The sequence below is a fragment of the Octopus sinensis genome, linkage group LG9, assembly GCF_006345805.1.
Source record: "Octopus sinensis linkage group LG9, ASM634580v1, whole genome shotgun sequence".
In the NCBI taxonomy this organism is placed as follows: domain Eukaryota; kingdom Metazoa; phylum Mollusca; class Cephalopoda; order Octopoda; family Octopodidae; genus Octopus; species Octopus sinensis.
Window position 1 is genome coordinate 73,974,727 of NC_043005.1, and position 134,929 is coordinate 74,109,655.

The following is a 134,929-nucleotide window of genomic DNA, read 5'->3' on the forward strand; positions in this document are numbered from 1 at the left end:
GTTCAAAGTCCTTTCTAATGCTTGGCATGACAGACTGTTGCAGCATGTGTATACATTTGTTTGGGACACGCTGTATATATAAATTCGATGTGTTGCGTTCCATTATTAATAAAGGAAGTACGAAACTGTATATTAGCAATTGGTTGATAACTGATGAAGAATTAGAGACCTTCTGTGTTTGTCTTCCGTCCGGTAGTATACGTTATGTCGTATGTTTATTTACCATACATTTTCTCATATATATATATATATATATATATATATAATATATATATATATAATATATATATATATATATATAATATAAATATATGCATATATACATACATATATGTACATACTTACATATATATGTATATATACATGCATTTGTGGGTACAGGACATCAAAAATACGCTAAACACAATGAGAAATGAAAACATAAAAACTAAAACATAGAAACGAATTTTTTTCGAACAACGAAAAATACAGAGAAACGAGACATGCAACAAAGAATATTCCCCTTCTTCAGTTGTCCCTGTTTCATCTACTCCGTATATATATATATATATATATATTATATATATATATACTAGCAGTATCGCCCGGCGTTGCTCGGGTTTGTAAGGGAAATAACTATAAAGCATTTTTAGAGAGTTATAGCCAGAAAATAGCAAAAAAATGGGAAAAAAATTATGGTAAATTTATTTTTGAGAGTTAAAAAGGTGGAGTTGCGTCCCCTAGACAGTCTGTGGTTTGTGTTTCTGATTCTCGACCCCATGTCGAATTTATCGATTTTTTGAGAACTGGGGGAACTTTTCAAAATTTTCGCTGCGTTAGTTTTGAATTATGACATTGGGCTATGTGTGTGTCAAGTTTCATCAGAATCGGTTGAAAGCCGTGGTCAGGGTGAGGGTACAACCTAACAGACACACAGAAACACACACAGACAAACTGCCGTTTATATATATATATATATATATAACAGATGAAAGACGGAAGATAGAATATACGAGAATTTATTATTAATCACGACAATTGTTTCGGCACATCTCGCATCGATTCCTCTTGTGAGTGCGTATGTGTGTGTGTGTGTTAATATGGAGTAACTGTCTACGTTTCCCTTGTAAAGGTTAAAAAACATGTCCTCCGCTAAAAGTTATCGAGTAATCCTCCAGTTTAATATTAAATTGTTTTTATACACAACTTGTAATCGGCAAATTAGGCTGTTCAGTAGTTCTCTATCCATCACACAGCCAGGATCTGGCACCCTCAGACTTCCACCTGTTCGATCGCATGTGATAATGGGGTAAATTTATGGTTGGTTTCTTCTTATCGTGATTTATGATAGAGATTATGTTAACATTGTCAACGCTTTCGACACTGGGTGAACGTTTTATTTTATATCTAAGCTGTGTAGGTTACCACAAAACAAAGACAGCAATAGGACGAGAAAAAGCATAGAGAAATATGATCTTCGTGTAGATCCTATTTATTGCCCTAGATTTATTTAACAACAGAAGTGCTAATTACTTTCTTCAAAGTAAATAGATGTGCACTGAGTCAGCATAAATGCAAATTTGCTGCTTTATTTGTTTGTTTTTTGTTGTTGTAGTTTATTTTTGTTTTGTTTTTTCAGCGATCAAATATCTGATATGGAATATGAGATGGCTAATATAGGGACATGTGTTCTTATAGCACATGAAGGCGACGAAATATTATACATCGTCTCTGAAGCATAGCATCTTACTACGCATAATATTGGGACAAATTTGCTTAGAGAGCTAGAGAGTTATGTCTTAAACGTTGTCCTTTAAGGGATATGTGATGACAGTGGAAAAACAATTGGCAAATTAAATACAAACTTGGTACCATTTCAAATATGATTGAAGCGTATTCGAACACATAAGAAAGCCATTCACTGTATTCTGTCATGGAGAAAATTCCTCGCTGTAAATAGGTATAAACACACCGAGTCAGGTTGTGGTGCTCCGTAACCAGACTGCTGGTGCATGCATTTCGGAGCGCTTATCTCCTCTTCAGCACCAAAGATAGGAAAGCTGACTCTGCAAACTGACGAGAGAGATAGATCCATCTTATTAAATTCGTATCATCGTACAATGAACCGCCGACTAGCGCAACCAATCATTGTACAATGATGGGAATACAGCAAGAGGAACATATCCCTCTCGTCACTTCACAGAGTCTACCTTTCCGGCTTCTGGTGTTGAATCGAAGAGAAGCACTCCGAAATGTACGCAATCCACCAGTCTGGATAGGAAGCGCTGCGAACTGACTCGGTGTGTGTACACCTAATTATTGACAGCGAGAAATTTTCTCCATGATAATATATGGTGAATTGCTTTCTAACATCTTCGAATATGTTTCAAGCATATTTGAACTGGTCCCAAGTTTGTATTTATATATCTCACTGCTAAGCGTTTCCATCCTACACTAAAATATATTACTGTATTAATACCTATTTCTTATTTCTTTACTACCCACAAGGGGCTAAACACAGAGAGGACAAACAAGGACAGACAAACGGATTAAGTCGATTATATCGACCCCAGTGCGTAACTGGTACTTATTCAATCGACCCCGAAAGGATGAAAGGCAAAATCGACCTCGGCGGAATTTGAACTCAGAACGTAGCGGCAGACGAAATACAGCTAACCATTTCGCCCGGCATGCTAACGTTTCTGCCCGCCCACCGCCTTATATTACTGTATTAATACGTGTTCCTATATATTTAACATTCAAATTCTGCCTAAATTTAAACTTTTCCCATCAATTACACTGATGATCAAGCAGCCGTTACAACGAAGTCCATTAAGTCGACGTACCTTAGAACAATACACTCGTTTCAATGTTAAATATCAAATTTCCTAGTGGAATCTCATTACGTATTGGTACAATTAAGAACAGTTAATAATGCGTTCAAATCACAGTATTTCGTTTTTAGTGAAACAAAATAAATGTAATGCATCAGTGCGTATTGCGACACAATGTTCTCCAACAGCAGTAAAATAGGCTTGTTTATCATCTCATACGTATTCAATTAAACTTGGAATTCATATTCTATGGTTTTTACATTAATATCCACTGGGGGAAAAAGCTAGGACATTTCTTGCTCTTTTGAATGAATATCTCTCACTTCCAAATTACCATACCTTAGTTAGTGCTAAAGCAATATGCCATGAAGGGAAGGCGGCGAGCTGGCAGAAACGTTACCACGTTGGGCGAAATGCTAAGCGGTATTTCGTCTGCCGTTATGTTCTGAGTTCAAATTCCACCGAGGTCAACTTTGCCTTTCATCATTTCGGGGTCGATTAAATAAGTACCAGTTACGCACTGGGTCGATATAATCGACTTAATCAGTTTGTCTGTCTTTGTTCGTCCCCTCTGTGTTTAGCTCGTTGTGGGTAGTAAAGAAATAGGTATTTCGTCTGCCGTTACGTTCTGAGTTCAACTTCCGCCGAGGTCGACTTTGCCTTTCATCCCTTCGGGGTCGATAAATTAAGTACCAGTTACGCACTGGGGTTGATATAATCGACTTAATCAGTTTGTCTGTCTTTGTTCGTCCTCTCTGTGTTTAGCTCCTTGTGGGTAGTAAAGAAATAGGTATTTCGTCTGCCGTTACTTCTGAGTTCTAATTCCGCCGAGGTCGACGTTGCCTTTCATCCTTTCGGGGTTGATAAATAAAGTACCAGTTACGTAATCGACTAGCCCCTCCCCAAAAATTTCGGGCCTCGTTCATAGAATAGAAAATGATATGCCATGAAGCGGTTCAGTCGTTATATTTAGATAAAGGCTCTTATGAAATATTATGTTTGTTTATAGGTCGAGAACTCCTTATTAGCTCACTCTGCACATTAAAACGAAGTGTATGCAATATCATAATATACAATAGCACAATTTAATGAGATGAACTTAACAATGAAAAATAATAACAATTTAATGTTAAGTTTCGTTCGTAGAGATGTGAAAATAAATGTCTTCAGAATTAAGTAAGATTTGAAGACTAGTTGTGTTAATAGGTATATATTCTGTTTATGTCAGTATGAATGCTTAGTATACACGATAAATGCGCAGATTTCTCTACTTCATTAGAATTATTTCAAATAACCAAAGAGAGAAACAATGCTGGAGTTGGGAATAAATGTCAAGTGCTTCTCTTAAGTTAAATAGATATCTTCTATGTTTTCAGACAAATACTTTATCCTCTAGCGAAGATATCCACCTATTAGCAATCGAAACTTGCTCAATGACAACGTTAGTTAATTCTAAAAGCTTTGTGTGAAAGACTTTATGCGGTCGAAAATGTATAATTGTAACGATATTTAAATTATTAAACTGTCTGATTTATTTTGCGCACTGTTAGGCATTTTCCTCTTATATATCACTAGCAGAGATACCCGGCGTTGCCCGTGTTACATACAATTGAAGAATTAGACTTTTCTGTTATATTTTCTCTAATGAACTGGAATATCTATGTTTCGAATTTTATCAAAATTGCAGATGAGGGATATTTCCCTCTTTACAACCCCCACAAAAAAAATTGAAATCATGCCACATATATCCCATACTACTGATTTTATACGCATATTCCAAAATTCCAGTCATATTGAACCTGTTAAAAAGATTTTGCTCCTGAAAAATGAAGGTCATGGAGCTCTAAAATGTGATATATATATATATATATATATATATATATGTACATCCATATACATACAATAGAGAGATATTTTTATTTCACTTTTAACACGTAATACTGAAATAGTGGAGAAGATATGATATTGCCCTAGGCAAAACGTTAAACATTTTTTTGCCCATGACACTACATGGACCCTAAGTAAGGCATGTGTTATATTTGAATGAAATTGGTTGTGTAGTTCTCACATACACATTCTCAGTTTTATATATATATAGATATACTAGGAAGGGATTAGCATTAGCTTAGGACTAGGAGGAAGCAATGGAATCTGGCTCTGCAGCTCAGGTGACAGCCAAGAGACTGGCGTTAAACCAGCATCTTGAAGCCCAACATATGGGTTGCATTGTTTGAGCCAGAATTCGTACATTGGGTTGTGAAGGAATCAAGACAGCAGGATGGGCCCGAGTGGTGGGAGCCCAACGTGAAAACGATGGCACAATTCGATCTTTGATGAACCAAAGAGATAAATTGATAAACGAGCCTGAGGAGATGCGTGAGGTCTTTCAGGTGCACTTCGCCCAGATTTTCGGGGTGGGGAAGCGGACCGGACAGTAAGAGGGACCTAACGGATTTCCTCGCCGGGCTGCCGCGCCTCTCAGAGCTTGACGCGGAGTGTTGTGAAGGGCCGATCATGCCTGAGAAGGTAATTGAGGCTATGGCGCACCGCGACGCGGGTAAGGCACCGGGACTGGATGGTCTACCCTATGAACTGTATAAGAGTATGCCAGACTTGTCCGGGCACCTGCTGGCGAATGTCTACACGAACTGGCAGCGGAATGGGTTCATTCCCAGATCTGTGCGCCGGGGAATAGTGAGGCTTGTCAGAAAGGACCCGAACAAGGGGGAACTGCATTGATAATTTTCGGCCCATCACTCTGCTAGACACAGAGTTGAAGATTTTGATCAAAGTGTTCTCGAAAAGATTGGCGCATGTCGCGGATGGCTTAATCGGGAAGGCACAGGCATGTGAAGTTTCCCGGTAAAACCATTCAGGATGATCTCCATCTTCTACAGTACACTGTAGAAGGGTTTCATAATGATTCTTGCAAGGGAGGGCCAGTGGTCGATTTAGACCATTAAAAGGCTTTTGATAGGGTAGACCATCATTACTTGGTGTCCGTTCTGGCACAGTTCGGCCTGGGTATTTGCTTCTTCAGCCATTGATGCGAAAATTGAGCCAGGATGGGCGGAGCTGGCCAATGTGTTCATTGCATCGGTCATCACCTACCGCCTAACCGTCGTTCCCTGCCCTGATTCGTAGTTGAGCAAGCTGGAAAGACAGCTCTTCTGCTTCTTGTGGAAGTGTTCGAATACGCTTGTGAGACGCTCTATTTGCTGCCAACAACCGTTAAAGGGTGGGCTAGGGATGCCTTGGCTGATGATGCGCAGGCACGCGCTGTGGTTGAGGCATCTGGATGATGATCGGGTATGGTCTCCGCTGGCGAAACAGTTGTTTTCCAAGTTCACTTGCTTCGGTGAACTGGAGATCTGGTTCTATCGTAGATCGAAGTTGGGTAGATGGTGTACGGAGTGTCGCAAGGCTCTCTGGATATTCCATCTCTCGGGCAACACCTGCGGTAGTGGTTCTACCACATTCTTCTATAGAGGGCTGGTAGAGGCAAAAATGTGACTTCAGCTTGGGGAAGCTCTAGGTCTCGACAATAATCAGCTGGCCAATCTGTTCCAACGTACATTCGGGCCGAAGGCACTGGATAACTTCCAGACGTCTTTAGGATGGCAATGTTACCGAGGAGCCTTACCTGTCCGGGACAAACACGCAATCATGGTGGCCCTAACCCACCGACCTGTCCAAGATGTGGGCGAGTCAGGGAAACCGTCCCGCATGCTATTGTTCAGTGTTCGGTTGTTTCAGATGTGTGGGTTTATGCTGAACAACTATTGTCTAGTACAGGAAGAGTACAGTTATCGACTGAGTCAATAGTAAAAATTGACCCACCGGATTTCCTACCGAAAGAAGGTAAGAATTGCTTTCTTATCGTAGTAGCAATTGCAAGAAAGGTGATTCGGAAGACGCGAATGAAAGGTTTAATAACAGGCATTTTATCTCTGTCCCTGAGTTGGTGAATTTCTTCACCTCCCACCTAAGAAGGAAAATAGGGCTAGAAACGTAGTCCAATCAAGAGAGCAAAAATTGTGTTATTCCAGCAGCAAAAAGTTTCCTTTTCGAACATCAGCAAACTACCAAACTGCAGTACTACTAAACGGCTAGCGTGCAAGCGTGGAAGTTATTTTCGGAGACTGGTCAATATAAAGATTGGCAAAGGACTGGCACCCCAAGAAAAACGATGGCGCAGTTGGACCGTCGAATCCACCGACTTTCGGAAGGCAACTGAATGCTGACAGACGTTGACATTTGTAAACAATTGTCCAACGAGAATGGTGTTATTTTTACACCATAAACCGTCCGCAACCGTTGAGTGAATTTGGACTACATGGACGAATCGCTAGGAAAAAGCCAATATTATTAGAAAAGTCAACTCAAACGTCTTAATTTCGCAAAAATCAATGCTCAATGGACAGCCGAAGATTGGTGCAGGGTCCTTTGGAGTGACGAGTCACGCTTCTGAATATTTGGATTAGATGGTAAAACATGTCTGACGTCGCCAAACCGAGGAATTCCATCCGAAATGCGTGAAAAAGACGATGCAAGCGGGGGTGGGGTGATGGTGTGGGCGGCATTTAGTAGCTTTGGTGTTGGCCCTCTTGTTAAAGTTGATAGAAAGCTAAATAGTGTAGGTTTTATGAATCTAATAAAGGATAATGTGCCATATTTGACTCACCAAATGCCTCCGGGGGCTATTTATCAGCAGGACAATAGTCCTGTGCACAAATCCAAAAAGGTTATGGAATTATTTGATCACCATAATATTGACGTAATCGAATGGCTTCCCCAGAGCCCGACCCTAAATCCTTGTGGAATTATGCTAAAAGAAAACATCTAATCGAAAACAATTATTCGATTATATCAATGAAATATGGCAAAACATTCCCATAGAATTTTGTAATCAATTAGCGAATTCAATGTCGAGGCGTTGTTCACTAGTTATTAAGAATGAAGACTACAACACAAAGTACTAATATGTATTTCGTTCTTGTTGCTCATTTTCGCTACAAACTTCAGCTTTAAATAAAATTATAATGATACGGTCTAAGTTTGCCGGTAAATTTGAAACGTTTAAATTATTATTTTATAAGAAATAGAACTTTTTATTTTCGCTAGTGATTTCTTTATTACGATTATACAATCGTTTACATAGAATTACAAATACATAACATACATGCAAAACAAATAATTAAGAGGTTCGATTAAAAAATTTTTCCATAACATTTGGATTAAAAAATTCGTCTATAAATTATCCTTTACGTGACCAATAGAATCTTATCACAGTTCATAACCTTTTGATCTTACCGAAGTTTCAAACCCCGGCAATTTATAAGGCCCCGCAGCTTTTGTTTCCTCTCCTCCCTCCATAGTTAAGCTGGGTTTCTGACACCCACCTTTTTTTCCACTTCCTTCCATCTTTTCTCATACACACCCCGTGGTAAGTTCCTCTTTTCCAGCCCCATTTTGCTCTTCAGATGATATCTGAAGTAAGTGAGCAAGCCGGGGCCCGAGACAAAGGATCCTATCGCGACTCCTTCCATTCTTGTTCTCCACATGCATTCTTTTACTACTGCAACCGTACAGTGAAAACATGCCTCACCTTCCTTCGAGAGTCCAGTTGGCGGTATCATCTTAATCATAGACTCAGCCGACAGCTGTACTCGTCCTAGATGCGATAACACGTGTTCTGCGTAACTTATCAAGTCTGACAACTTCCGACAGTGTACAAAGGCATGCTGGACGGTTTCATCGTCCAACTCGCACCTTGGACACGTTGGTGGCACTGGAATTCCGTGCCGCGATAACTTCTCGCGAACAGGTAGAGCGTTCCTATAGCACTGCCAGGCCAGGGATCTTTGGAAATTATCCAAGTACCCCGTCCTGAAAGTCTTTTTAAACAGGTTGGTAAGCTGGTCTTCGTCAAACCCCAGAGCCCCTCCTAGGACGTCGTCGTTCTTTGCCTCTACCAGCCTTCTATAAAATACCGAGGTGGTATTTCCGCAGCCGGCCTTGCCCGCCTTGTGGATCAGCGTGAGTGCCTGTCGGCACTCCCTTTGCCATAAAGTCAGTTTCCATCTTTTGATGCGACCGGGTTTAAAATCCGTTAAGGAGGCCAGTCTCGGGAAAAATTTCCCTGCCAGCGGACTCCACACCTTATCACCATCCAGGTGGTGCCAGAGATGCTTCAGCCTCAACGCATGTCTGCGCATCATCAGCCAAGGCATTCCTAACCCACCTTTTAACGGTTCCTGGCAGCAAACGGAGCGCCTCACAAGTGGCTTTCCTCCCTTCCACAAAAAGCGGAAAAGGATTCGCTCCAACTTGTTAAGCCATGAACCGGGGCAAGGGACAACGGTCAGGCGGTAAGTGATTACAGATGCAATGAACATCTGCACCACCTCCGCCCTTCCTTTCAAGGACAGAGACCTTCCGGACCAGGTCCGTACTATGGCCTCCACCTTGCTCGTCACCTCACTCCAGTTCCTCTCCGTTTGGGAGTCTGGCCCAAACCAGACTCCTAGCAACTTAACAGGGCCATCCGTCCAGTGTCCCACGACGCTGGACGATATCGACTTGCTCCTCCAGGTGCCGAGGCGCAAGCCAACCGACTTGTCCTTGTTAACCTTTGCTCCTGCCACCGCCTCGTATCCTCTGATAGCCTCTTCCACACAAGGTAGCTGGGCCTCATTGGACACGATGAGGGTGACGTCATCCGCGTAAGCAGTAACCGACCTCCCACCTCCGATCTCATCCGAGTTGCTTCCCAGCCTCTCCAACTTTCGCAGCAATGGCTCAAGAGCCAACACGTACAAAAGTGGTGACAAGGGGCACCCTTGACGAACTGAACATTCAATCGAAAACGGTTCCGTTAGGTAACCGTTTATCTGGACGGTGGACTTGATGCCGCTATACATAGCGGAGATCCACCCGCGAAATTCAGGGCCCAGTCCAGCCGCTTCGAGGACCGTCGCCAGGTACTCATGGTCTACCCTATCGAAGGCTTTACTTTGGTCTAAATGGACCATTACCCCTCCCTTGCCGGTTAATTTACCCACCCTGTCTAAGGTGTAGCGTATAAGGTGAAGATTGTCCTGGATCGACCTGCCTGGAATTGCACATGTCTGTGCTCTCCCTACAAGTTTCTCCACGACAACCGTCAACCTTTTTGCCAACACCTTGGCCAAAATCTTTAACTCTACATTAAGTAGAGTTATGGGCCTGTAGTTACTAATGTTATCCCCCTTGCTCGGGTCTTTCTGGATTAGCGTCACCACTCCCCGGCTTACAGAGCTGGGAATTCTCCCATTCTGCTGCCAGTTCGTGTAGACGCCTGCCAATATTCCCCCGAACAAGTCCGGCATACTTTGGTAAAACTCGTAGGGCAGACCATCCAACCCCGGCGACTTCTCCCCGGCGCATCCGGCCAGTATCCCCTCTATCTCCGCAGGAGTGATCGCTTCTTCACAGCACTCCACCTCACGCCCCGAGAGCCGCGGTTCGCCGGCCAGGAAGTCCTTTAAGGTCCTCCCTCGCTCCGGCGCCACACCACCCCCGAACACGCGGGCGAAATGCTGGTGAAGAAACTTTTGCATCTCCTCCTGTCCATAGATCTTTTGTCCCTGTTCGTCAGTTAAAGATTTGATTGAGGCTTTGTTGCCTCTCTGACTCTCCACACGACGGGCCCATCCGGCAACGTTAATACCTTCTCGTTTTCCAGCGCGTAGCTTAGCTCTGACTCTGCAACCTTCGTGTTTGGAGTTAAGGTGACGGTACAATACCGTCCTTGCCGCCAACACTCCGGATGCAGAGCCAGCTTCCATTGCCTCGTCTAGATTCTTAACTAAATCGCCCTCTAGACTAGCCCTATCTATCCTTAGCTGATTGCTAAATCTAACGGACTCTGAACGAATGGCTCTTTTGAGGGCGTGCCACCATCTATTGTTAATGATGGTGCCACACAATGCCCTCTAACTAACACCTTAATCCGGGTACGGAAGTCTTCACAATTCAAAATAGCCTTGTTCAGCTTCCAGTACCCGGGTCCCTGTCTATGACACTTGTCTAATTGCATCCCACACGTCACAAATTTGTGATCCGAGTGGGTACAATATGAAATTGTGGACAACTAAACGTATCCTTATCTCTTTTCTTAATAAATATCCTATCTAGATACGATCTGTGTGAGCCGTCGTTGTTACTCCACGTCCACTGTGGCACGCTCGGCTCATCCAGTCGGTAACGGTCTACTAGATCAAAGCTCTCTAGTAGACCCTTGAGGCTAGGGTTCCCCTTCCTCTTGGTTGAGCCAACACTGTCGACCCGCGCTTCAAGGACAGTGTTAAAGTCCCCTACTAGGATTACCGTTTTCGACGTCGCTAAAAAGGGCTCCAGGTTCCGAAAAAAACCCGCCTGTCTACTCTCGTTCGGAGCGTAGACAGCTACCAACCTGAAGGACTGTTTACTTACGTGGGTCACATCCAGAACAACCAGCCTGCCTTCTGGGTCCAGAAAGACAGTACTTACCTGCAAGTCCAAGCTCTTCCTGATAAGGACTGCCACGCCTCTGCCTCTTCCTCGGCTAGGAGAAACAAATTTCTCGAACCCATTTAGAAGAGGCGAGAACGCTTGGGCCCCGTTCATCTTGGACTCGGTTGCAATAGCTATGTCTACACCATGTGTCGTGAGGTCGTGCAGGAAGCAAATTTGCTTCCATTTCGACCCCATTCCACGTACATTTATACAACCCAGCTTAGCCATTCTAGGTGAGAGAGAAAAATAAATGTACTCACGGTTGGGAAAGGGAGCATGACAGTTTAAATCTGCCTGCTTCCCCTTCTTCCTCCCTTGTAGTCGTAGCTGCAGGGCTCTTGACCGGCGTTGCCACCGGGCTCTGGGTGGGTGTGGTTGCCGGGGTTATCACAAGTTTGCCCTCCATTACTTCGTTAGTCACGTCTCTGATCAGTCTGTTCTTTAGATGTTCTTGAAGAACTTCTTCCTTCCACTCGTCTTCCTTTATTTTCGCGAAGCGAGTGGTTGCTTTTATATCTGTTTTATTATTACCCACAAGGGGCCAACAAAGAGGGGACAATACAACCTGATGTGGGGTCAGATTCTCGGATGGGGTTACAAAAGGATGAGTTTAAAAATTCCAAAAATTCACAAAAATGCAAAAATTATAAAAATCGAATGAAAAAAAAACAGACCGGAAGACATTACAGGTGGAGTGGGGGCGGGTTCAGCTCGGACCCCACGAGCCCCGCCTCACCACTGATACTTTTGGTTTCGTTCTGATTTACATTTATGTGGTGTCATCCATTCTCAACTTCCGTGCTACATCCTTCCATCGTTCTTCATACACTCTTTTAGTCAGGCATTTTCTCTCCAGCCCTATCTTCCTTTTCAGGTGGTAGATGAAGTAATTCATCAACCCAGGGCCGGATATGAACTTACCTGACCGTGTACCTTTCATTCTCGTCTTCCATATCACCTCTTTCGCAATTGCTACCACAACGAGAAAACAATTCTTACCTTCTTTCGCGAGGAAATCTGGTGGGTCAATTTTTTTATACACTCAGTCGACAGCTGTACTCTTCGTGTGTTTGACAACAGCTGTTCGGCATAAACCCACACCTCAGACACGACCGAACAATGAACAATAGCGTGCGGGACGGTTTCCCTATCCCGCCCGCATCTTGGACACATCGGACTGTCCCGGCCACCGTGCCTTGCGAGTTTATCCCGAACAGGTAGAGCTCCTCTGTAGCATTGCCATGCCAGAGACTTCTGGAAGTTGTCCAGTGTCTTCGGCTCGAACGTACGTCGGAACAGACTGACCAGCTGATTATCGTCTAGACCCAGGGTTTCCCCCAAGGTGTCTTCACATTTCGCCTCTACCAACCCTCTATAGAAGAATGTGGTGGAACCCCCACCGCAGGCGTTGCCCGAGCGACGGAATAGCAGGAGAGCCTTGCGACACTCCGAATGCCATGTACCGGGTTTCGATCTACGATTCGGCCAGGATTTCCGTCCACCGAAACTAGTGAACTTGGGAAACATCAGTTTTGGTAACGGAGACCACACCCGTTCACCATCCAGGTAGAGCCACAGATGTCTTAACCTCAGCGCATGTCTGCGCATCATCAGCCAAGGCATCCCTAGCCCACCCTTTAACGGTTGTTGACAGCAAGTAGAGCGTTTCACAAGTGGTTTCCCGCCCTTCCACAAGAAGTAGAAGAGCTGTCTTTCCAACTTGATCAACCACGAATCAGGGCAAGGAACGACGGAAAGGCGGTAGGTGATAACCGATGCGATAAACACATTGGCTACCTCCGCCCTCCCTTTCAGGGATAGCCACCGCCAAGACCAGGTCTTGGTTACTGCAGCCACCCTGCTCGATACCTCGCCCCAATTCTTCTCTATTTGGAGGTCTGGACCGAACCAAACCCCTAGCAACTTAATCGGACCCTCCGTCCAACGTCCCACGACGCTGTCAGGAGGCATCGACTTGCCTCTCCAGGTGCCGAGTTGCAAGCCGACTGACTTTTCGCGATTAACTTTTGCTCCTGTCACCGTCTCGTAAACCTCTATGGCCTTGCCTACTTTACGTAGGTGGTCCATTTCGGTTACGATGATGGTGATGTCATCCGCGTACGCTGACACCGATTTTCCACTACCTGGCTGTCTCGGGATGCCGCTCAGTTTTCGCAGTAATGGCTCAAGAGCCATCACGTACAAAAGCGGGGAGAGCGGACACCCTTGACGAACCGAGCGCTTGATGTTGAACGGCTTCGACAAGAAGCCGTTCACCCGAACTACCGAGTCGATGTTGTCGTAAATTTGGATAATCCACCTGAGGAAGCCAAGGCTCAGCCCGAACTGTGCCAGGGCAGATACCAGGTAGCGATGGTCGACCCTATCGAATGCTTTAGATTGGTCTAAATGGACCAGTGCCCCACCCTTGCCAGAATCGCTATTAAACCCCTCTATAGTGTACCGCATAAGATGGAGATTATCCTGAATGGTTCTGCCAGGAACGGCACATGTCTGTGCCTCCCCGATCAGACCATCTGCGACACGCGCCAATCTTTTCGATAACACTTTGGCCAAAATCTTCAACTCTGTGTTTAGCAGAGTGATGGGCCTGAAATTATCAATGCACTCCCCCTTGCTCGGGTCCTTTCTGACGAGTGTCACTACTCCCCGGCGCACAGATCTGGGTATGAGCCCGTTCTGCTGCCAGTTCGCATAGACCTCCGCCAGTAGGTGCCCGAACAAGTCTGGCATACTCTTATATAACTCATAGGGTAGACCATCTAAACCCGGCGCCTTGCCCGCGCCGCAGTCCGCCATCGCCTCAACCACCTCCCCAGGCGTGATTGGCCCTTCACAGCCCTCCGCATCTCGCCCTAGGCAAAAAGTTCAAAATTGTTTTTGACGATGACACCCTCCGGACCCTAAGTAAGGCATGTGTAAAATTTGAATGAAATTGGTTGTGTAGTTATCAAGTTTTAGGGAAACACACAGACAGACAGACAGACACACACACATTCTCAGTTTTATATATATAAAGATTATTTAAACACAATGTTTCAAGATAACATATGAAATTCAAATATACATATATAAAGCCGAGTGTTTTGAAATAATTTATTAAGTATTTTTTTTCAAATGATTACTATTGCTTTCAAAATTTGGCACAAGGCCAGCAATTCTGGGAGAGGAATTTAGTCTATTATATCGGCCCCAGTGCTCAACTGATCTACCCCGATAGGATAAAAAGCAAAGTCGTAATATTCCTCGTATCCATATAGACAAAAATACATACATAAAAATGTATTAAAAATTATAAACAACGGAAATTATAAAATATAAAAAGATAATAAAATATGAAATAAAATTAAAACATTATATAGAAAACAAAAATAAATTAAAATTTTTGATATAATGAGAATAATAAGAAATAAATAGAGAGAAAAGACTTAAAATATTTTAGTGTGTTTGGATATAAACGTAAATATAATTTTGTAACATGATTTCTTACACGTTTCTTGACAACTGGTTATATGAAATGTTTATAAGTTATTGTAAAAGGCTTGCCTGTCTGTCCGTGTATGTGTGTGAACACTATGAATGTTTATACGTGTATGTGCATGTGTATAGATATCATGTATGTAAATATATGAGGATAGATATTCATAAATGTAAATAAACCGGTAGTTGAAAAGCTATATTCACAGCAATACGTGCATAAATGAAAGGATGAACAGACAGAAAGACCTTTGAAGATATAGCTACAAAGTGTAAGAGACAAACAGATATCTGATGACAAGGAAAATTTGGGGATTTATGCGCATTTACACATACGAAGGGGTGCTGAGAAGTTCCCGGTGTTAAGGGTATCACAAAAGGCCTGGTTGGAGGCCCGACCGTCTGAGGTTTTTTTGGGGTTTTTTTACAGGGCTTAGAAAAACTGAAAGACCGCTGCAATAAATGCGTGAATCTGAGAGGGGAATATGTTGAACAAAATCATAATTAACCGATCCTCCTGTACTTTCTTTTACCCAAAGCCAGGAACTTTTCAGACCCCTCACATGTAGATGCGTCTGTGCTGCATAATTTTATGTGTGTTCGCATATGCATCAATAATCCTGCATACAAGGTGATATATGTATAAATGTGTGTGTGTTCGTATACATCTCCGTTTTTGTTCTCTTCTATTTTTTAACACTTAGAATCTTCCTTAGAGGAAGATTCAGCGTGACACAGTGTGTGACAAGGCTGGTCCTTTGAAAATACAAGTACAACAGAAACAGGAAGAAAGAGTAAGAGAAAGTTGTGGTGAAAGAGTACAGCAGGATTTTCCACCACCCGTTACCGGAGCTTCGTCGAGCTTTAGGTACTTTTGGTCAATAAACACTCAGAACGCCCGATCTGAGAATCGAAACCGCGATGTTACGACCGCGAGTCCTCTGCCCTAACCATTGGGCCATTGCTATAAAAGCTATAAAAGAAGGAACTGATTTCTAACAAAGATACAAAGCTCCAACATTGGAATGTAGATATCAAACACAAATGAACACATTGAAGTTGAGAAAAGGCTAAAATATTTTTGCTGTTCCGATCATAGATTGTAATTGCAATGTGCATGTTAGCTGGTCGATTTCTTTTTCTGAAAGTCTCAGCTTATCTAGATCGTCACTTAGGAATTTGCTCATAAAAACCAAATATACCAATTATTGTTGGTACAAATGTGAATTTATTATCTGGATATAGATGCTGGTGGAGGCACATGGCCCAGTGGTTAGAGCAGCGGTCGAGGGATCGCGAGTTCGAATCTCAGACCGGGCGATGTATGTGTTTATGAGCGAATCACCTAAGCTCCATGCGGCTCTGACAGAAGGTAATGGCGAACTTCTGCTGACTCTTTCACCACAACTTTCTCTCTCTTTACTCCTGCATCTTGCAGATCACCTGCGACGGACCGGCGACGCCAAGGAAACCGGGAAACCACCCCTTATGAGCCAGGCATGGCTCGAAAAGGAACAAACATATAGATGCTGGATATTTAGAAGCCGTTATCTGAAGTCATCCTCTTTATTTTTAGTTTTCAAAAACATACACATCAACAAGACAGCTGACATCTGTAATGTTACATAGTTTTTCTTGTTATGTTTGCTTTTGGGAAACGTTTCGATGAGAAAGTTCCACTAATATTCCTTGTGTTGATATTTACGCAGAAATGCAATAGCAATGGGGTTCTCTATATTTAGTTTTTGGGATGCATACTACAGTAATCTCTCAACTATTTCGGGTGTTATGTTTCAAACTCCCCCGCGGTGGGGGATCCGCGAAGTAGAACTAGTACTGTACTGTATATGTTTTTTTATTATTTTTATAATTTGAATATATTATTTTATTATAAATGCAAAACAACACCACGGAGAAACAGACGTAAGCTTCAATAATAAACCGCGATATGGCGAGGGGGTTACTGTATATTGTTTTAGCAACAACGTCGTGTCGCAAATGAAGGTTGTACCTTCATGATATTTGTAGACAGTTTCTGATCACATGGGTGATGTGATCTCTTCCACAGAAATGTTACATAATCGATGTTTTCGGTTGCATCTCGAGGCTCCAACAGCTTCACATCCCTTTTGCTTCTTAAAAATTTTGTTGCAGTCTCCTGTTCCTGGCGTGCAAATGCATAGCCAATGAATGTGACATAGCCTTCACGAATCGAAGAAAGGTTACTCTTCACGCCATCTTCAAGTCTTCTCAAAACATACCAGCGCATGGTCTTCTTTTGTTATGCTGAGCTATTCACATCCAGTTCTTCATGTAAGTTCTTTCTCCTGTTCTAGAATTGTCTGGGATGTTGTCAGGCAGACTGTTCTTCCTGAAAAACTCACCGAATGCACACAAGATGTTTTCTCTTCTCTTTTCAGCACTAGGATTAATTTTTATTCTTTTATTCTTTTAGTCTTTTACTTGTTTCAGTCATCAGACTGCGGCCATGCTGGAGTGCCGCCTTTAGGCGAAGAAATCGACTGCAGGACTTATTCTTTATAAGCCTAGTACTTATTCTATCGGTCTTTTTTGCCGAACCGCTAAGTTACGGGGACGTAAACAAACCAACATCGCTTGTCAAGTGATGGTGGGGGGACAAACATAGACAAACAAATACACACACACATACACATATATATATACATACAAACTACATGATTCTTTCAGTTTCCGTCTACCAAATCCACTCGCAAGGCTTTGGTCGGCCCGAAGCTATAGTAGAATACGCTTGCCCAAGGTGCCACACAGTGGGACTGAACCCGGCACAATGTGAATGGGAAGCAAGCTTCTTACCACACAGCCACGCCACTTTTTTTTTTCGTTGTTGTTCCTTGACAGTCGAAGGTTGTTTGCACTGATTTTCTGTCTCTTTCACCTTCATCTCTTTTTACGTAGACCCTGTTGGTATTACCGTTTCTATGGAAGTTTCCACTTGATGTCAGAATCTTGCACGTTTTAATGTCTGTGGAGTGGTTTTACTCTACAGACCAGTCAAGTATCCCAAATACTGGTAACAGCACTGTTATTGCAAATACAGTGAGATATTGTCTGGTTGTAACAGGTGTGTTCCGACTACGATATTTTTCTATGTCTGGAGTAATATTCTTGGATCACTCTATCGTTATTCACAGTACCTTCATATGATGTTTTCATTTATAACTATGCGTTTGCAACATTCTTTGTGTGGAACAGGAGAGATAGAAAGTCTATTGATGAACATGTTTTGGGGGTTGGGGGACGGATTTTCCACGTTCAGCAATCAAATCCGAGTATTTCATTTGGCCAAATTCCATTCCTATGACAGCTGAAAATGTTATTGAAGTCCAACAGTAAACATTTTAAACGTAGGTCTTCACATCATCTACAAAGAAATTACATTGGCATCTCTGGTAGTTGCAGACCCTAGCATATAGCCATAGGATTCTTGTAGCAAAACTGATAATGGATTTAATGCCAAAATAAACAGAATTGCAGACAGACAATCTCCTTGGGATATTCCCTTTGAAATATTTTTAACATCATAGACGGTCGTTCCGCCCTTATGCATGTATGTTTGTGTATATATAGTGTATATGTTCGTATGATTGTATAAGTATATACAAATATTTATAGATATAGATAGATATACCAATATACGTACATATATATATATATACATAGAGATGTGTGCGCACATACACACACACACACATATATATATATATATATATATATATATATACATAATCAAAATAAGTAACAGGATTTCAAGTAGTAATGCTGTAGGACCGTTTCAAGCGATTCTATTTAATTGAAAAATGCAATCATTACATCAATTTAAATTCAGTGCTATCTTCAGCTGCACAAACATGGAACTTCAACAGACAAGATACATTAATATAATTTTTCTTAAATATTTTAACAGAGCAAAAGGATGGAAGAAATTCGTGTTGTCGCTAAGAGAACAGACTACAAATTTTTAGAGTGACATGGAACAGAGTGCGGGGTCATAGGGTTGTATTTCACTTCCAGTTTATTTATCTCTTTGGTAAAGTGATAGATAAATTGGAAATGAATCACAACTCTATGACCACCCACCCCCCACATTGTATTCCATGCCACTCTAAAAAATTGTAGTCTGTTCTCTTAGCTATTCTTGCTACAATAGCAACAACATGAATTTCTTCCGTCCTCTTCCTCTGTTAAAATATTTAAGATTTATTATATTGATGTATCTTGTCTGTTGAAGTTCCATATTTGTGCAGCTGAAGATAGCGCTATATTTAATTTGATGTAATGATCGCATTTTTCTATTAAATGGAGCCGCCTCAGACGGTCGTACTGCTTTACTACTTGAAATCCTGAGAATATATAAATCCAAGATGAACTAAAATGCACCATAGCCTGATTATGACTTAGGTGGCCGAAATTACGAAGTCTCTGTCAACAATAATAAGCCGGAAGGGGAATCATAGACCTAAAAACCCGAACTTTTATCCTCCTGTTCAGATATCGGTAGCGCCAAACAACCTTGTCCAATGAGTCCACAACTGCACCAGCATGTCCAAGTCTTTTCAGAACTTCAGACTCGCAGCTAATGCCGCTATGAATCTCACTACTGTGATAAATGACTTGGTCCACAGCTTCGACATTTTCAACCGCAACAGAAATAGACGATGTGAAGTTCACCAAGAAGCCAACGAAAGACTGAATATTTGTATTGACCTAAGATACTTTAAAGCCAAATAGCTCTGCTTCCTCGCTCAACAAAAGGAGCAATCACGCTAACAGATTCGATTCGTTTCAATGTGAATGGAGTAAATGTTACTGAGAAGCTATAACGATAGCGAAATATTGATTTCTATCATTATCGTTTACCTCAAGCGAGTTGCCTCGCCTGCCTAGGACAGTCAGTATACTTTAACACCGGTGTTGAGTAGGAAGCTTTGCCAGGACGCTATACCGCAGCAAACTGGCGTATAAACAAAAATTAAAACACATACAGTAATCCCTCGACTATCGCGGATATTATGTTCCAAACTCCGCGATAGGTGAACATCCGCGAAGTAGAAGCAGTACTATACTGTATTTGTTTTTGCTGTTTTTATTCTATATATTTATTTTATTATAAATGCAAAACAACACCATACACTCGCCTCCCGAGTTCCGTTTTCCATACAGTGTGTGCGATTCTTTGTTTACTCATCTATAGTATACTAAATATTTTCTTTTAATATATTTTAATTAATGTGTTATATAGTGCAGTAAGGTACTGTATTTATATTTATTATTTTTTTTTTTTTTTTTTAGACGTGAAATGCTTAATTTACTACAGAAATGATTAAAATCTAAAATAATATAAATACCTATCGGTCGCAGAATGTACTGAGAAGTCCACGATATAAATTTACATATATTAACCAGAAAAATTCGCGATGAACTGGGAGCGCGATAGATGAACCGCGATATGGCGAGTGTTTACTGTACATTATGTATGTGCAACGGTTAATGTTTACGTTATTAGAACTGTCTTTAATTCGCAACTTAATACATACATACTTACATACATACATACATACATATACGTGTGTGTGTTGTGTTATTTACCTAGAAATTATTTTCTATTCGAATTCTTTTGTTATTACAAAGACTAAAATTTGTTATTACAAAGACTAAAATTTACTTTCCCATACAGTCTGTGTGTAATCCTCAATGTTTAAATAAGACTTGAAAATCCTCGTACAAAATGCCAGTCTCTATATAAAATAGTTTTAAATGTACTACCAATATTCAGTCCTTTTCGGCAGTTAGATAGATAGATAGATAGACAGACAGAAAGATGAATAGATAGATAGATAGATAGATAGTTAGATGGATGGACGGGCGGATGGATAGATAGATAGATAGGTAGGTAGGTAGGTAGATAGATAGGTAGATAGATAGATAGACAGGTAGACATAGATAGGTAGATAGATAGACAGGTAGACATAGATAGGTAGGTAGATAGATAGACAGGTAGACATAGATAGGTAGGTAGACATAGATAGGTAGGTAGACAGATAGACAGGTAGACAGATAGATAGATAGATAGATAGATAGATAGATAGACAGGTAGGTAGGTAGATAGACAGGTAGACATAGATAGATAGGTAGGTAGGTAGATAGATAGACAGGTAGACAGAGATAGGTAGGTAGATAGATAGATAGATAGATAGATAGATAGATAGATAGATAGATAGATAGATAGATAGATAGATAGATAGATAGATAGACAGATAGCGATATTGCAGGAGTGTGCACAGTTACGAAAGAAATGCACATATCTCAGAAGATGAAAGCCATCTCATATTACTAATGATCAATAATGATATCTCTACATTGAATAATACAATAATCCGGCTTATTCTTATTTTGGATCTTCAAATTTATTTGTGTCTATTCTCAAGTCATGTAATCATTCTCTCAAACAAGATATACCAATCGAAAATACACTCGGTTCTACATCACGAAAACTGGAATGTTTAGACATATAAATACTGATCTAAACTTTTAAATTCCGCCCACTAAATGGTTTAACCTGCTTAGTTTGACTCCCGCCACCGCTGCTGCCAAAAGTTAATGTGACAGTACACATTGCGTCTACATAATATTTGAACACGCAACACTTGTTAAGTGAGATGACCACCTACAACATATTTTAACAGTCTGCCGTTTCATTCTCAATATCAGTATTACCCTCGAGGCGGCGAGCTGGCAGAAATGGTAGCACGCCGGGCGAAATGTTGAGCGGTATTTCGTCTGTCGTTACGTTCTGAGTTCAAATTCCGCCGAGGTCGACTTTACCTTTCATCCTTTTGGGGTCGATAAATTAAGTACCAGTTACGTACTGGGGTCGATGTAATCGACTTAATACCTATGTCTGTCCTTGTTTGTCCCCTCTGTGTTTAGCCCCTTGTGGGTAATAAAGAAATAGGTATTTCGTCTGCCGTTACGTTCTGAGCTCAAATTCCGCCGAGGTCGACTTTGCCTTTCATACTATCATGGTCTATAAATTAAGTACCAGTTACGTACTGAGGTCGATGTAATCGACTTAATACCTATGTCTGTCCTTGTTTGTCCCCTCTGTGTTTAGCCCCTTGTGGGTAATAAAGAAATAGGTATTTCGTCTGCCGTTACGTTCGGAGTTCAAATTCCATCGGAGTCCACTTTGCCTTTCATCCCTTTCAGAGTCAATAAAATAAGTACCGTTTGAGTACTGCGGACAATGTAATCGACTCATGCCCTTTCCCAGACTTGTTGCCCTTGTTACAAAATTTAAAATCAATATTAGCATTACCTTCAGGTGATTTTTTTTTATTACGCTCAGGGGGCTATACAAAGAATGGGACAATACAAGAGGTGACAAACATAAACTCGGGGAACTTAAAAATACAAAAAGAAGATGAAATAAGAAGAAAAAATAAAAGAAACGAATGAAAATATGAAAGAGTATAAAATAAGGCGCAATGCCCCTTCGCAATGCCCACTCGGCCCAGAAGTCGAGTGGTTACATTTAGACAGTTTTTTTTTCTTTTTCATAAATGAATAACTATTTTAATAGTCTTTTTTTTTTTTCTTAGCATTACCTTTAGGGCGGCGAGCTAGCAGAATCGTTGGCATGTCGGGAAAAATGCTTAGCGGCATTTCATCCGTCTGCGTGTTCTGAGTTCAAATTCCACCGAAATGGACTTTGCCTCTCATCCCTTTCGGGGTCGATAATTACTGAGGGCAATGTAATCGACATACCCCTCCCCTAAACTTCTGCCAAAATTTGAAACCAATATTAAACTTCATAATTTAATGTTCTATCGTTTCTTTTATCATTTATTATTTATTTCCCACAGGGGGCTAAACACAGAGGACAAACAAGGACAGACAAACGGATTTAGTCGATTACATCGACCCCAGTGCGTAACTGGTACTTATTTAATCGACCCCGAAAGGATGAAAGGCAAAGTCGACCTCGGCGGAATTTTTACTCAGAACGTAATGGCAGAGGAAATACCTATTTCTTTATTACCCACAAGGGGCTAAACATAGAGGGGACAAACAAGGACAGACATAGGTATTAAGTCGATTACATCGACCCCAGTGCATAACTGGTACTTAATTCATCGACTCCGAAAGGATGAAAGGCAAAGTCGACCTCGGCGGGATTTGAACTCAAAACGTAACGACAGACGAAATACCGCAAAGCATTTCGCCCGACGCGCTAACGTTTCTGCTAGCTCGCCGCCCTTTTACCATTTATTATTGCTGTTGTTAAAGTGGTGATCTGGCCTCGGACAAAATTCTTAGTGGCATCTCTTCTTACTCGTTACTTTCTAGGTTTAAATTCCACAAAGATCAACTTTGACATTGATCCTTTTGGGATGGATAAAATAAAGTATCAGTCAATTAATGGGACCGATGTAATCGACTTGCCCATTTCCCTCAAAACTTCAGGCCGTATACCAAGATTAAAATGAATTATTGCTGTTGTTGTTGATGCCTATGATAGTTTTGATAATACAGACCAAAGGATCAAATGCATTCCAACCATGCACATCACACCTATTCAGATTCAGTGTAATTATGACTCTGTAATCCAGCGAGTTCTTTCTTTAATAAGAATGTAAGATGCTATAAGAATGATTTGGACCGCTATTTCTAACAGATAGACTGACCACGTACCAATTCCTCCATTAGCTTATATTGTTTGTTCCTTCTCGAGTCACACCTGGCTCATTAAGGCCGGTTTCCCGGTTTCCTTGGCGTATAGGTTCCCCACCTGGACGGGATGCCGGTCCGTCGCAGATGAGCTGCAAGATGCAGGAGGAAAGAGTAAGAGAAAGTTGTGGCCAAAGAGTCAGCAGAAGTTCGCCATCACCTTCTGCCGGAGCCGCGTGGAGCTTAGGTGTTTCGCTCATAAACACACACATCGCCAGGCCTGAGATTTGAACCCGCGATCCCTCGACTGCGAGTCCACTGCTCTAACCACTAGGCTATGTGACTCCACCATTAGTGTATATAAGCACCATGAACATACTGTTTTTGTCGTATTCAGTTACACTATTACTCAATAACATCATGGTGTTAAGCCACAGCAAAATTTTCTTCAGCAACGTTAATATAACATTCCTTTGTGGTAAGTTTTATTGTATATACTTAATGTGTCATGTGATCCAGTTCGGTAGTCACGTGAAACTAGAATCTTACTTTACTCTTTTACTTGTTTCAGTCATGTGACCATGCTGGAGCACCGCCTCTAGTCGAGAAAATCGACCCCAGGACTTATTCTTTGTAAGCCTAGTACTTATTTTGTCTATCAATTTTGCCGAACCGCTAAGTGACGGGAACGTAAACACACCACCACCGGTTGTCAAGCGATGTTGGTGGGGCAAACACAGACACACAAACATATATATATATATATATATGTATATATATATATATACGACTGGCTTCTTTCAGTTTCCCTCTACCAAATTCACTCACAAGGCTTTGGTCGACCTGAGGCTATAGTAGAAGACACTTGCCCAAGGTGCCACGCAGTGAGACTAAACCCGGAGCCATGTGGTTCGTAGCAAGCTACTTACCACACAGCCACTCCTTAGCCTATAGTTATGGAATTTAATATGACTTCCAAAAGTAAAAAAAAAACTTCCAATGACAACTGTATTACTTGCATGAACTCTTTACTGTATGGCTGCTATAAAGGACTGGAACTTATTACAGATATCAGCATCGTTCGAGTTTAGAATAAAATACTTTACGTTTTAGAATAGAATCCTGCACAATTAGAGCATCGGCTAGATTGTTTTGCATTGATCGTTCAGGCACTCTAAGTTCGAATCTTGCTGTAGTCAACTTTACCTTTCATCTTTTCAAAATTGATAGATAAAATACCACCGGTTTTGGGATAGATTCTTCTGCAAAGAGAAGAAATCCAGTGTGTTCAGACTTGGAAAGGATGGGCTCCACTAGGTTTTTAAGACATTACTCATGCAACGACAGCATCCCTTCAGCTCCACCATGAGTTAAGGATTCAAGGCAAAGCAAGGCAAAATAGAGTACCAGTCAAATATAGTAACCTATCTAATCAGTTTAAGCAACCCCAAAATTCCCCGAGCAAGGGAATGTCGAATTAGAAACGGTAAAGTATCGGATTACAACGCTTCATGCTCTGAGTTCAAATAACATCACTGTTGACTTTATTATTTTCTTTCTTACTCCCTTTGATTCATAAAGTAGATACCAGTAATATATTGGTTTCAAATTTTGACACAAAGTCAGCAATTTTGGGATGGATTTATGTCGATTGCATTCATCCCAATGCTCAATTGCTGCTTATTTTATCAACCCCGAAAGGATGAAAAGAAAGTCGACCTCGGCGGAATTTGAACTCCGAACGTAAAGATAGACGAAATGCCACTAAGCATCTTGCCCGATGTACTAATTATTCTTTGAACCACTAATATATTAATATTTGATTCAACTGTCCATTCAGCTGTAAATTTTGCACTTTCTTTTTTTTTGTTTTACAAAACTGAAACCTTATACCAAATTTAGACATTAGTATCTTTCTCATCTCATAAGCGACAAACTAAATGCATTCTAGTTTAAGTGTTTGGTTTTGAGATCACCGACTACCAGCTGTGAAATTTATTATTCGTCTCCTAACACTGGTTTCCTGTTGCATTCATGATCGTTTGAACGGACCAGTGCATTACATCGTCACAACAACACACGCGTGTGTACTCAGTGTCGACGCAGCTTAAACCATAAGTCTTTTATCAGCTTCCAGGACTGAGTTCATTTTATCTTGGAAGTGTATCTTAGATAATGCTGAGCTCAGTCAATCTGATTTGTACTAGATAAGCTATATAGTGATGAAGCCTTTAACCTTTCCTCCACAACTCAAAGACTTTCTCTGCGCTGCTACATTTAGCTTCACCTTTCTTCGTATTGTGTTCAAATACAGTGGAACTTCGGTTTACGAAAGCCTCTCATCTGTGGAACCGCCAGTCTACCGTGTGTGATGAGTGGATCTTCAAGTTGCCACGCGCATTCTTAGTAGCTTAGTGTAGGCTCGAATTAGAGATTATTCTTTGTGGCTAATGGCGTGAGTCATGATTGGAAGAAGAAGGCAATAGTTGACGTAGAACTGGGAGTATCAACGGTAGAACGTCAGTTACTGTCTAACTTTAGCTCAGTGAACATCCCTGTTCGAGTTTGCTATGTCTTCTTTCGAATTTCCTATGGGAAAAAGAGTTTCGGTTTACGAACGGCCTTCAAGAACGAATTGAATTCTTAAATCAAGGTTCCACAGTATTACGGATGTCAGAGTCGCCCATAGCCTACCACAATACCTTCCCAAATAAAACAAGCATAGCGCAAATGAACTAACATTCTATGGAAATATATGCTCATTTATTTCGAGTCCCTAGTGCTTATTTATTGACCGCGGAAAATGAAAGCCAAAGTTGACTTGCGTAGAATTTGAACTCAGAATAAAAAGGATCATAACTAAATACTGCAAGATTTCTTTGTGTGGTGCCTTACTGGTTCTATTACTCCATGATACAACTGATGAATACTGAAACATTTTGAACTAAGAGAAGAGGTTATGAGATACGATGTAGAAGAAATAATAAGAAAGAGAGCACGAGAGAGAGAAGAAAAGATAGCTAGGTGTGTTTTGGTTATTTATCAGCAAAATTCCATCTTTGATAAAGAAACTAACTCGTGTACTTCAGTGACGGTCCTAACGATGGAACGATTTAATTAAAATGTAATCTAAACGGCATAAAAATCACGCCTACGAACAAACATACGTATTCACACCCACTTCTGTGCATATACAGATACGTATAAATAGACAAACCAGCGCAAAAGAAATGTGTGTAATTTGCAGTTAGACTTTGTGCAATGGACTGTACACAAGGCGAGAGTGGTTGTGAGAATGAAGTGCTGAAATTATTCGGTGAATTATTCCGAAAAAAAGCGAGCAAAATAGTGAATATGCACTTGGTTTTTAAGCCGATTCAATGATGTATGCAAAATAATAACGGCCTATTGTCAATTTTGTTACATCGATAAAAGGTTCGGTCAAAGACTGTCTTCGTTCTCTTGCACTAGATCATACAAATAAACGCAATACCAACAGAAAGATATATAGATCTTGAAACAGGAAAAAAAAGCAAAATAAAAGAGAGAAAAGGGGGGGATTTGGGTAATAAATGGATATACTGCATCAATGAGTATTATTTTCGTGCACATATTGTTCAACGCCTACACAAATTGATAAAGTGTGTTCAACTTTCTCTCGATGCCAATAAACACAGCTATATTGCCCGAAACCCACACATTCATCTCTTGAAAATTATTAGCCTATTTCACACACACGCGCGCGCATGCATGCCCACAGAGCTCCGATCTGAGAGGATACTTGTCATGGTATTTAAGAGAAGTAAGGCGGCGAGCTGGCAGAAACGTTACCACGCCGGGCGAAATGCGTAGTCGTATTTCGTCTGCCGTTACGTTCTGAGTTCAAATTCCGCCGAGGTCGACTTTGCCTTTCATCCTTTCGGGGTCGATTAAATAAATACCAGTTACGCACTGGAGTCAATATAATCGACTTAATCCGTTTGTCTGTCCTTGCTCGTTCCCTCTGTGGGTAGTAAAGAAATAGGTATTTAAGAGAAGTCAGTCATTGTTTAAAAAATAATGTCGAACTACAGAAAGTAACTTATATTAAAAGTTGTACACATAATTAATTGTGTCTATTTATTTGTACGGCACAGTGAAATATGTAATAGGCGTATCAATGAAAACTTTTCACAACATCCTTGAAATAAGGTAGATTGGTATTTGACGGATTTAAATTGACCTCACACCCAGCTCTACAGAAATATAATTCTAGAAACTCGAAACAACTTGCTAGTGCAAATTCAGTGAGTCTAAAAACTCCGCATGCAGAATACCGGTAGATTTCAGGGGTCATCATGAGAGAATGCGCACCGTTTCGAGGCCTTCTTCTCGACAGTTTCACAACGCGCCGGCTCCCACCTATTGTTTTAACTGACTAGTATTCCACCTCAAGTTCATTGCGGGATCATCACCCCCTCCAGTCAGGTTTCATCATTCTATTTCAGTTATGACTGGTCCTCTCAACTGGTGGTTAATGGGGATAGATCTCTTTTCATAATTGAGAATCCTACCATTTCGATCGAAATCCTTACTCTGCCCATACACATTCTATAAGTTTTGTGATTCTTGATGAGACATTGATATTTTTACAGTTATACCAAGGGACGCTTTGACTTTCTACCCCGATGCATATATACACATATACAAGTGTTCATTCAAGCGCATACATCTTGAATATAAAAATGAATTGACTTGTTAATCTCCGACACACACACTCAATAAACAAATATATGAAAGTAAGTGAACCGTAGCGGAGAAACTAAATAACTTGTACTACGCATCCGTCTTAAAGATGAATAACGATATCGATTTTTTAATACAAGATCAGTAATACGGCGTGGGACACAGTCGAGTGATTGCACCACCTTTTTTATGTCTGGTACTATTTTTAGATTCTGGTAATATTCTAATTTTGGCAAAAGATCAGCAATTTCGAGTGGGAGGTAAGTCGATTACATTGACACCGATGTTCTCGAAAGGATGAAAGTCAAAATCGACCTCGATGGAATTTGAACTCAGAACGTAAAAGAGCCAGAAGAATTCCCTATTCCTTTACTATCCACAAGGGGCTAAACACAGAGAGGACAAGCAAGGACAGACAAACGGATTAAGTCAATTATATCGACCCCAGTGCGTAACTGGTACTTATTTAATTGACCCCGAAAGGATGAAAGGCAAAGTCGACTCGGCAGAATTTGAACTCTGAACGTAGTGGCAGATGAAATACCGCTGAGTATTTCGCCCGGTGTGCTAACGTTTCTTCCAGCTCGCCGCCTTTAGATTCCAGTAATGTGAAAGACAACGCTAATCTTAATAGGAATTCGTCTCAAAACGTAGACCTACAAGTGGAGAAAAGGTGAATGTTGGTCAGAACCATTATTGCGAATTTCATCCGGACATGCAAGTGATTGGAAACGATCTCGAAATAGCCAGTCAGAGTTGGTAAAATACATCAATAAAGCGATGTACTACCTTGACAATGATCATGTAATCAGGTTGGAGCACGTGAGCTTTCAGCTGTTGTTGTTATTGTTGTTGGTTACTCTAAGTATCTCTAACAAAACAGAATTATAGACAAACACATTGAAGACACGGCCATCTCTTTCTCTCGGACGAAGTGGTCATTGTGTATCTGAAATTTGCCTGTGTCCTTTCCCATTCAAGATGATAGCGTGTCGCTTGAGTTCAGCTGAGCTGTTATTTCTTATTTCTTTATTGCCCATAGAGGACTAAACATAGAGGGGACAAACAAGGACAGACAAACGGATTAAGGCGATTACATCGACCCCAGTGTGTAACTGGTACTTAATTTATCGATCCCGAAAGGATGAAAGGCAAAGTCGACCTCGGCGGAATTTGAACTCAGAACGCAGCGGCGGACGAAATACCACAAAGCATTTCGCCCGGTGTGCTAACGTTTCTGCCAGCTCACCGCCTTAAAATAACAGCTGAGCTGTTACTTCTGGCAGCTCAGACACCCACGTAGAGGTTTTTTTCTCATCGGTTTGTTACAAACACTTTAGATCAAAAAATGTCTCTTGAAACGAAGGTGATAGTGAGAAACGTCTCGGACTTGGGTAACGGCTGCCCTGACATTAAACGAGGATTCAGTTTTTCAAATATTCTCAACACATTGAATTGGGAACGCATTAATCTCGATTGTTAAAATCTTGAGGTTGTCGGAGATTATCCTAATTTGCCCTTCGTAGCTATCCTGTTTCTTTTATATTATTTTTATATTATTTGCCTTTTGATATCATTTTTTTAATGTAGAAGGTGCGTGGCTTAGTGATTATAGGTATTCGGCTCACAGTCGTGAGTTCAATTCCCTGAGACGCGTTGCATCCTTGAGCAAGATATTTTATTTCATATTGTTCCAGTCCACTTGGCTGGCAAAAATGAGTAGTACCTGTATTTCAAAGGGTCACCCTTGTCACACTCTGTGTCATGTGATTCTCCCTAAGACCTACGTTAAGAGAACACGTGTTTGTGGGGTGCTCAGCCACTTGCACGTTAATTTCACGAGCAGGCTGGTCCGTTGATCGGATCAACTGGAACTTCGTCGTCGTAACCGACGGAGTACCAGTTTAGTATAATCTATAGTTATGAAACTGTTTGACAATTTTTTTGTGGATGGGGGAGGAATGTTATCTTTTTATGTCATTCCTTCGGGTTTTATTTTACAAGCCCTGGGATTCTTAAGACCGTCATAAGTCACCGAGATCACAACAAAATAAAAATCTTTAATATAATGAAACAATTTTGTTTCAGAAATTTATGTATCAAAAACGAAAGACGATTTATAAATTGTGAAACTTCCATGGACCCGGTTGTGCACAAGCACACCCACTGATACAAACAAATATAAAGGCAAAGCACTTCTATACCATCATTTATAGGTGCAGGAGTGGCTGTGTGGTAAGTAGTTTGTTTACCAACCACATGGTTCCGGCTTCAGTCCCACTGCATGGCATCTTAAGCAAGTGTCTTCTACTATAGCCTCGGGCCGACCAAACTTTGTGAGTGGATTTGGTAGACGGAAACTGAAAGAAGCCCGTCGTATATATGTATGTATATATATATATATATGTGTGTGTGTGTGTATACGTTTGTGTGTCTGTGCTTGTCCCCCCAACATCGCTTGACAACCGATGCTGGTGTGTTTACGTCCCCGTAACTTAGCGGTTCGGCAAAAGAGACCGATACAATAAGTACTGGGCCTATAAAGAATAAGACCTGATTTGGTTCGACTAAAGGCGGTGCTCCAGCATGGCCACAGTCAAATGACTGAAACGAGTAAAAGAGTAAACCACAAACAGACACACAATCTCATTCATATTCGCTGAATTGGAACCGATTCATATTATAGATTTAACGAACAGTTGTAATTAACCTTCCAAGACGGCCAGCATTTCTGATGAGTTGTCAATACTGATGAGTGCAATAGTTGGTGCGAAACCGACAGCAATATTCTGACCAATTGTGTGACATAATCAGTCATACACTGCTCGATGATGTACATATATCGCCTGATCGACCAGACTAACGGATGGTGTTATACATCGCTGGTCACAATGTGCTTTGCACTGTTTTAGCTTTCGAACGATGCCACCCCGCTTGCCAGGCGACCAAGTCACCTTTCCTCCCCTGAATGGAAGACTATTCTATCGCAGGGTTACCCTTTTACAGCTGAGTGGACTGGAGCAACCTGAAATGAAGTGTTTTGCTCAAGAATGCAAAACACCGCCTGGTCCGGGAATCGAAACCACGATAGCTGGTGCTTGAGTGCAATATCCTAACCACTGAGCCATGCGCCTTCACACACACATGCATACACACACAGATACACATAAACAGCGTGCTCGTGTGCACAGAAAACGGTTCAAGACGTTAATGACCTGGCCTAAGCTATGTTTGCAGTAATCATATTCACGGAATGTCAACGACCTGCCAAGGGTTCAGTAACTAGGCTTCTGAAAATATTTACTTTAAGAGATCCAACAATAAACTAGACACAACCGAAATTCCTTGTTTTGAGTGAGTTGGATAACAGCCTACAATTTTATTCTTCCTACTAAGCCAGGCCAGGCCTTACCAACCATTTGCGGAGATTACAAAAAGCATTAACCATAAGAGTAAACAAAGTCAGAATCCATTACTACTGGGAATATTTCTGCACATTTCATAGCTAATCTTTGAAAAGCCACAAATCGTTATATAGGATTATGTATCTGTGGAAGTTTCTAGGAAAATTTCCCCGGGGTTTTGGCACAGAAAAGAGGAAAAACAAGAAGAATGGAAAATATTGTCAGATCTCAACCCTTCTTTTCTCAAACTCTAACATTAGAAAAATGTGTAACTGTAGTTTGGAATTTAAACTGCTCTTCAAGAGTTTTATAAAACGTGGCTCTTGTTTATCTTGAGACTTTTAAGAAGTATTGAGATGAATTTCCTTCTGACATACTTGATCACCAGTAAAGAGGTTGTACCGAGACCAATTTCTGTTATGGGATATTGAAACCGATCAGCTTTTTATGGTCATCTTACCTATCATGTGAATTTTGAAAATTGGTCGAGTATTGCACGTGATATGGCTCGAAGATCCAATCACATTGCACGTAATACATTCTCAAATATATTTCTTTATTCATCTATAAAAAGGTTTACATAGAAGGGACGTTACAAGGGACATGTAGGTTACAGACACGCTTCTTATATACACGATGGAACGACAGATAGAATACATTCTCAAATAACTCATCTGAATGTGAGCTGGAGTCTACCTTCCTTCCATAAATAGGTATATCAAACCATCTATGAGCAGAGAGGTGAGCGATTTTCATGAAGGCGAGTGATGTTATCTTCCTGCGTCATTCACCAATACAAAATTAATATAATGGAGCATATATAACCAACGAAAATCCGAGCTGAATTGTCCAAACGATGAATGAACTATACAACCACCAGAATTCGTGATGTTTTATTTGGTTCACTGTACAATTTAACGGAGAAATAAAGTCTCGTTGTTATTTTTAAAGTTCGTTTCTCGTATTATTTCCCTGAGTGAACGCCCAACATATATTATATAATAGCATAAACCGACTTTATACCACACTGTTAAAAGATTATAACCCGGGCAAGGTAGCTTCCGCCAAATCATTAACCTACTAACTAGAGATGATACGAATACTGGAACAAAATTAACCCCAGGATATGCACATAGGTGATACAACAGTCCCAGAGCATTCAAATCTGTTAATGCTTCAATTTCAGACCACGATGGCTAAAACAGACTGAAGAACAGGCATCGATGCATACAAATATACTTTTAAACCATAAAGCGCTGGGATTTGCAGTTACATAGCATTGACTGCTGAGCACATTTAATGAAAATGAGACTACCATGCACACATAAAAGACAAAATAATTGTTAAAATATCTTCTTAGTAAATAACGGTGATAAGTTTTACATCATCTGAAAAGTCATTAGTTGAACTATTAGTCCTCTTGCATTCTGGAGTGTATCGCAGCGTTTGAGTGACATTAGACCCCAACAAACGCCCATAAATTAAATGCATCTATCTGGGCTACGATCGTGGCCTGTCGACCTGAGCCTGACTGCCACGATCATGGCCCGTCGCGCTTTGTGTGTTAAACATTTCGTTACAAACATTACAGTCAGTATTTCAGCATATAATACATAGATACAAGGCGGCGAGCTGGCAGAAACGTTAGCACGCCGGGCGAAATGCGTGGCCGTGTTTCGCCTGCCGTTACGTTCTGAGTTCAAATTCTGCCGAGGTCGGCTTTGCCTTTCATCCTTTCGGGGTCGATAAATTAAATACCAGTTACGCACTGGGGTCGATGTAATCGACTTAATGCGTTTGTCTCTTCTGTGTTTAGCCCCCTGTGGGTAGTAAAGAAATATATAATACATAGCTACCTCTACTTGAACGGGCATGGACAGACAACCGTCATAAAGTTGGGAAAATATAATAACGGTTTCAAATCTTGGCATAAGACCAGCTTTTAAGGAAGGCAGGTACTTGATTACATCGGCTCTGAAAGGATGAGAGGTAAAGTCTATCTCGACGGCATTTGAACTCAGAATGAAAACTGCAAGAAATGCCGCTAAAATTTTTGTCCAACCCACTAACGATTCTAGCTGCTCACCATCTTAGAAAGATTTAATAACAAACAATAGGAGAATATGAAGAGAATGCAAATATTTATTAATTATTTACTTAAATCAACATGTTACAAATATAATTTTTCCGTTAAAAATATAGATTCTTCTGACAATATTGTGTTCACGTTAGTACAGCTGTGTTGTTGTTGACCTCTACATAGGTTCACTTCCGGTGCAAACATTGCAAGCACAGGAAACAATGCGACTGAAGTTATGTCGGTGAGTTTTGCCATTTGCTATTGAAAAAGGAAAAAAACAAAAACGAGATAAATACATTTGTAGAAAATGAAAAAGGTAAACATGGCATCGAGCTAAGAAGCTTGCTTCCCAACCACATGGTTCTGGTTTCAATTTCACTGTATGATACCTTGGGTGATTTGTGAGTATGTAAGGCATGCAACCGATTGGACACAAGAACGACAACTGCAAATCATTATTGTTGCCTTTTGGTAAAGAAATAGCTTCATACAAGAAGAATATGTTTGTTTATGATTAAATGATAGATAATGAATAAAGCTAGAACCAGGTCTAAAATCTAAGGCACCAAAGAACCTTTATTTAATGTGTTCCCCAGTGTTATCACAGATTATGCAACAGATAGAAAACCAGGGGTTTCTAACTGCACGAAATTAGATTTTCATTTTCATTTACATCAGTGGTTCTTAAGTGAGATTCATATGGCCCTTGGGGTCCCATATAAGATTTTGTTGTTAAAATTTACTTATACTTCTACAAAACACAAAATATTTAAATTATTAATTATTTTTTATACAATTTCTAATAATATTTAATTATAAAAATATGATAATAAGATTTTTTAAATATATTAAATGGCTATGGAGGCCCAGTAGAGTAAAAAAAGAATCAATGGGATCCATAGGTAAAACAATGGTTGAGAACCACTGATTTACATGGAACATAGAATTCAATAGTCAGTAACAAAATTGCTTCCTGTTTCTGGTAGATTTTACAATAATTAATGATAGACATTTGGAATAGAGATAAGCTCCCAATCAGGTAGAAACATGATCCAGTTTTGATTCATTCTTCGAATCATTTCATTTCAAAATCACTGCTAATACTTTTGGAAAGGCCATTGGGTAACAAAACATATACCTTCTTCTCCAATTTAATATCCTGAGCCAATTTTGACTGAAATCAATAATTGAAATGCTGGATAGATCTATACATTGCTCACTTAGCACAAACTTTAAATATTTATTTTTATAAATGGATTGTATATTAAATTGTATATGGCTTTCAGGTCCTTTCAGATTCAGGTGTGAATCTGTCAGTGCTTCAATTTAGTTATGCTAATATTCAATTGAAGTCTAATCTGCTTACTTAAAAAGAGGAAACTAAGTGCTGATGCCTTTTCTAATGTGATATGAAAAGTGAAACAAAAAATATTATTTGCCTATGTGGTTAAGAAACTTGCTTCCCAACCATGTGATCCCAAGTTCAATCCAACTGCACAACACCTCAGGCAAGTGTCCTCTACTATGGTCCCAGGCCAATTAAAACTTTGTAAGTGAATTTGATAGATGGAAACTGAAGAAAGTTCTTTGTATATGTCTATCCTGCATGATGTGGTAATGAGGCAATAACCAGGGTTATAATTATCCCCTCAATTTATATATATGGATGTATGCATGTATTGTGTCATCCCATAAATAATGCATCTTTTTTTTTCAATCGCATGAACTAAAAGTCAGACAGGGGACAGGATAAACTATCTGGATCAACTTGCTATAAAAGCAGGTAGTAATTTTACTTTATGCTTATTCTTAGTGCAAGTTCTGAAGAGTGCAGTTCAATTTTAACAGTTATTTTTTCAAAGCTATAATGGAAGTGACAAAGGAGCATATTCGGCATATTTTGCTTTATGAGTTCAATGAAGGCAACAACACAATGGAAAGTGCAAGGAATATTAATGCAGTACATGGGGATCGGACAATAAGCATAAGCCAGTGTCAACAGTGGTTCCAGAAATTCCAAGCCAGGAACTACAGCCTAGAAAACAAGCCTCATCTTGGAAGATCTGCAGAGCTCAACAAAGACATCCTGCAAACCCTGGTCAAAATCCCATCGTAAGTGTTGAGGAACTAACAGAGAAACTTGGATTTGGTCATTCAACCATTCATCAATACCTGCATGGCATCAGTAAAGTCAGCAAATTAGGTTAATGGGTTCCTCACAAATTTTCCAAGTCTAATCACATGGCCACATACAGTGAGGATGATATTCCAAAGGCTGGAGCAGTTTGAATGGGAAATGATGCCCCACCCACCATATTCACTGGACATTGCCTCATCTGATTACAATTTACTTCAGTCTTCAAAATCATTTGGACAGAAAAAATATGAATTCTGTAGACGAGGTCAGAACAGTACTGGAGGAATATTTTCTGTCACGAACAAGTGAATTTTGGAAGAGGGGCCTTGCAAGTCTACCAGATAGATGGAAGAACTTTGTAGAAAATGAAGGAGAGTATATTTTAGATTACAAAGAACTCTGTTTATCTTAATTTTGAAAGATAAAAGAAATATTAAAAAAGGCATTATTTATGGGCTCACCCAATATATGTGAGTGTTTGTGTGTACCCTTGTCTTGACATCACATGATTGTAAAGGAGCATCATTATCATACTAGTGATGGTGTTTGTTTCTAGTCTTCTGTGAGGAAATAGTACCTCACATGGAAACAGTGGAGGGTTGGTAACAGGGAGAGCATCCTGCTGTAGAAAGCCTGCAATAACAGATTCCATCTGACCCAAGCAAGCATAGACAAGTGGATGTTAAACAATGGTGATGATAATGGTGGTGGTGATGATGATGGTGGTGGTGTTGATAGTGATGATGGTGATGGTGATGATGATGATGGTGGTGGTGAGGAGGAGGAGGCTGTTTTCATTCGATAAACCCAAATATACGTACCGCACGTCACCATCACAGAGTCTTGTCTAACTTCAGCAGGAGCACAGCAGCGACATACACTCTGTATGTTACCATCTTCCCTGGTGCGAGCATAAGAGTTACAAGATCCACGACATTCCATAACCTTAACTGGATGGATAGCTTCACAACCCATAACTTTTAGTGTGATATTTACAGCAAATGGCTGGCACTGGTCTTTTGGAGCCTCTGCAAACAGAATAAGAACATCATGGATTAATAAGTGATTAATGATGAGGCAAATGTAAATTAGAGATATATTTTTAGCCAAAATATTCTATTAATATAATTAGGCATAGCTGTGTGGTTAAGGGGGTTGATTTGCCACTACATCATTTGGGATTTAGTCCCACTATACAGCATCATGGACAAGTGTCTTCTACTATAACCCCAGGCCAATAAATGAGTTGTGAATGAATTTAGTGTACAACAGTCTGTCGTGTGTGTGTGTATGTGTGTCTATATCTGTCTTTGTGTATGTCTGTATATGACTTTGTCTCTGTGTTCCTCCCCACCCATCTCTTGACAACCAGGGTTGGCTTATATCCCTGTAACTTAGCAGCCCAACAAGAGAAAATGATAGAATACCAGACTTAGAAATAAGTAGTGGAGTAGATTTGTTTGACTATAAACCTTCGAGGCAGTGCCCCAGCATGGCCACAGTCCAATGACTGAAACAAGTAAAGAGTAAATGATAATAAGAAAGGAAATAACATTTTAAGACATGTCAATGCTCAAGATTTGTAAGACAGACTAACATATTTATTTGTGGATATTGCTCTGAAAGTAATAACATGAATGATATTTGATCTCGTATCAAGTCAATAATAAATTCCAATCCTTATATAATACTACAGGTAGTGTGGTGATCAAAACTTAGATACATTTGTTGGCAGATATCAGCATAGATCAGCAAACAACCGTTTGCTGAAGTTATATACAAGAACATCAACTCTTGTTAGATCAATTAGTTTGGAGGTGTTTTTGACTGATGAGACACAATGATGTTGAAACACCAAGTGCCCTAGAATCCTTTGTGCTAATGAATCAAGTGTATTTTGATCACGTATTCATCATAAAAGAGAAGTTGTCCTCCAGTGATGTAGAATATTGTTGTGATTTTAAATTTGATTACGTGATTTTGATTGTCTCGATTGCTGTTGTATGCCTGCACTGCGACTGCGCGAAGTTCTGTTCTGTTTGCAGACGACATGTTCAGCATTGATTTTAGTTAGTCGAGAATGTAGAAACATGCTGCATAAAAATGTTATTGCGTTGAAGTTTGGTTTTGCTTACAACTTAACAATCTTTGTTTGTATTGCATATTGCTGTATTTTCAGTCGATTAAAACCTTTTAAACTTTGGGTTTATAACACACAGCAGCAATTAACATGTTCATGTTTGAATCTACCGGAACATAATAAAGAATGAATATGTACGACATTGTCCTCATTCTCGCTGTTCACTGTGTATATCATGATATATTGTTAGTTGGCAAATATCAGCATGAATCAGTGAACATCAGCCCTTGTTAGATTCATAAGTCTGGTGGATGTTTTTGGCCAATGAGACAAAATGATGTGAAAACACTGGCAATCCTAAAATTGCTTGTTCTAATGAAGAAAGTATATTATTAACATATAATATTAATAATAATAATGAAATTATTGTATACAGTGCTCAGGTGCACCACAACTTATCAAAAGTGCGTATAAAGTATATGCAGTAATGTACAAATGTCTGGAAAGCAAACAGTGTATGAGTCAGATACGTGCTTGTGTGTGTATGGAGGGGAGAAGATCAGGTGTAGTGTTGGCGAATCTCAGGAAGCATGGAAGTTTTGAAGGATGCAGTGCTCCGACAACTAACAACTGATGCTGGCAGTTTGCTTCATGCTTCAGCAACTCTTAGTGTGAAAAAATGTTTCCGAAAGTCATGGGAGCTGTGCTGTTTTCTGACTTTGTAAATATGTCCACAGGTGTTAGACAGATGGAGTTTGAAAAGGTGCTCAGAATTATTATTTGTAAGATGGTTAATAATTTTATGGGTGTCTGCCAAGTCAGCTGCCAGACGTTGGAGTTTCAATGTATCCATGTCCAGGGAAGTAAGGCGTACATCCAAAGTAGTTGTTCTCCAGTGATAAAACAACAGTGATCATCATATTCATATCCAAATCTACAGGACATATAGAAAGTAAATATACAGGTCATTTGTTCCTTTAGTTTCAGTCGTATCCCACTAGTGGTATTTTGTATTTCCTCACTTAATCATCAATTTCCAAAAAATAAACCCATTTCCAACTATATTCACAATGAAATTATTATCCTTCATATTAATCAAGTTCCATAATCAATGTGTAAGCCCCAAATTTTGTTTGCTAATACTTGTCAATGCCTTAACATGACAGTACCCTAATCTCAAGCTATTTCTGTATTTTTGATATGCTACATCAATTACTTCTTAACCCTTTCGTTACCAACCCAGCTGAAACTGGCTCTGACTCTGTAGTACAAATGTCTTGTTTTCATAAGTTCTGAATTAAAATCTTCCACCAAGCCTTAGTCACAATTTATGTTCCTAACACTAGCTTAATGTTGACTAAGTTATTTTACTAAATTCTTTGTTAGATTTTAAATTAATTGAAAGTAACAAAGAGTATCTCAAAATAAATATAGTAAGGAAAGGGTTAATGAGCTCCTGAGTAAATTACAGATTATTTAACTTACCTGTTGAAGGTACAACAGTACTTTCAGTAGAGCTAGGTGTGGCTGTTGTGACTTTTGTAGCATTGCTAGTTACTGATGTTTCTGTGGATGACGGTGCTGTAGATGTTTGACTAGTAGTTGTTCCAGGTGTTGTCTCGGGTGATGTCTCAGGTGACGTCTGAGGTGATGTCTCAGGTGATGTTTTCTGAGAAACGGAGGGACTGGATGTAATTGTACTAGATTTGGTCACACCTTGAGTTGTCAAAGCTGATGTTGAAATGTGAGATGTCCCAGAAATTGTTGTGGGTTTACTTGTTGTCTTAGCTGAAAATTAAAACACATTTGTCTTCCTAAGTAACATGCTGTCTTTTGAATTTAACAATTGTCCACATATTGAGGCTGTGGACAATATAACTGAATTGCATAAATATAATTTTCTCCTCAAATAAACTAGAAAAAACTGAAGTTGCATGAGTTAATATAGGATACCATACTCCCTGTTAATGCTTTTATTGCCACATTTCTGCTGAAACATACTGTGTTTGTCACAGTTAATTGTTAAAATGATCAAGAATTTAATAAAATAATTTTGTCATTATGAAGCTAGTGTTTAGAATATAAATTACAATATTTCCCAACATACAAGTTATGAGAGGGTACCAAAAGAAACCAGAATTCTGAAATATTATTTTATTCACTTAGTTTTACACGTTTACACTTTTCTCGCCTTGAAAGTATTCCCCATTTGAAGCAATGCAATGGTCCAGCTGTGTTTTCCATTACTCAAAGCAATGCTGGAACTCTTGTGAAGTGATGCCTTTTAATGCCTCCATCGTTTTTTCTTCACCTCTTCCACATCTGCAAATTCTTATTTCTTTATTGCCCACAAGGGGCTAGACATAGAGGGGACAAACAAGGACAGACAAAGGGATTAAGTCGATTACATTGACCCCAGTGCATAACTGGTACTTAATTTATCAATCCCAGAAGGATGAAAGGCAAAGTCAACCTTGGCAGAATTTGAACTCAGAACGTAATGGCAGACGAAATATTGCTAAGCATTTCGCACGGCATGCTAACATTTCTGCCAGCTCGCAAATTTACGACACACATTCAGTTGTGACTGCTTTTGATATTCAGTGAGCAAGCGAGGCACAAATTTTGCTACAATTCTTTTCATTCGCAATTCCTTGCTAAAAATTCATTGGCAGGGGCTCCAACACACACCAGTCATATCAACAAGTTCATACATTATTCAATGACTATCCTCCAAGACCAGTCCATGAATTTTCAGATTTTCATTCCTTTGGGAGGTTGACAGTCACCATGAACAAGTTTGGTCCTCAAGCAAGAAGTAACCATTCCTGAAGTGGGAAAACCATTCATAAACTTGTGTTTTGCTCATGGTAGTGGCCTTGTAAGTAAGTTGTTTGAATCATGACAACTGTTTTGGCTGCTGTTTTCTTTAGCAGAAAACAAAATTTCATGGAAGCACACTGTTGGGGACCCTCTCATATAGTGTAAACAAGTGTAAACATTCAAACATTGCCATTATCATTCCAAATTCTGTGCATTTCACATGGAATTTTTGATCCTCCAAATTTGTCCTGGATGTACCAATTTTGGCTGTAAATTTTCATCTGAAAACTTGTATGCCAGAAAATACAGTAACCTAAATCTTTGATGAACGGTTTTAATTCAGATTATTTTAAATCAGGAAGTTTGCATCACAGAATCAAGAGCAATTTCAGGAAGGGCGGCATTAAATGAATTAAAGGATTTAAAGTTCATACCTTTAATGACCAGGGACCATTCCATCTTACTGAAAATAGCCATCATTCTTCATTCTAAATTCTAAATTGATTTATACTTTCTATGAATTTTATTCTATAAACTCCTTTATATTTTGATAGGGTATTTAGAAAAGATGTTGGACCTCACAGAAGGGATGACAGGGAACCAAGACTTCTGGCAGTCTGCTGTGCTTCAGAAGACACATCAAGCTAAGTAAATAAGTGGTTGTCTTTGCATACAGGCATGTCCCCTTCATCCCTCTTCAGGTGGGTGTTCCTAATCTAGCAGGCTCATGGGTACCAATGCCACGTAAAAAGCACCCATGCTGTTGCTGCATAAGAGCACCCAATACTCTGTAAAGTGGTTGGTGTTAGGAAAGGCATCCAGCCATAGAAACCATGCCAAAACAGATGACTGGAGTCCAGGCAGCTCTCCAGCTCCTGGCAAACTGTCCAACCCATGCCAGCACGGAAAGCAGACATTAAATGATGATGATATTAAATAGTTGAGGCTAGCCTAATATAGCAGGAGTGTTAAAGTGTCAAACATTTGCTAGACGTGCATACAACATTTCTCATCGTTGTTCATACAATTTTTGATCATTATGATCATAAGTTTGATGGTGAGTCACTGAAGAATACACTAAGCATTTACTGTTATTTGATATAACAGTATAACAGAAGGCGGCGAGCAGGCAGAAACATTAGCGCACCGGGTGAAATGCGTAGTGGTATTTCGTCTGCCACTATGTTCTGAGTTCAAATTCCGCCGAGGTTGACTTTGCTTTTCATCCTTTTGGGGTCGATTAAATAAGTACCAGTTACACACTGGGATCGATATAATCGACTTAATCCGTTGTCTGTCCTTGTTTGTCCTCTCTGTGTTTAGCCCCTTGTGGGTAGTAAAGAAATAGGTATTTTGTCTGTCGTTACATTCTAAGTTCAAATTCCGCCGAGGTCGACTTTGCCTTTCATCCTTTCGGGGTCGATTAAATAAGTACCAGTTATGCACTGGGATCGATGTAATCAACTTAATCCCTTTGTCTGTCCTTGTTTGTCCTCTCTGTGTTTAGCCCCTTGTGGGTAGTAAAGAAATAGGTATTATTTGATATGACAGTAAAATATATTAGCTATGTGACACTTACCAGTGATCGTTGTGCTTCCTGATAATGTTGTTGGGCCTGTAGTTGATATCTTTTCACTTGTTGACGATGCTGTTCCAACCGTCACTGTAAAGTAATTGACATGAAAATAAATGTTAAACCTCTTTAAGAGTCAGTGTTTATCTTGAACTTCTGTGAAATTAGGTCAAGAATAACCATCAAAATTTCGCAAAAAAAAAAAATGCTAAGCAAAGGGATAACTTTCAGTTACATAGTTGGCCTAGGATATTCGCAACTTAGGGCAAAACAATTACCCAGTGCTAATTATATTGTTCTAATTTACCTGACGTTATTTAAACCCTATAAACTATTAAAGGAGTTTGTAAGTGTAAGATCTTATGACTAAATACCTGGTGTTGTTGGCTGTGGTGTCTCGACAGTCGGAGGAGAGGAAGCAATCTCAGTTGCATTCGCCGTTGTTGATGATGGTCCACTTGTTGTCGTGGTTGTTGGAGGTGAGGCTGTGGATGGTGCTGCTGTTGATGATGCTGGGGGAACGCCGGTTGTCGTACTTATTGGTGTTGCTGACGAAGATGACAGAGTTGAAACCACAGGAGTAACAGTTGTTGAGGCAGAAGTACTGCTCACTAATGTTGTTGTTGCTGATGGTACAACAGTTGTAGCTGAGGTCAAAGCAGTTGCAGCAGATGTTCTTGCAGAAAACACAGCTGTTGTGGTTGCTGAAGGTGTAGTAGCAGTAGTTGTAGCTGGTGATGCAGCTGTTGTGGTTGCTGAAGGTGCAGCAGTTGTTGTTCCTGATGGTGCAGCTGTTGTGGTAGCTGACGGTGCAGCAGTTGTTGTTCCTGATGGTGCAGCTGTTGTGCCAGCAGTTGTGGTACCTGATGGTGCAGCAGTTGTGGTTCCTGATGCTGCAGCTGTTGTGGCAGCGGTTGTGGTAGCTGATGGTGCAGCTGTTGTGGTTCCTGATGGTACAGCTGTTGTGGAAGCAGTTGTGGTAGCTGATGGTGCAGCAGTTGTTGTTCCTGATGGTGCAGCTGTTGTGCCAGCAGTTGTGGTACCTGATGGTGCAGCAGTTGTGGTTCCTGATGCTGCAGCTGTTGTGGCAGCGGTTGTGGTAGCTGATGGTGCAGCAGTTATGTTCCTGATGGTGCAGCTGTTGTGGCAGCGGTTGTGGTAGCTGATGGTGCAGCAGTTGTTGTTCCTGATGGTGCAGCTGTTGTACCAGCAGTTGTGGTAGCTGATGGTGCAGCAGTTGTTGTTCCTGATGGTGCAGCAGTTGTTGTTCCTGATGGTGCAGCTGTTGTGGCAGCAGTTGTGGTAGCTGATGGTGCAGCAGTTGTTGTTCCTGATGGTGCAGCTGTTGTGACAGCAGTTGTGGTAGCTGATGGTGCAGCAGTTGTTGTTCCTGATGGTGCAGTTGTTGTGGCAGCAGTTGTGGTAGCTGATGGTGCAGCAGTTGTGGTTCCTGTTGGTGCAGCTATTGTGGTAGCTGACGGTGCAGCGGTTGGGGTTCCTGATGGTACAGCTGTTGTGGCAGCAGTTGTGGTTCCTGATGGTGCAGCAGTTGTGGTTCCTGATGGTGCAGCAGTTGTTCCTGATGGTGCAGTTGTTGTGCCAGCGGTTGTTGTTCCTGATGGTGCAGCGGTTGTGACAGCAGTTGTGGTAGCTGATGTTGCAGCTGTTGTGGTTCCTGATGTTGCAGGTGCTGTGCCAGCAGTTGTTCTTGCAGATAGTGCAGCAGTTGTTGTTCCTGATGGTGCAGCTGTTGTGCCAGCAGTTGTGGTAGCTGATGGTGCAGCAGTTGTTGTTCCTGATGGTGCAGCTGTTGTGCCAGCAGTTGTGGTCGCTGATGGTGCAGTTGTTGTGCCAGCAGTTGTGGTAGCTGATGGTGCAGCAGTTGTGGTTCCTGATGGTGCAGCTGTTGTGGTTCCTGATGTTGCAGCTGTTGTGGCAGCAGTTGTGGTTCCTGATGGTGCAGCTGTTGTGCCAGCAGTTGTTGTTCCTGATGGTGCAGCTGTTGTGCCAGCAGTTGTGGTAGCTGATGGTGCAGCAGTTGTGGTTCCTGATGGTGCAGCTGTTGTGCCAGCAGTTGTTGTTCCTGATGGTGCAGCTGTTGTGGCAGTAGTTGTGGTCGCTGATGGTGCAGCAGTTGTTGTTCCTGATGGTGCAGTTGTTGTGCCAGCAGTTGTGGTAACTGATGGTGCAGCAGTTGTGGTTCCTGATGGTGCAGCTGTTGTTGCAGCAGTTGTTGTTCCTGATGGTGCAGCTGTTGTGGCAGCAGTTGTGGTCGCTGATGATGCAGCAGTTGTTGTTCCTGATGGTGCAGTTGTTGTGCCAGCAGTTGTGGTAGCTGATGGTGCAGCAGTTGTGGTTCCTGATGGTGCAGTTGTTGCCAGCAGTTGTGGTAGCTGATGATGCAACAGTTGTGGTTCCTGATGGTGCAGCTGTTGTTGTTCCTGATGGTGCAGCTGTTGTGGCAGCAGTTGTGGTCGCTGATGGTGTAGCAGTTGTGGTTCCTGATGGTGCAGCTGTTGTGGCAGCAGTTGTGGTCGCTGATGGTGCAGCAGTTGTGGTTCCTGATGGTGCAGTTGTTGTGCCAGCAGTTGTGGTAGCTGATGGTGCAGCAGTTGTGGTTCCTGATGTTGCAGCTGTTGTTGTTCCTGATGGTGCAGCTGTTGTGGCAGCAGTTGTGGTCGCTGATGGTGCAGCAGTTGTTGTTCCTGATGGTGCAGTTGTTGTGCCAGCAGTTGTGGTAGCTGATGGTGCAGCAGTTGTGGTTCCTGATGGTGCAGCTGTTGTTGCAGCAGTTGTTCCTGATGGTGCAGCTGTTGTGGCAGCAGTTGTGGTCGCTGATGGTGCAGCAGTTGTTGTTCCTGATGGTGCAGTGTTGTGCCAGCAGTTGTGGTAGCTGATGTGCAGCAGTTTTGTGGTCTTGTATGGTGTTGCAGTTGTTGTGCCAGCAGTTGTGGTTCCTGATGGTGCAGCTGTTGTTGCAGCAGTTGTTCCTGATGGTGCAGCTGTTGTGGCAGCAGTTGTGGTCGCTGATGGTGCAGCAGTTGTGGTTCTGATGGTGCAGCTGTTGGGCAGCAGTTGTGGTCGCTGATGGTTGGTGCAGTTCCCTGTGGTAGCTGGTGTCCGTGGTGCCAGGTGCTATGGATCAGCTTGTGGTTCCTGATGGTGCAGTTGTTGTGCCAGCAGTTGTGGTAGCTGATGGTGCAGCAGTTGTGGTTCCTGATGTTGCAGCTGTTGTTGTTCCTGATGGTGCAGCTGTTGTGGCAGCAGTTGTGGTCGCTGATGGTGCAGCAGTTGTTGTTCCTGATGGTGCAGTTGTTGTGCCAGCAGTTGTGGTAGCTGATGGTGCAACAGTTGTGGTTCCTGATGGTGCAGCTGTTGTTGCAGCAGTTGTGGTTCCTGATGGTGCAGCTGTTGTGGCAGCGGTTGTGGTGGCTGATGGTGCAGCAGTTGTTGTTCCTGATGGTGCAGTTGTTGTGCCAGCAGTTGTGGTAGCTGATGGTGCAGCAGTTGTGGTTCCTGATGGTGCAGCTGTTGTTGCAGCAGTTGTGGTTCCTGATGGTGCAGCTGTTGTGGCAGCGGTTGTGGTGGCTGATGGTGCAGCAGTTGTTGTTCCTGATGGTGCAGTTGTGCCAGCAGTTGTGGTAGCTGATGGTGCAGCAGTTGTGGTTCCTGATGTTGCAGCTGTTGTTGTTCCTGATGGTGCAGCTGTTGTGCCAGCAGTTGTGGTCGCTGATGGTGCAGCAGTTGTGGTTCCTGATGTTGCAGCTGTTGTTGTTCCTGATGGTGCAGTTGTTGTGCCAGCAGTTGTGGTTCCTGATGGTGCAGCTGTTGTGGCAGCAGTTGTGGCAGCAGTTGTGGTCGCTGATGGTGCAGCAGTTGTTGTTCCTGATGGTGCAATTGTTGTGCCAGCAGTTGTGGTAGCTGATGGTGCAGCAGTTGTGGTCGCTGATGGTGCAGCAGTTGTTGTTCCTGGTGGTGCAGCGGTTGTGGTCGCTGATGGTGCAGCAGTTGTTCCTGATGGTGCAGCTGTTGTGGCAGCAGTTGTTGTAGCTGATGGTGCAGCTGTCGTGCCAGCAGTTGTTGTTCCTGATGGTGCAGTGGTTGTGGTTCCTGATGTTGCAGGTGCTGTGCCAGCAGTTGTTCTTTCAGATAGTGCAGCAGTTGTTGTTCCTGATGGTGCAGCTGTTGTCGCAGCAGTTGTGGTAGCTGATGGTGCAGCTGTTGTGGTTCCTGATGGTACAGCTGTTGTGGAAGCAGTTGTGGTAGCTGATGGTGCAGCAGTCGTGGTTCCTGATGGTACAGCTGTTGTGGTAGCTGATGGTGCAGTTGTTGTGGAAGCAGTTGTAGTAGCTGATGGTGCAGCAGTTGTTGTTCCTGATGTTGCAGCTGTTGTGGTAGCTGATGGTGCAACGGTTGTTGTTCCTGATGGTGCAGCTGTTATTCCTGCAGTTGTGGTAGCTGATGGTGCAGCAGTCGTGGTTCCTGATGGCGCAGCTGTTGTGCCGGCAGTTGTGGTAGCTGATGGTGCAACAGTTGTGGTTCCTGTGGTGCAGCTGTTGTAGTTGCAGATGGAGCAGCTGTAGATACAGTTGTAGTAGCTGTTGTAGTTACAGATGATGCAGATATAGTTGCAGCTGTTGTCATTGCAGAATGTGCAGTTGTCGTAGTTCCTGGTGGTGCAGCAGTTGTGGTTCCTGATGGTACAGCTGTAGTTGCAGTTGTTGTCATTGTTGATGTTGCAGCAGTTGTGGTTCTAGATGGTGCAGCAGTTGTAGTTCCTGCTGTTGCAGCTGTAGTTACAGCTGGTGTAGTTGCTGATGATGCAGCTGTTGTACTTCCTAATGGTGCAGCAGTTGTGGTTCCTGTTATTGCAGCTGTTGAGGAAGCAGTTGTGGTAGCTGATGGTACAACTGTTGTGGCAGCAGTTGTGGTAGCTGATGGTGCAGCAGTCGTAGTTCCTGATGGTACAGCTGTTGTGGCAGCAGTTGTGGTTCCTGATGGTGCAGCAGTTGTGGTTCCTGATGGTGTAGCTGTTGTGCCAGCGGTTGTGGTAGCTGATGGTGCAGCAGTTGTGGTTCCTGATGGTGCAGCTGTTGTGGCAGCAGTTGTGGTTCCTGATGGTGCAGCTGTTGTGCCAGCAGTTGTGGTAGCGGATGGTGCAGCTGTTGTGGTAGCTGAAGGTGCAGCAGTTGTGGTAGCTGATGTTGCAGCAGTTGTTGTTCTTGATGTTGCAGCCGCTGTTGTTGTTGCTGATGGTGCAGCAGTTGTGGTTCCTGATGGTACACCAGTAGTTGTCATAGCTGTTGTGGTTGCTGATGGTGCAGCTGTTGTGGTTCCTGTAGTTGCAGCTGTTGTGGTTGCTGATGGTGCAGCTGTTGTGGTTCCTGTAGTTGCAGCTGTTGTGGTTGCTGATGGTGCAGGTGTTGTTGTTCCTGATGGCACAGCTGTAGATGCAACTGTTGTGGTTGCTGATGGTGCAACAGTTGTTGAAGATCTTGCAGTAGAACTTCTAGTAACAGCTGTTGTCTTTGCTGAGGGTGCAGCCGTACTTGCGATACCAGTTGTTTCAGATGATGCACCTGTTGTAATTGGTGTTGCAGTTGTTATCGCTGTAGAAGCTGATGTTATTTTTGTTGGTGCACCAGTCGTGGTTGATGGTGTTGCTGTTGATGGTGCAGTACTTCTTTCAGTTGGAGCCAATGTTGCCGTTGTTTCACCAGAAGGTGCAGGTGTTGATGCACTTGAAGTGGTTGATGTTGCAGTTGTTCTTGATATCACAGTGGTCGTTGGAGCCATCGTTTCTGTTGTCTCACCAACAGATGTTGGTGCAATGGTTGTGGTTGTTGGGACAGTAGGTCTTGATGTTGAAACTGTCAATACACAAATAGTATGAAGTTACATATATATATATATAAATTAAATTAGAGATAAAACCACTATTAGGCAACTCAGTATATCCCTATAAGTTTGGATATACTCCCTAATATTATGATATATATATATACACTTATATAGGTAGATAGTAATATATATATATAATATATATATATATATATATATATATATACATATATATATATATATATATATATATATACATATATATATATATATATATATATATATATAGACAGACAGACACACAGACAGACAGATAGATAGATCGTAGTGGCATTGTCAGTTACAACGACGAGGATTCCAGTTGATCTAATCAATGGAACAGCCTGTTCAGGAAATTAATGTGCAAGTGGCTGAACACTCCACAAACACGTGTACACTTAACGTGGTTCTCGGGGAGATTCAGCATGACACAGAGTGTGACAAGGTTGGCCCTCTGAAATACAGGTACAACAGAAACAGGAAGAAAGAGTGAGAGAAAATTGTGGTGAAAGAGTACAGCAGGGTTCTCCACCAACCCCTGCCAGAGCTTCGTGGAGCTTTAGGTGTTTTTGCTCAATAAACATTCACAATGCCCAGTCTGGGAATCAAAACTGCGAACCTATGACTGCGAGTCCACTGCCCTAACCACTGGCCCATTGCGCCTCCACAATGGATGGATGGCTGGCTGGATGGCTAGGATGCTGGCTGGCTGGCTGGATGGATGGATGGATGGATGGATAGATAGATAGATTGATAGTCAAATTATATATATTATATATTATATATATAGCATATTGTATGTATATATATATATATATATCGATATAAATATATATACACGTATATATAACACATATATATTACACATACTTATATTATGCAAACATAATATACATAAATATATGCTTGTTTTATTATCAATGGTCATCAAAAACAAATTATAATTGTTTCACCAGTGTTTGAATTTAGAATGATGGATAATGAGAAAGCTCAATTAGTTTTAATGTAGTTCATCTTGGACACATTGGTTCCTAACAACTAAATGAGAGTAGAAGAGATGTTAACATGACATATTTCCATTTGCCAACCTGCTTAGAGCTAAAAGCAAAAATAATTTGCTTCCAAAGGTTCAAATATCATGCCTGGACATCAATAGGAGAGGCTATGTGGCAAGTAGCTTGCTTACGAACCACATGGTTCCGGGTTCAGTCCCACTGCATGGCACCTTGAGCAAGTGTCTTCTACTATAGCCTCGGGCTGACCAAAGCCTTGTGAGTGGATTTGGTAGATGGAAACTGAAAGAAGCCCGTCGTATATATATATATATATTATATATATATATATATGTATATATTTATATGTATGTGTGTGTATATGTTTGTGTGTCTGTGTTTGTCCCCCCAACATCGCTTGACAACTGATGCTGGTGTGTTTACGTCCCCGTAACTTAGCAGTTCGGCAAAAGAGACCGATGGAATAAGTACTAGGCTTACAAAGAATAACTCTTGGGGTCGATTTGTTTGACCAAAGGCGGTGCTCCAGCATGGCCACAGTCACATGACTGAAACAAGTAAAAGAGTAAAAGAGATGTAAGTAACAGTTGCTGAACATTGCCAGATGAAGCTTAATGCTTTGTTTCCTTTTCCTACTGAACATTAAAGATATATTCTGTATGAGCTAAAATGAATATCAATATGCATGTTTATCTGTATGTCATTGCCAGTGTTAAGAAAGTTAAATGGTTTCAAAATCATCATCATTTAACGTCTGTTGTCCATGCTGGCATGGGTTGGATTGTTTGACCAAGGCTGGCAAGCTGGAAGGCTGCGCCAGACTTGGCATGGTTTGTACAACTGGAAATAATTAGACTCTTATCTACCTCTTTGCGACAATCTTAAACCTCTTAATTTATCGAAATATTTGTAATAACAGGAATGTTGTTTGTTCCTTCTCGAGCCATGCCTGGCTCATAAGGACTGGTTTCCCGGTTTCCTTGGCGTATAGGTTCCCCACCTGGATGGGATGCCAGTCCGTCACAGGTGAGCTGCTAATTGCAGGAGGAAAGAGTGAGAGAAAGTTGTGGCGAAAGAGTCAGCAGAAGTTCGCCATTACCTTCTGCCGGAGCCGCGTGGGGCTTAGGTGTTTCACTCATAAACACACACATCGCCTGTTCTGAGATTCGAACCCGCGATCACTCGACTGCGAGTCCGCTACTCTGACCACTAGGCCATGTGCCTCCACATAACAGGAATGCCCTATGAAGGTTCAAAACTTACCCTTTGTTGCAGGACTAGTAGGAGGAGGAACAGTTCCAGTAACTGAAAAAACAAAAACATTCACCTTTTAGTAAAATTCTATTAACCTCTAATTCTGTTACTGACAGAATTATATATCAAATCAGATCAAGAGGGTGTCTTGTTATCAACAGTAGGACTAGTAACATATAAGCTGGGTGAGTTATGATGGGGAGAGTTTACGAAAAAAACAAAAGACGAAGACAGGTGGTGTACAAAACAAACAGATGTATTAGTATAACGCTCAGGAATAGAAAGTCTTTTATGTTTCGAGCCTATGCTCTTCTACAGAAAGGGACACAGAAAAAACAAGGAGAGAAACAAGGAGAGGAAAAATGTGTGTACTGGCTAACGATACCCCAAACATGAATGGCTTGTACTTCTAGTTACAAATAGTGAAGACAAGAATAGGAATTAATATTTACAACCGGTAAAACACTAGGTTTAGCTATATATTTCATAAAAAACATTGTTTTTCAATGTCTTTGGTTATACTTGTCCAGTGATGCAACCACTGTGTCAGTATAGTTCCAATAACAATGGTGACAATGGCATGTCTGAGCAACAGAGTGCAGAAGAATATCATGGCTTATTTTTATTCAAACACACTGATAAATTGTTCTTGTTTGCCCAATGTTTACATCATCATCATCATCATCGTCGTTTAACATCCGCTTTCCATGCTAGCATGGGTTGGACAATTTGACTGAGGGCTGTTGAACCAGATGGCTGCACCAGGCTCCAAACTTGATCTGGCAGAGTTTCTACAGCTGGATGCCATTCCTAATGCCAACCACTGCGAGAGTGCAGTGGGTGCTTTTACGTGCCACTGGCACGGGGACCAGTCAGGCAGTACTGGCAACAACCTCGCTCGAATCTTTTTACACATGCCACTGGCACAGGTGCCATTAAGGTGATGCTGGTAACAATCACACTCGAATGGTGCCTTTTATGTGCCACTGGCACGGAAGCCAGTTAGCCACTCTGGCAACGATCACGCTCGGATGATGCTCTTTGCACCCCACTAGCACGGATACCAGTCATCGAATTTGATTTTGATTTGAATTTCACTTGTCTCAACAGGTCTTCGCAAGCAGAGTTTAGTGTCCAAAGAAGAAAAAGGTACGCATAAGTGGGCTGGTTACGCCCCTAGCATAGCCCAAACATGTCATTAATTATGACTAACAAGTTGTGCATTAAAACATTTCATATAAACCTTTCTGCCACTTTATATTTTTGATAATAAATTCATTAGCTGTATCTTTGTGACTGTGGAATATTGGTAATTTCACTATAATTGTAGGCATAACTTTTACCAATAGTAGCATCAGGGGTTAAAATTATGTTCACGATACATACATCAGGAAAAATCAAAATCATTTTGTAGCATATTTGAAAATAATTGTAATAAAATATCTAATATACAGGTGCAAGCAAGACTTAGTAAACCCATAATAAATTCATGTGTGTAAATATCACACTAATGATCACTTTAAAATAAATATTGAATATTATATGTTTTATATTTCAATCTTATTCATCTAAAGCATTACATCATGCTTCAATCAATTATTAATTACTTCATATACAATATCTATAATTAACAGTCAATATAATCATTCTTACCTTCTGAAATATTAAAGCAAGCCTTCACCTGCAACCAGACAAAATAGTCTTCTGGTACACCTCCTTCTACAATTCCTTGAGATTCCAAAATAATCTTCACAGCTGTTGCTTTTGGATAATTACTCAATATAAGGGGTCCTGTAATGTTGGTACCTCCCAGTGTCTTCTGGAATTCATTAGAGCCAGGTGTTTGCACAAGAATTGTTACCTTACCGACACTACCCCACATGTCAACTTCAAGTAGTTCAACTCCTTCAGGTTTATCTGTCAATTTTATAGTAACACTTGGTTTTGGTTCAGAAGGTGATTTTGGTACTGGAACCTGCCAACCAGACGAGTCTGGTCTGATATTAGTTACAGGATGGTCTGGTGTATCAGGAGTTGATGATATGAAGGAATCAGGAATGATATTTATATCATTCATACCTTCTCTGACCACACAAGGTACTGGAAAGAAAACAAACCAATATAAATTGTAACGTTATCAATTGTACAAATCCATATATAACATTAGGATAAACATTACTTAAATTTTATTTAGTTTAAATTAAGATATATTAAATAAATTTCAAATTATGAATTCAGATAAATAAATTATATCAATCTATATTAACTATATATCTCAATTACATAATTATAAATGTAATGATGTTTATTCCTAATGAAACAGCTGTAGAAATTAATTAGATTATGATCTATCAAATATTGGGATAGACATTACTTAAAATTAATTTACTTTAAACTGATATATATTAAATGAAATTCAAATTATGAATTTACATTAATAAATTATATTAATTTATATTGACTAAATATCTTAATTACATAATTTAAAATCAATGATGCTTATTCCTCAAGAAACAGCTGTAGAAATTAATTACATTATGATGCATAAATAAAATTTATGCCATTCTGCTTTCTATTCTAAATATATGTAAGCCCTTGGTTGATTTTTAACTGATTATGTATACGCAAGCCAGCCTCTACCACCTGAATTTACTGGAATGTTTTAACGTGCTGAAGGTTAATTAATTAACATGGTCTTAATTAACATAGATGTATACTTTTTGGTTTTTTATATATCATCTTTCTTTATATAGATGTATGCTAACATAAAGTATCAAATGACTAATGTATAATCAAATGACTAATGTATAATCAAATGATTAATATAGACAAGGTTTTACTTGATAAGGTGATAAAAATTAGTGCGGTACTTTTATTTTGTTACCTACAGCAGAGACAAAATAGTAGCTTTCGTTGATAGTTGAACAAAGGATGCTGGGAAAAGAAACTCATTTAGTTTATTGTAGTTCATTTTGAACATGTTCATTCCAAACAACTAACTGAGGCTAAAATTAAGAGATATTTAAATACAAATGTTAAAATGGTATATTCCCATTTATACCTGTTGTTGTTCTCTGTGTAGTGGATTTAGGGACAAGACTTGTTGATGTAGTTGTTTCTAAAAGATGAGTTGTAGCAGTGGGTGTTGTAACAGATGGAGTGGTCACTATAGTTGTTGTACTTGCTGACGTCACTATTTACATAAAGAAAGGGAAAACATTGTGTAATTAATATAAAAATTAAATTTATTATCACAAATATCAACTAATTGTGTGTGTGTGTGTGTGTGTGTGTGTGTGTGTGTGTGTACATATAGGAACAAAAAAATGACACCAGAAAAGACAGAGATGATGTAATGAACTTACAGCTGTTTCTGTTCTAAGATGTGGTGGCCTGTTAATCCCATAGCTTCATCAGAGCCTTGACTATGAAGTGCACCCTCTCTGCATGACTATATGTCTGCATAATTTTTCTTTTCTTATATTTCATTCTCATATAAACACATGTGCATATTTGCATACATTTTTTCTACATTTGGACAGATCTTTCCATAGGATTCAGTATTAGCTTTCTCACTCATAACACCTGTAGGTTCTGAAAATGTAACTTTCCTAAATAGGTGCACTTCGTATTCAAGGCTATGATGAAGTTATAGGACGTTACCCTGGGACTCCAGAAACAGTTCACCACATCCTATAGCAGAAACAGCTTCAGCTAATGAAGTTCATTATGGAACATTTGGTTTTTTTTCTAGTGTCATCACTTTTTTGCTTATTTCTTTATTGCCCACAAGGGGCTAAACATAGAGGGGACAAACAAGGACAGACTAAGGGATTAAGATGATTACATCGATCCCAGTGTGTAACTGGTACTTATTTTATCAACCCCAAAAGGATGAAAGGCAAAGTCGACCTCGGCAGAATTTGAACTCAGAACGTAATGGCAGACAAAATACCGCTAAGAATTTCACCCGGCGTGCTAATGTTTCCGCCAGCTCACCACCTATTCTCGCCACTCCATACTCAAATAACATTGTGTTCTGTACTATGTGTGCCTTGAGTTCTACTCCAGGTTATTAATCATACTACACCTAAGCAAAATACTAATATATATATATACATACACATGAATATATAAGTATGTATGTAAGTATACCTGCATGTATGTACTTATATATATATGTATGTATATATATATGTGTGTGGAGGCGCAATGGCCCAGTGGTTAGAGCAGCGGACTCGCAGTCGTAGGATCGCGGTTTCGATTCCCAGACCGGGCGATGTGTGTGTTTATTGAGCGAAAACACCTAAAAGCTCCACGAGGCTCTGGCAGGGGGTGGTGATCCCTGCTGTACACCTTCACCACTCTTTCTTCTGTTGGCCTGCTCGCTTAGCCAGCGGGGTGGCGTCATTCCAAGGCTAAAACAATGCGAACGCATTGTGACCAGCGATGTGTAGAAACATCTGATGGTCTGGTCGATCACGTGATCACGTGATATATATATATGTATTTTTGTATATGTATATACATCATGGACTCTCCCATCGTTGGACAATACATGAGGGTTTGGCAATTTCCAAACGAACAACCACACAGATGATTTGTTTCTAATGATTAAATGTTTGTGTTGACATTAAGCTCACTCTCTCCATCAAATCGACATTATCTGTACACCAAGTGCACCCTGTGTCACATGTCAGACGACGAAATGATCACAGAGCAATGTGAAATGAAGTGCTTTGCTCAAGCACACAATGCAACGCCTGGTCTGGGAATTGAACACACAATCTCGCAATCATGAGTGCAACACCCTAACCATTAAGCCATGCACCTTTATATGCACATGTGTGTGTATATATATATATATATATATATGTATGTAGGCATATATGTATGTATGTATGTATGCATGTATGTATGCATGCATGAATGTATGATGTATGTATGTATGTATGCATGTATGATGTATGCATGCATGCATGCATGCATGTATGTATGCATGCATGTATGCATGCATGTATGCATGTATGTATGCATGCATGTATGCATGTATGCATGCATGCATGCATGTATGCATGTATGCATGTATGCATGTATATATGCATGTATGCATGTATGTATGTATGCATGCATGTATGCATGCATGCATGTATGCATGTATGTATGTATGTATGTATGTATGTATGCATGTATGTATGTATGTATGTATGTATGTATGCATGAGTAGCAGAATGACAGAAACACAAACGTTAGTTCATAAATTGTATTTTATGATACAGCAACAGAGATACAAGTGTCATTTGTTGAATATAGTCTTTTGCTTGATAAACGTATTTTATGTTAGAGCAACAACATGCAAGAATCATTTGAGAAATTTTATGGTAGAGTGATAGAAATAATAATGTTATTTATTATGTGTGTTCTGACAGAGCTAAACAAAAATAACAGAGTTAACCGTCAGTTATGGAAAGAATATACTTGTGACAATATAATGCTCTTTTCTACTCTAGGAACAAGGCCTGAAACTTTTGGGGAGGGGGCCAGTCGATTAGATCAACCCCAGTACACAACTGGTACTTAATTTATCGACCCTGAAAGGATGGAAGGCAAAGTCGACCGTGGCAGAATTTGAGCCCAGAACGTAAAGACAGGCGAACTACCACTAAATATTTCACCCGGCATGCTAAAGCTTCTGCCAGCTCACCGCCTAGTGGCCTAGGTATGAGTATAGAAATTTTGAGCATTAATGAATGTGAACATTAAAAAGTAAAAGAAATATTCTATGCAGTAAAGAACTAAATATATGATAATTAATGATAATTTATACACAACATGTTTTAGAAAAGATCTATCAGAATTGTTTTAACTTCTTACCAGGATAATGTCAATAAGTTGTCTTGGGATTCAAAGGATGAAAATTGAACAAAAGTGATAGTAATGAAAGACACACTGATGCAAAATATAAGTTAATGGTGTTTTTATTGATGTTACAGTTAAAACTAAATGAGGTATGAGAGAAGGAAAGAAACATTTTTTTGTCCCCCTATCGTACCCTAACCTCTCATCACTTGCACAAAGTCACCTCCCTCAATACGACTCCCTCTTTCAGTTGAGGGTCTTGCTTTGCAAGATACAGAGTGACCCCACTTGTGCTGGTTCCACATTTAAAGCACCCAGTACACTTAGTAAAGTTGTTGGCATTAGGAAGGATGTCCAACTGTAGAATCCATGCCAAAGCAGGATAGAGCTTGGCACTGTCTTCTGGTTTGCCAGTTCCTATGAAACCATCCAACCCACACCAGTATGGAAATGATTATAATGATGATGATGATGGAGTTTGTTATATATTCTTGTTCTATGATAATAGTAACCAAAAGTGAATTTGTTTTCAACCTATTCATTGAATTAGCATGCAATTCACTGACTACTCTAAACATGTGTACTCTTCTTGTAATCCTCATTTAAAGGGAAAAATTTGACAAGAAAGTCAGTCGTCCACTGACACTCGTTGACGCTACATCGAAGAGGCCAGGGAACAGAAGAAAAAAGAAGAAAGAAGACATGCACACAACACCAGAGCTGAAGACACCTCCAAAAGTAGGGGGCCCCGCCACGTCAAAACGGTAGAGGAGTAAGGGCCGAAACCGGACATGGTTCCTCCTGATGCTGTCTTGAGCTAACTGGATCCTATAAAGGAGCTGTTGTGGTAGAAGACCATAAAACACAGTTGAAATTCCCCAAACATGTGTACCCTTCTTGTAATCCTCAGGCAAAATCAACATGACAGTGAATGACAAGGCTGAGTGTTTGAATTGAAGACACAATCCATCCAATGGCCTTCAATATATTGATAGTTTCTCTCCACCCAATTTCATTCACAAGGCTTAGGCTGATCTGAAGTGACAGTGACAGACACTTGCTCACAATGCAAAACTGTAAGATCAAACTTAGGACCTGGTCATTGTGAAGCAAATGCTTGAAACATTAGACCATGCTTCTACTATATGCAACACTATTAAATCATTTTGGGGGAAAAACGACATGTGCCGAGGGTGTTGCTATACTTTGTCGCTGAATGCAGGAGCCAATGTCTCATCAGACAGTGAACCAGCCAGCTCTGTGGGTGTTTCAGTCACCTCCACCCCCAAAACTCCTACAAAAGAATATTCTTCCTCATGTGATTACTAGTATCATAATTGTCAATATAATCATTCTTACCTTCTGAAATATTAAAGCAAGCCTTCACCTGCAACCAGACAACATAGTCTTCTGGTGTACTTCCTTCTACCTGACGTGGAGATTCCAAAATAACCTTTACAGCTGTCGCCTTTGGATAGGTGCTCAGTATGAGTGGTGTAGAAATGGCAGTACCTCCATTTATCCTATGGAATTCATCAGAACCAGGAATTTGTACAAGAACTGTTACTTTTTCTACAGAACCCATGAAAGCAACCTCAAGTAGTTCAACTCCTTCAGGTTTATCTGTCAGTTTTATGGTAACACTTGGTTTGGGTTCAGAAGGTGATTTTGGTATTGGAACCTTCCAACCAGACAATTCTGGTCTGATATTAGTTACGGGATGGTCTGGTGTGTCAGGAGTTGATGATATGAAGGAATCAGGAATGATATTTATATCATTCATACCTTCTCTAACCACACAAGGTGCTGAAAAGAAAATACATATAGTTTATAAGGTTATTAAATCATATATATATATACATATACACATATATGTATATATACATATACACATACATGTATATATATATATATATAATACATATATGTATATATACATATACACATACATGTATATATATATATATATAATACATATATGTATATGTATAATACATATATGTATATATACATACATACATATACATATATACATACATACATATACATACATACGTATACATACATATACATACATATATATATATATATACCAACATGTGTATTTTATCAAATGACCTACGTGCTATTTATAGACAACAAATAGTACTTAAGATACAATATACCATAAACCTGTCTTTTAAGACATTAGAAATGTGGCAAGCATTGCTGTGCTTATATTATTACCAATGGTAGGAACAAGAATGATAATTGTTTTACCAGTGTTTGAACTTGGAATAATGGGAGAAGAACCTCAATTAGTTTTAATGTAGTTTATCTTGGGCACATTGGTTCTGAACAACTAAATGAGAGTAGAAGAGATGTTAAAATTACAGATTGCCATTTACCTGATGTTGTTGTCTGTGTAGTGGATTCAGAGACAAGACTTGTTGATGTAGTTGTAACAACAGGTGTCTTAACAGATGGAGACGTCGCAATATGTGTTGTACTTGCTGATGTCACAATTTGCAGGTTAAAAAGGAAAATGATAACATATGATTACTATTAAAATTAGATATTAGTTAATTATTAAGAATATCTGGTGCTTAAACCAATACCCACAAGAGTAAAATAATATTTTATATTGTTGATAAACATATATTTATAATTGTTAGATAATTGTTAACATTGTGAAAATGGGGATGTAATAAATAATGATATTGGACAGAGGTATGAAAGTTACAATTCTTCAATCTAATGCCTTAACCCTTTTGTTACCGTATTTATTTTGAGATACTCTGTGTTTCTTTCAATTAATTTTAAATATAACAAAGAATTTAATAAAATAACTTAGTTTTCATTAAGCTAGTGTTAGGAACATAAATTGTGACTAAGGTTTGGTGGAAGATTTTAATTCAAAACTTATGAAAATAAGACATTTGTACTACAGAGCCAGAGGTGGTTTCAGGCGGTTTTGTATCAAAAGGGTTAACTGGAAACAGGTGAGTGTTGGCAACAGGAAATATATCTAGCCATAGACAATTCTGCCTCACTGAAAAATGGCTCAACCTATGCAAGTATGGTCTAACAGACATTAAGATGAAGTTGATGGATGATGTATAGAGCACCAAACAGGCAAAATTTAAGGGACACCATAGTTTGCATCCCATTTCACAACCTGCACAGAGCTAAAGGCAAACATAATTTGCTTCCAGAATTTCAAATATTATCCCTGGACATCAGAACCTTTTAGTGATGTATCTAACAGTTGTTAAACACCAGCAGATAGATCTTGATGTGTTTTCTTCTTTTTTGACAGAACATAAATGATATGTTCCGATGAGTTAAAGAGAATTTGAAAGTGCATGGTTTTTTTTAAAATCTCATTGCTAGTGTAAAAGGGAGTAAAAATACTTCAAATCAAAATAATTGATAATTAATCCATAATTGATGTGTTTGCGACAATCTTTAATATCACAGACAATTAATCATATGATAGAAATATTTTAAAATATTAAAACCTTACCCCTTGTTGCAGGACTAGTAGAAGGAATAACCGTTCCTGTAACTAAGAAAACAAAAAATTATTTTTAATAAACTTCTTTTCACTGATTTCAATTAACAACCATTATAATTATACATCTGATTACACTAACAGAATGTCTACATATCAACAGTAGGGCTGACAATATATAAGTTGTGGTGAGTTGTGATATTGGCTAAGACATCTCCAAATGTGAATGGCCCATACATCTAATTACATCTGGTTACAATTTGGGCATTAATCTCTATAACCAGCAAAACTCTGGGTTTCAGTATATCATACACTCTACAAACATTAACCCTTTAGAATTTAAACTAGTCATATCCAGCCAAAATGTTCTACCTGTCATATATGTTAAAAATGGTCAGACACAACCTCTCACATCTACCTTAAATGTTATTCTAAAAGTTAGCAATCCAATAAGGGGAATTTCAAAGGTATGAGATAATCCATAATAAATTCAAACAATGTGAATAAATAAATGTTACATTTGACAGAATAATCTGAATGGTAAAAGGTTGATGTTTTTCATTATATGAGTCTAATGAGACAATCTCTGGATCACTCTGTTTACATTTATAGTTGTGACAAAGTAATGTCTGTGCAACACACTGCAGAAAAACTTATTTTATCCAATAACACTGGTATATTCTATTTTTTCCAAAATATTTATATATTTTGCAAATACTCTTTGCTCTTTTACTTGTTTCAGTCATTTGACTGCGGCCATGCTGGAGCACCGCCTTTAGTCGAGCAAATTGACCCCAGGACTTATTCTTTGTAAGGCTAGTACTTATTCTATCGGTCTCTTTTGCGGAATTGCTAAGTTACAGGGATGTAAACACACCAGCATCGGTTGCCAAGCGATGTTGGGGGGACAAACACAGACACACGAACATACACACACACTTACATATATATATATACACACATATATACGACGGGCTTCTTTCAGTTTCCGTCTACCAAATCCACTCACAAGGCTTTGGTCGACCTGAGGCTGTAGTAGAAGACACTTGCCCAAGGTGCTACACAGTGGGACTGAACCCGGAACAGTGTAGTTGGTAAGCAAGCTACTTACCACACATCCACTCCAGTGCTTAATATATATATCATTTGTTATGACTATTTCATAAATATAAAATTTTAGTCCAATTCTTTCATTAAGAATACCTTTAAGAAGCATATAAAATAGTGGGTTAAGATTTCTTGATTATAAATTCTGTAGCTGTGTCAATATGACTTTGAAATATTGATACATTTCCAATAATTAGAGATAATTATTACCTATATTACTATCAGGTTACACAGAGATATGTTCATTTCTAAGTTTTTACTAATATAAACATCAAAACAAATTAATGTTGTGTCGTATAGATAAGAGTTGCAAAGAAATAATTATAATAAAATATCTTTAAACAGGTACAAGCAACATCTTAAATGTGAAGACTTACAAAACTTATGTAAATTCAAGAGAATAAAGCTTAAAATATAGATCAAATCAAAGTAAATATTGAATACTACATTATTTATATTTTTGCAATCTTCATTATCAAATATATTTACCTCAGTCAATTATCATTTCAGTTCATAACTAATTAAAATTATTTATTATTATATGTACAATAACTGTAACCAAAGTCAGATTATAATTAGTCAACTGTTAATATTTCATTTCATGTACAATAACTATAACCAACAAGTAATATGATTATGCTTACCTGCTGAAATATTAAAGCAAGCCTTCACCTGCAACCAGACAAAATAGTGTTCTGGTACACCTCCTTCTACAATTCCTTGAGATTCCAAAATAATCTTCACAGCTGTTGCCTTTGGATAATTATTCAATATAAGGGATCCTGTAATGTTGGTACCTCCCACTGTCTTCTGGAATTCCTCAGAGCCAGGTGTTTGCACAAGAATTGTTACTTTATCAACACTACCCCACATTTCAACTTCAAGTAGTTCAACTCCTTCAGGTTTATCTGTCAATTTTATAGTAACACTTGGTTTGGGTTCAGAAGGTGATTTTGGTACTGGAACCTCCCAACCAGACAAGTCTGGTCTGATATTAGTTACGGGATGGTCTGGTGTGTCGGGAGTTGATGATATGAAGGAATCAGGAATGATATTTATATCATTCACACCTTCTCTGACCACACAAGGAGCTGAAAAACAGTAATATTTCATTATTTTATATTATTGTAACATTACAATTTAAACTGTATCAACCTCAATAATTTCTTGTATATGCTCCACAAACTTTATGGACAACCACAATAAAAGCACTTACAGCATTTACTGGTCAATATATAAGGAGCACTCCATCAGTTATGATGATGAGGGTCCCAGCTGATACGATCAACGGAACAGCCTGTTCATGAAATTAACGTGTAAGTGGCTGAGCAATCCACAGACATGCGTATCCTAACATAGTTCCCAGGGAGATCCAGCGTGACACAGAGTGTGACAAGGCTGGTCCTTTGAAATACAGGTACTACTCATTTTTGTCAGCTGAGTGGACCGGAGCAACATGAAATAAAGTGTCTTGCTCAAGGACACAACGCGCCGCCGGGAATTGAACTCACGACCTTACAATCGTGAGCCGAATGCCCCTAACCACTAAGCCACATGTCTTCACAATATATAATTCATAGACAAAGCATTGAGGCACAATTGTGCTTTAAACATGATAATGTTGTAGAAACTGCTCTGCTATCTATATTTCATCCAGTTTTTGGAGACAAAAATTGAAGTAGATTTCACCAGGTTTTGAACTTAGAATGTCGTTTATTGCAGCTCATATTGAAAGCATTAGTATCTATACAACTAACTGAGTCAAGAGATATTTAAATAACATATTCATATTTACGTGCTGTTGTTGTCCTTGTTGTGGATTCAGGAGAAATGCTTGTTGATGTAGTCGTTTCTGGATGAGGGGTTGTAACAACAGGCGTTTCAACAGATGGAACTGTCACAATACGTGTTGTACTTGCTGAAGTCACAATTTGCAAAGAAAAATGGGATAGCATGATAAATAATAGCAATTAAAGTGAAGTATTATTTGCTATTATGAATATCTAGTGATAAAGTCAATGGACACAGGATTAAAATGATATTTGATATTGTTGATTAACAAATATCTATAATTGCTACATTATGATAAACATTGTGAAAGTAAATATAAATAGATAACTTCTAATTAAAGCCAAAAGCCAGTAATTTTAAGAGGAGGGGGTTAGTCAGTTGCAGCATTGGCTCTGACATATACCTCTTACTCTCTTTTACTCTTTTTTACTCTTTTTACTTGTTTCAGTCATTTGACTGCGGCCATGCTGGAGCACCACCTTTAGTCGAGCAAATCGACCCCAGGACTTATTCTTTGTAAGCCTAGTACTTATTCTCTCGGTCTCTTTTCGCCGAACCGCTAAGTGACGGTAACATAGACACACCAGCATCGGTCGTCAAGCGATGGTGGGGGGACAAACACAGACACACAAACATACACACACACACGTATATATACATATAGATATATATACAACAGGCTTCTTTCAGTTTCCGTCTACCAAATCCACTCACAAGGCTTTGGTCAGCCCGGGGCTATAGTAGAAGACACTTGCCCAAGGTGCCATGCAGTGGGACTGAACCTGGAACCATGTGGTTGGGAAGCAAGCTTCTTACCACACAGCCACTCCTGTGCCTAAATACCTAATATTTTAGTTTGAAAACCTTGAAAGAGTGAAAGGCAGCATTGACTTTAGTGGCATTTCAACTCGGAACATAAAAACCAAAACTGTATATCACAGTTTATTAGTAGATTGCTCTAAGAAACCTGCCTATCCACCAGCCTGGATGACATACAACAAATATTATAAGGAAGTATAAATGTTCAAAATTGTTAAACTTAAAAGGACTATTAATCATATTTAAGGAACCACTCCATCATATTCCATGGCTTAACAAGCACATGCAAATAACTTGCCTGAAAAGAGAGATCCTCTCTTGATTTATTAAACAGCTGTTGAGTAGCAGCAATTGTATTTTACTGGATATATAAAAGACATTTTGGTAGAAAATCTAAACTGAGTTAAGAATGTGCAAGAATGTCTTTGATAGTGTAATAAAAAGGGAATGACTTCAAGTGGCAATAGTAATTAATCCACAATCTGCCCCTTGGTGACAGCCTTCATAATCTTAATCTTTTTGACACCTACCTGCCCAAGTCTGCTTTTCTACAATACAAAGATCCAGTTTTACAATTATCTGAATTAAAAGCCACCTTTAAAATTTCATGTTAATTTTCATTCTAAATAATATGGTGAGCTGGCACAATTGTTAAGAAGTTGAACAAAATGCTTAGCATTAATTCTTCTAGCATTTACATTTTGCATTTAAATCCCACCAAAGTTTTTGTCTTCCATCATTTTGGGGTCAATAAAATATATATTTGTTGAATATTGGCATCGATGTAATCAACTAGCCCTGTCCCCTAAAACTTCAGGCTTTTGGCCTATAGAAGAAAGATTTGTATTCCAAATACCAGCTTAATTGCAACACTTATTTTACTAAATATCTCATTATTTTCAAAATTAATTGAAAAATGGCAGTTTATTTCTATAGAAATATGGTAACAAAAGGATTAAGTAATTAATCAAAATATTCTGTAATTACAGGAATGTTTTTAGGAATGTTTAAAATTTACCTCTTGTTGCAAGGCTTGTGGTGGGATGAACTGTTCCTGTAACTGGAAAAACAAAAGAATATTCACTTTCCAATTAAGATTCTATTAATTTCTACTTAAGTTTATGACAGTTATAATTATACTCCTGGTTGCATAAAATGGATATCTCAGAATTATTATTATTATTATTTTTGAGCAGAGGCAGTAGGATCTGCAAATAAAACAGGCAACCAGTAAGTAGAGGTGAGTCGTGAGTTTGGTCAAGACACCCTAAGCTCAAATAACTAATACATCTAATAATGAGGAGCCAATGCAGGAGTTGATTTCCAGAACTAGTAATTAACTATACACACACACACACACACACATATATATATATATATATAAAGTCAATTGCGACATCAAAGTGGCTGTTCCATGTTACTACTAATTTAACCCCAGGCAGTTCTTTGGTGTGGCAACTGACTTTACTTGTTAGTATAGTTATTACTCTGATCTCTTCTTGAGATTTTACAACTAGCTATTTTGCTTATATATATATACATACAAAGGGGTGCTGAAAAGTTCCTGGCTTTAAGGGTATCCCAAAAGGCTTAGTTGGAGGCTCAACATTCTGAGTTCTTTTACAGGCCTCAGAAAGCAGAAGGATCACTGCAATCTGAGAGGGTAATATGTTGAATAAAATCATAATTAACTGATCCTCATGTATTTTCTTTTTTACCCAAAGCCGGGAACTTTTCAGCACCCCTTTCTATATATAATAATTAACTAAATATATGATATAACTGAACTTGATTTAAGTTTATCATACATTTTGTGAGAAATAATGTTTGGAATACTAACCATTCCACCGTAATTATAGACATAACTGCAACCAATATTAACATCAGTTTGGAGAATATTATAATTCACTTGAAGCATTGTTTATTTTTTGTGAAATATAATGTGTCTTGAATAGCACAACAATGCAGAGTGGACTATAATAACTGTTATAATTTATCATTTATAGTCTGATATAATAGTATTTTGGAATATAAAAATTCCTGCTTCAGATATCGCTAGGAATCGATCCAGTCACTGCTGTGGCCATGCTGGGGCACTGCCTTGAAGGGTTTAGTTAAGCAAATTGACACCAGTACTTATTGTCTTAAAGTCAACTACTTATTTCATTGGTCTCTTTTGCTGAACCACTATGTCATGGGGACATAAACAAACCAATTCCACTTGTCAAGTGATGAGGTGGTGGTGGGGGACAAACACAACAGGCTTCCTTTCAGTTTCTGTCTATCAAATCCACTTGCAAGATTTTGTCAACCCAGGTTTATAGTAGAAAACATTTGTCCAAGGTGCCAGGCAGAGAATTGAACCTGGATCTTATTTGACTAGGAAGCAAAATTCTTACCACCACAGTCATCACTCTGTGAGGTTCCACTAGTATGCACACCAAAATATATCAATGTCATTTTGTACTCATAAGGACTGTAATAAAATAATGGTTAGGAAATATCTATTAGAGTAACATTTTAAATTTGAATACCTAGTAAACCCATAATAAATTCATGTGTGTAAATATCAAAATAATGACCACTTTAAAGTAAATATTGAATGTTAAATGTTTTATATTTTAGTAGACTTATTTATCTAAAATATAACATCATAGTGCAATCAATTATTAATTATTTCATTTATAAAACCTATAATCAACAGACAATATAATAATTCTTACCTTCTGAAATATTAAAGCAAGCCTTCACCTGCACCCAGACAAAATAGTGTTCTGGTACACCTCCTTCTACAATTCCTTGAGATTCCAAAATAATCTTCACAGCTGTTGCTTTTGGATAATTATTCAATATAAGGGATCCTGTAATGTTGGTACCTCCCACTGTCTTCTGGAATTCCTCAGAGCCAGGTGTTTGCACAAGAATTGTTACTTTATCAACACTACCCCACATGTCAACTTCAAGTAGTTCAACTCCTTCAGGTTTATCTGTCAATTTTATAGTGACACTTGGTTTTGGTTCAGAAGGTGATTTTGGTACTGGAACCTCCCAACCAGACAAGTCTGGTCTGATATTAGTTACAGGATGGTCTGGTGTGTCCGGAGTTGATGATATGAAGGAATCAGGAATGATATTTATATCATTCACACCTTCTCTGACCACACAAGGAGCTGAAAAACAGTAATATTTCATTATTTTATATTATTGTAACATTTCAATTTAAACTGTATCAACCTCAATAATTTCTTGTATATGCTCCACAAAGTTTTAGCTACCAAATAAAAGTGGTAGCACAAATTCAAATGGCTGATTTTTGCTGGCATAAAATGGTTTCTAATGTGAAACCATAAAATGTGAGACCATAATGTGAAACCATAAAATGGTTTCACATTGACATAAGGTTAAACACTGTCATAGAGGAGTATAACGAATGGAACTGATTTCAGTGCATGGTTGAACAACATTTTAACTCAGAACATGAGAGCAGACATGGCTGTGTAGGAGGAAGTTTGCCTCTCAACTACATGATATCAGATTCCATCCCACAGTATGGCACCTTGGATAATGGTCATCTACTTTAGCACCAAAATGACCAACACCTTATGATTAGATTTGGTAGACAAGACATTAAGAAGCCGATAATGTGTGTGTGAGTGTGTGTGTGCGTGGTGTTTGTATGGGTGTTTGTATGTGTAAGTGTGTGTGTGTGTGTGTGTGAGTGTGTTTGTGTGTTTGTGTTCCTGTGTGTGTGCGTATGTGTGTGTGTGTGTATGCATGTTTGTACGTGTAAGTATGTGTGTGTGTGTGCGTGTGCTTGTGCACAGGTATTGCAAAAACAAATAGACATTTTTGAAAGATTCCTCAAAGCAAAATGTCATTTATTGGAATTTAAATACTTAATCTTGTATGTAGTAGACATGCCTTGTTGATTTTGTTGCAAGGAACTACCAATGTCATCTTTGTAGCATTTGCAATCTGATTTCTAGCAATATTCCAACATGCCATTTTACTAGGGTGTGCTGAAAAGTCCTTGGCTTTGAGTAAAAGAAAATACAGGAGGATCAATTAATTATGATTTTATTCAGCATATTCCCCTCTCAGATTCATGCACTTGTTGCTGTGATCCTGCAGTATCTAGGCCATGTTTTATGATTTCAAAATATGATCCTTTCATTGTCATTCATGACTTCTTCAATGACATGCTCTTTCTACACCAGGTCTGTTACTCTCCTAGTAGTGATTAAAAACTTATGTAAGACCTTCCTGATTGATAGACTGACCAAATGATTGATTAAATAACTGATTAGTTAAATGGTTGACTAGTTGACTAATAATAAAAGATGTGGAGGCATGTGGCTTAGTGGTCAGAGTATCAGCATCTTGATCGTAAGATTGTGGTTTCGATTCCTGGACCGGGCCATGCGTTGTGTTCTTGAGCAAAACACTTCATTTCACGTTTCTCTGGTTCACTCAGCTGGCAAAAATTAGTAACGCTCCGATGGACTGGCATCCCATCCAGCTGGGGAACACAAATGCCATTGAAACTTGGAAACCGGGCCCATAAACCTGGCTAGGCTTTAAAAAAAGGGCGCATATATTTTGTGGAGGTGCAATGGCCCAGTGGTTAGGGCAGCAGACTAGCAGTCGGAGGATCGCAGTTTCAATTCCTAGATTGGGCGTTGTGTGTTTATTGAGTGAAAACACCTAAAGCTCCATGAGGCTCCAGGAGGGGATGGTGGCAACCTCTGTTGTACTCTTTCACCTCAACTTTCTCTCACTCTTTCTTCCTGCTTCTTGAGTAATGCTGTGATGGACTGGCATCCCGTCCAGCTGGGGGGAACACATACGCCACAGAAACCGGGAAACCGGGCCCATGAGCCTGGCTAGGCTTGAAAGGGCGAAAAAAAAAAAATAATAATAAAAGAAGTGAAATAGAACCAATGATCCCTTCAGGATACAACATAATCAGTTTCAACACATTGGTCTACATCAAGAACTTTGCAAACCAAATACAAAAAAGAGAAATAGAAATACATTAAGATACCATTAATACTTAGGCTGATACTCTAAAATATCTACCAAAATAAAAAACAAAGAGAAGTGCATGTGTTACAATCTGTTTTTTGCCTGTTTCCATTAGTTTTAAACAACAGCATGAAACCTACCATATGTTGTTGTCTGCATAGTTGGGCTCACCCCAGTTGTTCTACTGACAGTTGGTGTGGTACGAGGTGACATAGAATAAATCGCAGTTGAAGTAGTGGCGGTGGAGAAAACAGATGGCGATGTGAAGAATGTTGATATCGGAGTAGTTGGTGCCATAGTTGTAACAGTGGTGGTTGCATTCGGGCAATATGGACAGCATTTTGCTGGATCTGTTATCCAAGTGGAATTGTCACAGGAAGGAGTCTCACAAGTTATTTCTTTCATCGACAATGAGCGTCCAGGAAGACATTCGATTGTTTTACATGGCCCGTCATTCCAGACTTCACCAATCTGAAAGGGAAAAACATTTGTGTCTGCAAATATATTTGGGAATGTTACATGAAATTAAAAGAAATAAATAATTTTTATGTATGTGCAGGAAGGGTGACATTGCCTCCCACTTAAAGGATTTTGCCCATGCATCTTTAGTTTAAAAAAAAAGAATAAAGTTGATACTTTTTTAATGCACTTTGTATATGTGTGTGTGTGCATGTGTGTGTGTGTGTGTGTGTGTGTGTGCGAAGTCATTGCCAGTACCGCCTGACTGGCCCCCGTGCTGGTGGCACATAAAAAGCACCCACTACACTCCCGGAGGGGTTGGCGTTAGGAAGGGCATCCAACTGTAGAAACTCTGCCAGATCAAGATTGGAGCCTGGTGCAGCCATCTGGTTCGCCGGCCCTCAGTCAAAATCGTTCAACCCATGCTAGCATGAAAAGTGGACGTTAAACAATGATGATGATGATGATGCCAAGGAAGGCATTGAGCTGACAGAATCATTTGCACACCGGACAAAATGCTTAGCAGCATTTCGTCTGTCTTTACATTCCACATTCAAATTCTACCAAGGTCGACTTTGCTTTTCATCCTTTTGGGGTCAATAAAATAGGTACCAGTTGAGGACTGGGGTCTATATAATTGACTATCCTCCTCCCTGACATTGCTGGCCTTGTGCCAAAACTTGAAAACAATATTGTGTTAACCAAGGAAGGTGACTAGCTGACAAAATTGTTTGCACACCAGGCAAACTGCTTAGCAGCATTCTGTTCAGCTTTATGTTCTGAATTCAAATTCTACTTTGGTCTAATTACCCTTTTATTCTTTCCGGGTCAACAAAATAATAGCAGTTGAAAACTGAGGGTCAATGTAACCAACTTACCCCCTCCCTTGGAATAGCTGAACTTGTGCCAAAACTTGAAGCCAATATTGTTACCGAGGCCAACTTTGCCTTTCATACATTTGAAGGTCAATGAAATAAGTACCAGTTGAGCACTGGGGTTGATCTAATCAACCAGCCTCTTCCCCCAAAATGTCAGGCCTTGTGCCTATAGTAATAAGGGAAATTATGTTGTATACCCCTAAAGCTGCTGATAAGACTGCATAAGTAGCCCTTAAAATGTTCATCATCTTTCTATATATAAACGGCAAAATGTCTGTGTGTGTGTGTGTATCCTTTATACAAATCCACAATTTTTCAGTTAGAGGGCTCACACTTTCTAAGGTCATTCAAAACCGTCCAAAGGTGGTCGTGCACCTCTTTACATTTCCCCAGTCACCCGGCAAAGCCATTAAAAAGATCAATAGAAGTGACTTTTTTGTGAATTTTTTATCCAAAATCCAATCAAAATGCCCGAAACTTGATATGCCAGTTGAATGCCAGCTAGCTGCATGTGATTGGTCGGAGATTTGGACAGCACTCGCGTGTATGTGCGCACGCACGCAGCTCTATATGCATGCACTAGCACTATGACCCGGCATTGCTGGGTCATAGTGCTAGTTTTATATAAAAATGAAATAAAATGTATTTGTAACATTGCTCTGATGCAATTTGGGATAATAATCTGAAGAGGAAACATAGTATGATGGTGTGGTTAAGAAGTTTGCTTCCCAACAGGTGTTGGTGTGTTTGCATCCCTGTAACTTAGCAGTCAGCAAAAGAAAGGCCAGTAAAATAACTAACAGGATTTACAGAAAAATAAGTACTGGGGTCAATTCATTTGACTGAATTTGAAATTCTTCAAAGGGGTGCTCCAGCATGGCCGCTGTCTAATGGTTTAAAGAAGAAAAAGAAAAAGATGCTTTAGAAATAATCACGAACCTCATAGAAATTGCCTGATCTTTTGGGGTATTCACATTTATTAGCTGGTATACATCGGCAACATATATCATCATTCAGATCTTCGTTCTCTAATATATGGTCCTGTGAAAATATTTTAAAAAATAAACACTTGTGAGAATAATGGTGAAGAGAGAGGGAGGAGGAAGAGGAGGAGGGCTTCTAAGACAGGCACGAGGCCAGAAATTTGAAATGCAAATAAATACATACACTCATACACATGTACACTACTGGACACTCAAACTGATATAAGCATATATATATATATATATATATATACACATTCATATATACATGAGGAAGAGCTGAAAAGTTCCTGGTTTTGGGTAAAAGAAAATAAAGGAAGATCAGTTAATTACGATTTTATTCAAAATGATCCCCTTTCAGATTTACACACTTATTGTAATGGTCCATCAGTTTCCCTAAGCCCTGTAAAAGAACTCAGTGGGTTGGGCCTCCAACCAGGCCTTTTGTGATACCTTTAACCCTTTCGTTACTGTTTTTATTTTGAGATGCTCTGTGTTTCTTTCAATTACTTTAAATATAACAAAGAATTTAGTAAAATAACTTAGTTATCGTTAAGCTGGTGTTAGGAACATAAATTGTGACTAAGGTTTGGTGGAAGATTTTAATTAAAACTTTAAGAAAACAAGACATTTGTACAACAGAGCCAGAGCCGGTTTCAGCTGGGTTGGTAACGAAAGGGTTAAAGCCAGGAACTTTTCAGCACCCCTGCCCTTTGTAAACATATAGATATACATGAATATCGAGTCTACAGAAATGCAATTATATATTCCTATTTTCCTACACACACATATGATGTTGGCTGCCACCCAGAGCTCTTCTTGAAGAGCAACAGTGAATGTAGCTGTACAAGAGGCTAGTGATTTCTAACTTTTCCTCCTACATTCCACCTTCTGTATGATAGAAAGAAAGAAACACATACATGCACACATGCATGCACACACACACACACACACACACACACACATAACAGGCATGATACTGTTCTGTGGGACATGCACTATTGTAGAGATCAGCTGCTCAGCAGATGTAAATACCCAATCAAAAGTCCAAGAAAAAGAGAACATTAACGGTAAATTAATGCAGAACTTACAACTCTTGTACCCTGAATATGAATTCTCATTTGTATTTATCTTCATAGGTACATTAGGCTATGAACCCACAAATTTATGCAAAAGCCTAGAAATGCTAGGCTTTCCAAAGAAAGAGCAAAAGAAACTGACATGGTTCTCCAAATCCAATCCAATTGTGGCACAATGAAGATGTGTAAGACATTCCAAAAATTCTCTCTATGAGATTCTTCAGGTAAATAGATGCACACACTTGGGTGTATGCATCAATGGTTCAACCAACACACCAGCTCAACTGCACATTTACAAGCACTGAGAACTCTCTTAACCCATTTGTTACCGTATTTATTTTGAGATGCTTTGTGATTCTTTCAATTATTTTAGATGTAACAGAGAATTTAGTAAAATAACTTGGTTATCATTAAGCTCGTGTTAAGAACATAAATTGTGACTAAGGTTTGGTGGAAGATTTTAATTCAAAATTTACGAAAACAAGACATTTGAACTACAGAGCCAGAGCCAGTTTCAGCCAGGGTTAACTCAAAAAGTTCTTTCATTTTGTTAGTGACCAGCCAGAACTCTCTCAAGAACTTAAATAAAACTCAAAGAAAAAATCATACAAGCTTGCATGCACGTGTGTTATACTACATCTCTCTCTTGTATAGTGGTGTGTAAGTGCATTAGATAACAGAAAATCATACATTACCCCTGAACACTTGATATCACAAACTTCTCCACATTTAAGAACATCATCTACACATTTACATAAGGTACAGAGAGTGGGTTTAACTGGATCTTTCACTGGTTTTCTTCAATTGTGCAGTTGCATGTTGAGACACATTTCCCATCTTGGAATAAAGTATGATCAGGACAAGCACATCCAGGAAAACAAGTCTCAACATTACAAGAATGGTTATGAGAAATACATGTTCGATTACATGCACATTTCTTCCAAATGAATGGTTCTGGGCATGCTGAAATACAGAACAGAATAAAATATGGATTATTTTTAATGCAGGTTTTTTTTCATTTACTGTTGCTTTTTTCTTATTTGTTAGAAAATTTTAATTCAGTTATTAAGAGTTGATTATTATAGTATTACTGTGAAGAGTTGTATAGTCAAGAATTTGCTTCTTAACTATGTGATCTTGGGTTCAGTCCCACTGCACAGCACTCTAGGCAAGTGTGTTTAGTATAGCCTCAGGCCAACCAAAGCTTTGTTAGTGGATTTGGTAGATGGAAGCTAAAAGAAGCTTGTCATAAATAAATGAATATATATATATATATATATATATATATATATATCATCATCATTATCATTTAATGTCTGTTGTCTATGCTGGCATGGGTTGAATGATTTCACCAGGGCTGATAAGCTGAGGGGCCGCATCAGACTCCAGTCTAATTTGGTATGATTTCTATGGCTGGATGCCTTTCCTAACGCCAACCACCCAAGACTGTAATGGGTGCTTTTACATGCCATTGGCACAGGTGCCCGTTGTGTGACACCAGTATCTGCCACAATGGCTTGATGGGTTTTCTTATCAAGCACAGCATATTGCCAAAGGTCTGTCATTTGTCATTGCCTCCTTGTGGCCCAATGCTCAAAGGGTACTTTTTATGTGCCCCCACACACATACACACCTGTGTGTGTGTTTTTGTATCTATGTTTGTCCCCTCACTACTGCTTGACAACCAGTGTTGTTTTGTTTATGTTACACAACTTGATGGTTTGGCAAAAGAGATTGATAAAATGAGTATCAGGCTTAAAAAATAAGGGATCAGTTGTTTGACTAAACCATTCAAGATGATGACCCAGCATGCCTGCAGTCCACTGAAATAAGGGAAATGTATTTGCTTAAAGCAAATGATAATTTTAGCTCAGGGGTATCGCATATTTCCACTCTTCATACAAGTGGCATAACTCATAAGGCAGCGAGCTGGCAGAAACGTTAGCGTGCCGGGAGAAATGCTTAGCGGTATTTCGCCTGCCGTTATGTTCTGAGTTCAAATTCTGCCGAGGTCGACTTTGCCTTTCATCCTTTCGGGGTCGATAAATTAAGTACCAGTTACGCACTGGGGTCGATGTAATTGACTTAATCCATTTGTCTGTCCTTGCTTGTGCTCCCTTGTGGGTAGTAAAGAAGTAGGTATAACTCATTCAGAAAGGAAGAGGATTAGTTTTTGTTCTTTTTTTTTTGTTTGTTTTCTTGTAAATGTTTATATCCTAAAATACATACTTGTATTGCAGTCCTCATTAACCCATTTATGGATGCCTTCACTTGTGCAAGTACCCAGAATTATATCACAGTCGTCCTTTGTTTCAACTACAAAAATTTCATTGGGCTAAAATGTAAAAGAGGAAAAGCAATATCCATTAGAAATACATATATAATAAACTTTGTAAACAATTGAAGCATGGAAGGTGTTTATAAGCCATTTAAAATACACAAGGAATTTTGTCAAAGTGACGAAAATATTTTGGCAAATTAAATTTAAATGTTAAAGTGAATCTAATGGTTTTTGTGTGTTTTAAATGGCTTATAAACACCTTCCACGCTGCAATTGTTTTTGTTCCAGCACACAATCTCAGATCAGGTCACTTGCTATGCAAGTACATCTCCGTAAAAAACTTTGTAAATATATTTCAAATCCATAAAAATAATAATTGTTGTTTGTTGTTTTTTTTACTTTTGAGGTAGAGGTAGTTTTGATTTTTTCTTTTCTACATTGGTGTGCAGGGAAGTACTTGTAAGGGATGTGTTAAAAGTCAGTTACAGCTAACAATATTAATCATTTTGTATTTAATCCCTTAGCATTCAGATTACTCTGTCAAATGCAATGTTTATTCAGTCACACTGTTTTGAATTAAATACAAATTATCTGATAGCTTCAGGGTTTTGATGATGCGGTAGTTTAGTTTTAGAAGGACAAAGCAAGGTGAGTGTGAGAAGCCAGATCTGGTCAGTTTACTCTCTTTTACTCTCTTTTACACTTTTACTTGTTTCAGTCATTTGACTGCATCCATGCTGGAGCACCGCCTTTCGCAAATCAACCCCAGGACTTATTCTTTGTAAGCCTAGTACTTATTCTATCGGTCTCTTTTGCTGAACCGCTAAGTTATGGGGACGTAAACACACCAGCATCGGTTGTCAAGCGATGTTGGGGGTACAAACACAGACACACAAACACACACGTATATATATACATATATATGACGGGCTTCTTTTCAGTTTCCGTCTACCAAATCCACTCACAAGGCTTTGGTCGGCTCGAGGCTATAGTAGAAGACACTTGCCCAAGGTGCCACACAGTGGGACTTGAACTCGGAACCATGTGGTTGGTAAACAAGCTACTTACCACACAGCCACTCCTGTGCCTATATTCTTGAACATAAAGAATGCAGAATATTTTGGCCATATATGGACAGTTTAAATGCTGAAGAGTTAATCAAGGGCAAATGGCAAAGATGCATTTAGATTGTAGAAAGATTAAATGTTGTATTATGCCATTCTATGTTTGTATATAGATCTTATGTTATGCTTTGGTCAAAAGCCAACATGTATGCCCCATGTGCAGCAGAACCTGTTGTTCAAGGACTGGTTTCCATAACAACTTAAGGGCTTGCCACTCTTCTTCCTGGTCATTGGACATGAAGAATTATCACCACCATCATCATCAGCAGCAGCAGCCGTTCAAGAACTTGGACCTGGAGATCTCCATTTTCAGTGACTTCAAGAGCCACCTCCCAGTGACGTCGGGCGTCAACAAAGAGCCCTCGACTACAACAAGATGACCAAAGTCTGCAAGTTAGGAAGAGCTCACTATTCTAAGCTATAATCATTCTGTAGAATTTTAAAGGATAGTTTTTATCTAGCTTATGATGGAGTATTCAACACTTCTTGAAGATTCTATTAGAAAAGTATTTTAGTTCATTTATTTCTTCTAAATAACCCACAAACAGAGGTATCTCAGATCCTGAAACATCAAATTTATTGATTCAGAATCAGAGAATGGTCAGATCCACTAATGAAATAAAGAAAGACAGAAAGAAGGACAGATGAATCAACATACGAAAATACAGTCAGGATATTTATTGGGTTGTCCGGAAAGTTCGTGCCAATTTATAGTAGCTTACCTTTCGACTTATTTTACAACATGGTTGAGTCCATAAAATAGGATTTGACTACACCTCCATTTAGAGCACAGTTTAAGCTATCTTTTCATGGAATAAGGTTTATGTTCCTATAACCTGTGTTAATTCTGTAGCCCTTTAAAATGGAAGATAAGAAAGTTCATTTTTGGCACTTGATGCTTTGGGAACCAGACAAAAATTGCTGCAGCTTGGCTGGGATGTGTTACCCCACCCTCCATATTCACCAGATATTGCTCCTTCGGATTTTCACTTATTCAGGTCTCTGCAGAATAGTCTTTATAGTAAAAATTTCAATTCCTTGGATGATGTAAAATGACACCTTGATGAATTCTTTGCCATGAAATCACCTCAATTCTGGGAAGAGGGTATTTTCAAGTTAAAGGAAAGATGGAGACGCATTGTGCAATAAAATGGTTCATATTTGGTTGATTAAAAATGTAATGGCAAGTATTTATTGACCTTTTTCTTTCCTTTAAAAATCAGCACGAACTTTCCGGACAACCCAATATATATGTTTTGATATTTGCTTTTTACTATGTTATTTTTTCATATTTTACTTACTTTGTAAAATTTTCCATTATGGTAACAAGGACAATCAGTTGGTTTGATACATTCACCTTTCTCTTGAACAAGGTGAGATGGACACATACAGCCTTCTTCACATTCAGTTTCGTTAGGATTAGTAAAGTTGTTATAGGCTAATGTCTCACATGTTTGTAAAATAACACATGTAGTAAATTGCTTTGGTAATGTACAATTATGGGGGGTTGGAGTTGTTGAAAATGGTGTAACTGTCGTCAAAGACACACTAGATGTTCTGAAAGAAGTCTCTGTCAAGAAAATTAAAAAAATAAATCATGAGAAATCAGTAGAACAAAAATGATTTTTTCTTAAGAGAATTACTTTTTTTATTATTTTTGTATATATGCAATGTAAAAATACAAAAAGAAATATATGGTTAATGATTGTTTCAAGTTTAGGTATAAAACCAGTAATTTTAGGGGAAAGGAGTTGGTTTGGAGGCAGTTAATTAATTACACATGCTAATGAGTCTACTACCTCGTTACCTTAGAATATAGTACTGTCCTTATTTTATAATGATTATAATCATTAAATTTTTGGCGATTAAAATTTATTATTTTGAAATTAATACTCTTTTACTTGTTTCAGTCATGTGACTGTGGCCATGCTGGAGCACCACCTTTAGTCGAGTAAATCTTTGATTTTAGACATTGCTTCCATACATAAAATTTCTTCTCTAATTCTGGTAGTGTTCGACTGTAAGAGCAATGTCATCAGTATAGAGGACCTCCCAGGTGCAACCCAGCTTGAAATCCTCTGTTATTGCCTGGAGGACTATGATGAAGAAGACAAGGCCAAGGACTGATCCTTGGTGAACTCCTCCTTGTACCCTGAATTCATTGCTATATTCATTGCCAACTCCACTTTACTGATAGCATCCCTGTACGTGGTTTGTACAGCTCTAACCAATCACTCATTTATCCTTAGTTTCCACATTGACCACCAGATAAGGGAATGAGGGGGGGGCTGTCAAAAGCTTTCTCTCCATGTCACCCAAAGCCAGGTATATTTGTGTGTGTGTGGAGGCACAATAGCCCAGTGGTTAGGGCAGCGGACTCGCAGTTGTAGGATCACGGTTTCGATTCCCAGACCGGCGCTGTGAGTGTTTATTAAGCGAAAATACCTAAAGCTCCACAAGGCTCTGTACTCTTTTGCCACAATTTTCTCTCACTCTTTCTTCTGTTGGCCTGCTTGCTTAGCCAGAGGGGTGGCATCATTTGAAGGCTAAAACAATGCGAAATGCATTGTGACCAGCGATGTGTAGCAACATCTGATAGCCTGGTCAGTCACGGTGATCACAGTGATATATATATATATATATATTTGTATGTATCATTCTGTCTGTTTTTGTTCCCTACCACCACATAACAATTGGTGTTAGTGTGTTTACATTCCCATAACTTAGCAGTTCAGCAAAAGAGTCCTATATAATAAATACCAGACTTTTAAAAAATAATAAGTACAGGGGTCGATTCATTTGGCTAAAAATTCTTCAAGTCAGTATCCCTGCATGGTAGTAGTGTAATGACTGAAACAAGTAATAGATTTTTCCCAAATTACAAGATTCCAGAAAGAAAATAAAAAGGTATACACTACCTGGAGAAACGGAAGACATCAGCGAAACAATATTTGTTGTAAAAGGTGTTGTTGTTGTTGCTAGGCCTGATGTTCCGAATGAAGTGGTAAACGAAGCTGTGGTCGATTTTGACCAGCTGGTTGCTGTAGTGGACTGACAGTAGCTGGGAGTGTGAACACAGAGTGTTCCTTCCTTCACAAATCCAGGCAAGCAAATACAGTCTTCTTCGCACATTGTACGAATGCAGATCTCATCGCATGAAGTTTTATTGCAATGACATCTCAAGGAACAAACTGAAATCATACAAGAAACATGTATCATTATCTCATCATAACCATCACCGTCATCATCATTACTACTAATCACAATCATCATCAATGTTTTTGTTTTCTTTTTCCCATGATGAGTTGGATGAAACTTAATGAAGTAGGGCTCAATAGCTGGATGCCTTTCCTGTTCCAACCCTTAATTGTTTTTCAAGTAAGGCTGTTTTGTTTGCATGTCTGCATGTGATTATATAATAACAAGTTCCCTCAGCTCCACAAGAAGATACAGCTTTGAGAATAGATAATATGATCATATCTTCAGTTGCACAGAGCCAGAAGAGAAATCATTTAAATGAACTTTGAAAATGGCTTCCAGAGAAGAATATTTTTGAACCTCCATTAATCAGTTGAGGTCATGCAGATACTTTAACTAGAGAACAATAGCAATTCTGGAGATGTACTTGCATAGCGAGTGACTTGATCTGAGATCGTGTGCTGGAACGAAAACAATTGCAGTGTGCAAGGTGTTTATAAGCCATTTAAGAAACACACAAAAACTGTTAGATTCACTTCAACATTTAAATTTAATTTGTCAAAATATTTTCGTCGCTTTGAGACCGTGACCTGTTCACTGACAAAACTTCATGCTTTTATTAAATATTCCATATGGTTGAGTAGACAGGATAGTGACTGCAGGCATTTGACATTATGTAATAAATGGCATTTTAGTGACAGCCACTATCTCATGGAGATTTACAACTGCACAAAATGTATGTGTTAAGAAGTCCACATCTCTGAAAATTAGATTGATGTCTGAAAAATTAAACTCTCTACTGCACTCAGCTGAGTGCTGTTTTACAAGTACTTGGTAAACTCACAAGTGTTGGTGCCATTAAAAGAAAGTGCCCAGTACACTCTGGAAAGTGTTGGCATTAGGAAGGACATCCCGTTGAACAAACTATGCCAAAGAAAACAATGGGGCCTGGTGCAGCCCTGTGACTTGTCAGTTCCTGTCAAACCTGCCAACCCATGCCAACAGGGGAAAAGGAATGCTAAACTGATGATGATGAGGGGGGGATGATAAGGAGGAGGGGAGGGGATGCAGGAAGGAGGTGAGGGGGGAGGGGAGAGGAGGAGGAGGAGGAGGGCAATGATTTTCTGAGGGATGAAACATTAGCTATCTCCATCTTCATTACAATGAAACATATCAAACTCTTCCAAAATTCTCCTTTGATCTCATTATTTTCCGATGGTCATCACCATCTTCCTTCAATTCCATATTTTACTCCATATTCTTCTGAGCCAACAACTCAAGTTAGACTAAGCAAATCTAATAATTAACCATTATTTATAAAAAAACAAAAAAAAACCAAGAAATTCAGGCAAATCATATCTAATGCTTACAATACTTAAAACATTTTAAAGAATTTAATGAATTAAAAAGGCATAGTATTTATAAAAGAGTTGCGCTTACAAGTGATGGTCGTGGTTGACTGGTATTTGGTGGTTGTGGTCAAAGTTGAAACAGTTCTTGGAGCAGTAGTTATTCCTGCTGTAGTAGAGGGAGAAACGCTTGATGTTGTAACTGAAGGCACAGCTGTCGTTGTGGCTGGTAGGGAAGCAGTTGTTGGTCCCATAGTTGATGGCTTTGGTGTTGTAGCAGCTGAGGTTGCTGGTGATACAGATGTTGTTGTTGTTGCTGATGGTGCAGTAGTTGTTTCCACCGTTACACCAGATGTATATTCAGAAAATTCAACTGTAGGTGTACTTGCAGCAGTTGTTGTTAAGGGCACAACTGTGGTTGCTGTGGTCCTAACTGCTGTGGTTGCGGTACCAGTTGTTGTTGCTGATGTTCCTGTAGAAGATATTGCTGTTGTAGTTGCTGTTGCAGCACTTGTTGTTGCTGATGGTGCAACAGTTGTTGCTGATGGTCCCATAGTGGATGTTGCTGGTGGCACAGTTGTTGTTGTCGCTGATGGTCCTAGAGTCGGTGTTGCTGTTGTAGTTGCAGTTGCAGGAGTCAATGTTCCTGAAGGTGCAGCAGTTGTTGTTGCTGATGTTGCAGCAGTTGTTGTTGTTGCAGTGGTTGTCACTCCTGATGTTCCCATAGTGGATGTTGCTGTTGGTACAGAAGTTATTGTTGCTGATGGTCCTACAGTTGGTGTTGGTGCTGTAGTTGTTGCTGTTGCAGGAGTCGCTTTTGTTGATGTTGCTACAGTTGTTGCTGCTGATGATACAGCAGTTGCTGTTACTGATGGTGCAGCAGTTGTAGTTGCTGATGGTGCAGCAGTTGTTGCTGATTGTGCAGCAGTTGTTGCTGATGGTGCAGCAGTTGTTCCTGATGGTGCAGTAGTTGTTACTGATGGTGCAGCAGTTGTAGTTGCAGTTGAAGGAGTCGTTGTTGCTGATGGTGCAGCGGTTGTTGTTGCCGGTGGGGCAACAGTTGTTGTTCCTGATGGTGCAGCGGTTGTTGTTGCTGATGGTGCAGCAGTTGTTCCTGTTGGCGCAGCAGTTGTTGTAGTTGCGGTTGAAGGAGTCGTTGTTGCTGATGGTGCAGCGGTTGTTGTTCCTGGTGGTGCAGCGGTTGTTGTTGCTGAAGGTGCAGCAGTTGTGGTTGCTGATGGTACAACAGTTGTTGTTCCAGATGGTGCAGCAGTTGTTGTTCCTGAAGGTGCAGCAGTTGTCGATCCTGGTGGTGCAGCAGTTGTTGTTGCTGATGGTCCTATAGTGGATGCTACGGTTGCAGCAGTTGTTGAAGGTGCAGAAGTTGTTGCAGTCCCAGCAGTTGTTCTTCCTGATGTTCCTACAATTGTTGTTGCTGATGTTGCAGCAGTTGTTGCTGTTGCAGTTGTCTCCACCGTTACACCAGATGTATATTTAGAAAATACAACTGTAGGTGTACTTGCAGAAGTTCTTGTTGCAGGAGTCGTTTTTGCTGATGGTGCAGCAGTTGTTGTAGTTGCTGTTGAAGGAGTCGTTGTTGCTGATGGTGCAGTGGTTGTTGTTGCTGGTGGTGCAGCTGTTGTTCCTGATGGTGCAGCAGTTGTTCCTGATGGTACAGCAGTTGATGTTCTTGATGGTGCAGCAGTTGTTGTTCCTGATGGTGTAGCAGTTGTTGTTCTTGATGGTGCTGCAGATGTTGTTGCAGATGGAGCAGCAGTTGTTGTAGTTGCTGTTGAAGGAGTCGTTGTTGCTGATGGTGCAGCAGTTGTTCCTGTTGGCACAGCAGTTGTTGTAATTGCGGTTGAAGGAGTCGTTGTTGCTGATGGTGCAGCAGTTGATGTTGCTGATGGTGCAGCAGTTGTTGTTCCTGATGGTGCAGCAGTTGTTGTTCCTGATGGTACAGGAGTTGTTGTTGCTGTTGAAGGAGTCGTTGTTCTTGATGGTGCAGCAGTCGTTGTTGCTGATGGTACAGCAGTTGTGGTTGCTGATGGCGCCGCAGGTGTCGTTGCTGATGGTGCAGCAGTTGTTGTTGTTACTGATGGCACAGCAGTTGTTGTTGCTGATGGTACAGGAGTTGATGTTCCTGATGGTGCAGCAGTTGTTGTTGCTGATGGTGCGGCGGTTGTTGTTGCTGATGGTGCAGCAGTTGTTGTTCCTGACGGTACAGCTGTTGTTGTTCCTGATGGTGCAGCAGTTGGTGTTGCTGATGGTGCAGCAGTTGTTGTAGTTACTGTTGAAGGAGTCGTTGTTCCTGATGGTGCAACAGTTGTTGTTGCTGATGGTGCAGCAGTTGTTGTTCCTGAAGGTGCAGCGGTTGGTGTTGCTGATGGTGCAGCAGTTGGTGTTTTTGATGGTGCAGCAGTTGATGTTGCTGAGGGAGCCGCAGTTGTTGTTGTTGATAATGCAGCAGTTGTTGTAGTTGCGGTTGAAGGAGTCGTTGTTGCTGATGGTGCAGCAGTTGTTGTAGTTGCAGTTGGAGTCGTTGTTGCTGATGGTGCAGCGGTTGTTGTTGCTGATGGTGCAGCAGTTGTTGTTCTTGGTGGTGCAGCAGTTGTTGTTGCTGATGGAGCAGCAGTTGTTGTTGCTGATGGTGCAGCAGTTGTTGTAATTGCTGTTGAAGGAGTCGTTGTACCTGATGGTGCAGCAGTTGTTGTTGCTGAGGGTGCAGCAGTTGTTGTACTTGCTGTTGACGGAGTCGGTGTTCCTGATGGTGCAACAGTTGTTGTAGTTGCTGTTGAAAGAGTCGTTGTTGCTGATGGTGCAGCAGTTGTTGTAGTTGCTGTTGAAGGAGTCGTTGTAGCTGATGGTGCAGCAGTTGTTGTAATTGCTGTTGAAGGAGTCGTTGTACCTGATGGTGCAGCAGTTGTTGTTCCTGATGGTGCAGCAGTTGTTGTACTTGCTGTTGACAGAGTCGTTGTTGCTGATGGTGCAACAGTTGTTGTAGTTGCTGTTGAAACAGTCGTTGTTGCTGATGGTGCAGCAGTTGTTGTAGTTGCTGTTGAAGGAGTCGTTGTAGCTGATGGTGCAGCAGTTGTCGTTGCTGATGGTGCAGCAGTTGTTGTAGTTGCTGTTGAAGGAGTCGTTGTTCCTGGTGGTGCAGCAGTTGTTGTTGCTGATGGTGCAGCAGTTGTTGCTGATGGTCCTAGAGTGGATGCCGCGGTTCCAGCAGTTGTTGATAATGCAGGAGTTGTTGCTGTTCCAGCAGTTGTTCTTCCTGATGGTCCCACAATTGTTGTTGCTGATGTTGCAGCAGTTGTTGATGTTGCAGTTGTCTCCCCCGTTACACCAGATGTATATTTAGAAAAGATAACTGTAGGTGTACTTGCAGAAGTTTTTGTTGCAGGAGTCGTTTTTGCTGATGGTGCAGCAGTTGTTGTAGTTGCTGATGGTGCCGCAGTTGTTGTACTTGCTGTTGAAGGAGTCGTTGTTACTGATGGTGCAGCGGTTGTTGTTCCTGGTGGTGCAGCAGTTGTTGTAGTTGCTGTTGAAGGAGTCGTTGTTACTGATGGTGCAGCAGTTGTTGCTGACGGTGCAGCAGTTGTTGTAGATGCTGTTGAAGGAGTCGTTGTTCCTGATGGTGCAGCGGTTGTTGTTCCTGATGGTGCAGCAGTTGTTGCTGATGGTGCAGCAGTTGTTGTAGTTGCTGTTGAAGGAGTCGTTGTTGCTGATGGTGCAGCAGTTGTTGTAGTTGCTGTTGAAGGAGTCGTTGTTGCTGATGGTGCAGCGGTTGTTGTTCCTGATGGTGCAGCAGTTGTTGCTGATGGTGCGGCAGTTGTTGTAGTTTCTGTTGAAAGAGTCGTTGTTGCTGATGGTGCAGCAGTTGTTGTAGTTGCTGTTGAAGGAGTCGTTGTTGCTGATGGTGCAGCGGTTGTTGTTCCTGATGGTGCAGCAGTTGTTGTTGCTGATGGTGCAGCAGTTGTTGTAGTTACTGTTGAAGGAGTCGTTGTTCCTGATGGTGCAGCGGTTGTTGTTCCTGGTGGTGCAACAGTTGTTGTAGTTGCTGTTGAAGGAGTCGTTGTTCCTGATGGTGCAGCAGTTGTTGTTGCTGATGGTGCAGCAGTTGTTGTACTTGCTGTTGATGGAGTCGTTGTTGCTGATGGTGGAACAGTTGTTGTAGTTGCTGTTGAAAGAGTCGTTGTTGCTGATGGTGCAGCAGTTGTTGTAGTTGCTGTTGAAGGAGTCGTTGTTCCTGATGGTGCAGCGGTTGTTGTTCCTGATGGTGCAGCAGTTGTTGTTGCTGATGGTGCAGCAGTTGTTGTAGTTGCTGTTGAAGGAGTCGTTGTAGTTGCTGTTGAAGGAATCGTTGTTCCTGGTGGTGCAGCGGTTGTTGTTCCTGATGGTGCAGTTGTTGTTGTAGTTGCTGTTGAAGGAGTCGTTGTTCCTGATGGTGCAGCAGTTGTTGTAGTTGCTGTTGAAAGAGTCGTTGTTCCTGATGGTGCAGCAGTTGTTGTAGTTGCTGTTGAAGGAGTCGTTGTTCCTGATGGTGCAGCGGTTGTTGTTCCTGATGGTGCAGCAGTTGTTGTTCCTGATGGTGCAGCAGTTGTTGTAGTTGATGTTGAAGGAGTCGTTGTTCCTGATGGTGCAGCAGTTGTTGTTGCTGATGGTGCAGCAGTTGTTGTAGTTGCTGTTGAAAGAGTCGTTGTTGCTGATGGTGCAGCAGTTGTTGTTGCTGATGGTGCAGCAGTTGTTGTAGTTGCTGTTGAAGGAGTCGTTGTAGCTGATGGTGCAGCAGTTGTTGTTGCTGATGGTGCAGCAGTTGTTGTAGTTGCTGTTGAAAGAGTCGTTGTTGCTGATGGTGCAGCAGTTGTTGTAGTTGCTGTTGAAGGAGTCGTTGTTCCTGGTGGTGCAGCAGTTGTTGTAGTTGCTGTTGAAAGAGTCGTTGTTCCTGATGGTGCAGCAGTTGTTGTAGTTGCTGTTGAAGGAGTCGTTGTTCCTGATGGTGCAGCGGTTGTTGTTCCTGATGGTGCAGCAGTTGTTGTTGCTGATGGTGCAGCAGTTGTTGTAGTTGCTGTTGAAGGAGTCGTTGTTCCTGGTGGTGCAGCAGTTGTTGTTGCTGATGGTGCAGCAGTTGTTGCTGATGGTCCTAAAGTGGATGCCGCAGTTCCAGCAGTTGTTGATAATGCAGGAGTTGTTGCTGTTCCAGCTGTTGTTCTTCCTGATGGTCCCACAATTGTTGTTGCTGATGTTGCAGCAGTTGTTGATGTTGCAGTTGTCTCCCCCGTTACACCAGATGTATATTTAGAAAAGATAACTGTAGGTGTACTTGCAGAAGTTTTTGTTGCAGGAGTCGTTTTTGCTGATGGTGCAGCAGTTGTTGTAGTTGCTGTTGAAGGAGTTGTTGTTACTGATGGAGCAGCGGTTGTTGTTCCTGGTGGTGCAGCAGTTGTTGTAGTTGCTGTTGAAGGAGTCGTTGTTACTGATGGTGCAGCAGTTGTTGTAGTTGCTGTTGAAGGAGTCGTTGTTACTGATGGTGCAGCAGTTGTTGCTGACGGTGCAGCAGTTGTTGTAGATGCTGTTGAAGGAGTCGTTGTCCCTGATGGTGCAGCGGTTGTTGTTCCTGATGGTGCAGCAGTTGTTGCTGATGGTGCAGCAGTTGTTGTAGTTGCTGTTGAAGGAGTCGTTGTTCGTGATGGTGCGGCAGTTGTTGTAGTTGCTGTTGAAGGAGTCGTTGTTACTGATGGTGCAGCGGTTGTTGTTCCTGATGGTGCAGCAGTTGTTGCTGATGGTGCAGCAGTTGTTGTAGTTGCTGTTGAAGGAGTCGTTGTTCGTGATGGTGCGGCAGTTGTTGTAGTTGCTGTTGAGGGAGTCGTTGTTACTGATGGTGCAGCAGTTGTTGTAGTTGCTGTTGAAGGAGTCGTTGTTACTGATGGTGCAGCGGTTGTTCCTGATGGTGCAGCAGTTGTTGTAGTTGCTGTTAAAGGAGTCGTTGTTACTGATGGTGCAGCAGTTGTTGTAGTTGCTGTTGAAGGAGTCATTGTTCCTGATGGTGCAGCGGTTGTTGTTCCTGATGGTGCAGCAGTTGTTGTTGCTGATGGTGCAGCAGTTGTTGTAGTTGCTGTTGAAGGAGTCATTGTTCCTGATGGTGCAGCGGTTGTTGTTCCTGATGGTGTAGCAGTTGTTGTTGCTGATGGTGCAGCAGTGGTAGTTGCTGATGGTGCAGCAGTTGTTGTAGTTGCTGTTGAAGGAGTCATTGTTCCTGATGGTGCAGCGGTTGTTGTTCCTGATGGTGCAGCAGTTGTTGTTGCTGATGGTGCAGCAGTTGTTGTAGTTGCCGTTGAAGGAGTCGTTGTTCCTGATGGTGCAGCGGTTCTTGTTCCTGATGGTGCAGCAGTTGTTGTTGCTGATGGTGCACCAGTTGTTGTAGTTGCTGTTGAAGGAGTCGTTGTTCCTGATGGTGCAGCAGTTGTTGTAGTTGCTGTTGAAGGAGTCGTTGTTCCTGATGGTGCAGCGGTTGTTGTTCCTGATGGTGCAGCAGTTGTTGTTGCTGATGGTGCAGCATTTGTTGTAGTTGCTGTTGAAGGAGTCGTTGTTCCTGATGGTGCAGCGGTTGTTGTTCCTGATGGTGCAGCAGTTGTTGTTGCTGATGGTGCAGCAGTTGTTGTAGTTGCTGTTGAAGGAGTCGTTGTTCCTGATGGTACAGCAGTTGTTGTAGTTGCTGTTGAAGGAGTCGTTGTTCCTGGTGGTGCAGCGGTTGTTGTTCTTGATGGTGCAGCAGTTGTTGTAGTTGCTGTTGAAGGAGTCGTTGTTACTGATGGTGCAGCAGTTGTTGTTGCTGATGGTGCAGCAGTTGTTGTAGTTGCTGTTGAAGGAATCGTTGTTCCTGATGGTGCAGCGGTTGTTGTTCCTGATGGTGCAGCAGTTGTTGTTGCTGATGGTGCAGCAGTTGTTGTAGTTGCTGTTGAAGGAGTCGTTGTTCCTGATGGTGCAGCGGTTGTTGTTCCTGATGGTGCAGCAGTTGTTGTTGCTGATGGTGCAGCAGTTGTTGTAGTTGCTGTTGAAGGAGTCGTTGTTCCTGATGGTGCAGCAGTTGTTGTAGTTGCTGTTGAAGGAGTCGTTGTTCCTGGTGGTGCAGCAGTTGTTGTTGCTGATGGTGCAGCAGTTGTTGCTGATGGTCCTAGAGTGGATGCCGCAGTTCCAGCAGTTGTTGATAATGCAGAAGTTGTTGCAGTTCCAGCAGTTGTTCTTCCTGATGGTCCCACAAGTGTTGTTGCTGATGTTGCAGCAGTTGTTGTAGTTGCAGTTGAAGGAGTCGTTGTTGCTGATGGTGCAACAGTTGTTGTTCCTGATGGTGCAGCGGTTGTTGTTCCTGATGGTGCAGCAGTTGTTGTTGCTGATGGTGCAGCAGTTGTTCCTGTTGGTGCAGCAGTTGGTGTTGCTGATGGTGCGCCAGTTGTTGTAGTTACTGTTGAAGGAATCGTTGTTGCTGATGGTGCAACAGTTGTTGTTCCTGATGGTGCAGCAGTTGGTGTTGCTGATGGTGTGGCAGTTTCTGTAGTTACTGTTGAAGGAGTCGTTGTTGCTGATGGTACAACAGTTGGTGTTGCTGAAGTTGCAGCAGTTGTTGTTGCTGATGGTGCAGCAGTTGTTCCTGTTGGCGCAGCAGTTGTTGTAGTTACTGTTGAAGGAGTCGTTGTTGCTGATGGTGCAGCAGTTGTTGTTGCTGTTGCAGCCTCAGTTGTTGTTCCTGATGGTGCAGCAGTTGTTGTTCTTGATGGTGCAGCAGTTGTTGTTCTTGATGGTGCAACAGTTGTTGTAGTTGCGGTTGAAGGAGTCGTTGTTGCTGATGGTGCAGCAGTTGTTGTTGCCGATGGTGCAGCAGTTGTTGTTGCTGATGGTGCGGCCGTTGTTGTTGCCGATGGTGCGGCCGTTGTTGTTGCTGATGGTGAGGCCGTTGTTGTTGCTGATGGTGCAGCTGTTGTTGTTGCTGATGGTGCAGCAGTTGTTGTTGCTGATGGTGCAGTGGTTGTAGTTCCTGATGGTGCAGCAGTTGTTGTTCCTGATGGTGCAGTAGTTGTTTCCACCGTTACACCAGATGTATATTTAGAAAATACAACTGTAGGTGTGCTTGCAGCAGTTGTTGTTGAGGGCACAACTGTGGTTGCTGTGGTCCCAACTGCTGTTGTCTTCATACTACTTGTGGATGCTATAGATGGTGTCAATGAACTCAGTATTGTTGAGCCTGTAGAAGAGAAAACAACTTTCATTAATTCATCATCATCTTTTTAACGTCTGCTTGCCATGCTAACATGGGTTGGACGATTTGACTAAGGTCTGGCAAACCAGATGGCTGCACTAGGCTCCAATCTGATCTGGCACAGTTTCTACAGCTGGATGTCCTTCCTAACATCAACCACTCCGACAGTATAGTGGGTGCTTTTATGTGCCACCAGCCCGAGGGCTAGTCAGGCGGTACTGGCAACAGTCACACTCAAATGTAGCTTTTTATGTACCACCTGCACAGGCGCCAGTCCAGCAGTACTGGCAATGATCTCGCTCAAATTTTTTTTCACGTGCCACCAGCACAAGTGCCTGTAAGGCGATGCAGGTAACAATCATGCTCGAATGATGCTTTTAACGTGCCCTTCAATATTCTATTCTTTATATTTTCTTGAATATTTTAGTCTTCATATTTTTTTATATTAATATCTACGGCTTAAATACATATTAACTTTTAATGCAATGAGTATGTCTATGGTAGGTTTGTTTAAACCATTATGCGTTTACCAATAAAATATTGTGATATCTTATCATCATCATCATCATTATCATCATCATTTAACATCTGCTTCCCATTCTAGCATGGGTTGGACGAATGACTGAGGGCTGGCGAACCAGATGGCTGCACCAGGCTCCAATCTTGATCTGGAAGAGTTTCTATAGCTGGATGCCCTTCCTAACGCCAACCACTCCGAGAGTGTAGTGGGTGCTTTTATGTACCACCGGCACGGGACCAGTCAGGCGGTACTGGCAACGACCTCGCTCGAATCTTTTACACATATCACTGGCACAGGTGCCAGTAAGGCGATGCTGGTAATGATCAGTTGTGATGTGCAAGAGAGAAGACTGCGCTGGTATGGCCATGTGTCAAGAATGGATGTGGATAGCTGTGTGAAAAAGTGCCACACCCTACCAGTTGAGGGAACCTGTGGAAGAGGTAGACCCAGGAAGACCTGGAATGAGATGGTGAAGCATGACTTTCAAACATTGGGCCTCACCGAGGCAATGACTAGTGACCGGGACCTTTGGAAATATGTTGTGTTTGAGAAGACTCAGCAAGCTCAAGTGAGACCATAACCTTGTGGCCTATGCCAGGGGTGTAACCAACCCACTTATGCATACCTTTCCTTCATTGGACACTAAGCTCTACTTGCGAAGACCTATTGAGGCAAGTGAAATCAAAATCAAATTTGATGACTGGTATCCATGCTAGTGGAGTGCTAAGCATACCATACGAGTGATCATTGCCAGAACAACAAGCTGGCATGTAAAAAACACCATTCGAGCGTGATCATTACCTGCATCGCCTTACTGGCACTTGTGCTGGCAGCACGTGAAAAAACATTCAAGCAAGGTCATTGCCAGTGCAGCTGGACTGGCTCCTGTGCAGGTGGCACATAAAGAGCACCATTTGGGCATGGCTGTTGCCAGTACTGCCTGACAGGCCCTCATGCCAGTAGCACATAAAAGCACCCACTACACTCTCGGAGTGGTTGGCATTAGGAAGAGGATCCAGCTGTAGAAACTCTGCCAGATCAGATTGGAGCCTTGTGCAGCCATCTGAAGAACTAGAAGTTCTTCAAGGCAGTGCCCCAGCATGGCCACAGTTTACTAACTTAAACAAGTAAAAGGTGAAAAAATAAGTGAGGTGTATGTGTGTTTGTGTATATGTATGTGGTGTATGTATGTATGCATAAATACAAACTTGTTCTCAGTTCAAATATGTTTGAGGCATATTCAAACCCTTATGAAAGCCATTCACTGTGTATTTGTGTGTGTGTGAGATGTGTGTACGCACATGTATGCAAGTGTGTGTGTGTGTCAGCAAACTGGATAGCTAAAATTAGTTATTTAATAAGACATTAAAGCCAAGAAACTGTTAAATAACAAACCTGCTGAAGTCTTAGTGTATTTTGGTGTCAGTGGAGAAGTACCAGTGGATGCTATAAAAATGAATGAAATATAAATGAAAAAAATATAAACGATTTTAGTTCTAATTTCATCAATATCTATAAAACTGAAATGCGAAAAAGTTGTTTGAGTTTTTGGTTATTTGTCTCATTTTGGGAGGGGAACGGTTTAAGGTGCGGTAGATGGGGTCGGATTGGCAACAAAAATTTCCACTGGGGGTAAAATGGGGTGGGCAATGGTGTGAGGAGGGTTGCAAGTCACTCAGGGCTACCGTTTGGTTGCTATCACCACCAAAACCCGAGTGAAGCACAGGTCAAAAAAGCTAGTGTTGTTATAAAACTCAAAGAAGATAAAAAGTAAAATGGACTACACTAAGATTTATATTCAGAACAATGATGTCACCAGTGAAATAGAATTAGCCATCTGGTGGCGAGCTGGCAGAAGCGTTAGCATGTCAGGTGAAATTCTTAGTAGCATTTCATCTGCTGTTACATTCTGAGTTCAAATTCCGCCAAGGTCGACTTTGCCTTTCGTCCTTTTGGGGTCGATAAATTAAGTACCAGTTACGCACTTAATCCCTTTGTCTGTCCTTGTTTGTTCCCTCTATGTTTAGCCCTTTGTAGGTAATAAAGAAATAAGAATTAACCATCTGGTTACATATTCCTATAATTTTGTCTACCCAGGACTATGCATCGTTTCATCAGTATTGGTATTAGATTGATTCTCTGTTGGTTACAACAAGGGTTTCAGCTGATCCGATCTACGAAACAGCTTGCTTGTGGCTAAACACTCCACAGACACGTGTAGCATTAATATAGCTTTTAGGGAGATTCAGCTTAACACAGAATGTGACAAGGCTCACCCTTTGAATTACAGGTACTACAATTTTTGTCAGCTGAGTGAACTTGGAGCAATGTAAAATAAAGTGTCTTGCTCAAGGACACAATATGTCACCAGAAATTGAACTCATGACTTTACAATTGGGAACTGAATACCCTGACCACTAAGCCACACTTCTTCATCAGTATTAGTATCAGTCAGTGATCCACCTGAACCAAAAAGAAAGCATGAATAGTCAACTGACAGACAAATCTGCCTTCAAAGAATGTCCTGTTTCAACCAGTTTTAACTCTTAACTCTTTTGTTACCATATTGCTGTTGAAATTACTGCCTTTGTTTTAATTAATTTTGAAAATAATGAAGTCAGTTAAATAACAGTAATTGGTGTTTAGAACATGAATTAACCCTTTAGCATTCGGATTACTCTTGAATTAATCATGCACTCTCTTGTAGCTTTGAGACTTCAATGAAGTGAGTGTATGTTTCTAGAATGATGTTGTTGGGTAGGTATGAAAGGTCAAAGATGGCTGGTTTGGAGATAAAACAGTTAAATATTTGGGCTGGATATGGCCAGTTTAAATGCTAAAGGCGGCGATCTGGCAGAAATGTTAGCATGCTAGGCGAAATGCTTAGCAGTATTTCGTCTGCCATTACGTTCTGAGTTCAAATTCTGCCAAGGTCGACTTTGCCTTTCATCCTTTTGAGGTCAATAAATTAAGTACCAGTTATGCACTGGGGTTGATATAATCGACTTAATCCGTTTGTCTGTCCTGGTTTGTCCCCTCTGTGTGTAGCCCCTTGTAGGCAGTAAAGAAATAAGTTTAAATGCTAAAGGATTAATATGTAATTTTGATGGGAAAATTTAAATTTAGATTACTTTAACACAGGTCTGTATCATTGGACTAAGGATAGTTTCAGGCAGGTCAGGATCAAATGAGTTAAATATTAGAATAGAAAACTACATAAAATATATTAGAAAGCACAAAAATATGTAGCACTGAAATTTAAGAAATTTATAGTGATGTCTAGTTCCAGACACCATTTTGGGATTTTCATCCACACTTGCACAGGGTTTAGTCTTCCGGAAGACTTGCTGGAATCCCCTTATGCACATGCACAGTCATCAGCAGCAGCTAGGTTTGACCGCTATTCTCTGTCTTCACCCCTCTGCCGACCGAGACACTCACGACTAGGACCCGCTCCGTGTGAAGGCCAATCTGTGAAGAATGCCTTCACAATTGTGATTCAACTGATTCTGCTGCTTCTACTTGCCAGCATCCAGGCTACCGATGTCCAGAGATGAAATGTTTATTTCGGTGAAAATAAATTATTTATTGTTATTTGTTCGGAGATTCTTGTTCCCGCTATTTTCCTTTCTACAACTATGTAAAGAATTGTGAGACACCCAACCAGGGCCACACTCACTTCCTACAAAGTAATATTTTTCTCCAAATTATTTTTCTGTAAAAATGCTTCTGTCTAGAATTCTGTTCCTACCTGTATTTACCTATATAACAACTAGTTAGTAACAGTTCAAACCCACCACTTTTTTTTTTCTCTCACTCTCTCACCAACACTGAATAATTAGTAGTCTACAGTAGATATATTTAAATAATTGGATATTGTGTTTCATAATTGGTATATTAAGATTTTAGCCATCATTGCCATGTATGTATAACAAAAAAAAAAAAAAAAAACCCCAGTAAAGAGCATCCTTTTTCAACCTCTGTTCCTGTTAGGATTTAAACTGAATCATAAACATTGGCAAGAAATATCATATATAAATTGTTCCTGCTGAATACTTTGGTCTGTTTTTCCAAACCCGTAGAATTTGAATTACCAGAATTTTAACAAAATCATTGACGATTAAATATCTTGAGCTTGGGATATAAAGTAATGCCAACGCTAGGATATAAACAGTAAGCCATTCAACCTAATACACATAACCTAATATACCTGGACATTTTAACTTGACACAAGGATCTTACATTTTTATTATATTTTTTAAGAAATAAAAAGTGTCAGACAATGATATTCCTGCCTTTCCTAAAAATATTTGTACCATAAATGAAATGATATAGCATTAACAAAGAATCAAGTCCAGCTCACAGAAGTAATTCTTCTCTAGAGTTTATATATTAGTGTCTAACTTCACAGTTTTCCCCTACAGTATTTTAAACATATAACATGTAAACCAATCAAAGATATTTGAAAAATGTCAATATAAAATAACTTCATAAAACTTATCACTGAGACATTAGTGTTAATAATATAATAGAAGTAAAATCTGACATTTAAGACAACGCTTGAAACATGACAGTGAAACTGAAATGAAATGTCACTAAGCTGTCTTCACTTTTGACATATTTAAAGCAACTTAAGTTTACATAACACATGAATGTATGAATGAATAATCCTACCATCATGGTTGAGATTAGGATAAAATGAAAATAGGATAAAGATCCTTCCTGAATGATATAGACTCTTAGGTCTGGTTTTCCGGTTTCCTTGGCATGTATATATTTTCCCCCTGAATGGGATGCTAGTCCATCGCAGGATTACTCATTTTTACCAGCTGAGTGGACTGGAGCAACGGTGAAATGGAGTGTTTTGCTCAAGGACACAACACATCCACCAGTTGAGAAATCGAAACCACAAACTTATGATCATGAGTCCAACGCCCTAACCACTAAGCCATGTGTCTCTGCATGTCGAGATTAGGGGCCTCAAACAGTTGTGTAGCAAGGAGAAGATAACGGGGTGATCCACCTTGTGTGGAACTTCTATGGGGGAAGCACTTTTGGATCTGCTGTATAAAGCAGTATCAGCTTTGGGGGCTTGGAGATGGGGAGCAAATTTAAGGGTTGTCCTAGGCAGCACCACTGGAATCAGGTACAACTCATTTAATGTGTTTCTTGCATTCTTCAGAAGGGGGAGTATCATAGCCATGTGCTGAGAGGAATTCTTTGGGGTTTGAATAATTCACCTCTGGAAACATGGGTGTTTCATTCATCATTCTTAAAGAGGCCACTAAGCATTTTGCCCGATGTGCTAGGCATAAGGCTTGAAATTTTAGGGCAAGAGGGCTAGTCAATTACATTAACTCCAGTGTGCAAATGGTACTTATTTCATCAACCCCAAGAGGATGAAAGTCAAAGTCTACCTTGGTAAAATTTGAACTCAGAATGTAATGATGAATTAAAAGACTGCTAAGCATTTTGCCCAGTATTCTAATGACTCTGCTAACCCTCCTTAATATTATTATTATTATTATTATTATTATTATTATTATTATTATTATTATTAATAAAAACAATAATAATAATAATATAATAATAATAATAATAATAAAATTAATAATGGACGAGTCAGGCAGCTAAAACAGTTTCTTGGATATTTTCATTTTTATTTTTGTTGATTTATTTTTGCATTTTATTGTTCTCTCTCAATATAGTGCAGTGCTAAGAACTACTTCTAATTACTTTTTACCACTATTCACCTATCCAGAGATGCTAAACTTCTCAAGAACATGAGAGAGAATTTAACTGGAGGCAAAAATTTGGGGCAACTGACAAGACGTTCAACAGTTACAATACTGCTGAAATTACTACTTCATGTTCTGGGTCGAAATTCCACCAGGGCATACACTGAACTGCATCTGCCTGTGATGAATAAACTAAACCAATGATAAATAAGGACAGTCAGGTTATATTCCTATAACACTGGCAAACAGTAATAAATGGATGTATAAACGTAAAGATAAAAGGGATCACTAATATCAAGTGCCAAATATCCAATCAAATATTACATATTGTATGAAGTTATTGTATATAAACAACAAGAGAAATATTTCCAAAATTGTAATACGATTAAGAAACAGTACCTCCAGTGGTCACGGATATTGTCGAAGAAGGCTGTGTTAAGATTGGAGTACTAGTCACTAGCGACACACTACTTGATGGACCGCTCGTAGGAGGTATTGGTGTGGAAGTTGCGGAAGGTGATGTTGATTGTGAAGATTTTGAAGTAGTCACCATTGATGTTGAAGCAGTGGTTTGTCCTGTTGGAACTGGAGTACTCTCCATTGTTGGTGGACCAGTTGTTGGTACTGCTGTACCTGTTGTTATTGGGGTACTTTCCATTGTTGGTGGACCAGTTGTTGGTACTGCTGTACCTGTTATTGGGGTACTTTCCATTGTTGGCGGACCAGTTGTTGGTACTGTTGTACCTGTTATTGGGGTACTTTCCATTGTTGGTGGACCAGTTGTTGGTACTGCTGTACCTGTTGTAACTGGAGTACTTTCCATTGTTGGTGGACCAGTTGTTGGTACTGCTGTACCTGTTGTTATTGGGGTACTTTCCATTGTTGGTGGACCAGTTGTTGATACTGCTGTACCTGTTGTTATTGGGGTACTTTCCATTGTTGGTGGACCAGTTGTTGGTACTGCTGTACCTGTTATTGGGGTACTTTCCATTGTTGGTGGACCAGTTGTTCGTACTGCTGTACCTGTTGTAACTGGAGTACTTTCCATTGTTAGTGGACCAGTTGTTTGTACTGCTGTACCTGTTATTGGGGTACTTTCCATTGTTGGTGGACCAGTTGTTGGTACTGCTGTACCTGTTGTAACTGGAGTACTCTCCATTGGTGGTGGACCAGTTTTGGCACTGCTGGACCTGTTGTAATTGGAGTACTTTCCATTGTTGGTGGACCAGTTGTTGGTACTGCTGTACCTGTTGTTATTGCGGTACTTTCCATTGTTGGTGGACCAGTTGTTGGTACTGCTGTACCTGTTGTTATGGGGGTATTTTCATTGTTGGTGGACCAGTGTTTGCTACTGTTGTAGCAGGCGACATTGGAGTACTCTCCTTTGTGGGTGGACCAGTTGTTGGTACTGCTGTGTACTGTTATTGGGGTACTTTCCATTGTTGGTGGACCAGTTGTTGGTACTGTTGTACCTGTTGTAACTGGAGTACTTTCCATTGTTGGTGGACCAGTTGTTGGTACTGCTGTACCTGTTGTAACTGGAGTACTTTCCATTGTTGGTGGACCAGTTGTTGGTACTGCTGTACCTGTTATTGGGGTACTCCATTGTTGGTGGACCAGTTGTTGGCACTGCTGTACCTGTTGTAACTGGAGTACTTTCCATTGTTGGTGGACCAGATGTTAGTACTGCTGTACCTGTTGTTATTGGGGTACTTTCCATTGTTGGTGGACCAGTTGTTGCCACTGTGTTGTAGCAGGCGACATTGAGTACTATCTCCTTTGTGGGTGGACCAGTTGTTGGTACTGCTGTACCTGTTGTAACTGGAGTACTTTCCATTGTTGGTGGACCAGTTGTTGGTACTGCTGTACCTGTTGTTATTGGGGTACTTTCCATTGTTGGTGGACCAGTTGTTGGTACTGCTGTACCTGTTGTTATTGGGGTACTTTCCATTGTTGTTGGACCAGTTGTTGGTACTGCTGTACCTGTTATTGGGGTACTTTCCATTGTTAGTGGACCAGTTGTTGGTATTGCTGTACCTGTTGTTACTGGAGTACTTTCCATTGTTGTTGGACCAGTTGTTTGTACTGCTGTACCTGTTGTAATTGGAGTACTTTCCATTGTTGGGGGACCAGTTGTTGGTATTGCTGTACCTGTTGTTATTGCGGTACTCTCCTTTGTGGGTGGACCAGTTGTTGGTACTGCTGTACCTGTTGTTATTGGGGTACTTTCCATTGTTGGTGGACCAGTTGTTGGTACTGCTGTACCTGTTGTTATTGGGGTACTTTCCATTGTTGGTGGACCAGTTGTTGGTACTGCTGTAACTGTTATTGGGGTACTTTCCATTGTTGGTGGACCAGTTGTTGCTACTGTTGTAGCTGGCGACATTGGAGTACTCTCCTTTGTGGGTGGACCAGTTGTTGGTACTGCTGTACCTGTTGTTATTGGGGTACTTTCCATTGTTGGTGGACCAGTTGTTGGTACTGCTGTACCTGTTGTTATTGGGGTACTTTCCATTGTTGGTGGACCAGTTGTTGGTACTGCTGTACCTGTTATTGGGGTACTTTCCATTGTTGGTGGACCGGTTGTTCGTACTGCTGTACCTGTTGTAACTGGAGTACTTTCCATTGTTAGTGGACCAGTTGTTTGTACTGCTGTACCTGTTATTGGGGTACTTTCCATTGTTGGTGGACCAGTTGTTGGTACTGCTGTACCTGTTGTAACTGGAGTACTCTCCATTGTTGGTGGACCAGTTGTTGGCACTGCTGGACCTGTTGTAATTGGAGTACTTTCCATTGTTGGTGGACCAGTTGTTGGTACTGCTGTACCTGTTGTTATTGCGGTACTTTCCATTGTTGGTGGACCAGTTGTTGGTACTGCTGTACCTGTTGTTATTGGGGTACTTTCCATTGTTGGTGGACCAGTTGTTGCTACTGTTGTAGCAGGCGACATTGGAGTACTCTCCTTTGTGGGTGGACCAGTTGTTGGTACTGCTGTACCTGTTATTGGGGTACTTTCCATTGTTGGTGGACCAGTTGTTGGTACTGTTGTACCTGTTGTAACTGGAGTACTTTCCATTGTTGGTGGACCAGTTGTTGGTACTGCTGTACCTGTTGTAACTGGAGTACTTTCCATTGTTTGTGGACCAGTTGTTGGTACTGCTGTACCTGTTATTGGGGTACTCTCCATTGTTGGTGGACCAGTTGTTGGCACTGCTGTACCTGTTGTAACTGGAGTACTTTCCATTGTTGGTGGACCAGATGTTGGTACTGCTGTACCTGTTGTTATTGGGGTACTTTCCATTGTTGGTGGACCAGTTGTTGCTACTGTTGTAGCAGGCGACATTGGAGTACTCTCCTTTGTGGGTGGACCAGTTGTTGGTACTGCTGTACCTGTTGTAACTGGAGTACTTTCCATTGTTGGTGGACCAGTTGTTGGTACTGCTGTACCTGTTGTTATTGGGGTACTTTCCATTGTTGGTGGACCGGTTGTTGGTACTGCTGTACCTGTTGTTATTGGGGTACTTTCCATTGTTGTTGGACCAGTTGTTGGTACTGCTGTACCTGTTATTGGGGTACTTTCCATTGTTAGTGGACCAGTTGTTGGTATTGCTGTACCTGTTGTAACTGGAGTACTTTCCATTGTTGTTGGACCAGTTGTTTGTACTGCTGTACCTGTTGTAATTGGAATACTTTCCATTGTTGGGGGACCAGTTGTTGGTATTGCTGTACCTGTTGTTATTGCGGTACTTTCCATTGTTGGTGGACCAGTTGTTGGTACTGCTGTACTTGTTATTGGGGTACTTTCCATTGTTGGTGGACCAGTTGTTGGCACTGCTGTACCTGTTGTAATTGGAGTACTTTCCATTGTTGGTGGACCAGTTGTTGCTACTGTTGTAGCTGGCGACATTGGAGTACTCTCCCTTGTGGGTGGACCAGTTGTTGGTACTGCTGTACCTGTTGTAAATGGAGTACTTTCCATTGTTGGTGTACCAGTTGTTGGTACTGCTGTACCTGTTGTTATTGGAGTACTTTCCATTGTTGGTACTGCTGTACCTGTTGTTATTGGGGTACTTTCCATTGTTGGTGGACCAGTTGTTGGTACTGCTGTACCTGTTGTAACTGGAGTACTCTCCATTGTTGGTGGACCAGTTGTTGGCACTGCTGTACCTGTTGTAATTGGAGTACTTTCCATTGTTGGTGGACCAGTTGTTGGTACTGCTGTACCTGTTGTAATTGGAGTACTTTCCATTGTTGGTACTGCTGTACCTGTTGTAACTGGAGTACTTTCCATTGTTGGTGGACCAGTTGTTGGTACTGCTGTACCTGTTATTGGGGTACTTTCCATTGTTGGTGGACCAGTTGTTGGTACTGCTGTACCTGTTATTGGGGTACTTTCCACTGTTGGTGGACCAGTTGTTGGTACTGTTGTAGCTGGCGACATTGGAGTACTCTTCCTTGTGGGTGGACCAGTTGTTGGTACTGCTGTACCTGTTGTAACTGGAGTACTTTCCATTGTGGGTGGACCCGTTGTTAGTGCTGCTGTACCTGTTATTGGGGTACTTTCCATTGTTGGTGGACCAGTTGTTGGTAAAGTAGTTTGTTTTGTTGTCTTAGGGCTTTCATTTGTGTATGCATTACTGCTTGAAGGTACCACTGATATTGTAGCCACTGGGGTACCGGTTGTTGTAGGTACTGTAGTTTTAGGTGATGATTCCATTATAGTTGCTTCTGATGTTGTTGGTACTCCACTTGTAAATGTTGCTGTTTCCTCAGTAAGCACATTACTGCTTGAAGGTACCACTGATATTGTAGCCACTGGGGTACCGGTCGTTGTAGGTACTGTAGTTTTAGGTGATGATTCCATTATAGTTGCTTCTGATGTTGTTGGTACTCCACTTGTAAATGTTGCTGTTTCTTCTGTAAGCACAGTACTGCTTGAAGGTACCTCTGATATTGTAGCCACTGGGGTACCAGTTGTTGTAGGTACTGCAGTTTTAGGTGATGATTCCATTATAGTTGCTTCTGATGTTGTTGGTACTCCACTTGTAAATGTTGCTGTTTCTTCTGTAAGCACAGTACTGCTTGAAGGTACCTCTGATATTGTAGCCACTGGGGTACCGGTCGTTGTAGGTACTGTAGTTTTAGGTGATGATTCCATTATAGTTGCTTCTGATGTTGTTGGTACTCCACTTGTAAATGTTGCTGTTTCTTCTGTAAGCACAGTACTGCTTGAAGGTACCTCTGATATTGTAGCCACTGGGGTACCGGTCGTTGTAGGTACTGTAGTTTTAGGTGATGATTCCATTATAGTTGCTTCTGATGTAGTTGGTACTCCACTTGTAAATGTTGCTGTTTCCTCAGTAAGCACATTACTGCTTGAAGGTACCACTGATATTGTAGCCACTGGGGTACTGGCCATTGTAGGTACTGTAGTTTTAGGTGATGATTCTATCATAGTTGCTTCCGATGTTGTTGGTACTACACTAGTCACAGTACCTGTTATTTCCTGTGTTGGTGTTCCACTGATAATCACTAGAACATAATTAAAACGTGGAATTAATTATGATATTTCAACAGTGTACATAACATTTACAATGCAAACTTTATGTATATATGAATGTATGTATGTGTTCATGTATGTATGTGATCAATGAGGGAATGGTCGTTTTCACCGCAATTATTAGCATTATGAACTGCCATCGTATATTTCTCTACAGTGAAATTTATTTACCAAAGAAAGAATAAAATAAAAATCCCTCTATCTCCATGGGAGATGGGTCATGTTACCAGGTGCAGCATATATATTTTATATATATATATATATATATATATATATATATATATATATATATCATGGTAGTACAGCATTGACCAGAAGTTGTTATATATCGCTGGTCGCAATACACTTTGCATTGTTTTAGCCTTCAAATGATGCCACCCATCTGGCTAGGTGAGCAGGCCAACACTAACCCTGATCAGAAGGCTATTCCTTTACAGTGTTACCCTTTTACACCTGAATGGACTGGTGCCACATGAAATGAAGCGCTTTGCTCCAAAATATAATGCTTTGCTAGGTCCAGAAAATGAATCCTGTGTGCCAAGCCCTAACCACTCAGTCATGGGGCTTCATACTTTATATACATACATATATATACATACATACATATGTGTATATATATATATAAATATATATATATATATATATATATATATTTTACTGTAGTTTCAGCTCAGAGCTGTGGCCATGCTGATGCACCACCATGTTGCTACACTGTTATTACTGAGAGCCTCCTCCAGTATATGGCACTTGGTGAAGAATGGAGTTTGATGTAGCTACCCTCATTTGTACCTCTTGTTGTGAGGTAGGTTCATCTAGGACTCTCAACAGAAGAGGTCCAATCTTGATTTAAAAATGCCTACATCTACTTTGTATAGTTTCCTCAGGCTCTTTGGGAGAATATTAAAAAGCTGTGGGCTCCTGAAACCCAGGCTGTTACAGTAACTGGTCCTGAAGTGCAATGGCATTGCTGGGATCTTTGGCACTATGCAGTGTTGATCCGTTCTGACATTGGTGTAACATATATATATATATTATTATTATCATCATCATCATCGTTTAACTTCCGCTTTCCATGCTGGCATGGGTTGGACGATTTGAATGAGGACTAGCGAACCAGATGGCTGCACCAGGCTTCAATCTGATCTGGCAGAGTTTCTACAGCTGGATGCCCTTCTTAACGTCAACCACTCCGAGAGTGTAGTGGGTGCTTTTATGTGCCACCGACATGAGAGCCAGTTAGGCGGTACTGGCAACGGCCATGCCAAATGGTGTTTTTTACATGCCACCTGCACAGGAGCCAGTCCAGCAGCACTGGCATTGACCTCGCTCAAATAGTTTTTCACGTGTCACCGGTACAAGTGCCAGTAAGGCGACGCTGGTAACGATCACGCTCAAATGGTGCTATTATTAAAGCTGCAAAAATATCTCAAAAATATCAGAAAAAACTGCTACTCAGAGTTTCACATTCCCATTCGACAGTTTTTTGATCACAACCAGTCTTGATCAAGACTTTTTATCACAACTGCCCAATGAACGGGAACATGAAACTGTGAGTAGCAATTTTTGGTGATATTTTTGTGATGGTTTTGCAGCTTTAATAATAGAGCATTACTTTACCACCAGTATTTGAGTACTATTTTTTCCAACCTTGTTTCACATTTAGGTGCTTATTCGTGTGTGTGTATGTGTGTGTGTGTCTCCATTATTCAAACATAATAATTTACTCATTATTCCAAAATAAATTGAAACATTCCTATTTGCAAAAATAGTCATAAATTTTGTACAATACTTCCTAACATTCATTTGTCTTACTATTTACCCTTAATCAAATATGGCAGCTCAATCAAAGTATGAACAAAATGTAGCAATGAAAGTGGCTTGTATAAAGCTTTGTGAGGTGATAAAACAGCTGAGGAAAGATTAAGGACTGTGTTGAAAGCAATGTGCAACCATTTTATATTGTAAATTTATATAAAACAGTGTCCACCTGTAAACTTTCATTAACCAAAAACCTAAAACATTTATTTTATGATAAAAATGAATAATAGGTAAATATATATGCTGCACCTGGTACATTAAATTTCTGTAAGATATTTACTGATGTATTTGAAATAATTGGATTTACCTGTAGATGTTAATACTGTTGATTGAGTAATTTCTGAAATGGAAATTAATAAGGTAAAAATATGCTGAATATTTAGCAAACATTGAATTTATTGTTTATAATTGCTTATTAATGATTTACGAATTTCCCACATGACATAATCAATGAGAAGATGAAGAATTATAACACAGAGGTTACACAAAGGGTAACTGGTATTTCCCAGAGAATGACAAACCAGATCAGTGGCTGGTGTAAAGTTCCAGCAGAACTGGATAACATGGTAGGAGAATAGTTCCACAGATAAAGCCGTAAGTGTTAAGAGACAAGCCTGGAATGACTGGAAGAAAGGGAGCAGCAGAAAGTAACATGAAGCAGCATGAAGAGAAGCTAAATCTTAGATGTATTTGACAACGGGCGCACAAATAGAAAATAAAAGCCTATCAGAAAATTATAATTAGTATTCAATATATAATCAAATGTAACTATACTACAAAAGGCCTGATAGACTTTTATTTTTTATTTATGTGCCCTTTTCAAGCCTAGCCAGGCTCATGAGCCCAGTTTCCTGGTTTCTATGGCATATGTCTACCCCCCAGCTGGACGGGACGCCAGTCCATTACAGCATTACTCAAGAAACAGAGTGTGCTGGGTCCTTTTTATGTGGTGCCAGCATGGGTGTGGGTGCTTTTCATGTGACACAGGCACAGACACTTTTCACGTGATGCTGCATCCAAATGTAAAAATTCTACTACAATTTACTATTGTTAATGTTTTCAAAATGTATCCCAGAGTGGCTGTGTGGTAAGTAGCTTGCTTACTAACTACATGGTTCTGGGTTCGTCCCACTGTGTGGCACCTTGGGCAAGTGTCTTCTACTATAGCCTCGGGTCGACCAAAGCCTTGTGAGTGGATTTGGTAGACAGAAACTGAAAGAAGCCCATCATATATATGTGTGTATATATATATCATCATCATCATCATCATTTAATGTCCGTTTTCCATGCTAGCATGGTTTGGACGGTTCGACCAGGGTCTGGTAAGCCATGGAGGCTGCACCAGGCTCCAGTCTGATTTGGCAGTGTTTCTACAGCTGAAAAATCAGACTAGAGCCTGGTGCAGCATCCATGGCTTACCAGACCCCGGTCAAACAATCCAACCCATGCTATATATATATGTGTGTGTGTGTACATGATTGTGTCTGTGTTTGTCCCCCCAACATCACTTGACAACAGATGCTGGTGTGTTTACGTCCCCGTAACTTAGCAGTTCGGCAAAAGAGACCGATAGAATAAGTACAAGGCTTACAAAGAATAAGCCCTAGGGTCGATTTGTTCGAATAAAGGCGGTGCTCCAGCATGGTCACAGTCAAATGACTGAAACCAGTAAAAGAGTTATGATAACATGATAAGATATAACAAGCATGAAAAATATTACCCTTCATTATATTTTCTTTCAGAGAAATAAATAGAAAGGAAAACACAATTACCTGGGAAACAGGCCTTAATAGAGAGCCAGACTTGATAAATGGTAACCATTGGCTTGGGAGACTCAAGGACAATCTTTAACTTTTGAGCTTTTATTTCATTCTTTAGTAGAAGACTTTCTGTGATATCTGTAGCTAAGAGTTTGTACGTCTGTGTCGTTTCATCCCATGTACTGACAGAGAAAGTTTGAACATTTCCTCTCAAAATCACTTCGACTAGTGTCACACCAGCTGAGCTGTTTGTAAGAGTTACAAACAGAGTTGGTTTCTCTTCACTGATTGGAACTGGAACCAACCATCCTGGTCGACCAGGCCGAACATTGGTGACTCTGTGTTCTTCGAAAATTGGAAATCCAGTAATGGCACTGTCAGGGATGAGTACAGGCTGCTCCATTCCATCAGTAACAACACATGGCACTGTTAAAAATTGAAGCATACATGAAATAATATTATATGGTTTCAAATTTTGGCACAAGGCCAGAAATTTTGGTACTTATTTTATCAACTTCAAAAGGAAGAATAGTAAAGTCAACCTCGGAGGAATTTGAATTCAGAACATAAAGATGGACAAAATGCTGCTAAGCATTTTGCCCAATGTGCAAATGATCCTGCTTGCTCACCACTTTACTTGCAATATTACATTTACAACAGTTTAATTCTCTGTATCATTATTATTATCATTATTATCATCATTTTTATTATTGTGTGAGAGAGCAGTGCATGTCATCAAAGTGACATTGGGGTAAAATATACAAAGCCTAGTATACCCATCATGACTACCTGCCTGATAAGGATACACTAGGCACATGCATCACAACCATATGTGCGCGACATGGTGATCTCATATCAAGATAAATAGCGCATGACCTTGCAGGTGGGGCCCAGTTAGAATTATCTTATGGTCGAGTAGCCCATCCTGCTCAAAAGGTTCCTGAATAAGGATTGTTTAATGATGTTGAACGAACCACCCATGTTTCCAAAGGTGAATTATCCAAACCTCTAAGATTTCCTTTCAACACACAGCTATGATGCTCCCCGACTACTTCTGCTTGTGATCAGAGATGCACATATCGTCAGCCACTAAGGGACATGGTCAACTGGTTATGGTCAAACAACTGACAAGCAAATCTGTGGTATTGAGTAGAATATTTGCTGTAGTCCATCTTTTATATAAAGACAAAACAATGTACATGATAACACTTCAAACCAGTTAAGATCAGAAGCCATGAGAGCCACTGCCTGGTACTGCATCAGGGCAGTTATTATTATTATCATTATTATTATTATTATTATTATTATTATTACAAGGCTGAAAGGATAGAAGACATGGAAAGTAGTTAGATGGTACAATTAGGTGTTATCTTTACAGCTGTTTCAGATAATGGATGACTGCTGCTTGTATAACACATTCTGAGTGTGTACATGTGTGTGAGTGTGCATACAGACATGCACGAACACATGTAGAACTCATTTTAAACTCTAAAATCTCATCAGCATTAATAAATGTTTCCACTTAAAGACAAACTGAAATTTGGCAAATTAAAAATTACAATTTTTGTAATCTTTTATGAAGAATAAGAAGTATATATTTGGATTCAAATTAAATATAACATGCTATACCTTGAGTTGTAATTACTGGAGGTGTCATTGTTGTTGGTACCAAAGTGGATGTTGAGGTAGGAGATAAGGTGGTAAGAGCTAGAATAGACAAATATACCATTAATACATACATGTATACATTTTATATATATATATATATACACACACACAGAGAATGATACAGAAACAGTCATGTGTATATGCATATAAATTGGATGTATGGATGGATTCAAATAATGTAGAAAATTTCCATTTTATTCTTTTTTCTCTTATTTTTAGCCATTCTGTGTATGTGTATGCATGTGCTTATTTGTGTGTGCGTGTGTATGTGCGCACACATGTGTCTGTGAGTATGTGAGCATGCTTTAGAAGCAAAAGAGATTTTCAGTTTTGTATCCTGGTTGCGTATAATATGACTGCTATTTCACATAAAATAACTTTGTTCAGATATCAGTCCAAAGTCTTTTGCTCTCCCTATAAGTATTCTTGGAGATCAATTCCTTCACTTTTCTCTCTCTCTTTCCACCTCAAATAAAGTGAGATACAAGGGAAGATTTGGTTGCTATTTCTATCATGTTATGCTCAGGTTTGCTCTCCTATAATCTACTTCAATGGTTTCCCACTATTGAGAACTTTAGTGAAATAGTTTTGCAAGTGATATCAGCAAAACTTTCAATCAAATCTGACAGAGAAACATCCTTGCTCCATTATCTACTGTTGGTTTTTAATCTGTATTCCTGCCTCTTGGAGCAGATATTGCATTTTTAGAATACTCCATTGCAATGTATGCCAAGATTCCATGCCTTCTTAGAATCTGCTATACAGCAATGTCTGGTTATGCATTCCATATTCTTTCTCCTTTGTATTTATAAGGGAGCCGTTAACAATTCAAACATCTATGTAACTAACACAACCCTTCCCGCATCCTTAACATTCCACAGGGATCATCCACACACAAGCACTGCTTGCAAAAATGTATGAATAAAGAGCTCAAGAATCTTCTTCACTAGAGATATGACAGTAAAGTTTTGGTCAACATTACAAAAACCCAGTCACAAACACATATCAAGGAAACATTTTGTCTTTCACTCCACAAAAGAACAAAAATTGCTCCCAATTCTAAAATGCTATCTCTCACCATTTCCAGTAACGATTTTTGCTAACAGCACTTAACATAATATTACGTGCACTGAATTTCAATGACTAAGATTCCTTCTTAGGGCCACAAAATACTTTGACTCTGATCAGTTACTAATTCTCTACTAAGCTTAAGTAAAATTCACATTACTGTTCTGCTTATCTGAGAAGTTAGTGTTGCTATCATCATCATCATCATCATCATCGTTTAACATCTGCTTTCCATGCTAGCATGGGTTGGAAGATTTGACTGAGGTCTAGTGAACCAGATGGCTGCACCAGGCTCCAATCGATCTGGCAGAGTTTCTACAGCTGGATGCCCTTCCTAACGTCAACCACTCAAAAGAGTGTAGTGGGTGCTTTTATGTGCCACCGGCACGAGGGCCAATCAGACGGTACTGGCAATGGCCACGCTCAAATGGCGCTTTTTATATGCCATCTGCGCAGGAGCCAGTCCAGTAGCACTGGCAACAACTTCGCTCAAAGGTTTTTTTCACGTGCCACCAGCACAAGTGTCAGTTAGGTGACGCAGTTAACGATCACGTTCGAATAGTGCTTTTTACATGCCACTGGCACGGAAGCCAGTTTGTTGCTCTACACACAAATTTACTAGAATACATCCAGAAGAAAGCTACCAGAGTGATTGACAAATATATATACTCTGTAAGCTGTTTACATTAGTCGAAGTGATGTCCTCATCTTGATTGTAACTTTCACTATGTTTTGGCTGAGTACACTTCAGCCCTCTTCAGGTGTCATGTAATTCACCTATATACGTTACCTGGAATTGAACTCAGGACCTTTAGGTGACTGCACTACATTAATAAATGCTTTTATCCACAATGCTATGCCTGTAGGCAGGGACAGAGTTATTTTAAAGCTTATAAAATTTCCATTGATGTCTTATATTGGCTCCATATTAATTGGATAAAACAATTGTATATTACTGAGATGAGAAACTTATTATGCACATTGTTTATTATGTAAACAGAGTACATAATAAATTCCTCATCTCAGAAATATAGAATTGTAATACATACTCAACAACACATTGCAATCATTCACAGACATTATATCTCCTCTCTATGCTTCTGGTATTGCTACTACAGCAGTTTATGCCTTTGCTGACCTCCTGTGCCTACAACCTCCACAAACATCTGTCTTTCATTCTCTCATCACTCTGATTATGTTGTTTTTACCTGCATGGCACATGTTTCTGAGTTTTCTTACTACATAACTTCAACTCACACAAACTTCCTCTCTGTCTGCAACAAGCAATACAAGCAGATATTCTTGCATAAATGCATTCTAAACAATACATTCCACACTGCTTCCGTGCCAGTGGCACATAAAAGGCACCATTCGAGTGTGATCATTACCAGCGTCTCCTTACTGGCACTTGTGCCCGTGCTAGTAGGGTTCCAAGAGCACCATCAGAGCCTGATCATTGCCAGAGCGGCTATCATTTGAGCATGATTGTTACCAGTATCACCTTACTGGCACCTGTGCCGGTGGCATGTGTAAAAAGATTCGAGCAAGGTCGTTGCCAGTACTGCCTGACTGGCCCCCGTGCCGGTGGCATGTAAAAAGCACCCACTACACTCTCGGAGTGGTTGGCATTAGGAAGGGCATCCAGCTGTAGAAACTCTGCCAGATCAAGACTGGAGCCTGGTGCAGCCATCTGGTTCGCCAGCCCTCAGTCAAAATCGTCCAACCCATGCTAGCATGGAAAGCAGACGTTAAACAATGATGATGATTGCATAGATACATTTAACTACATCAATTTCAACAGTGATACCAGCTCTCATGTTTTGACAAAACTGTAAGAGCAAAATCTCTTTGTTTGAGATTTCAAATCATTTGTATTGTCTTTCAATTTGCTTCTAGGAAAAAACACTTCGTCCTACACATCTCAACTTACCGTTCTGTTAGGAATTGATAACTGAACAGCAGGTAATCTAGTAATATGACCTGTAACAGGTTGACATCTTCCACAAAGAGAGATTTAGTAATGACAGTTCTGTTTTAGGTCTTTACATAAATGTCTGATTATAACAGGACAAAGTGCAGTAAAAAAAATGTTGAGGAAACCCAATGAAGGAAACCTGTGAAAAATAGCACCCAGATATTCCTCAAATCACACAGTGCCATATATAAAACAATAAGAGGAGACATTTAATTTTTGAATAAAATAAGATATTTAATTTTCAAATAAAATAAGATATTTAATTTTTAAAATAAGATATTTAATTTTTAAATAAAATAAGAGTCAAGACTATTGAAAATGTTGCAAGATGCTACGAAAAGTTTAGGAAAATATAAATAAGAAAAAAGTGGAAATTTTACTGGTGAGTGTGTTACATTATAAGGCACAAAAAGAAAATGACTCTCCCCAGGCACAACAGAATAAAATAAGTGTTTTATGGCTAAATAAAAAACTGGAATGCCATCTCTGGAACAAATTTCATCAAAGGTCTTCACAGTAAGAGCTGACTTGATGTGAGACAACAACAAAATATTGATTTCAAATTTTGGCACAAAGCCAGCAATTGGGGAGGGGGACAGTTAAGTCAATTAGATCAGCCCCAGGATTCAACTGGTACTTGTTTTATCGACTCCAAAAGCATGACAAGCAAAGTCAACCTCAGTGGCATTTGAACTCAGAGCTAAAGGTGGATGGAATCTGCTAAGCATTTTGCCCAGCATGGTAACGATTCTGCTAGCTCGCCACTTTAATTAACAATGAAATATTAAACAATCTTGGTTTAAGAGAGTATTCAGAGGTTCCTGACAGAAGCAATAACTTCCTGAAAATAGCTGCCAACTATTTTCAATAAAAAGATGCCTGATGATCAACTATAAATGGACCTATCATAATATGGATGACCACAACAACAATGTGGTCAAACAGTATGGTACATTAAGGACAGATTTACCAAGTTTATATGTAACCACTGCTTAATTTGTTAGCAATAATTAGAACTGTCAGGCATTTTCAGACATCAGTAAGACCTATGTTTACAATATCCCAACTTCTGCTTACAAGATTAATGTCTTTTCATTTATTATATCTACATAATTCTTTATAGTAACAAACTTAATTAGTAAATATGTTAATTACAAAAATAGTCATATGCAAATGTTACCATTGCAAACACTTAATAGAAGATGAGCTAATGAGGGAGCTACTATGTGGTTACTTAACCTACTAATAAAATTAACAAAATTTCTTCAAATCACACCCAATTCTCTTTCATAAAAAAAAACAAAAACGGAGGACTCATATTCCACAATGTCCTAGACATAAAAAAAAAGACAGGAGATCACAGCTGCAATGTCTTTGACCATAGGTCTGCTTCATCAGTGCTAACCTTAGATTCAGTAGAAGAAAATAATCAAGATATAAATAATGGAGAATAAATAAGAGAAGACAGCTTACCTGATGTAGTAGGAGTGGTGGCTGTAACAACAGGTGTGGTGAATTCTGGAAAAAAGAATATTTGAAATAATTCATGGAGTGCACACAGAACAGCAAGAATCCAAACAATATCATACTCCTTTATTCTTAATACATTCAGTCAGATTCAAATATGAATATCTGCTCTCTCTTTTACATGTTTCAGTCATTTGACTGCAGCCATGCTGGAGCACTGCCTTTAGTCGAGCAACTCGACCCCGGGACTTATTCTTTGTAAGCCCAGTACTTATTCTATCGGTCTCTTTTGCCGAACCGCTAAGTGACGGGGACGTAAACACACCAGCATCGCTTGTCAAGCAATGCTAGGAGTACAAACACAGACACACAAACACATACACATACATACATATACATATATATACATATATACGACAGGCTTCTTTCAGTTTCCGTCTACTAAATCCACTCACAAGGCATTGGTCGGCCTGGGGCTATAGCAGAAGACACTTGCCCAAGATGCCACGCAGTGGGACTGAACCCGGAACCATGTGGTTGGTTAGCAAGCTACTTACCACACAGCCACTCCTGCGCCTGGTCTTTTATTTTCATTTTTTTATTTTTTGGCAATGGAAAATGCCTCCTCTCTTTAGGCAAAATATTTTCACATCATGTGTGATTCACTGGTTCACAGGCCTAACGGGATTTTAACCTTATTGTGTGCCTCCTCAGTCAAAGCTACTCCACAGCCAGACCAATAAACCTTACAAGAGTACCAGTTCTTGTTTATAGGAATCAACACAGCAATCAGATAGTCATGACCAAATCTGCCAGAATGTATTAAGAATGAACATATAAAATTCTTTTATTGATGATTTTCAAAACAATAGAAGATTCATGAATAATAAAAAAAAGATGAAGTTTTTCTTTAATCCTGCTTTTCTCCATATTAAATTTTTTAAGAAATCGTTTATTAGAAAAGCATATTTTTCTGTCTTACTAGAGCTGCCCTTTGAACAAAATTTAACATAAATAAATCAATAATTTCTTTTACATGTAAACCTCAATAGTGACATTTAGCAGACAGAAATTATAAAGAAACCAGTTGTATGTAAGCATATAAGTGTGTGTGTGTGTGTGTGTGTGTGTGTGTATCATCATCATCATTTAATGTCTGAAGTGTCAAACTAATATGCCTTGTTTGATGTTCCATCACCTGTCTCTGTCTTTTGTTTACCATTTGATATTGAACCATATATATATATATGTATGTATGTATGTATGTATACGTATGCATGCATGTATGTATGTATGTATGTATGTATGTATGTAGGTAGGTAGGTAGGTAGGTAGGTAGGTAGTAGGTAGGTAGGTAGGTATGTATGTATGTATGTATGTATGTATATCTCAGTTGTTCATAAGTCAGAAAAAAAGTGTATTCAATATGATAGGAAAGTAACAGAGTGGTTATATTTATATATATCATCAAGCCATGCATTACTAGATATTGCATAATACTGGTCAGAATGATACCATCAATTATGTGCCAACAACAGCATATAAGCAATATTGAACAATCTTCAAACTTGTTAGCAAGCCAGTATGTCATAATAAACTCAATTATAGATCTATTGCTCTGATTCTTGACATTTTGTAGCACAGAATTTCCTTTTACAGAATGGCATTTTGCAACTCCCACCTCCCAATGCTAGTGAAAAATAAAAAAAACAGCAGATTAATTAAATGAACTAGAAGTTAACTGTAGTCAGTGGTTTTAATATCTAATCTAGCATCTATTTCTTTTTAGATATTTGTATAGACTAGTTTTCCCTTATTTTAAATTTTTGGTAAAGAAGGTGAGGTTTTATATGCAAAAGTATACTGGATCTTGGCACTTCATCAGGTGTGTTTTCAGATTCTAATCGCAACAAGACTCATTTTTGAAAATGGGTTTAAAATATAAGTACTGTAACTGGTTTAAATATTTTATTGATAATAAAAATCATTATCCCTTATCCCACTGAACACCAAGCAAACCAGCCTTGGTACCCTTTATTTAAGCTCATAATGCTTCCCTTGTCTAACTTGAGTCGTGCGTAAGTTACTAAGTGCCAACAGCACCTAGTCAAACAAATAATTCCGCGCATGTGTAATGCAATAATGGTGATGTTCTTAACTGTTATATGGGAATGTAAATATGTTTGCAAATTGTCTTTGTTATATGTTATTCTGTGTTCTGAATACTTTTATTTTAATAAATGTTGCTTTCAGGCTTAGCTTAAGGTATTTTCGTGCCCAACATCACAAAATGTGTCTGAATAAACATTGCCGGACAGCAAATAGAGACTCAGGCATTGCTTAGAAAATAATTTTCATTTTTAACCTCGTATATAGTATGCACTGGGGATTTTAACCTTTAAATTTTGGGAAAAAATGCGGATTATACTCGAGGATTTACAGTACTGCTCTCCTGCCAGGTTACCTTCATTGTAGATTATGTTCCACCATAAAGTTGCTAAAGATGCTGGGGAGGAGAAAGTTTCATGAGGATGGTAGAGTTACTCTGTGGGGAAGAAGGATCTATCACCAGACAGATAGGTTTATCTGGAGTGTATAGTTTTCTTGGAGTGCAGTGGCAGAAGCTTCCAGTAAACAACCAGGTTGGGTTTTAGTTTTTATCTTTTATTTGTTTCAGTCAATGCTGGAGCACTGCCTTAGAGACTTTAACTGGATAAATCAATAATAGTACTTATGCCTTTTTAAAAGTCAGGTACTTATTCTGTCAGTCTCTTTTATCCAACTGCTAAATCACATCGATGTAAACAAACCAACACCAGTTGTCAAGCAATGGTAGGGTAGGGTGAAGGGCAATTTCACTCACACACACACACAAATATGTAAATACATATACATACATACCCAAACACATATATAAATATATATACACACACTCACACACAAGTATATATACATACACTCACATATAAATATATAAATATATAAACACACACACATATAAATATATACACACACACATATAAACAATGGGTTTCTTTCAGTTTCTATCAACCAAATTCACTCACAGAGCATTGGTTAGCCTGGAGCAATAATAGAGTGAACTTGACCAAGGTGCCATGCAATGGAACTGAAGGGACTGAACCCAAAAGTGTGTGGTTGCAAATCAATCTTCTTAACCATGAACCATGTGGGCCCCTATTTACAAATTTTGAAAACTTGAGAATGAAAACAAACAATGAACACATTATTGATATTCAAAACGTAGAACATTTACCTGGTGTAAAGCATCCAAGTATAGAAACTTTGACATCATATTCTGCAGGGTAGACATCCATGTCCAAAGGTTTCGCTGATTCCAATAGAATACGAATTTCTGTGACATTTAAAAGTTCATTTGTCTTATAATGAGTTTTTCCATTGATAAAGGAACCCAATGACTCAAATGCGAAATCATTTGCAAACTTCAACTGTACAATGTAGCTTCTCACATTTCCTTCGACAATAATTTCTGAGAGTAGAACACCTTCAGGGTTATTTGTCAATTTGATGGTTACTGATGGTTGTGCTTCCTGATCAGAAGGTACTGGTACTTTCCAACCTTCTTTGTTTGGTCGAATGTTTACGGCTGTGTCCATATGACTGAGAGGTGTTGCAGTAATATGACGGTCTGGGATGTATATTGGGCTTTTCAAACCATCAATTAACTCACAAGCTGTCAAAATATAAGACAAAGATACATTTCTTTTTTGCTTTGTATTTTAAACAACTTAACAACATACTCTTTTACTCTTTTTTACTCTTTTACTTTTAAAAAAATAGTTATATAAGGTAGATATAAAGGTCCCTTCCAGGGGCCGTATTATCGATTTTTTCAACAATCTAAGTCTGTCACGAGGCTTTCAGACATGAGTTCTATTCACGTCGTAAGTTTCATCAAAATTGATAAAATGATGTAGGAGGAGTTAGCTAACAATGCCACAAACAAACACACACCGATTTTCCACATATGTAGAGGATATATATCAATTTAATACACATTCAAAAAGAGCTACTAATAGTTTCACGATTTTATGATACTTTAGATTGACATATTTATAAATTATACCATATAACTCCAAGCAATCTTTCTGGCTCTGTTTATGCGTTAAATATAGTTTAAAAACTAGGATGCAGGACAGTGTGAGAAAATAACAAAAAACATGATAAAAATGAGAAGGTTGAATGCAAAAAATGAAACAAGAAAAAAGAAACAAAAGCAAAAAAAAATAATAAAATCTCCATCCTCTATGATTGCAGAAGCCACAATTAATACAGCTGGTATACAACAAAATAATAGAAAATATGTCAAAGTCTGTGAGACCGCAACTCAGCCAAGAGCAGGTGGTATCCTCAAATTCAACAAAAGAAACTTGTCCATATGTTTGCACCTGCTAAAAATTTCACATCTGGAATTAAGTTGTGTTTTTGAAATTCTTGGATCTAAGAAGAATATGAGATCTTTCTACTATGCATTTCTTAGTTGCATTTCTAAGATCCATTAAAATATGGCTTAGATTTCTCTGCAATTCTCCACTTGTTTGTATGTGGTGTGGAGTTGGTCTTCAAATTCTAGATATGGCTATCCAACTTAGGTGCATTATTTTGTTGATGTGCTGAGAACAAGATAGGTGGTTTGTATAATGTTTTCTGGAACTGCCTTTGCATAAACTGATGTACTTCTTTTCAATTAAGTTATCTTGAAGCTTTGTTGTTACTTCTGCCTCATATATGACAAAGTTTATCATACATGTTTGGTTAAGTCGGCAAGCTTCAGGGTCATGGCAGTTACATTTTTTTGTTGATTCTATCGTGAACATATAAACTATATATATATATAAATTTACAGAAAAAGGAAAATGGAGAAATATTGATGGACAACAATTGACTGACATCAATTATTATTTATTATAAATAATAAAATAAATAATGAATAAAAAATTAATAATAAGTGATGTAAGTCAATTTGTTGTTCATCAATATTTCTCTATTTTCTGTTTTCTTTAAATTTTGATTCTTGATAAACTCATGTTTATCCTTGTCTTTACCTATAACTTATGAGCATTATATGCTAGCATATGTATGCCCATGGTTAAACAGGTAATATACCGGTAGTGTAATGGATACTTCTATCCCTCCGATGGTTATTTTAATCTCTAACTCAGCTAACCACACACACACACACACAAACACACACACAAACACACAGACACACACATAAAGAATGAGTAAGAATGTATGTAGATGTTAAATATCCTGCAGAATGATGGTAGTATTAGATTTAGATTTTATGTCACACCTATGAGTGGATGCAATCACAGGTAATATTGAAGATACATACCTCATATTTGTCCCTACAAAGTATATTTAATGTTAGTAAGTAGCTTTTTTATGCAAATACAGACAGTGTCAGCCCACTGAAAGCAGGTGATACTGGTGATACACAACAACAACTGTTGATTTTGATGCTCAAATAATACATAGATATTTTTAATGCAAATGAAAATGCTTAAATAGATAACAATTAAGCAAACAAAACAAAAGGAAGCATCACTACAGAAATGTAACTTCCTAGAAATGCATTTATTGGATTCATTCAGCCTTTATAAATACCAAAAAGCATTTTTTTCTTTTCTCTTAAATTCACTCTTACTCAGTATCTATTGTAAGAAAATAGAGGAAAAATATTTTTAAAATTCAAGAAATATTGTGATATCTTACGTAATGTTGGTGTTGTTTCAGTTGAAGTTAAAGTTGTTGTCTTTATTGCTGAAAGTCACAAAGTTTTAAATGTGATTAGAACTGGATTTCAATATTTATAGAAATGAAATCAAATTAATAAACATTTTACTTACTAAGGTTAAATTTTGACTAATTAAAACAACAGTTTAATGGCATAGCATGATAGCTAATTAAACTAATAAATCTGAAGAAGCATTAATATTAAAAACAAAAATTAATATTCTTGTACACCTCTACGTTTAAATATTTTTCAACACTTAAAAAATAATAAATATCCACATACAAGTTTTAAACTTATAATTCAAGGCAAGAGACTTTTTAAAATAGACTGAGTTTCATTCGTTGGAATTGTTAAATACTTAAATATGAATAAAACAACAAATATATTGCAATTTATTATTAATTTTTTATAATATCATCTCCTTAGACAAAAGTCTAAGGAATGTTATTGTCAAAATTTCTAAATATCATTCCTTCTAATACCAAAATTAAATTTATCTCATGGTGATACAGTTTATAGTATGAATAAATATTCTAATTACATTATATAATATTACATAATCATTTGACAGCAGTGATGCTTTAGCCAAACAAATCAACCCCAGGACTTATTTTTTATTAAAGCCTGATACATATTTACCAGTCTCTTTTGCTGAACTGCTAAGATATAAGCACACCAAGATCAGTTGTTGAGTGGTGGTGAGGAAGAAACACAGACTGAAACACACACATACACACACAAACACACACATGTATATATATATATATATATATATATATATATATATATATATATATATATATACACACACACACACACACACACGCACATATAGATCAACAAAATTCTAAGTAGTGTTTTGTTGAATCCCTTTGCATTCTGCTTTTAAATCCAGCCAATGTCAACTTTTATTCTTCCTGACAAACATAAGACGAACACCAGACAACGAAATACCTAAATATCTGAGATTAGTGGTTAATAATACGATTATAATTTACAGTTACATGACAATTTGGTTAGTTTGATCTCTGGTCATTATATGTCATCAGAAATAAGACACAACACGAAATGAAAATCCGAGATCAGTCTGATTGAAATGTCTTGTATGAGTAAAACGGTAAAAATAGATCATTTCAAGACAAGAATAATAGTATATGTATATATTTATCATGTGTATCCCCAGTTAGAAGTCAATATCACATAATTCTAGTTTCAAATTTTGGCAGCAATTTTAGTGAAGGAGAAAGACAATTACATTGGTACTAGTGGTCAACTGGTACTTATTCTAATGACTCTAAAATGATGAAAAGCAAAGTCAATCTTGACGGAATTTGAATTCAAAATCTAATGAACCAGAAGAAATGCCACAAAGCATTTTGTCCAACGGAGGACCAAATCCACCAGCTCAATGCCTTTTAATATAATATAACATTAGAAGTTAATAATATAAGTTTTATCCGTACTAAAGAGAGATGTTTACGTTCATTGATATTAAAATTTGAAAACAGCATTAACTCACTTGTACAGTGTGGAGGTTTTCTAATACAAGCACCATTCTGGAATGTATATCCTTCATTACAACTACAGACCTTGTTACATTCCAAAGATACAGAACAGTCACTGTCACAAGTTTCCAAGTCACAGTAACACTTGCTAGGACATTCTGAAAAGCATATGAATTCACAAATTAGATTTAGATTATATAAAACACACACAAGAAAATAGGATACACAAAGGAGAGAGAGAGAGAGAGAGAGAGACTGACAGACATACAGAGACAGACAGACAGACAGTCAGACAGACAGACTGTCAGACAGACAGACAGACAGACAGACACAGAGTTGGGGTAATAAGACAGCTCAGTGAATAATATATTACATTGTCTACTCAGGAGCTTTGGCAGTTCTACAGGTTCCTTTTACTATCACTTAATCAAGATTAAGAGCAGTGCCCATGACCCTTTTCAGATCATTTGCAATTGATGGGAAGTATCCTCATACAGGAGTCTTTGCCCATGTATTTTCAACAAAGCACCAACCAATCGTGGCTGCTGCCAGCCTCCCCTGGCACCTGTGCCAGTGGCACGTAAAATGCACCCACTACACTCACGGAGTGGTTGGTGTTAGGAAGGGCATCCAGCTGTAGAAAAACCTGCCAGATCAGACTGGAGCCTGGTGCAACTTCCTGGCTTCCCAGACCCCAGTTGAACCATCCAACCCATGCTAGCACGGAAAACGGACATTAAACGATGATGATGATGATGATGATGGGCTCTTCAAAAAGCACCCAAGGTACCAGATGATGCTGTAATGGATTAAGTCTGCTCTGGCTGGTCATTCATTGCTTTTTGCAAGCAGAAAAAAAAAACATTAACAGTTTGTATTAGTAGGTTTTAGAAGATGCTAAAAACCAATTGGGAAATATGTAACCTTTTGCCAATAGATATCTCAAAGAGGTATAGTTAGTTTCTAAAAGCATTGACAGCAGTGTAAAATTAATGAATGTCTTCTAATGTGTTCAAATTTCCTTAGAGTGCTGTATACAAATTTCCTCAGGAAGAAAATGGAGCCAATGAGCCAGTGTGTCTCCATCACCATTGCAATGTTTTAATGCCCGTCCCCCATGCTGACATAGACTGGCCAGTTTGACAGGATCCACCAGATCAGTGGTCTGTGCTATATTTCAATGTTTACTTTGGCACGGTCTCTGTGTCTGAGTTCCCTTCTTAATGCCAAACACATTACAGAGTGTACTGGATGCTCTTTTCATTGCACCAGCAGTAGTGGGGTTGCTATGTAACTTGCAAGAATAAGATACCTTCAAGTGAGAGAGAGAGAGAGACAAAAGTAGAGAGAAAGGCAGCTTTATACTACATGGTGTAAGGTTAAAGTGTTTATAAGAACAAAATTGGGAACAGAATTAGTAGAGACACCAATTAAGAAAGGTTTTAAGGCCCTTACCTCCGATTGTTGTAGTTAAGGGGAATTCAGTTGAACCTGCAAAAATGAAAACATAATTCAATTTATAAAAGAATGTATAAAATAATTACCACCAATTAGTATGTATGTATCTTATTTCTTTATTGCTCACAAGGGGCTAAACATCGAGGTGACAAACAAGGACAGACAAATGGATTAAGTCGATTACATCGACCCAGTGTGTAACTGGTACTTATTTAATCAACCCCGAAAGGATGAAAGGCAAAGTCGACCTCAGCGGAATTTGAACTCAGAATGTAGCGGCCAATGAAATATCGCTAAGCATTTCACCCAGCGTGCTAACGATACTGCCAGCTCGCTGCCTTATGTATAAAATAATTACCACTGATTAGTATGTATGTATCTCTCCATCTATCTATCTGTCTATAAACACACACACACACACACAATCAGGAACAGGCATGGTTACATAGATACAAAATTTGTTTCATAACCATATAGTACTGAGTTCTATCTCATCCTGTCAAGTGTCTTCTGCTGTAGCCTGGATTAAGCAATGCCTTGCGAGTAGAATTAGGGAACTAATTGACAGAAGCTATATAGAAGCTTGTAGTGTGTGTATATGCACACACACAGAGGTAACACAATATTTCATTCATAAGTATTCATCTAACTCATGTTAGGGTGGAAAAACAGACATAAAACGAAGAATGAATGAACAAACAAATAAATACATTCAAGAATAGTATAAGAAAAGAAACAGTCTCTAAATGAAGTGGAAAGTTGTTATAGGCAAATGAATAACAAGAGAAATCATCAAAGGAAAAACTCCTGTCAAGCAAATATTTCGGGCTGTTAGTTGCTGACATTCCAAGTAAACAAGGCCTTTAGAGTGCTATGACTTCTAGGTGTCCTCCTGCAGTTTTTGAAATGTCATCTTTAGTAGGGATTGAACAAAAAGCTTCAGGTGGTCTTACATCCCTGAACAGTGATGTATATCACTTAGTCACAAAGGCCACTGCAAGAACTTGCATTACTCTTTACTCTTTACTTGTTTCAGTCATTTGACTGTGGCCATGCTGGAGCACCGCCTTTAGTTGAACAAATCAACCCCAGGACTTATTCTTTGTAAACCTAGTACTTATTCTATCAATATCTTTTGCCAAACCACTAAGTTACAGGGATGTAAACACAGCAGCATCAGTGATGATGATGACACACACATATACATACATATATACGATGGGCTTCTTTCAGTTTCCGTCAACCAAATCAACTCACAAGGCTTTGGTCGGCCCGAGTCTATAGAAGTGCCATGCAGTGGGACTGAACCCGGAACCATGTGGTTGGTAAGGAAACTACTTACCACACAGCCACTCCTATGCGCTCATAAAATTAATGTGCAAGTGGCTGATCACTCCACAGACACACATAACCTTAACGTTGTTCTTTAGAAGATTCAGCATGACACAGAATGTGATAAGGCTGGCTCTTTGAAATACAGTTAATTACTCATTTCTACAGCTGAGTGGACTGGAGCAACATGAAATAAAGTGTCTTGCTCAAGGACACAACACGCTACCAGAAATTGAACTCATGATCTTTTGATCCTCAGCTAAATACCCTAACCACTAAATCATGTCTCTTCACAATTGGTTGAATATAGAAAACCTGAAAGGTAAGTTTTATGAAACCATGGAGTACTCCTGTCATTCTAATCAGGGCCAGCCCTAGGGTTGCTGGTGCCCTGGGTAAGCTGAATTTCTGCATGTACAAGCTGACAGTCATGGAAATTTCCTTGTCTTTGTCATGCCCTCCTTGGTGCCCCCTAGCACATGGTGCCTTGGGTGACTGCCCGAGTTGTCGGTACCTTAAGCCAACCCTGACTAATTAACTATCATATAAAGTAGATTACAAAATACTTTAAAAATTTAAATAATTACTTAATTGCTAAATACCTCAGAGGCAAATTTCATTAAAACCAAGCCAAATTAAATTAATTGTACTAAAATACCATACTATATCATATTTTTCAAAGTGCCTGACTTAAAAGATAACTCAAAATTCAAAACTATTATAAATTAAATGAAACAAACCTGTAGCAGCGACACATGTCTCACAACAATCACCTTCAACTTTTTGAAGAGTAAAACCCTGAATTATTGAAGAAATAAAATAGTTACACAGTTTTAATATAATTTAAATTTAAAGAAAAATATTAGTACACAAACAAAACAATTTGTTTTTATCAAGATAGAAGGGCAAGTTCTTAAAAAGAAAGAATATACTAGGTTGCTTTGATGAAATATATTACAGTAAAGATTATTTGCCAATATAATGTGGCAGTCCTGGTTAGGACAAATGTTACTGTTTTTTAGCCCCAGGAAACATTGTCTCTGGCTGGCTATTAACACACTGTCTGTGTCCTTATATTTTTGAACACAAGCGTTTAGTGCCCCCACTAACTCCCTTGATCAAAAATGTAAGGACGCAGATAGTCTGTAGATAGCCAGCTGAAAATAATGCTTCCTAGGGCTAAATAACAATAACATTCATCCTAACCAGGACTGCCACATTATGTTGGCAAATAATCTTTACTCTAGAGTACTGTTACTGAATGTTTCCCGTTCAGAGATTTAAAGATAATAATTTCTCTATTTATGAAATACATTACATTTTTTCTAAATTTTTGTGGAGCCCTAAGACTCAAAAATGCCAATTATTCAGTTTCCATGGCATATAAGTGACTGAAATCACAACATTATCCCTGAGCAAGGTGCCAGTTTGTTGCAGTGGGAGAGAATTACATTGACCCCTGTTTCTTGAATGATACTTTCTTTTATTGACCACATAGCCATCACTCACTAGCTGAAAGAATGAAAAGCAAAGCTGACCGTGGCAGGATTTGAACTCAGAACATAAAGAACGAGAAGAAGACGCTACTAAATATTTTGTTTGACATGCTAACAATTCTGCCAGCTCACTAATTAGTCATTCGCTGTTATTTATCTTGGCAGTTGTTGAACATTTAGCTGTTTTGCCATAATATTTTTGATGAAATATTTTGTTTGTTTAAGGTGGTGAGCTGGCAGAATTGTTAGCACATTGGTCAAATTGCTTTGCAGCATTTCATCTGTCTTTACGTCCTGAGTTCAAATTCTTCCCTGGTCAACTTTGCTTTTCATCATTTTTGGGTCGATAAAAGAAGTACCAGTTGAGTACTGGGGTCAATGTCATCAACTTACTCCCTCTCCTGAAATTTCTGGCCTTGCGCCAAAATTTGAAACCAATATTTTGTGTTTGCTCAATTCATTTGTCTAAGAGAGAAGGTGGCTTAATACCAGGTGTTGAAAGGCTAAAGTATGATTGAAGGATAAAATAACTTGGTCATAATTAAGCTGGTCTTCAGAACATAAATTAACATAAACTTTTGAGAGAAGGTTTAAATTTAGATCCCTTTAAAACATGAAGGTTGCAACATAGAACCAGTAAAAGTGTTAAATAAGGCTATTGAAACTAAATAGGGTTAAGAATGTAGTTTGGCATTTTACATAAAGTCTTCACGGAGTCACATGTAAAAAAGCATGATTAGTTCCAAGACAATTAGAACTCATTATCCAAATGCAAAATGTATAAATAAACACACAAAATATAGGTTTATACTCACAGGTTTACAAATCAATTCTTTACAATTGTCTGAATGGTTGGTCTTCTGGATTTTGTTTCCAATACAGGCATACTGAACACAGAGTGGATCACTGGTATCATTCCAAGATTCATATGGCTAACAAAAAAATATAGGGGTCATCATCACTACATTATCACAAACATCATTATCATTGCCACCCACAATCTTAGCACCATCATCACATTTATTATTATTATTTTTATTATTATTATTATTATTTCTTATTTGTGTGCCTTTCCTTACTACCGATCAGTCATATTGTGTGACAAAAGAACTCTGGCTGAAATACGATTAATGTAAAAAATAAAATAAAACTGAAGCAAATTAACACCAAATATATAGTGCATGTATTTTATTGGCTAAACTGGCAACATGACCAAATACAATATTATTATTATTATTATTATTATTATTATTATTGTTATTATTATTATTATTATTATATAGTAAACAATCTGACATGCATTTATATAATTTAATTCTTTAATATTTAGATTACTCTGTCAAACGTATTCATATTGCTTTAAATTAATCATACATTATCTCATAGCTTCAGGATTTCAATGATGTGACTGCTTAATTTTAGAATAACATAGTAGGGTAGGTGTGAGAGGCAAGATCTGGCCAGTTTCAACATAAGACAGGTCAAATATTTGGTCCAGATAGGTCAGTTTAAATGCTAAACGGTTAATGCAAGTTTTGTTTTGCTAGTTCGATAACCCTTTCATAACCATATTTCATTTACTTAAATGTGTGTTGTATGCATGTGTGTATGTATAGACAGAGAGATAAACAGATAGATACATATACAAATAGATAAGCATATATATATATATACAGAGTCAAGACCTATTGAAATGGTTGCAAGATGCAATGAAAATTTTAGGAAAATAAAAATAAGAAATAAGTGGAAATTTTACCGGTGAGTGTGTTAAATTATAAGGTGCAAAAAGAAAAAGACTCTCCCCAGACACAACAGAATATGCTTCAATACACGAACTCATATAAAGAATCTTGCAAACCAAATCCCAAAACGAAATATATGTGTGTGTGTGTGTGTGTGTGTGTGTGTGTGTGTGTGTGTGTGTGTGCTGTTAATCTATATTCATTATTCAATGCTATCATAATGTGAATTAAATTATTTTATAGCTAGATCACCTGCAACCTCAAACTGTGGTCATTTCAGAATACTGTAGCAACAATAATTTATATGTTGCTCTAGTAAGTTTTCAACTCATAACCATATATTCCAGCTTCTTAATTTCATAGTCATCTTGCCTCATAAAAATAGTCAATTCCATGACACCATAAACAAGTGTCAGTTCAACAAATTGTGGCAACAAAACGTAAGTTTTGCTCTTGTAAATTTTGAACTCTTAACCATGTGACCTTATACTCAAGGCTCTTAACATTACAGTTATCTTGTTTCATCTATTCTTCCCTACCAGGGCCAGATTAAGAATCACAGAGGCCCCAAGTACTTAAAAGATTTTGGTACACCAGCATATAAACTATAATAAACCATGAAATAAATTTTCATTTTTCAAAATGAAACGAAACTAACAAAGATGGGAAATAATATTTATTTTTGTATACTTCCCTTTTATTTATATTTGAAAAGTTATCTCCTACATTTTTTAATTGTAAAATCTTTGATCAGATCTTCACTATGACACCATGACAACACTTTCAAAATTGTATTTCTGATCATATAAACCACTTCAAATATTATTTTAGTAAATTTAAAGTAATTTCTTTTGTGCTGTAAAACATTTACTATTTCTGTGGTGCCCAACTTTCCTTGATACCCGAAGCACGTGCTTATTTTGCACAATGATTAATCTAGCGTTGTTCTCTATTTACAAAGTAGTTGATGATTTACAGAACTAACCTTACGAATATTACCAAATTCATCTTGACAATTGCAGTCATTGCTGTCAATACAGACTGTGCCATTGAATGATGTCTTGTGCCCACATTCACAGCAGTTCTCCTCAGTTTTAGCATAACAGTACGTTCTGTCACTGTGGCAAACCTCTTTTTTCTACAACCGGTGCAACTTTTTGATGGGTAGTCATAATTATCTTCATCACATACTTCTGTAAGTAATAAATGACAACATTGTATAGAGAGATGCAAATATATATATATATATATATATATATATATATATATTATATATATATATCACGTGATCACGTGACCGACCAGACCATCAGATGTTGTTACACATCGCTGGTCACAATGCGTTCGCATTGTTTTAGCCTTCGAATGACGCCACCCCGCTGGCTGAGCGAGCAGGCCATATATATATATATATATATATAAGATTAAATAAGGGTAGAAATTGACATTAATCAATTAAAACCAGTGGCTTAGCATATTTTTAAAGATCCGAAGATTAAAAATTAAAAATTTTTTTACATTTTTTACATTTTGTTTTTTTGCTGAGATTTTTCTTGAGAACACGTTCTTCGTGGTAATGGCAATTTGACATCTATGTTTAGCATATAGGCTGTCCACTTTTAGTGGTCAGTCCTCTAAATTTTGTATGTATATATATATATATATATATATATTGGTTTCAAATTTTGGCACAAGGCCAGCAATTTGGGGGTAAGGGGTGTAAGTTGATTACGTCAACCCCCATCACTCAGCCAGTATATATTTTATCAACACCAAAAGGCTGAAAAGGAAAGTCAACCTTGGCAAATTTGAACACAGAACATAAAGATAAACGAAATGCTGCTAAGCATTTTGCCTGGTATGGTAACCATTCTGCCAGCTCACCACCCTAATATATATATATATATGTACATATATATATATATTATATATATATATGTGTATGTATGTGTATATATATTGATGAAAATTATAAGAAATACCTTACAGAAAGTTAAGGAATCAATGCCATGTATGCTCCATTGAAATTTTGCATTACAAGTATGGTCAGCCATCCCTTGTGTCCAAGTGCTTTCCCTAATTCCTTTAAGTATCTGTATAGTCTTAAACAGAGATGGACACACTCTCAGCCCCAACTCAATTTTGATCCATTGGAATATCTAGGGTATGATAACTGGAGGGAGAGAGGGTAGAACCAACACCCAGCTCATACTCATTACAACTCGTTACAATAAACAAATACAACAGCTGTGTCACTGAGTTGAGGGTCCTAAAACTATGTCAGTAATATTAAAACAACATCCACGATTACATATTTCTATCGCATTTGAATCATTAGGCATGCAACAGTCATGTTATAGATGTGATCAATATATATGTGTGATCATTATCTTAGTACTATATAAGGTGGTGAGCTGGCAGAATCGTTAGCATGCTGGGCAAAATGCTCAGCAGTATTTCATCTGCCGCTACGTTCTGAGTTCAAGTTACGCCGAGGTCGACTTTGCCTTTCATCCTTTTGGGGTCGATTAAATAAGTACCAGTTACGCACTGGGGTCGATGTAATCAACTAGTCCCTTCCCCAAAAATTTTAAGGCCTTGTGCCTTCAGTAGAAAGGATTATCTGAGTACTATGTCTTGATAAAATGACAAAGTCAATAGGGGATTAGGTACAAAGCCTTGTGGTAATTTTTACAATTCTATGCAATACAGATTCAATTCCTGCCAACACCAGCTTTGCCTTTCATTTTCCTAGAATCCGTAAATACAATACCAGTCCAGGACTGATACTGGCAGAATTCATAGAATATAGAATAGATTGCTTTGCAGGAGCTGTCCTGGACCTCTGCATTCTGACAGCAGAATGGCAAGAATAATGGTACCAAGCTATATCAATCCTTGCTTTTCTCTCAGAGAACACAGGTAGAATGAATAGAAGAGACTAGTAAACATTGGCAATTGCTGGTCTTTCACAAAATAACCTTGTCTGTGTCGGCATCTTAGAGAAGGATTTTCCAAGTGTAGATCCATAATCCCATGAGATAAACAGAAACCCTGATATATAATACAAGATAGTTGAACAGCAGTAGACTGGTAAAGATACCAATTACATACTTAGTAACGTTAAAATCAATGTAGTTTTGTTTGATATCAGAAGGATGTCAGCTTGCCACTTCCAGAATATTAGAAATATCAGGAAAAAGATAAAGATAAGTTATACTTACGAAATTAGATGATAATAATATAATCAAGCTGATACTTACTAGTAGCTGAAATAAAATGAAAATAAAGTTTTATAATGGATTCATTATAATGTGTTTGTTAACAAGGCTATTGTGTGTGTGTGTGTGTGTGTGTGTGTGTGTGTGTGTGTGTGTGTGTGTGTGTTTGTGCATTTACTTGACAATTGGTGAAATAGCTTTGTCTCTACATGAAGAAGCTAGATGTATGAAAGCTTTGAAGGTATTGCTTTAGAAGAGTAGCTACTGTTATTTAATTACTTACTGTGTTGAGCTACACCATGAGATATTATCTATGAGTTAGTTAAAGAGTCCATATGGAGTTTTGTGACCTACTAGAAATAGCAGCCAAATTTCTTTGAAATCACATCCTACTATCCTAAAAGTACAGGGAATAGATGGAATAACATGATCCTTTGAAATACACTTCTGCCTAAAAAAAGACTGGAAAGTCTCATCTGAAAAAACCTTTGATCATAGGTCTGTTGAAGTAGAACTCCTAGGAACTCCTTCTACATGAAAACATACAGTTTAGCATCTAGCATACCTAATGCAATGAGTCAAAACATGTTTACCCAATGGAAATTACACCCACAATGAAGAGAAGAATCATCAGAGTTGATGATAATTCTTGTTACAAAATGCAAAGGTAATAACTCTGAAATCTTAATTATCCAGAAACTTACTTCATTGACCACATAAATATCACTATTTTATATCAGTCCTGAGAATGACTTTAAACTGCATCCAGATGTGGGGAACTTAGTTTGGGAGTTCCAGGGATTGAGAAGTGTAAACCACCCTTTAGCCAACATTGTTCCCAGGTCTAATCTGACATGGTGTAGTAGCACATTTCAGATGCTCTCGGTTTATTAGTACATCACAATATTGACCCTGAAAGAAAGTCGCTCACAGAAAACCCAATGGACCCAGAGCAGATAAGTCCCTTCAGCTCTTTAGCTGTTCATCTAAGAAAAGGTAACTCTATACAAATCCTGATTCTTGTTAACTACTAAACTCATGGCACTTTTTGTGCCAGACTAATATATGTTTAAAGGACAACTGAATGAGATTGGCTCTCCACAAGCCATGCCCAATATAATAATATTCATCACATTAATTGTTCAGGCACAGGCATGGATGTGTGGTAAGAAGCTTGCTTCCCAACCACATGGTTCTGGGTTCAATCCCACTGGGTGGTATCTTGACCAATTGTTTTTTGCTATAACCTCAGCCAGACCAAAGCCTTGTGAGTGAATTTCATCGACAGAACCTGAAAGAAGCCTGTAATGTGTGTGTGTGTCTGTGTGTCTATGTTTGTCCCTCACCACCAGTTAGCAACCAGTATTGGTATGATTATGTCCCTATAACTTAGTACTTCAGCAAAGAGACCAACAGAATAAATACTAGGTTTTGTTCAACTAGAACTCTTCAAGGTAGTGCCCCAGCATGGTCACAGTCAAATGACTGAAACAAGTAGTATATTGTTGTGATTTTAGTTTTGATCACGTGATTCTGATTGTCTCGATTGCAGTTATATGCCTGCAGTGTGACTGCACAGTTCCGTTCTGTTTGGGCACGATGTGTTCAGTGTTGATTTTAGTCGAGAATGTAGCAGCTTACTGCATAAAAATGTTATTGTGTTGAAGTTTGATTTTGCTTACAATTTAGCAGTCTTTGTTTGTATTGTATATTGCTGTATTTTTAGTCGGTTAAATTGTTATAAACCCAAACTTGAATATCAAAGTTTAAAAGGTAACAATTAGAATATAAAATATAAAACCAAAACACCAGCACCAACACCATCACACTTTCTGTATAAGAAATCTCAGTGGCTGTCTTTTGTTGAAACATCTTTCACAAAGTGATGACAAGTCAACATGGGTCATAGCTTATACCAATGCTAGCAGCCTGCCATTCTATTATCTCAGAAACCTGTTTGTTTCAATATACAGTTGTGTTCTACAATAGTTAGATAATCATAATGATATCTTACATAGCCATAAGGCCTGAAATTTGGTGAGAGGGGAGAACAATCAATGATATCAACTCTTGCACTTTACTGGTACTACTTTTATCAACTCTGGAAGAATGAGAGGCAAAGCTGATCAAAAAAGGTTTTGAACTCAGAATGTAAAGGGCTTATCACTGAGAAAAAGACAAGATGGTTACAAGTGAATACCTTTGCTCAAAGGTCAGCTTGATCAGGACTGATATGGAGTTAAACATAAACAGCAGTTTTACAAGAGGGCATTGTAAAGTTCCAGGTTTCAAGTAAAGGAAAATACAAGAGGATCAGCTAATTATTATTTTATTTAACATGTTCCCCTCTCAGATTCACACACTAGTTGCAGCAGTCCTACAGCTTTTCTAAGCCCTGTAAAAGAACTTGTGAGGTTGAGCTTCCAACCAGGCCTTTCACAAAACCCTTAACCCTTTCGCTACTGTATTTATTTTGAGATGCTCTGTGTTTCTTTCAATTACTTTAAATATAACAAAGAATTTAGTAAAATAACTTAGTTATCATTAAGCTAGTGTTAGGAATGTAAATTGTGACTAAGGCTTGGTGGAAGATTTTAACTCAAAACTTATGAAAACAAGACATTTTACCACATAACCAGAGCCGGTTTTGGCCAGATTAGTAACAAAAGGGTTAAAGCCTGAAACTTTTCAACACTTCCTTGTATATCTGGCTTTTGAGAATTTAATGTCAGCCATAAATACAATGCAATATAAATATTCAAAAGCATTTCGTCCAATACTCTACTGAGCTGCCAATTAAAGATTTGATCATGGAATATACCTATGCTTTTATTTGATGTCTATGTGACAGCTAAATGCCAGTTGACAGGCAAAAGACAGCAGAAATATATTTATGCAGCAGGTCTTTACTTTCCTTTGAACATGGAACTTGTCATTTCCAATGAGAAATGTCTTTTAAACTAAAACCAGAATTTTGGCAAAATGCGGAATAACATCACCAAAAAGCTGGCCAATAAAATTATATATAAACATTTCTAAGATTTTCAAGTGAGAACATCAACACAGATCTATCCAGTTAGATTTGTTGTGGATCACACATTATAAAAGAGTAGATTAACAAAGATAGACAGTGTAAAACTCAGGAACTTAACAATGTGAGCAGTGAAGCATAACAATGTGCAAATGCTTATATTTGGCAGGGTCTCCACAATTATGACTGTCGAAAGACTTTTTGACATTCCATTGCTATTTCTTTTCATTGGGCTTTTTGGTCCAACACAAGCTTTTAGTAACAAATATATTGTAGTGGCACAAGCAGTCAGCGCCATATTGGATGAGATCTCGCAGCAGCCATTGCCATTTCCAAGACTGGAGCGAGACCTCACTTGCATCCATTTGCGATGGGAAAATGTATATAAGGACAAAACAGATTGAGATTCTTCCTTCACCTCTTCTTTCCACCTCTTAGCAGCAGCGCTTGCTGAGCACACTCCACTGGCTGAGCCTATCTATATGTTGTACCTCCAAAGGCAATCTGCCCACACTAACGGAGCTACTACACAATGCACACAGCTTAAGATGGTTGCTGAGAGCAGCACACTTCACCTATCCTGTGAAATTTGTAAATAAACCAATTGTAAATTGCATTTGTACTAGAAGTCTTCTCTTTTCGCCTGCCGGAGCCTGAACTACACGAAGAACAAAATGAGATAATGGAGGAAGGCGATATTCTCCTGATATCGTAAACCTTGCCTTCCATTATAATATAATGAAGTGAAAATCAATGATTACTTTTCTCATTCATTCAACATTCTGTTTATCTAATTGTCAAACATCATAAGATTGTTAGCAACAAAGTTGGTGCTTATCACTTGGTCAACCTTGACTGTACTACTCAATAATCAAAGACATTCCAGCCATAGCCATCTCATTGTCTTTTTTTCCCTGCCGGAGCCTCCTGAAGTTTTTAAGTGTTTTCGTTCAATAAACACACACAACACCCGGTCTGGGAACCAAAACTGTGATCCTCCGACTGCAAGTCCGCTTTCCTAACCACTGGGCCATTGCGCCTTCAAGGGAGATTTAAGGGAGGTGTGATTTAAGGGAGATTTAACTGCTATTTTTAGTGGATCAATAAATTGCATAGATGCTTCCAATTTGGATGGTGGTAGAACAAGGATGCCATTTTACAACTTGCATAATATTTGAAAGATCAGGAAAGGATATAACGAATTTATACTTACATAGCACATAAGTTAATATTTACACCAAAAGTGATACTTACTGTTATCTGAAATGAAAGAAAGAGGAAAATGCAAGAAATCTTGATAATGTACACCTCATCATTAATTCATAAAGAAAAATATTGTACACACACACACACGGTTTATAGATAAATCTATTGTTTTATGAATATTATTATTCACAATAGATATTAGGTATTGAACCAGTAATTCATTGGATGATACCATCCCTCAATGAGGCTAATTTAACCTCTAATTGAATTTATATATATATGTATATATACATGTGAATAAATACACACATACATACACTCAAGCATATAACAAGTTTCTTTCAATTTTGATCCACCAAATCCAGTGTCACGTCTTCTGTCAGCTCAGGACTCTAGTAGAAGACATTTAAGACACTTGCCCAAAGTGCCATGCAGTAAGGCTGAACCTGAAGTCTTGTAGTTACTCTTTTTCTCAGCAAGGAGAAAAAGGCCATTCAGTATCACTGATGTTATGCGTCTCCAGTATTTACATTCAAAGGTTCAATTGTACAGCTTGTGGATCAATACAAGTATTGTAAATACCTCACATCAAAATAGCATTTGATGTTTGAGGAAATGTAGATATTAAAGAAATATGAAAGAGTCAGTCAATGATAATTCTTAAAAATTTCAGGAATGAGAGAATAAAATTAAGATTTTTAAATCATTAATAAAATACAAAATGTATCAGAGTAACAAAATAATAAGAAATACTAACCGCAGTTTTCTAATTCATCAATGCAGTCTGGACAGTCACATCTGTTATCACAATTAAATACCTCTGTACATGGCCTTCCTGTAATCATAACATATAATCCATATATATTCACATACACACATACATATATATATATATATATATATATATATATATATCATAATTAACAGAAAACAGGTAAGGTATTCAATACTTTACAAAACATATATGTGTTTTGTCAAAAGGCTGTAATAATTACACAACACTGGACAAACATGCAATCTTGCACCTCACTTCATCAGTATTCCATAATAAATACTGCATACTAAAATGAAGTGTGATACCCACTACTGAGTGGGTATCACTAGCCCTAACCCTACTGAGTTCAATCTTTGGTTATGTGTCACAGTTCACAGTGTCTGTGTTTTATATACATATATACATACCTATATCTTTATACAATGTGTATGAGTATGTATATATATATATATATATATATATATATATACATATATATATATATATATTAGACGGTTTGGAGGATGTAATACATATTATTATATATACATCATTTCTGTTTGGTCCATATTCCTTACACTTTTAAATATCATACAAATGTATGCTCTAGTAACTGGGCTGATACTATGATGCTTTCTCATAGTGAATTAATGTGTAAAAATGCTCAATTATTAAACAAAACAGTGCAATACAACCAGCCATATGACCACCCATTTGGTTTATTAATTTGCATAATCTTGGTACAGTCTTAAACTTATTTTGCCAACAATTTTTCATCATTTGAATTAATTGTGCATTAAAATTTTTCGAATTGCAGAAAGATATGTAACACCTATATCATTTGAAAGAGGAAAATTCTTCATAAACTGTAAAAAATAAAATAATTTTATACAGTTTTGTTAAAAATATATTAATGAAGGAACAGAACTGTCATCATTGGTCTTAAACTTATTTTGGCCAGTGTGTGTGTATATACACATATATATATATATATATATAATCGCCATGATAGATCGTTAGCCACTACACACATTCTTTTTCTCTCCTTGTTTTTTTCTGTGTCCCTTTCTATAGAAGAGCATAGGCTTGAAATGTAAAAGACTTTTTCTATTCCTGAGCGTTAAACTAATACATCTGTTTGTTTTGTACACCACCTGTCTTCGTCTTTTGTTTTTTTCCGTAAACTCTCCCTATATATATATATATATATATTACATAAATGAAAATTGCTGGTAATATAATTTTCATAAGGCAGACAGAAGAAAATTCTCACAGTTTCTAATTTTATCTTTGTTTTCTGTTTAGCAATTTGTTTCCCATTTCACTATTTCATCTGAGCCACATTGCAGGCTGCTTAATTATCTTACACAGTTTTATGAATGAAAATTCTACATCTAGTGCTAGAATCACCATTTTTCTACCTAAATTCTATCTCTTTCTTTCATCAACATGTTAATATTTATATGTGAATGACAGTATGTGAAAGATGGTATATGAAAGGCATTATGTGAAAGACATTATGTGAATGGCCAACAATGCCTTCAGTTAACAAAACTGAATTGCACCATTATTTTATTTTATTTATTCATTTATTCCATACATAAATATTCACATATGCATAATAGACATACAATATTATATACATTAACAGAAACATCACCCTTCTAGCAGTTCCCTGCTACTATATGCCATCTTCATTTGTATGAAACTGCTGCAATGTGTGTGTATCTGCCAAAATACATACATAATTCCTGCATTTGCGAACATTAACAGTGTGGAAATCCTCAAAACGGAAAAACTAAAGCTGAACCTATCACTTAAGGATATTCCACTACCAGGTAAGGATGAATACATAAGTCTACTAATTCACAGCACTAATGAATTGATCCACTGTATACAGTTTACTCTTTTACTTGTTTCAGTCATTTGACTGTGGCCATGCTGGAGCACCACCTTTAGTCAAGCAAATCAACACCAGGACTTATTCTTTGTAAGCCTAGTGCTTATTCTATTGGTCTCTTTTGCCGAACCGCTAAGGTACGGGGACGTAAACACACCAGCATTGGTTGTCAAGCGATGTTGGGGGGACAAACACAGACACACAAACATATACACACACATACATATATATATATATAATATATATATATATATATATATATATATATATATACATATATACGACGGGCTTCTTTCAGTTTCTGTCTACCAAATCCACTCACAAGGCTTTGGTCAGCCTGAGGCTATAGTAGAAGACACTTGCCCAGGTTGCCATGCAGTAGGACCGAACCCAGGACCATGTGGTTGGTAAGCAAGCTACTTACCACACAGCCACTCCTACACCTATAAGATAGAAAGTTTACTTCTTTGTAAATAACTCATGTGTCAATTCCTCACTCTCTTCATCTTTCACTGTAGCTCTACAGAAATTGTAGTCAATTATACTGACCCAGTGTTTTTGTAAGGTACTTCGTGTATATATTTGTTTGTCTCTTTACATTTTCACTTATTTCTAAATATTCTTGTACTCCATTATTCATATAAATTGACATTACACATCCTCTGCTTCTCAAAGCTAGCTAGTCTCATCCACCACTCAGATATTACTTACCCACTCATCTCTCCATCATCCTTTGTTCATCGAAACTCACCTTTCCAGGTACTAACCCCTATCCCAATCTTTCCTCCCCAGAACATTGTCCCACTGAAAGCTCCTTCCAGCTCATGTCTTTCTTATAACTACTCACTTGCAACAATTTAAACCAGACATTAACAGCATCACTCTTAGCAGTGTCACAGGGCCTGCAAGGACCATGGGGTTTGCCCCTTCCTCCAAACTCACCGAATAAAAATAAAAAAAATTTTTTAAGTATATTTACCACAGTAAGGACAGCATTTTCCGAACATATAATATTTTTTATACGGTGGGAAGCACTCAATGTCACAAACTGTTGTATCACAATCAATGCTATTCACTCCAACACAAGTACAAGTTTTGCAGTTGTTTACACTCCAGGTATCATTGATCTAAAACAAAAACAATTATTCAACATAACACTATATATATATATTCTGTTAAAGTATTTTTTTTTTGAGATGCTCTGTAATTCCTTCAGTTATTTTAAATATAATAAAGAATTTAGAAAAAATAACTTAGTTATCATTAAGCTAGTGTTAGAAACATATATTGTGACTAAGTTTTGGTGGAAGATTCTAATTCAAAACTTATGAAAACAAGACATTTGTACTACAGAGTCAGAGCTGGTTTCAGCTGGGTTGGTAGCGAAAGGGTTAAAACTGTTTTGAAAAAGAAGAAAAACTTAATATAACTTATATGTTATGAAAGAAATAAAGATAAAGAATATAGAGATTATAAATCTGTTGTTACTTACTGCAACACAGTCGTCAAGGCTTTTAGCAAAACAGCCACCATTACAGACAACAGGTGTAGTACTCTCAGTAGCTCCAAAAGTGGTCATAAATGATGGAGATGAGGTTACTGGAGCAGTGGTGCTGTAAAGAATGATGAATATAGAAAAGAATGAACAGTTCATCTTTAACAAGAGACCTTCCATGAATAAACACTTTAACCCTTTAGCATTCAG

The 134,929-nt window shown here is 39.0% G+C and overlaps 1 protein-coding gene across 1 annotated transcript; it reads right to left on the minus strand.

Annotated features, from left to right (window-relative positions):
- Positions 1-33,811: 33,811 nt before the first annotated feature.
- Positions 33,812-120,666, minus strand: LOC115215445 (mucin-2). Its single transcript, XM_036506031.1, has 37 exons — positions 120,615-120,666; positions 118,540-118,575; positions 117,099-117,242; positions 115,558-115,605; positions 113,075-113,512; positions 109,807-109,851; positions 105,252-105,329; positions 103,635-104,048; positions 102,170-102,202; positions 99,171-100,016; positions 98,595-98,681; positions 98,325-98,438; positions 97,650-97,988; positions 97,482-97,592; positions 97,172-97,367; positions 96,276-96,343; positions 96,098-96,158; positions 95,957-96,060; positions 95,732-95,788; positions 94,884-95,453; positions 90,142-90,192; positions 87,984-88,211; positions 86,385-86,402; positions 83,439-84,557; positions 82,665-82,688; positions 81,027-82,331; positions 46,271-46,607; positions 45,537-46,138; positions 44,785-45,238; positions 44,217-44,747; positions 43,642-44,060; positions 43,424-43,459; positions 42,755-43,387; positions 42,387-42,470; positions 39,470-39,772; positions 36,726-36,932; positions 33,812-34,025 (listed from the first exon to the last, which is right to left on the minus strand). The coding sequence occupies exons 5-37, from the start codon at positions 113,433-113,435 to the stop codon at positions 33,943-33,945; spliced, it is 9,918 nt and encodes a 3,305-aa protein (XP_036361924.1). The 5' UTR covers positions 113,436-113,512; positions 115,558-115,605; positions 117,099-117,242; positions 118,540-118,575; positions 120,615-120,666; the 3' UTR covers positions 33,812-33,942.
- Between the last annotated feature and the right edge of the window lie 14,263 nt (positions 120,667-134,929).

Bases quoted from the DNA above. Each gene is read 5' to 3' on its own strand.
- LOC115215445 (XM_036506031.1), bottom strand. From the start codon at position 113,435: ATGGACACAGCCGTAAACATTCGACCAAACAAAGAAGGTTGGAAAGTA. The intron at 109,852-113,074 runs GTAAATGTTCTA...TCTTTTTTCCAG, and splicing joins ACTTGGATGCTTTACACCAG to AATTCACCACACCTGTTGTT. The intron at 43,460-43,641 runs CTGCTGCACCAT...CTGCCACAACAG, and splicing joins TGCACCATCAGGAACAACAA to CTGCAGCATCAGGAACCACA.